The sequence below is a fragment of the Cetorhinus maximus genome, chromosome 2 (assembly GCF_964194155.1).
Source record: "Cetorhinus maximus chromosome 2, sCetMax3.hap1.1, whole genome shotgun sequence".
Classification (NCBI taxonomy): Eukaryota; Metazoa; Chordata; class Chondrichthyes; order Lamniformes; family Cetorhinidae; genus Cetorhinus; species Cetorhinus maximus.
In genome coordinates this window covers 202,332,474-202,476,652 of record NC_135880.1, presented here as the reverse complement: position 1 = coordinate 202,476,652, position 144,179 = coordinate 202,332,474, and the positions used below count along the sequence as shown (strand labels likewise).

General features: G+C 44.4%; 1 protein-coding gene across 4 annotated transcripts; it reads right to left on the bottom strand.

Annotated features, from left to right (window-relative positions):
• Positions 1-37,241: 37,241 nt before the first annotated feature.
• Positions 37,242-106,911, bottom strand: LOC144669245 (uncharacterized). 4 transcript variants are annotated; one of them, XM_078531590.1, is made up of 7 exons: positions 106,597-106,902; positions 63,409-63,637; positions 62,733-62,866; positions 60,128-60,220; positions 55,986-56,285; positions 41,453-41,491; positions 37,242-39,703 (listed from the first exon to the last, which is right to left on the bottom strand). In XM_078531590.1, exons 4-7 carry the CDS (start codon positions 60,195-60,197, stop codon positions 39,639-39,641), a joined length of 474 nt encoding a protein of 157 aa, XP_078387716.1. In that variant the 5' UTR covers positions 60,198-60,220; positions 62,733-62,866; positions 63,409-63,637; positions 106,597-106,902; the 3' UTR covers positions 37,242-39,638. The 4 variants fall into 4 exon arrangements, with proteins under 4 accessions (XP_078387716.1, XP_078387717.1, XP_078387729.1 ...); XM_078531591.1 differs by having other exon boundaries at positions 62,823-62,866; XM_078531603.1 differs by lacking the exon at positions 106,597-106,902 and adding an exon at positions 89,073-89,194.
• Positions 106,912-144,179: the final 37,268 nt, after the last annotated feature.

The following is a 144,179-nucleotide window of genomic DNA, read 5'->3' as shown; positions in this document are numbered from 1 at the left end:
GAAGCCCTACCATAGTGAGCTGCTACTCAGGTAGACCCCAATGTTGATGAGCCTGGGTAAGTCTGGGATCAAGGGTCTAGGTGAGGGGGTTAGGGGGACCAGGTTCAAGAGGCCAGGGGAAAGTTTAAATGCAGGGGGTCACCTTGTTGCTGGGGGGAGGGGGATGCCTCCAAAGGGGCCAGGGACCATTAATGGCCCAATTAAGGGCCTCAATACAATAGCATCCTGCACTCCCATAGAATTTCAGATAGGCTGGGGGTGTGGGTAGGGAGCTTGAAGGCTGGATTTTTGGTCCCCGCTTCCTTCAAGCATGCTGGTGAGGAGCATAAAATCCAGCCCACAGAGTTTAGTGGCCTCACCTCTCTTTGTATTGCTTGTGCTCGTTTCAGAGATATCAGCATAATTAATCTCTGCCATCGTCGTATCTCATCTTCTTCTTTCTCACGGACATTAACCTTGCTTGTGTTCTCAAGAACTTAACTTACAAACAAGTTAACTCACAAACTCTAAAGTCCGGGATAAATGTAGGGCATCAAGTCAGGCTGTATGCTGGAAAATTCTGCAATCTGCTCTGATTCAGAATGCACAGATGTGGTTGAAACTTTTTTCATCTGTTTCGAGGTTTAAAAAAGCCCAATTGGTTCCCAGGCCTTTGAAGCAGATTGAGGCGTTAAAAAAAACAGCCCTGTGGCTAAATTTAATTGTCATAGTGTAAAATGTAACTTTTATTTTTTTTTATTTCTTCAGAGCTTAACTTTAGATATTAGAAATGTTATTGCCAGAGAAAATAAAGTGGATGTAATTATTTTGAAAAAGCATTTTGAATGATTTGATTGGTTCTTAACAAATTGTTAATGGTGAATTGTTTATCTCTGGATAAACCTTTGCTATTATAACTGTTGGCTTCCATTCTAATATTTCCCATGGATTTTCAATGTTAAATGTTGATATTCAAATTGTGATTCAACATCTTGTCACATGACCCAAGATTTTGTAATGTGGATATAAATATACCATAATTGCCCAGGCCCAAGTATCTCAAGGGTTAAACTCAACATTTCAGCTGATCAATCATTTCTGGAGAAAAAATATATACATTGAAGGAAAACAGCTTAACAACAGACAGGTTAGCAGTGTTTGTGAAAATACCTTTATCTGTAGTAGATTATACTAAGTTTAAAACAGTGATATTACGTTACCAAGACATACTGAGTTATAGAAATAGATGTATTCCTACTTTCTGCACAGTGGGACAGAAATCCTGCACTGAAACTATTGGAGAAAATGAAATTTAATTCACAAATGGTAATGATCATACAATATTTAGTCAGTAAACCATGAACGCAATTTAGCTCCTATTTGCCACCATTCTTTTACACTGAAGCAGGTCGTAAGAAACTCAAAATACTTTTCTGTTCCTTCACAGGTGGATTTCCTGTCCAATCTATAACATTCCCAACCTTTGTGGTCTCTGTCACTTTATTACTGATCTGTTACAGTAAACAGAAAGGTAAAGGTAAATAAATTAACCGACATCTAACGTGAAGCACAAATGTGAAGTGACAGTTTTAATAGATATTGACTCAGTCACTGGTTGACATGATTTGGTTTGGTTAAGAGGATTTGAAATGAGAAAGAAAGTAAGACACCAAACCTGCTCAATAAAGTGTTCATATGATGATTGGTCATGGGAAAATGATAGTCAGCACCACCGAGTGGTTGCAAGATGTGGTAAATGAAGTATCAGAGAGATAGCATGTTGGCAAATTATGGATGTGCATGGCTATTCAGTGCTGAATCTCAGCATTAAGTAAAGTGGTAATTTAAAAGGATGATCATAAACAGCTGTAAATGGAATTAAGTGGAAAGGTGTAGACATTTTATTTTGAAACACAGGGGCTTAAGCTGAAATAAGATCATAAAAAAAACCTTTCTGAAAATGATTAATAATGGATTGCAATTTTGGGGGTTAATAAAGTGGCGTGTTTATATTTTGTTTAAAAGTCTGAAATTTACTGGAATGTGGTGGCTTAGAAGGATATAATAGCATTGAAATGCAATGTTGTGGTCACACAGTCCAGCAGTCCCTGTGTGTGGGAGTCCTGTTCAGGGCGATTGCATAATTATTCAGTCTCCCTCATGAATTACAGACAGTAAAAGTAAATAGGTGTGCCAGGTCCTGAACATGTAGTCCCACAACAAGGGCAAGAGTTTACCAAATAACTCAGGTGAAATGATGCCTGCTTTCCTGTTCTAAGTCTAGGAGCACCATCGAAATTTTGAAAGGGGGTTCCCATGGCTGAAAAATTTGCACATTGGAGTAACATGACAGCAGCCAGCAGAGGTGTGGTGAGCAGTGTTATCTGTAGCAGTAATGTTGAAAGCAACAAGCACCAGAAACAACTTATGCATCAAAACATTGCAGAAACAGATAAGCAGAAATGGTGAAAAGAGAGCTGTCAATACAATAATAATCAAATAGAGCTTAAAAATCTCCCAAATGTTACAGCAACAAAGCATATAAAAAGAGTGACCAGATGAAAAAATTGACATTGCAGAACATTCCTAATAATCCACAATTCTACTCCTTTCACAGGTCAGTACTGCCCTTGCAACCGTGGGTAAGTAACAAGCTAACCCCTCACTCAGTGTAAATGTTGGAATCAACTGTTTGAGATCATTTGCACCAAAGAACATGCATATTTACAATCACGGAAACAACCTTAATCATGCAGTTCAGGAAGTTCTAAACCTCAGACCCTGACTTCCTTTTACACTCTGCCAGGTAGCAGGGTTTGGATGAACTGAAGTTTCCCAAGACTAAAGTATGGAATGCCAGCCAGGAGAGCATTGCAATTGTCAGTCAGCTTGGAAGTCACAAAAGCTTCCGAACACCACCTTCTCCAACCCCAACCACCACGAACCTCACCCCTATTCGCCACCGCCCAGAGAAGCCTCCAAGCCATACCCCCTGACCCCCAGACCTCCCATTCCCCGCCCCCAAACCTTTGGCCCGGGCTCCCCAACATGTATCCACCAGGATCACCAACCAATCCCATCCCGGAATCAGGCCATGGTCGGAATCAACACCACCCTCACCCGAGATTAACCCCCAATCCCCCACCAGAGGTGTGGACGTGGATCTACCTTGTCCTACGGCCTCTGCTGGATCGCTCCCCGTCCAACTGAAAGCCAAGTCTGTCAGTTAGGGGAATCTGTCGGTGATGACACACACACAAACTGGACCCCATGCATATGGGGCAACCCTGACTTCTGGGTCTCCTGGGCCCTACTGAGACTGTGATGGAGACTGGATCAATTGAGGCTTTCAAAAAGCAATCGGATCATTGGCTGAAAGGGAAAAAAAAAATATTGCCAGGCTACGGAGAAAAGGCAGGGGAGTGGCACTAGGTGAGTTGCTCCTTCAGAGGGCCAGCACAAACACGATGGGTTAAATACCTCCTTCTGGGTTTTAAACACTCACGGCTGGTCAACTAAGTTAAAATCCTGCCTTATGGCTGTAACCCTGCTTGGTCTGGATGACAGATTCTGACAACACAGGAGGAATGGAGGGACTGGTACAGGTAGTGGAGAGGTAGAAAGGTGCATCATCAGTAAGTAAGTGTGTAAGTTGAATACTTGGCCAGGATTTTTCCTTAGGCGGGCAGGCTGACGGGAGCAGGCTGGGGTGGGCACGGAGCTGATTGCCGCCCGCGATTAGCTACGTGCCGTCATTTTACACGGACGGGCCAATTAAGGCCCGCCCAGCGTAATACGCGAGCATAGCGCTACCTGTGTGGGCGGGGAGGGGGAGGAGGGAGAGTTGGGGCCAGCGCTCATTCATGTGCATGCGTGCGAAAGAGCGCTTCAATCTCCCTGAGGCATGGAGCTGCCTCAGGGAGATTGAATGGATATGAAAATAATTAAAGTATCGATTTAAAAATTTATTCAAACATGCCCCCTCATGTGACTGTGTCACATGAGTGGAGGCATGTTTTAATACTTATGAAAATTAATTAATTTATTTAATAAAAGGTTCAGGAAACCTCATCCCACCCGTGGAAGAGGTTTCCTGAAAAACGAGAAGGCTGCTTGGGCTTTTCGCCTGCCCGCCAACCTTAAGTCTGGACGGGCAGTGTTCTTAAGTGCCTTAGTTAATTTCTTAATGGCCTTAATAGGCCATTGACATTTCTGCGGGTGTGCAGCCAACTCCGGCACGCACGCGCTGAACGAAATATTGTGATGGCACGCGATGACGCTGGGAAAGTTGTCCGACGTTATCGCGCATCATTTTACACGTCGGCGTGACTGGCTTGCCCCCGCACGCCTACCGGAGGATTCAGCCCCATGTTTTCAGATGACGTGTAGATGAGGAAGAGGACTGGATGAAGTATAGATTTTTGGATGAGTCCAGAAGAGGTTTGGGGGCTGGAAGAGAAGACATTCCTGGAGACATTCTAAGTTTGGATAGGTAAGAGTGAAACTAAGCAACAGCAGTCCCACTGAGCTAAATAACTCAGAGACATTGGAAAAGGATGATGTGATTGATCATGACATAGGCTCCAGGAAAATCAAAAGGCTTAAAATGTGTTAGTGAGCCACGCTAACAGCCATAGAATATGTCATTTTACTTTGATTAGGGCTGTTTCAGTGCTATGGCAGGAGAGGAAACCTGTTTGGACCAGATTGAAGCAGGGAGTTATAGAAAAGATAGGCACCATTTTGGGAGATGAAAGGAATTCAAAGAGATTGGCAGGGAAAGAGAGGTCAGTAATTTGTGAGGACAGAGAGAAAAGGTAATTCTTTTTTGAGGAGAGAGTGATGGCAGCATTTTAAAACAGAGATGGAATGTACTTGAAAGGGAACTGTTTACAATGTCAGCTAGCTTGGGGACCAAAAAAGACATTGGATGGTGGGTAATTTAGTGAAATCAGATTCAAGGTAAAAAATGGGGGTCTCTTGGGTGAGATGAGTTCAAAGAAGGCCTGACGGGAAATGAGAGAGAATCTAGAGAAAGGTGGGGGTTGAGGGCAAGGTTGGTCTGGGATGATTTAGATGGTAAGTAAGGGAAAGAGAAGTAGCAGGAGCAGCTGAATGGTTGGTCTCAATATTAGTGACAATGAAGTCCATGAGCTGCTCGCGCTTGTTGAAGGTGATGGCGAATGGCCGGCAGGAGATATAGATTCAAGAAATGGTCAGTAGTCAAGAAAAGAAGAGCGAATTGAATATCAAGACTATGAACTGAAGCAGATAAACCAAACATGAACACAAGACAAGTGCACTTAGAGGTTTTACCCAACATATATAAATCACAAATCTAGGATGTGACTCCTTACTGGAACTTCAGACTTACAAAGCACAATACAAAGTGAAACAAGAAAGCCTAATCACAGTATCACTGAAGACAGTGGCTTAAGCCACAAAAGACCCAAGCCGTTACCTCCTCTCAAACACACCACCACAAATAACATTCAGTTCTTTTTGCTCAGAGCACGAATCATTCAGCTTCATTTATATTGCTAAGGCACTGCATTAGTAGGCAGTGTGGTTTTAGAAGCAAGAAGTCATCCTCAAATCTACCAGACCTCTGCAAGGATTTAATAATTAAAGTGCAGGACATTAACTTGGCTGGACTGCCATAAAGCCTTTTTCTCAGCTAATCTCACTCCTTTTTTAATCAAACTATGGACAAAAAGATAGCAAATCATCTTTTAACGTGAAGGCTTGCTTACCTCCTGAGCCGTGTTAGCAGCTAATTATGGTTCTTCATTGCCTCAGTAAAAAGTAAATAAATTAAGTTGTATGATGTCTGTGGTAGAAGCTGATTTGATAGATTAAATTACCTTGCACATTCTATGCTTTATTTCCATAGGGCAATTTTAAATGAGATTCACTGCAGCAGAATGATAGATGCATCTCTTATGACTTTGCCATTTTTTTTTCTCGTTAGGAACACAAAGCAACATGGGAACCAAGGAAGATCAGTTGAAAGTGACGCTGTAGAAGGTGTTGATGTCCATAAGGAAATAACAACATCAGAACTCTGAACATCTGGGAATTCTCATCAACAATCTATTAATCTTGTTTTCGACAAAGTATCATTTAGTCCAGGAGTTCGTTTATGCTGAGACCTTTTCGGAGACCCATGGCCCATGTGAAATCTACCTTCTCTAAAAATAACAGTATTTACGTAGGGAACAAGATAATTTTGTTCTCTTGGCTAGTCTAACCTATTGCTTAAGACACTCAGCCACCCCAATCATTTCATAAAACAAGCCTTCCCCCCAAAAACTGCAAATGTTCATCTCAAGGACATACCATCAGATGAAGGTGCCATCCTCAGTGATGAGCATCGGCTCATCCTGTTGATTTGGTTCATTTTATTTTGTCTCATTTACAATGCCAAAATATTAATTACTTTTGAGAGGAGTAATATGTCCAAGAGACCTAAAACCAGTTTGATGTGGCCCTGAAAAATTGCCCCACTCAATAGAGAGTCAGACACTAGCCTCTGAAATTGACTTTATTACACCCTTTCATAGTCCTGAGGTAACAAACCAAGTAAATATTAAGAGAAATTCCTCTTCTATCTTAAAATTAAAATAAGAACACAAGAAATAGGAGCAGGAGTAAACCACTCGGCCCATCGAGCCTGCTGCACCATTTAATATAATAATGGCTGCTCTTGAGCTTCAACTCCACTTTCCTGCCCCCTCTCCATAACCCTTGATTCCCTGAGAGACCAAAAATCTGTCCATCCCAGCCTTAAATGTATTCAACAATGGAGCATCCAAAACCCTGTGGGGTAGACAATTCCAAACATTCATAATCCTTTGAGTGAAGTAAGTTTGCCCCATCTCAGTTAATGATCGGCCTCTTATCCTTTTTTAAATTCTTTTCATGGGATGTGGGTGTCACTGGCTAGGCCAGAATTTATTGCCCATCCTTAATGGCCCTTGAGAAGGTGATGGTGAGCCACTATAGCCCATGTGGTGTAGGTATACCCACAGTGCTGTTAGAAAGGGAGTTCCAGGACTTTGACCCAACAACAGTGAAGGAACAGTGATATATTTCCAAGTCAGGATAGTGTGTGGCTTGGAGGAAACTTGCAGGTGGTGGTGTCCCACCCTGTGCTGCCCTTGTCCTTCTAGGTGGGTAGAGGTCATGAGTTTGGAAGGCACTGTCAAGGAAACCTTGGTGATTTGCTGCAGTGCATCTTGTAGATGGTATACACTGCTGCCACTGTGCATTGGTGGTAGAAGGAGTGAAAGTTTAAGGTGGTGGATGGGGTGCCAATCAATTGGGCTGCTTTGTCCTGGATGGTGTCACGCTTTTTGAATGTTGTTGGAGCTGAACTCATCCAGGCAAGTGGAGAGTATTCCATCACACTCCTGACTTGTGCCTTGTAGATGGTGGACAGGCTTTGGGGAGTCCAGAGGTGAGTTGCTTTCCACAGAATTCCCAACCTCTGACCTGCCTCTTGTATCCACAGTATTTATATTGTTGTTCCAGTTCAGTTTTTGGTCAATGGTAACCCACAGAATGTTGATAGTGGGGGATTCAGCGATGGTACTGCCACTAGCTGTCAAGGGGAAATGGTTGGATTCTCTCTTATTGGAGATGGTCATTGCCTTGCAATTGTGTGGCACAAACATTACTTGCCACTTAGCAGCCAAAGCCTGAATGTTGTCCCGGTCTTGTTGCTTATGGACATGGACTGCTTCATTTTCTGAGGAGTCATGAATGATGCTTAACGTTGTGCAATCATCAGCAATCATCTCCACTTCTGACCTTATGATGGAATGAAGGTCATTGATGAAGCAGCTGAAGGTGATTGGGCCGAGGACGCTACCCAGAGGAACTCTTGCAGTGATGTCCTAGACTAAGATGATTGACCTCCAATAATCACAACCATCTTCCTTTATGCTAGGTATGACTCCAACTCCTGAGACCATACCCTCGTGTTTTACATTGCCCCGCCAGTGGAAACAACCTACCCTATTAAGTCCTAAGACTCTTGTATGTTACCATTATGTTACCAAGCGGCAGTTAACAACTTCAGGAAAGTGAAGCAACAAATGGTTCACTTTGTCCCAGAACATTAATAGCTACGATTTTTTTGCTTATTTCACGATTGAAAATAATTCAATAAATAGATGACTCATAATTATGCAGGATTACTCTTCTTTGTAATAAATATACAGAATTGAGATGATGCGATCATTTCTTTCCCTGCCCTGAGGACAAGTCTCTGCATTTCATTTGAACTTAACTTCTATTGATGTTTAAGAGTCAAACATATAACTGGAATGAGTGAACCAAGCTTGATGGACACAGATCTAATTCGCGGTAAATGAAATCACTCATTGTCATAAGCAGAATGATCACCTAAGCATGAAATACAACATGGAACCAACTAGCATACATGAAACAATACCATACTGCCATTAAAATATATTTATTTTTCGCACATTTGATGAAGAGGGAACATGGGAGCAGGGCAGCTCCAAAGCATGGGGAGGCAATGGTGTAGTGGTAATATCACTGGACTAATAATCTAGAGATCCAGGAGAATGCTCTAGGGGGCCTGGGTTCCATAGCAGATGATGGAATTTGAATTAAAAATCTAATTATCGTTGTAAAAACCCATTCTGGTTCACTAATGTCCATTTAGGGAAGAAATTGTATTATCCTTACCTGGGCCAGCCTACATGTGACTCCAGACCACACAGCAATGTGGTTGACTCTTAAATGCCCTCTGAAGGGAAATTAGAGATAAGCAATAAATGCTGACCTAGCCAGCAACAGCCACTTCCAATGAATTTTTAAAAATGTGATGTAAACTCCAGGAATGCACCCAACTAGAGTTGGAAAATGTGGAAAAGACACAAGCATGGCGTGGAACTTGGGTCGTACAGATCAACGAGGCCCTTATGTTGAATTGTAGATCGGCAGAGTGTATTAGGTATGTTAGATTTGAAAAATTTTCTGTATTGCTCCAACTTCCTCTAAGTCATGCTTTACCATACCCCCTGCCTCACTGTAAACCACAAAATCCCAGGGGGCCTAACTGTACTTCCTGATGTCACCCTTACTCCGAGAACTGCAGAGAATTTTCATGCATGAGATGAGTCAAAGTAATGAAGGGATGGGTCAAAACCACAGTTAGGATTACAGATCAAATCAGGCATGAAATGTTGACTGCTAAATTTATGTGTCAGAATGTTAAAAAAAAACGATCATTTCATCCAGCTTTCTTATGACAGATGGCACAATGATGACAGCAGCTGTCAATCTGCAGACTAACTTCGTCAGCAGCTGTTATTTAATTGGCCTCATTTATATTTAGGTTTCACTAACATTTTTGAAAGAGCGCTGTGAGTTTACAGCTTCTCTTACATATTTGGGGCTGTGAATGGCGCTATATAAATGTAAATTTTTACTTCCTTTCTTTACCACCCTCAGCCAGACAGGGTTTGTCCTCTTACCAGACCATTGGGTTTAACACAGGCGGCCTCCAGCAGGTCAATCCAACAGTGTGGTGACCATCAACAACGCTGTTCATGTTAGGTGCTTTGACAGTGGTATTTGGACTAGTCAGCTTTGTTCATGAAATTTGCCAAAGGCAATCATCAACAGATGTACCAAACAAAGACTATCTGAATAGACTTCAACTCGCAGAGAAGATTTTTGGTGAGCATGATGGGCAAACAATATCTTTGAGTTTACAAAGTGATACTGGGTCAATAAGAACATACAATGTACACACTTGTCTGATTCTTTAATGACAATCTATCAATGAAGGGAATCCAAAATAGGGGTCATAAAGATAAGATTGTTAACATCAAGAAATTCCGGAGAAGCTTCTTTATCCAGAGAGCGGTAAAAATGTGGAACTTGATGTCACAAGGTATGGTTGAGGTGTATAACGTGGATAACTTTGAGGAAAAGCTATGCAACTACATAAAGAGAAAGGAATAGAATGACATGCTGAAAGGGTGAGTTAAAGAAAGTCTGGAGAAGGAGCCTTGTAGAGGGTAAACATTGGCCTAGACTGGTGGGCTGTGTGGCTTGTTTCTGAGCTCATCATTTTATGTAATATTAAATGAAGCATTGTCTTGGCTTAACCCAACCAACATAAAACCAAGATTACTGCCATCACTATCCTGAATGTTAATTCAGAAATAATGAGAGTTATTTTGAGTAGATTTCAGTTCACATCCTAGCAATAGTATAGCTCTTGGGAGGAACATAACCAGGCTAGCAACAACCAGTTTTATGACTGCTTTTTAAAAAATTCTTTCATAGTATATAGGCATTATTGGCTAGGTCAGCATTTATTGCCCATCCCTAATTGCCCTTGAGAAGCTGGTGGCGAGCTGCCATCTTGAACCTCTGGAGGCCATGTGGTGTAAAGCCATATGGTGCAGGTACACACACAGTGCTGTTAGGAAGAGAATTTCAGGATTTTGGCCCTGTGACAGTGAAGGAATGGCAATATAGTTCCTCAGCAGGATGATGTGTGCCTTGGGGGGGAACTTGCAGGTGGTGGTGTTTCCACGAACCTGCTGTTCTTGTCCTCCATTCGCAGGTTTGGAAGGTACTGTCGAAGGAGTCTTGGTGAGTTGCAGCAGTGAACCTTGTGGATGGTACACATCGCTGCTGCTGTGCGTCGGTGATGGAGGGAGTGAATGTTTAAGGTGGTGGATAGGGTGCCAATAAATTGGGCTGCTTTGTCCTGGATGGTGTCAAGCTTCTTGATGGTTACTGGAGCTGCCTTCATCCAGACAAGTGGGGAGTATTCCATCACACTCCTGGCTTGTGCCTTGTAGATAGTGGACAGGCTTTGGGGAGTCAGGAGGTGAGTTACTCTCCACAGAATTCCCAGCCTCTGTAGCCACAGTATCCATATTGCTAGTCCAGTTCAGTTTCTGGTCAATGGTAAGCCCCAGGATGTTGCTTATATTTAAGTAGAGAACAGAAAAGAGACTGAATAATTAAGTAATATAAGAACAATGCAAGAGATTTAAAACATTTCACTTTCTCCTCTGCTTCTTTATCCTTTTTGTAATAAGGAGACCAGAACTGCACACCATGCACTATGGCTGGTCTAGCAGAGGTTCTACACATGTTTAAAATAATGCAAAAGCAGAGAAGTTATATTTCTTTAGAAATGAACCCTATTGTTTTTTCTTAATGCCATCATTTGACTGCACTATTACTTGTAGTGATTTATATATCTGTATCCCATCTACCCATCTAGACTCATGTTTTCCAAGCAGTATATGTGGCCTCCCTTATACTCCCCACCAAAATGTATCACCTATGTTTATATATTGAAAGTAATTTGGCAATTACTGGTTAATATCTGTCTTTTGTCGCAGTTTTCTTCAGTATTAACTATGCCTGCCAATATGGATTCATCCGCAAATTTTAAACTTTTGTATTCCAATTCCAGAACCCAAATCACTGTGAACCAATTTCCACCTAAAACCACTCTAAGTTACCCATACTTTAACTCATACTCACCATGTTCTGCTTCATAGCCAATTTGTTATCCATTTTATTATCTGTCCTTGACTCCACTCTGACTGAATGTACCATGTGTGACATTGAAGACTTTTTCAAAGTCCATGTAGAGGCATAGAGTCAATAAGTTATACAGCACAAAAACAGGCCCTTTAGCCCATCATGTCCTTACCAGCCATCAAGCACCTATCCATTCTAATCCCATTTTCCAGCACTTGGCCCGTAGCCCTGATGTATATTTATCACACGCACTGCATTACACTTGTCTACTTTTCCTTATGTCTATAGAATTCTTTACTATTTCTATTTATAATTTCTCTCCTAGCTTCTTCATATTCCCTTTGTGATTCCTTCCTTATGCAGTTATCATCAGAAACAGGCATACAACAAAAGTATTCTTTAATCTATTTTGTCATCCATGGTACTGCTACTTTTGGATGATGGGAAAAGCTTATAATGGGATGTTTAATTTGTCCATCCATTTGATGGCCCTCTGAGCTGTCAAATGAAGAATTGAGATGCCTGCTGCAACAGAACTTAGTGAGGAGATTCATGTGATGTGTTCCCAATTGTGTTTCAGGTCATCCCTCACCTTCCATTTATGGAGCAGGTGGCTGCATCGTCCATGCCCCATGCAGACTCTGTTGAGTGCTGTCCACTGTCTTTGAGGAAAGTCAAAGCCAGAGACTTCTATTGTTGGGTGTTGGGTCAGTAACGAGGTGTTTATTCTTGCCCCACTATTGCCCCATGGAATAGTGGATCAATACCATCTGCATGAATATTAGCAGCTGTTTCCCAGAATGGCTGATCTGATTTTAAGTGGATTGGTGGGTTTTTAAGACCTTTGTGAATGGGAAGACTGATATTCTTCATAACTTTTTTCCATCTCACAATGCATGATATCAGTGTGGTAAATGATAGGTGGGGCAATGTGGGACAGCACTAGGGACCACTTGAGTCTCCCTGACACAGTCCTTATGGGGGCACTCAGCTGCATTTCCATGATCTTTGTGTGATGGTTGCAGGTCCATGAGGCATTTCCTGGATGAGTGCGGCTCCAACAACACTCAAGAGGCTCAACATCATTCAGGACAAAGCAGCCCTCTTCATTGGCACCCATCCATCACCTTAAACCTTCATTGCCTCCACCACCAATGCACATTGCTAATAGCATATACCATCTGCAAGATGCACTGCAGCAACTCACCAACGCTCCTTCGACAACACCTTCCAAATGCGTGACCCCTACCACTTAGAAGGACAACGGCAACAGGTGTATGGGAACACCACCAACTACCCTCCTAGCAACACACCATCCTGACTTGGGACTGTGTCACCATTCCTTCACTGTCATGGAGTCAAAATCCTGGATAGCAGTGTGGATGGACTTGCACCGCATGGACTGCAGCAGTTCAAAGAGGCAGCGCACCACCACCTTCTCAAGGGCAATTAGGAATGGGGAACAAATGCTGGCCTTGCCAGCAATGCTCCCATCCCATGAACAATGAAAGAAAGGCAGAAAAGTACTCAGCAGCGGAGTGGACTTGGGCCATAGTGCAAAGTGTTCTGGCTGTGCTTTCCCATCACATTCCAGCAAGTTTCTGGAGCAGGTTCAGGCTGGTTTTACATGTTTGGCTAACCTTGATGAGATGAGTCTAATAGGTGAGAATCCTGTCCAGGCTGACATCCAGCTATTTTGTGTGAGGATCATGGGTAAGTCACTTCTGCAGAAGGACATGTTGAGTTCTTTCTTGGTGACATTATTGCTCAGGTGGAACGCCGACTCAACTGTCTTCCTGGAGATGGTGGGGCTGCCATATCCAGAAATAACATTCCAGTAGATCCAGGTCACTTGTGAACAACCTCTAGCATTAATACCTATGTCAGCAGTGACATGTCGTAAGTGTAGACAAACCTCCAGGATTTGGTTCAGAGTATGTGTGCTATATAGACATTGAAAAAGGCCAATGTGTCATCCACAGTGACTCATCATTGTCTAGTTTGTTCTTCTTTATTAGTGGAATATATGTGTCCCAAACTCTATTGATCACCTTTTAAATATTTCCCACTGCTATTGTCACTTTTGGTTTATCATTATTTTTTTTCGCCTTTCCATTCTTAACCAATTAATCAGCTTTCATCCCTATAGTAACAGCGTGAAGTTAAATAGTGATGTAATAAAACAGATGACCATTAATATAGGTTACCTGAAAGATCAGTTGCTGAGGAGAAGTAGTCAATATAATTTTGCCTTAAAGTCCTGTTTTGAGTTACATTCGTGAAATGCCCTCACAGTTTTGTATCTTCAACATAGGCCAGAATGGACCGGAATTGTCAAATTGCTACAAAAGATGCATGCATATAGAGTTTTGTTAAAAAAAAATTTTAAGTACATTTATCTTGCTCCTGTTTATCTTGTTTCCGGAGATATTGCCATATCAACCTTACAGCGATGTTCTGTCATGTTCATTTTATCTCTCATGGTACCATTATCTCTGTTTCTTTATGATGTAATGATAACTGGGAATAGATAGAGAGCTATTTTCTGCACATGTACAGTATACCGACATCACCATGGTTCCCCGTTTCAAACTGAAGGCTTTAATTGGGCAGATTTGAATATGGTGTCAAGAGACCAAATCCAATTCTTCAATAAAAGCAAAATACTGCAGATGCTGGAAATCTGAAATAAAAAAAGAAAATTCTGGAAAAACTCAGCAGGTCTGATAGAATCTGTGGAGAGAGAAACAGAGTTAATGTTTTGAGTCCATATGACTTTTCTTCAGAGCTCTGAGCGCAATAAGCACTTTTGCTTCCTTGGTTAAACAAGAAGGATTATTGTAATTGTTTCCAGGGTAAACAAAAGGAGTGAGATAACAGGTGCAGTAAAATGGTATCAACCGTTTCCTAGCATCTGGTGTGGTGAGAAAACCGGAGCGGACAGCAGGAATCCATCTCCTAGTAAGAAAGCAATAATAGTAGTCGGACTATAAACATGACATCAGCCACGGCAGACAAAAATTTGGAATAGGAACCCAAAAGGTCCCCCACTGAACTTTTGGTAAATAACTTTAAAAATGAATTGATTGAAGTTACAAGAGCTGTTTGCTCTGGAGACAGAAAGAGAAAGAGTGAGAGAGAGAGGTACCCGTAAGGGTGTTAATAAGCAGTGACAGGCAGGAGCAGAGAAAATTTGAACTTCAGTTGTTTTGATTGTCCCTGTTGGTGGAGTCTTGAAGATCCCTTTATTCCCCCAGAGCTACTTGAAGTTTCATTAGAGTATGAAAGTTTTAAGTTGTTAAGGTAAATTTTATAAGAATGGAAATACAAATATTTGTATATGAGTGTTTGTGTGCAATGAAGTGTTTGTGTGCAAGGAAGCATTTGTATGTCAGCTTTTATGTGTTTTCTTCCCTAAATTGTCATTTGTGTGTGGAGTTCAGCATTTTGAGTCAAAAGCCTTAGATTATGAGTTGGATTAAAGGAAAAGTACATTCAAACGTTCCAATGTTTTGAGTAAAAGATTCGAGTTGAGATTTCTGGCCAAAATCACAATTCCAAGGTATTGTAAAGATAAAACACGGTTTTCCTTTGTTTAAGATGAACCAGCCTTTGCACCACCTCCTTGCAGACTAGTAGAAATTAACGTTCCACCAGCTTCCAAGCTGATTGGAACTGATGAATTAGTTTTAGTCCATAGGAATTGGCATTCTAAAAATTTTGAGGAAAATTTTCCTGAAATTCAAAGAGATTCTAGGAAAACAAAAAGACATAAACACACGGTCCAGGTGGCTTCTATTGTTAAAAAAAAGGGTTTATTTTGAAGAAGAGATGAATTAAATATGAAAGAAATCTGCAACCCAACAGCACTGTTATTTGAATTTGGGACAACCTTGAGATGTGAAAAGTGCAGTGTAGTTTAGCAGGTTACTTTTGAATAACTAGGATGCTATACAAGATAAAGAATATGTTTAATAAATATGTGGGACTTTTAATCTGGATACAACTTTATACACACGAGCAGGATCTCGTTTTAATTTTGACAGTGCAAATTACAGTTCTTACAAAGTTAAAAATTTGAGGTTTGGTTTCCGATGAAGTTCTCAAAGGGGAATTTTTATTTTAAAAGGTTTGACAACAATTCATACTAATTCAAATGCTGCAAGCTTTTTGTATTTTTAAGTCTGTACCCAAAATATAAAGTTAAGCTCAAGGCGTTGACAAATTTTGGCAGGAATCCAATTTTTGGCAGAGTTGATGAACCTGGCATAATTTTAAAATGAAGAAAAAAGGTCAGACACAATCTAGTGGGTTACATTTGAGAAAATAAAATGTTGTTTAAGGAGAAGATAAGGGGCAGGATTTTTGGGACACTCGCCTGACATCAACACACACTATTTTACTCCTGATCAGTTCGGGCTCTTGCCCGCCTGCAGGACTTAGAATTCTGCCCAAGGAAGCAAAACATGTTAATGCCTGGAATCAAATAGAAATGTTTGATTTCTGTTTTAAAAATGTTATGAGAATACTTTATTGGATTGTAAAGTCTCTCCAGACAACCTGAACGAGATAAGAAGGTAACTATTGCATGTGTAAAATGAGGAAATGATTAAGGATAGGAGATAGAGCTAGGGAAAGAGGACACAATATACAAACTTCTTAAGAGAACTGAATTTCATAATCTGGCCATCACCTGAGACATTGGAACTGCACAGGGGGAGATAAGCAAAGATCTAGAGATAGGAAGCCCCGTTGGCATAGAACGGTTAACATGGTCTAAAGAGGAAGGAAACACCTTAAATGATCCAGATCATAGAGAAACTGACCTTAAGTGAATCTTAGGATGATCATGGTCAGAAGGTATTAAAAAAAACTTAAAGGTAAAGGTGTAAGAAATCTGTAGTTGAGGCAATTGAAGGGTAAGGAGAAATAATACTTAACAACAATTTATCACAAGATGGGTACAGGTAAAGGGAGAGCTGGAAAAAGGATAATTAGATGTAGTACTGACCATATCAATGTGCCTGTGAGCTATAAAAAGTAAAACCACAGGATTAACATGATGACAGGTAGAGTTAAGCAGTTCCCAGAGAGAACAGCCACTGGAAGTGAAAATATTAAGGAATTGAGGCCGAGGTGAGACAGTAGCAGGAGATAGAGAACCAAGAAACAAGTGAGGGGAGCGGCTCCCCAGGACATGCCAGAAGTGAGGGATAAAGTAATGGTTAAGGAGACGCTGGAAAGACTAGAATCTACCCTGTGATGGCAAGGACTTTACTGGATAGCGATGACCAGTGACATGTATATGTTTGGAAGCGTTGGTCACAGGTGAAACCTTATATCTCACAAGCTGTTTCTGTCAGCAGGAAAGCAACCAGAAGCTCGCTTAACTATTTTCTTTCAGGTGAAACCTCAGAGCAATGACAATTTGGAGGACGGCAGCAGCTGTACTCATCCTCGCTACAAAATTAATAGCATGGGAGGAGCTGACTGTGAACATCGATAAGGACTTTTGTCTGCATCTAGGGCAGTATACGCAATTACTGAAAGGAAGGAGCAGAGGGTGGACAAGGAAACTGAGCCTTTGGCTTTCTGATAGAGTCACTACCAGTAGCCATCATGTTATTCAGGTTATATTATCGAGAGGGGACAGTCTGACCCAGGTAACATTGCCCCAACTTTTACACTAATGACACGGCCGGAAATGTAGACATAAAGGCAGAATACAACACCAGCTCAGGCATGGCATCCAACACAGATCTAAACATTACAAGGGATGGACTAATCTGCCACCAATTGTTTGGGAATTAAGATTAGAGAGATAATATTGCCAAGAGCAATGTATAAATGTTGTTAACTTACTGGTTTGGTTATAACAATACGAGATGCTTTAATTCATCAATCACAGAATCACAAAATTATTACGGTTTAGAAGGAGGCCATTCGACCCATCATGTCAGCACCAGCTCTCTGAATGAGCATCATGATTCAGTGGCATTCTCCTGACTTTTCCCCGTAACTCTGCACATTGATCCTATTTAAATAATCATCTAATGCACTCTTGAATGCCTCGATTGAATATGCCTCCACCACACTTCCAGGCAATGCATTTCAGACCCAAGCCACTTGCTGTGTGAAAACATTTCTTTTCACATCGCATTTGCTTCACTTGCAAATCCCTTTAACTCTTTGTCCTCTCATTCTCGATCCTTATATGAGCGGGAACATTTTCTCCCTATCTACTCTGCCCAGGCCGCTCATGATTTTGAACACCTCTATCAAATCTGCTCTTAGCCTTTTCTCCAAGGACAGCAGTCCCAACTTCTCCAATCTATCTTTATAACTGAAATTTCTCATACCTGGAACTATTTTTGTAAACCTCTTCTGTACTCTCTCCAATGCATTCACTTCCGTCCTAACTTCAAATGACCGCCTCCAGGCACTTTCTTCAGAAATCCACCACCAGCAACAAAGCCAGTTCCAATGTTTCTTTCTCCACAGATGCTGCCAGGCCAGCTGAGTTTTTCCAGCACACTGGTTTTATTTCAGATCTTCAGCATCTCTCTCAGCTCATGTTCTAATCAGCTCTATCCGATTCCCAAATTGAGCTTCATTTTCCTATTTAACTATTAAACCATTTTATAAAAATTATATAAAAATAAGGACAGGGTGTACAACTTTAAAATGGGAACTAAAGTCAAACTTCATCTCCTCGTAAATTATGCCTTGTCCAACGTTATTCTGCAATTATGTTTCCCGATAAAGTATGAAGCACTGTAGCTTTATCACGATCACCTAGTCCTATATTTAAAGCTCAAGTCGACTCCAACTTGTAACTCACTGCCATATATCCAATACCATTATATAAACGTGGTTTAAATTGCAGCAGGCAGCTCAAAATTAATAGTTTTTGTTTAATAAATGCCGCTAGTCTTTAATTATTATTATATAATTGATTTACAATGAGAAGTCAGACTGAAGTGATCCCCTACCTTTCAGCAATTTACCACTCCATAACAATACACAGCTCAATAATGAACCACCTTCCATCAAATCTTCAGGCTCAGAAGGGCTAAATTTAATGAATAACAACAATTTCATGCATTCATTATTATAATGCTATACGTGAGCAGTGCAAGAAAGTTTTAGAAACTTTCTAATGTCTGACTAGGGCTTTCTAATCCTACCTTGGGGACCTGATCTGTCAACTAGCCCTTTCATTGCAGAGAAGCTTCAACAGCAGCCATAAGACAGACAACTGCACAGGAGCAAGTGTTTTCTGTAAATAGAGATGTAGCTTTGCAATTTAGCTGTCATTCCTTCTCCAAAGCAGGTACCATCAAAGTGGCTGGCATAACACATGCCTCCCGGCACAGGTCCTGTTGTCACACTAACGGCAAATGTCCATCATGTAGTTGCTGAGGAATCTCAGTCTTTGGATAACAATTGCTGGAAAGCATTATCTGAAGAGGGTTATAAATATGAATATACAAGCTATATACAGAAGGTAGGGCTTACCATAATTGAATTGCAGACAGGCAAGCAGCTAATTCTGAAGCTCTATGCCTTCAGCTAGTGGAATCATTATTCTGTGGGATGTGATGCAGATCCAAGCTGTGGTCAAGGGCAGTGATAATGCATTCACATTTTATGGTGGGTTGTGCTGCTTGTGAGAAGCTCCCATTGCCAACCAAGAGGGAACTTAAACTGCAACCACTGTCTATCGACTTGATGAGACTCCTTGAGTGCAAGATAAGGATGGTGCCTTTGGCGTAGAGGTGGCTCCAAGGTGACATAGTACTGCAGGGCACTGTTAATGATCGATGAGACACACTGTTTAATTAAAGGAACATAGCAGCGGAGACCTGTCATGGGGGTGGGCAAAAAGGTCAAATTCTTCCCACTCAGCTCCAGATAATACAGCAAGCCACAACTCTAACTGGGTACGATGCTCAGCTAGGGCCAAAGTGCTTATCAAAGTACTGATAAGCTGCTCAGTTTCAGCTGGTTAAATTCCAGTAGTAACTCCAGGTACGCTTGTTCTACCAACTTGAGCCAAAGTTTTTGAACCTGGGTAGTGGGCTGTGCAGCTCTTTGGAGAGAATGTGCAAGCAAAAATTTTGCTGATGAACATTTTTTAGTAGCTTCGTTCAGAGGCTCAAGTTGCTGATGGGTTTCCAAACATGTCAGATATCCAGCTGGCCATAAGGAAGCAATCGCTGGTGAAAACTACACACAGACAACTAGATACAGAGGAAAGATGCCTTCATGGCCAATATTTGTATTGTCATTGCAGTATATAAGTTGTGAAGTTTTTAAGATTAGTTTTGCTCAAGAAACACATTAAATCCATTTCTTTCATAGTGTTAAACAAAGAGATAGCTGGGAATTAATGACCCGACCTTGAGCTCAACCTATCAATTAATTCAAGCGTTTCATCCCAAACTTCCACGTAATCTATAGGTTAGGTTTGCAATAGATTTAGAGAGAAGGTATGCACTTTATGTGATTGGGACTATCAGTTGATCACCATATCCAACCATGAAACAAAACCACAGGCAGCCTGTAAATTCTGTCTCTTCCGGGTCTTTAATTTTTTTCATTCAAAAAGTAATCCATATTCTTTAGTAAAATCAGTAGTCTCATAGGGTGTTTCTGTAAGTGGAGTGTTATATAGAAGCAGACCTATTTAATGGCCATTACAATCTGATTTCACCGCTTCCTATCATAAATGAAATTGAGAAATCAGCTTTCTGCCCCGAGCGGTGTGCTTGCAGCATAATGAGGTCTTCAATTAGCACAGCAACAATTAACTTTTAAAGGGACATTGCTTTTTTAAAAAATTGTTCTTGGGATGTGTGCCTTGTTAGCAAAATCAACATTTATTGCCATCCCTAATTGCCTTTGAGCACATACTAGTGAGCCACCTTCTTAAACCGCTGCAGTCCACACGGTGTAGATGCACCCTCAGTGCTGTTAGGGATAGAGTGGCGGTGGTGACGAAAGCTGATGCTACTGGCAGGGCATTTCAATTAAGTGTAAACACCAGAAGTATAGGAAGCAGAAAAATTTCAATTCTGCTAAACAGTTGCTGCTACACTTCATCAGAATGATCAGAAAAACAGATCTGCAGTCAACTTGCATGCAGCATCCTGCCTGATGGGGAACACAGGCCATGCCAATAATCACTACTGCAATTCACCTGCTGAGTAAAGAGCCACATGTAAAACCCATTTACATGGCACCCATTTACACATTAAAAAAATATGGAGACTAGCCCCACAACATTGCAGCTGATAGTGATTATATCTGCTAAGATTCCAGATGGCCATGTGCTTTGTTTGATAAACATATCAGAAAAAGTAGAGCAGACCCTACAGTCCAGAACCTGCTCCATCATTCAATAATGTCATGGCTGAACTTCCCCCACACTATTCTCAGGTCCTTTGATTCCCCTATGTATTGATCTCAGTTTTGCATATACACCGCATCTGAGAAACCACAGCTTGTAGGGTGGAGGATTCCAAAAGTCAGAACCCTCTAAGTGAAGAAATTTCTCATCTCCTTCCTAACTGACCAATCCCTTTGGTCCCCAGTTCTAAACTGTCTAGCCAGGGGAAACAACCTCTCAACATGTCTTGACAAGCTATTTTCTTGCTAATATCACTGTCTGTAAGTTCCCCATTTTTTTTCATGGTTCATTTGTAACTGCCCCTTCTGCATTCATGTCTGTCCACTATTCAGGCAGCTATTATTTCATTCTGTGGGTGTGTTGTGGTATGTCTGTAACAGCGTCAGCCATCTCTGTACATCGCATGGATGTCGGTGCGCTTGTGACCACCATACATTCAGCATGTATTCTCAGCTAGGCATCTATTATTGGCCTCTCATCTCTCAATGCCTGTTACGCATCAATTCATCTGTCCCTGCACTGGAGGACTCAGATGGCTAAAAACAGTCTCACATCTTGCAGATTCTAATGAAGAGATAATTTTTTTTTAAAATGTTGAACTGTAGTTCACCAGGGAGGTGATAGCATTCCTTATGCCTCAAGGGGGTTTTGTCATTTGCTGACCTGGATACTTGTTTACATGCCACTTCCTTCCAAAAAAACTGCACAAATTGGAATGACGCAGTGCCTTACAGGGTCAGTATTTTCTATAGTGCAGTGGCCTTTTCCCAAAGGGCAGCGAACAGCAGAGTGGTGTAATGCTAGACTCGAAATAGAAAATTATATAAATTACAGAATAGAAGACATTTCCAAGTTTTTTTTCCTAAGTGCTTTGACTTCAAAGGTCACCTGCATTGCGTTGGAAAACATGGTTAATCTATAATTCAGAAATCAGAGTGCACTCAGGTGGTAAAAGGATTCTGAAGTCCAGTTGGACAGGGACCAAGGATTCTGAAGCCAGTAGGTCAGATGCTGATCTAACAGGAAATCCACCCAATACTGGCAATGAGCCATCGGGTCATCGAGTCATAGAGGTCTACAGCACAGAAAAAGGCCCATCGAGTCTGCACCGGTCAAACAAGTACCTAACCATTCTAATCCAATTTTCCAGCACTAGGTCCATAGCCTTGTATGCCATGGCATCACAAGTGCACATCCAAACACTTCTTAAATGTTATGAGCATTTCTGCCTCTACCACCCTTTCAGGCAGTGAGTTCCAAATTCCCACCACCCTCTGGGTGAAAAAATTCTTCCTCACATCCAGTCTAAACCTCCTGCTCCTTACCTTAAATCTATGCCCCCTGGTTATCGGTCCCTCCACCAAGGGGAAAAGTTCCTTCCTGTCTACCCTATCTATGCCCCTCATAATTTTATACACCTCAATCATGCCCCCTATCAACCTCCTCTGCTCTAGGGAAAATAACCCCAGTCTATCCAATCTCTCCTCATAACTAAAACACTCCAGCCCAGGCAACATCCTGGTAAATCTCCTTTGCACTCTCTCTCTCGTGCAATCACATCCTTCCTATAATATGGATTCCAGAACTGCACGCAATACTCTAGCTGTGGCCTAACCAGCGTTTTACACAGTTCCAGCATAATCTCCCTGCTCTTATATTCTATGCCTAGGCTAAGTAAGGCAAGTATCCCATATGCCTTCTTAACTACCTTATCTACCTGTCCCACTACTTTAAGGGACTGGTGGATATGCACACCAAGGTCCCTCTGACCCTCAGTACTTCTCAGGGTCCTACTATTCATCGTGTATTCCTGTGCCTTGTTTGTCCTGCCCAAGTGCATCACCTCACACTTATCCAGATTATATTCCATTTGCCACTGATCAGCCCATCTGACCAGCCTGTCTGTATCCTCCTGTAATCTAAGGCTATCCTCCTCACTATTTACCACCCCACCAATTTTCATGTCATCTCCGAACTTACTTATCAACCCTCCAAAATTCAAGCCTAAATTGTTTATATATACCATAAACAACAAGGGATCCAACACCGATCCCTGTGGAACTCCACTGGACACAGGCATCCAATCATAAAAACACCCCTCAGAGCATCACCCTCTGCTTCCTGCCACTCAGCCAATTCTGGATCCAATTTGCCAAATTGTCTTGGATCCCATGAGCTCTTACCTTCATTATCAGCCTCCCATGTGGGACCTTATCAAAAGCCTTGCTGAAGTCCAAGTAGACTACGTCAAATGCATTGCCCTCATCTACACACCTGGTCACTTCTTCGAAAAATTCAATCAAATTGGTCAGACATGACCTCACCTTAACAAAACATGCTGACTGTCCTTGATTAATCCCTGCCTCTCCATGTGTAGATTAATTCTGTCCCTCAGAATTACTTCCAATAGTTTCCCCACCACGGAGGTTAGACTGACTGGCCTGTAGTTCCCTGGTTTATCCCTTCCTCCCTTCTTGAATAACGGTACCACATTGGCTGTCCTCCAGTCCTCTGGCACCTCTCCTGTGGCCAGAGAGCTATTGAAAATTATTGCCAGCGCCCCTGCTATCTCCTCCTTTGCCTCACTCAACAGCCCAGGATACTTTTCATCTGGATCTGGAGATTTATCTACTTTTAAGCCTGCCAGACCACTTCGAACCTCCTCCCTTTCTATGCTAATTTCTTTAATGATATAATAATCCTTCTGCCTGATTTCCATATCCACGTCATCGCTCGCACTTGTGAACACTGACACAAAGTATTCATTTAGAACCCTACCTACGTCTTCCGGCTCCACACTCAAATTACCACTATGGTCCTTAATGGGCCCTACTCTTTCCCTAGTTATCCTCTTGCTCTTATTTTACTTGTAAAATAACTTTGGATTTTCCTTTATTTTACCTGCCAATGTTTTTTCATGCCCTCTTTTTGCTCTCCTTATTTCCTTTTTATGTTCCCCCCCACACATCCTATACTCCTCTTGGGCTTCCGCTGTTTTGAGCCTCAATATCTGCCATAAGCCTACCTTTTTCTCTTTATCCAATCCTGTATATTCCTCAACATCCAGGGTTCCCTGGATTTATTGGTCCCACCATTTGTCTTTACTGGAATATGTTGGCCCTGTATTCTTCCTATTTCCTTCTTGAATGAGTCTCACTGCTCTGACGCAGATTTACCTAAAAGTAGCTGCTCCCTGTCCATTCTGGCCAAATTATATCTGATCTTATTAAATTCAGCCTTCCCCCAATTTTAAACTCCGATTTCTGGCCCATCCTTGTCCTTTTCCATAACAACCTTGAATCTAACGGAGTTATGATCACTATCTGCAAAATGCTCCCCCACTGACACCTCTACCGCTTGCCAGGCTTTATTCCCTAAAATTAAGTCCAGGACCGGCCCCAGTCTTGTAGGAACTTCTACATACTGGCTTAAAAATCTCTTCTGGATGCATTTTCAGAATTCCGCTCCCTCTAAACCCATCACACTATGACTAACCCAGTTAATATTGGGGAAGTTGAAATCCCTCACTATTACTACACTATTATTTTTACACCTCTCCAAAATTTGCATACATATCTGCTCTTCTATTTCTCTCTGACTGTTTGGGGGCGTATAGTACACTCCGAGCAAAGCGATTGCTTCTTTTTTTGTTTTCAGTTCTACCCATATGGCTTCAGTTGAAAGCCTTCTAAGATGTCATCCCTCCTGACTGCTGTAATTGATTCCTTGGTTAATATTGCAATATCCCCTCCTCTTTTTCCTCCTTCCTTGTCTCGCCTGAAGACCCTATATCCTGGAATTTTGAGCTGCCAATCCTGCCACTCTTTCAACTATGTCTCTGTGACAACAATGACATCATACTTCCATGTGTTAATTTGTGCCCTCAACTCATCTGCCTTCTTTGTCAGACTCCTTGTATTAAAATAAATACCATCCAACCTTGCCAAATTCTCTTGTGCCTCAATTGGCCCATAATTTCTATGCCTACCAGACTCACTTGCTCTCTCTACTAATTTTGGCTGTGCATCTCCCCCCGCTGAACCTCCTCTCAGAATCCCATTCCCCTGCCAAGTTAGTTTAAACCATCCTCAACAGCACTAGCAAACCTCCCTGCAAGGTTGTTGGTCCCATTCCGGTTCAAGCCTTGTGACCCACCCGTCTTGTGCAGGTCCCACCACCCCCAAAAACGGTCCCAATGTCCCAGAAATCTAAAGCCCTATTGCATTCATCTCAATGAATTCAATAGTGATTTAAGTAGTTGATGTGAAAAAGGATTACTCCTTTTGTCATATTAGATGCATTCCATAAAATAGTTTAAAAAAGAAAAATACAAAATGGGAGAAAAAAATCGACAAACCCCAAGTCACTTCTAAAATAAGTAAAGGGCTTTTGAAATGTAGTCACTGTCGTAATGGATGGAAACATGACAGCCAATTTACACACAGCAAGATTCTACAAATGAAATAAATGACTATATAATGCTTTTTTTTGGATGTTGGTTGAAGAAAAGATGTGCGAGTGAGAATGTTTCCTAGCTGCAACCAACTTATTACATTGGTGACGGTAGTCATCTGATATGTAATATACCTTTAAGACAAGTGTTGTAATGTAAGGTCACATGGTCTTAATACCCAATAGCAGAGTAGCGTGGGCTACCTCTGTGAAAAAGTCTTGAGTTAGACACTTAAGAGCGAAGGCAGAGTTCTGAGTTGTGAGCACACAAGTGTAGCTGCTGAGTTTTGTTTGTAAATAAACAGCATATGTTTATTCTAACAATGATCTGCTGGTGTTCTCTGTCTCTGTACCAACTCGGTCACCCCGAAATAAGCATGCAACCCAGATCCTTTAGCCCCAACAAACCAAAGGGCACTGGATCCAACAGTGACTTGTCCAGTTTGGTTTCTATTTGTGTTGAACATCCATTCCACTGTCCAATCATCAACTGCTCAGAGAAGCTCCACATTGACAGAGGCTGTGCAGTCTCTGACTACATGACTACAGGAACATTTCTGTTGTCCAGCACTCTATCAACTGGAATTTTCTATTAACCAGAATTCTAGGGCCAGGACTGTTTTTTGATCAGACATGTTAAAGTTACCAGTAATAGTCATTGGCTGCCTGTCCTTGCTCCGATCTCAGCCTCCCATTGCTCTGCTGCACCATCTCCCTTCAGCACCGCTCACTCAATTTGCACCCTCCCGTTCCTCTCGAGACCTCAATGCAAGCCTGAGTATCCCAGAGCTTTTTCAATGGATAAAAACGTGCGATTCACCTTACATCTGAGGTAACTGGCATATTTGATTAAGTGGCACCTCCCATTCCCAGAGCGTGCTGGATAGCAGAGATTTGTCTGTATTTTGTTTCAACTGCTACAGTTGCCTGAATATCTTACTCCCAAGGAAAGGTTGATGGTAGAGTAGATGAGGGTAAATTAGACCTATGGATGAAGGAGGACTCTGGGCCCCCACATGTCCAAGTCCCTACATTATTTAGGATGGTAAGGGGAATTTAAAGAAAATTTGCAATCATTACACATTTTCATACACTGAGCAAAAGGACTCTTGAGCCACATTTCTAAAGACCTGCAGGTATCAGAAACCCACTAAGGGCCCAGTTACCATGTTACCGCCCCTGGATGGAATAATTAGAATTGGGGAAACACAAAGTGATATCACATGATGTTACAATGGGTATGCTGGAGGTGACCTACAATTTGACCAACCTCAACCTGATCTTATTGGCTGATAGGGTAAAACAAAATTTACAGCGCTTATGCCTCCCAGGTAGCAAAGATGACCGCAGGAGGACTACAATTCGCAGCGCAGAGAACTGAATAAAAATTGCAGCTATACATGTTCAGGGGGAAGGTATACTAGAGAGGTTAAAAAAATCATTAATACGATTGGCTCACAGTCTAAGGGGAGGGCATGTGACATGTTGGCTCAGGGCTTGATAGATAATGTTGGATCAGATATTGAAATTATAAGATTTGATACAGCACCTCAACGCATGTATCAGGCCGTGCAGAAATTAGACCGTATCAATTTACAGGGAGAACGACAGGAATTAGTAGTTACACAGCCCGTGACAGGAGGCAAGAGGGACACAATAACACTTCTGATGAGTATTACACAGGAACATACAACGGAACATATCGGGGGGATAAAAATTCGAATTCCTGGGAGTGGTAAAGGATAGGTGAGTGTACCAGGTGGGATCACGTGGTCATACGGTCCCAGGGTGGAGTGGCACCCTCCTAATGACAACACGAGAATGTTGTACTGAGTCGCCACATTACATCGTCTGTTCCTGGAATACCCTGCAATCCATCAATAATGGCTCTGCTATTGTGGTGTCGGTTAAACCTCTTGAAGGGGCCTTCAAGACAGTCCAGACCTACCCTATGCAGTGGCGCTTTCTGACGGACATGCCAAGATTCCTATATGGAGGATTGGAGTGTGTCAATAACCACACTTTCCACTGACAGATCACTGACTCCTTTACTGTGGGGAACTTTCACCTTTCAGACAGGGTCCTCACTGGCTATGTATTCAGTCCATGGTGGGACGGTACATTAAACATCGATGACGCCCGGGGTTGAATGGCTCGGGTGGCAGTGGAAAGAGCCCTGACCACTACCAGGAGGTTTATGGAACAAAGCTGTCAAGCAATCACGAGGTGAAGGGTACAGGTGAACCTGGGCATCGGAAAGGTGAGGAGATGGGAGGACTCAGCCTGTAATCAGGCCAATATGGAAAGAATGCAATATAACTGGTTGGAAATAAGGAGAGTGACAGCAGGCACTGCAACTGTTGTGGTCTTAATAGTTAGTTTCTGTGTTTGCTGTTATCAGAGACTGAGTAGTAAGGATGGTAATGCTGGCCATAAAGGGTATACCTCAGTATATCGACTGCGACTGAAGATCCCCTCCCAGGGAATACAAAAATCAGAAATATTTACCAAGATTTTGCAATTAAATGAAGTGATGGTTCCAGACCTAGTTTAGGTTGGTAGGACTTAAGCAAAGCCGTAAGAGAACAGTAGAGTAGCAGACCCGAAGCCCACTGGACTCTAGTAGGATCTCTAGAGTTTTCTGGTGAGTAGAGGATCTTTGGGCAATGTCCCTCCTGGGAAAGGTAGTGCCTGACCAAGGGTCTAAAAGGAGGGACTGATGTGGGGAATGAAACAACTCTATAGTAAAACTGATATCAAGATGTGCATTGACAGTTTTAAAAATAGACGAATGTAGTTACTAGCATTAATAGCTTTAAGAGTTGTAAGAGCTCTTCCTAGGCATGATGGGAAATATAGCCAACACATAGGCATGATGGGATGGTACTGTGGGAACCAACTTAATGACCTTCACAGTTTGGGTAAATAAGGCATGAAGGAGAAAACAAAAACAGACAGGGAATCATTAAATCACAGACACGAACACATCCCTACTAAGGCAGAAATGCCACAACTGTTAAGATAACGGGATATCTGCAGAAGGCTTTTGATTAAGTGATGTATGTGTGAGACATTGGGCGGGATTGTCCAAGATTTGCACTAAGTGTGGTAGCGGACGGGTAAAACAACGTTTTACCCACCAGCCACGATGGCACATTTTCATGCCATATCATCCCAAACCCGCCGCATTACTTATGCATTCCCGGGAAACACACCGCTTGCATGGTGGGCGGGCTCTCATTCACCTGCCACGCCATCACCTCACCACTTCATCACGCCAGGCGATATATTCAAAGTCAAGCTGCATGCACACATTTCAGTGCTTCCAGACCACGGCTGCTGCAGGGAAGATGTCCACAAAATACAAACAGGCTGCAGCTCCCCAGGTTTAGCGATGTGTCACTGGAACACCTTTAGGATGCCATGGAGGCCTGCCACGATGTCCTCTACCATTGTTCTGACCACAGGATGGGCAGTGGCATGACCAACCGGGCTTGGGAGGCGGTGGTCAGTGCCAACACCCTTCAAATGAGGACAGTCACTCAGTGCCGCAAGTGGATGAATGATCTCCTCCGTTCCGCCAGGGTAAGTCACTCTTCTTATCACTCTCAACTCACACACTCACAAATCCATCACACATTCACAGGGATCTCATTCACTGCCAGTGCAAGGGACATCACCATTCACTCTCTCTCATACACCTTCATTGTCCTCATCCTGTCCATGGAACCACTCACCACCCACACAGGCCAGGCATACTTACCATCTGGCCTGGCAGGCATCTTGCTTAAACTCTCTCCATCTGTATTCATGCAGGACAAGCTGGCACACAGCAAAAGGGAGAGGTCACAGGCCGGCCGGTAGAGGAATGCCCGAAATCAAGGTCCTCATGGACTTTGAAAACAGAGCCATCCAGCTGGCCGGTGAGGATCTGGACCATTCTTGTGCTGACGGAGAAGTCAGTGGTGCTCTACCAAGTGAGGATCCAGCACTGCAACATCCATCAGACAACCATATTATGAGTGACATGTCCTGTTTCACAGGGCACTGTCATGCACTAATTATCTCTCTTTGCTTCTGCAGGCGCATCTGGGAAACAGCCGACGGAGTCGATGACCCAGGACTTCCAATCAAGCCCCGAAGAAACCTCTGAAGGCGAATCTGAATGCACCCTCCTTAAAGTTCCATCACAGCGCTTACCCACAGCTTGCACCAGTGCAGAGGCACACACCTCGGTGCGACCTATCTTCAGAATAGCCTTGGGAACACAATCTGGTGAGCACGTTGCACTGTCTGATCCACAGCAAATGGCGGCAGGGACTTCCCAGGTGTCCAGCACTCAGTGAAGCTCAGAAATTTGCTGAGTCCGAGTCAAATGATGAGCCTCTGGATTCAGTCATGTCACAGTTACTGGAGCTGCAAAGGCAAGTCTGGGAATATCAGAAAGGGATGTCTGCTGCACTCCTCAGATTGCAACACATGATTGAGGAGTCTGTCCGTATTCAGGATGAGGTGATAGTGCCGGCATGCCAACGCATTGAGGTCAACACTGGTAGGATGGCAGCCACCATGGAGACCTTGGTCCAGGATAACGCTCCTGCACTGCTGCACGGGTTCAACTCCATCCTTGATGCCATAGTTGGCCTCCAACAGTGTGTACGTGAGGGGTGCCAAGCAGCATGATCCCACTCCAGCCACATCTTCTCCTCAAGGGGTCAGCCTGCAGCCCTTGGGCACCCATAGGGAGGAGGATCGACAAGTGACCCACTCGGGGCCATCCATCCAGGTGACTCCAGGAGTGTCCAGCCCATCCGAATCCCCTCTTCTTGTGACCCCAGCAGCTCCAGCTCCACAGTTCGAGAAAACTGCCACTTCCACTTAGCAGGACCCTGAAAGCAGGTTGAGGCCTTCCAGGTCTCGGCCCTCCAGCCAAAGTCCATCAAGTTCATCAGATACGGGGCATAGCAGTCAGCAGGATGCCTCAATCTCCGCTGTGGATGTTCAGAGAGCACCAAGATGTGACGATAGGGTTAGGAAAGTTATGATGTATCTCGTTTTGTTACAGCCTGGGCTCAGACGTTAATCTCTTGTACATACTGTTCACTTGTCAATAAACTCCCTAGATTGTCTCCCTGCCTGTGGCTCCTTGCTCTGATGAGCAGTGTTCATGTCACTCAGATGTGAAACCTTTCTGCACAAGATAAAGGCAGGTGTCTCAGTCCAGGGCCTCTTCCCTGTGCTTTGTGCAGCCTTCAGATCAAAGTGATGGTCCAGCCTCACACTCCCTGGACACATTACTGATGCCTGCACCTTGATGGTGCTTGTCATTGCTGCCAGAATGTCATGGCAGGCAGCAGAGTTCCGTCATTCTCTCTGTGTGCTCTCAGCACTTTTAAGGTGAGGCTGGCCCCATCTCTTCAACATCTGTGACCAGTGATGCTGTGCTCCTTGAAGGGCTGAGGTGAAGGCGGACAAAGGATCAGGTGCTTCTAAAGTTTCATGGCTGCGTCTCTATGATGTGACCCTGATCACAGAATGCAAGTGAACTGCCCTTGGCCAGATGGGAGTCAGACATTCTCAGAGGCTGTGAGAAGATTTATGGAGTGTCCCCACTGCACGTCATCATTATCATCCTCCTGATATTGAGCTGGCTGTCCTGGTCCCGGGCGAAATGCACAAAGCTGTGTGCCTTCGTGAAGCCGGCACCTGTGACCTCATGGATGCATTTGTGGGTGGAGTCTTGTGAGATCCCACAGAGGGCACCTGTGGAGCCTTGAAAGGAGCCACTTCCATAGAAATTGAGTGCTGTGGTCACTTTCATGGTCACTGGCGGTGGACATCCTCCATGTCCCCCTGGTACCTAATCATGCAGTAGCTGGCAGATGTGACTGACCAGTTCCCTAGACATGCACTGACTTTGGCGACACTGGATCTAGGTCATCTGCAGGAATGAAAGGCAGCGTCTATAGACCTTGGGTGTCGCTAGGCGCTGGCCTGCGACGGTTCACTGTGGCTCTTCAGCAGCATGTGCGGAAGCCCCAGCCGTCTCTTCTTCTTGAGGGTGCTGCTCTTCCCTCTGTGCAACCAGGAGCTTCAGTCGCTTTTTCCTCCGTCGTCTTTGCTCTCTGTAAGCCACAAGGCATACAGCTAGTTCGCCAGGCTCCAAGATCCTGATGTACCCCTCCTGCAGGATGAGAGAGACACGTGGGTTATCATGGGTGTACTAAGAACCTGCCCTGGTTAAGCATGAAGGCCCCTCAACACACCACAGAGAGTGCTGGCCACCTTTTGGATGGCCAGAGATTAGTGCATCTACATGTACCATGAAAGTTCTGGTGTGAAACTTGGCTGGGTCCTGTCCAGGTGTCCCTCAATCGCAGGGCTGTTCTTGCCATGCCACCCCCCAAGTCACCTCAACAACAGGGCTGCCCTTGCACTCTCCCCCCACTCAAGTCACCTCAACGACAGGGCTGCCCTTGTACTCTCCCCTCACTCAAGTCACCTCAACCGCAGGACTGCCCTTCCCCCTGCCTCCACCCCCCCCACCCCCTCCAGCTCCCCACCACCCCCCCCCACCCCCGACCCACACCCTCTGTCTCCACCCCGCACCCCACCCCCCCAGCCCCAGCTGTCGTGAAACTGATCGCGCCATATTATCTGCTCATGCCACCAAATATGCCCTACACCGATAGGCACAGAAAATCCCGGCCATTGTGTTTTGCTATAACCCAGATCTATAAATATGCTACACAGACCTTGCAGTATTGAGAAGGCAGTGAGGGCTGTTCTCCCAGCATACACTTGAATAATGACCTTGGTTACGGGAATTCTCACATTCAAGTGGTCTTATCTTTAAACCACAGCAATGTGGAAGTCAGGCTTTTTTAAAATTCATTCATGGGATGTGAGCTTCGCTGGCTGGGTCAGCATTTATTGCCCATCCCTAATTGCCCTTCAGAAGGTGGTGCTAAACTGCCTTCTTGAACTGCTGCAGTCCATATGGTATATGTAGAGGTGTAGGGAAGCAATGGCATAATGGCATTGTCACTAGACTAGTAATCTAGGGTAATGCTCTGGGGACCCAGGTTCAAATCCCACCATGGCAGATGGTGAAATTTGAGTCCAATAAAAATCTGGATGATGACCATGAAACCACTGCTGTAAAAACCCAACTGGTTTAAGGGAAGGACATCTGCCATACTTAACTTGGTCTGGCCTAACTCCAGACCCACAGCAATGTCCTCTGAAAGGCATTCAGCCCTCAGGGGCAATTAGGGATGGGCAATAAATGTTGACCTAGGCAGTGACACCCACATCCCATGTGAAAAAAAAAGGTACACTCACAGTGCTGTTAGGAAGTTCCAGTATTTTGACCCAGGAACAGTGATATACTTTCAAGTCAGGATGGTGGGGAAATTCCAGGTGGTGTTCCCATCTATCTGCTGCCCCTGTCCTTCTAGATGGCAGTGGCCATGAGTTTGGAAGGTGCTGTCTCAGGAGGCTTGGTGAATTCCTGCAGTGCATCTTGTAGATGGTACAGACTGCTGTCAGTGGTGGAGGGAGTTTGTAGCTGTGGTGCCAATCAAGCGGGCTACTTTGTTCTGGAAGGTGTCAAGATTCTTGAGTGTTGTTGGAGCTGCACTCATCCAGGCAAGTGGAGAGTATTCCATGACACTCCCGACTTGTGGCCTGTAGATGGTGGTCATGCTTTGGGGAGTCAGAAGGTGAGTTAACCATCGCACGATTCCTAGCCTGACCTATTCGTGTAGTCACAGTATTTATCTGGTGAGTCCAGTTCAGTTTCTTGTCCATGGTAACACCCAGGATGTTAATAGTGGGGAATTTAGTGATGGTAATGCCATTGAACATCAAGGGCGATGATTAGATTCTCTTTTGTTGCAGATGATCATTGCCTGGCACTTGTGTCATGTGAATGTTACTTGCCATTGTCCAGGTGTTGGCTACATTTGGACATGGACTGCTTCAGCATCTGAGGAGTCGCAATAGTCTTGAGCATTGTTCAATCATCAGCGAACATCCCCGCTGCTGACATTATGTTGGAAGGAGGGTCATTGATGAAGCAGCTGAAGATGGTTGGGCCGAGGACACTACACTGAAGGACTCCTGCAGTGATGTCCTGGAGGTGAGATAACTGACCTCCAACAAGCACACCCATCTTCCTTTTCGCTAGGTATGACTCCAACCCATGGAGAGTTTTCCCTCTGATTCCCATTGACTCCAGTTTTACAAGGGCTCCTTGATGTCAAGTGCAGTCACTCTCACCTCACCTCGGGAGTTCAGCTCTTTTGTCCATATTTGAACCAAGACTGCAATGAGGTTAGGAGCTGAGTGGCCCTGGAGGAACCCAAACTGGGCAACGGTGAGCAGGTTATTGCTAAGGAAGTGCCGCTTGATAGCCCTTCCATTACTTTACTGGTGATCGAGAATAGGCTGATGGGGCGATAATTGGCCCGGTTGGATTTGTCCTGCTTTTTGTGCACAGGACAAACTTGGACAATTTTCCATATAGCCGGGTAGATGCCAGTGTTGCAGCTGTACTGGAACAGCTTGGCTTGGGGCGCGGCAAGTTCTGGAGCACAAGTCTTCAGTACCATTGCCGGAATATTGTCAGAGCCCATAGCCTTTGCAGTTTCCAGTGCCTTCATCAGCCAGTATCAGCCTTCTTGATATTACATGGAGTGAATTGGCTGGAGACTGGCATCTGAGATGTTGGGGACCTCCGGGGGAGGCCGAGATGGATCAGCCACTCGGCACTTCTGGCTGAAGATTGTGGCAAATGCCTTGTCCTTTGACTGACATACTGCGTTCCCCCATCATTGAGGATGGGGATATTTGTGGAGCCTCCGCCAGTGAGTTGTTTAATTGTCCATCACCATTCATGACTGGATGTGACAGGACTGCAGAGCTTAGATCTGATCCGTTGGTTGTGGGATCGCTTAGCTCTTATCACTTGCTGCTTATGCTGTTTGGCATGCAAGTACCCCGGTGTTATAGCTTCACCAGGTTGACACCTCATTTTTAGATATGCCTGGTGCTCCTCCTGGCATGCCCTCCTGCACTCTTCATTGAACCAGGGTTGATCCCCTGGCTTGACGGTAATGGTCATGTGGGGGATATGGTGGGCCATGAGGTTACTGATTATGTTAAAGTACCATTCTGCTGCTGTTGATGGCCCACAGTGTCTCATGCTTGCCCAGTCAAGTTGCTGGATCTATTCAAAATAATTTAGCACAGTGGTAGTGCCACACAGCACGATAGAAGGTATCCTCAATGTGAAGGTGGGACTTTGTCTCCACAACGACTGTGCAGTGGTCACTCCTACCGATACTATCATGGACAAATGCATCTGTAGTAGGCAGGTTGGTGAGAATGAGGTCAAGTATGTTTTTCCCTCTTGTTGGTTCCCCATTCACCTGCCGCAGACCCTTTAGGACTCAGCCAGCTCAGTCAGTAGTGCTACCAAGCCACTCTTGGTGATGGACATTGAAGTCCCTCTCCCAAAGTATATTCTGTGCCCTTGCCACCCTCAGTGCTTCCTCCAAGTGTTGTTCAAAATGGAGCAGCACTGATTCATCAGCTGAGGGAGGGTGGTATGTGGTAATCAGCAGAATGTTCCTTATCCATGTTTGCTAATGCCATGAGGTCCAGAGTCGATGTTGAGGACTCCCAGGGCAACTCCCTCCCAACTGTATACCACTGTGTCACCACCTCTGCTGTGTCCTGGCCCACCGGCAGGACAGACCCAGGGATGGTGATGGTGGCGCCGAGGACATCATCTGTAAGATATGATTCTGTGAGGAATGACTATGTCAGGCTGTTGTCTGTGAGACAGCTCTCCCAATTTTGGCCGTAACATCCAGACGTTAGTAAGGAGGACTTTGCAGGGTCGACAAGGCTGAGTTTGCCTAGGTCGATGCCGAGCAGTCCGTCCGGTTTCATTCATTTTTTGAGGCTTTGTAGTTGTTTGATACAACTGTGTGGCTTGCTAGGCCATTTCAGAGGACCACCACATTATTGTGGGTCTGGAGTCACATGTAGGCCAGACCAGATAGGAACGGCAGATTTCCTTCCCTAAAGGACATTAGTGAACCAGGTGGGTTTTTTACAACAATAGACAATGGTTTCATGGTAGATTTTTAATTCCGGATTTTTATTGAATTCAAATTTCACCATCTGCCAGGTCCCCAAAGCATTACCCTGGGGCTCGGGATTACTAGTCCAGCAACAATACCACTACACCATCTCCTCCCACTTGACAAGTATAATGGACAAATGCCACCTTCAGTAGACTTGTAACATAAAAACACCATTTCCTCCACATTGTTGAATGTATTTTATTCCTTGTAACCTTATTTCAATAATAATTTCGGATAAATTATCAATAAAGCTCTCCTCATTTGAAACATTTACCAACTTACACAGAACAGCTACAGAAAACACTTGGAAACCTGAAGTGCATTTGACAATAGGTTCATCAGAGAATGGTGCTCAACACCAACAGCTGGAGAATTAAACATTTTACGCATGGAATTTTCCATACATTAACACATCAAATTCAATCCTTAATCACTGAAAGATGTACAGTCCTCTAGTAACACAAAGAGCAAAGGTGTACAAAATGAATCACAAAATAGGAGGCACTGTTTCAAGAAGACCTTTAGATTAGAACACCAGAACCTCTGGTATAAGGCAGTGAAGGCCGATTAAATCATGTTTACTCACATCATCCCTCCTTTGTTCACACCACCTAATCTTTGGTTAGTTAATTTTGTCTATTTCTTCATACTTATTTCCTGTTAAAACGTAGTGTGTATAAATAGGCTGCTACTAACCTTAAAAACTCACATCTTTGAACAGAGTGACGAAGCAATGAAACTGTGCAACAGAGCGATCCCGATGTGGAATGCAGATTCTTTAAGATTTCAAGCGTCACAGTTCAACAGTAGGTTGGAAAATGACAAATGGCTATTTCCATCTTCGCAAACACACTTACACCAGCTTTGTTTAAACTGTAACGTCAGTCAGATGGATGCTTCAACATTATAATTTCACCTAAACCACTGACTGCTGGTAGATGTGATTGCACTAGCAACTTTCACGGTTGCTGACTGACATCCCCACACCTTGTGTCACAAACATGAGATATAGCTGTCACAGGTTGGTCATCAAACCTCACTTAAATAGTTAAAAGCAAAAAACTGCGGATGCTGGAAATCCAAAACAAAAATAAAAATACCTGAAAAAACTCAGCCGGTCTGGCAACATCTGAGGAGAGGAACACAGTTAACGTTTCAAGTCCAAATGACTCTTCAACAGAACTAAGTAAAAATAGAAAAGAGGTGAAATATAAGCTGGTTTAAGGAGGGGGAGGTGGGATAGGTAGAGCTGGATAGAGGGCCAGTGATAGGTGGAGATTGCCAAAAGATGTCATAGACAAAAGGGCAAAGAGGTGTTGAAGGTGGTGATATTATCTAAGGAATGTGCTAATTAAGGGTAGAAAGCATGACAAGCAAGGTACAGATAGCCCTAGTGGGGGTGGGGTGGGGTGAAGGGAAGATTTCGAAATAAGGCTAAAATGTAGAGATAAAATAATGGATGGAAATACATTTAAAAATAATGGAAATAGGTGGGAAAAGAAAAATTTATATAAATTTTTGGAAAAAAAAGGGATCGGAAAGGGGGTGGGGAAGGAGGAGAGAGTTCATGATCTAAAATTGTTGAACTCAATATTCAATCCGGAAGGCTGTAAAGTGCCTAACTGGAAGATGAGGTGTTGTTCCTCCAGTTTGCGTTCAGCTTCACTGGAACAATGCAGCAGGCTAAGGACGGACACGTGGGCATGAGAGCAGGGTGGAGTGTTGAAATGGCAAGTGACAGGGAGGTCTGGGTCATGCTTGCGGACAGACCGAAGGTGTTCTGCAAAGCGGTCACCCAGTCTGCGTTTGGTCTCTCCAATGTAGAGGAAACTGCATTAGGAGCAACGAATGCAGCAGACTAAATTGAGGAAAGTGCAAGTGAAATGCTGCTTCACTTGAAAGGAGTGTTTGGGCCCTTGGACGGTGAGGAGAGGGGAAGTAAAGGGGCAGGTGTTGCACTTAAATAGTCACTGCGGATAGACAATAGCAAAGCATTGAAATTATGATGCCCAGTTTAGGAAAATAATTTTATTATATATTCAGACGCTTGCCGAGTAGCATTTATTCAGAAAGGAAATTGGATTAAAAGAAATCATTTTGTTGAGTTCTTATCTGCACCATCCTTTAAATAATCATTGAGAAACTAATAACCTCGTCCATTGTATTTTCTCGTCCCTCCGTTCTGTCCCAATATAACTGGTGACTTTGTTCAATTTCTCCAGTGGGCTTTACCTATTGGTTTGGAATGAGAGCAAATTCATGTCTTCATGAATGGGCCCAAATTACTGTTCCATCTGATACACACCCCAATTCTGAATCAGATAACAATGATAGAACGTAGTTCCCATCCGTTACAAACACAACTACTAATCTTATTCATTCTCAGTGGCATCTTCAAGTTTTTGGTTCGATACTCCTTAAATAAAAGGCAGATAAAATTTTTCAACATAGCATATTGTCTGCTTTTGTCTTATTCGTTCATGGGGTTGGGCGTCGCTGGCTAGGCCAACGTTTACTGCCCATCCCTAATTGGCCTTGCTCAGAAGTGTTAAAATAAATAAACCTTTTCCATTTTAAGGAACTGAAGTAAACTTAGAACCCAAGGGAAATGAAAAAAATATATACATTGCATTCCGCTGAGCCAGAAACACTTTCATTTTCTTCCCAGTGCAGGCACCTTGCAAGCTATCTTCAGTCTCTAAAATCACAATTTCGTATTAAAGATGAGTATTTATACAAAGAACGAATTATATTCATATAGTGCTTTTCACAACCACAGGATGTCCTCACTTTAAAATCTATTGCATACTTTTGAAACAAGGGATAGAATCTTCCATTTGCAGCAGGTGTCTCACTAGCTGCCAGAAAAAAACAGTGGGACATCCGTGCTGACTCTTAGAAGGAGGGACCGACATATCTTCTGTTCATCAGCCAGTTAAGTGCAGAGCATTGGGCATTCCTCCTAGACTGAGGACCCTGGAAGACGACTTCCCGCCTGCCAAAAGCTGCCGGCCAATCAGAGGCCAGCAGCTCTTGGACCCGGCAGCACCACAGAGGAGGCCGTGGCTGCTGCTAGAACCCCACCCCCACCCCACCGGAGTCACAGAATTGTGGAATGGCCCAGGAGAAAAGTAAGTGCGGTTGGAGGTGGGTGAGGGATGGGCGGGTGGGGTAGAGGGGGGGGGGCCAGTCTGGTGCGGTGGGGTTCGCAAGCAGAGGAGGGCTATGGGGCCAGCGGCAAGGCAGGGGGGCGGCTGCCAATGACCGCCCTCTGCCCCATGTCCATGCCCTCAATTATGCGCATATTAGTGCAAACCAAGGGACACCCTTCCTCCAGCTGACATACAGCCCACACACTTTAACCAGTTGTGCAGGCCGCATGTCAGAAGGCCCACCTGGACCTGGGAAGATTGCAGCGGAGGCAGGAAGAGGTCATTAAGTGATTGTTAATTGGCTACATAAGGGTCACAAGTGGAGGTGGGGTGGGAAGGTTGACCATGTGCCTTCCTGCCCAGGACTTACTTCAAGTGAAGGCAGGAAGGCATCAGGTATCAATCTTGATGCCAACCCGCCAAATTCTCAGGTGCTTCCGCCTCCTTCTTCGCTTCCTGCAGAGGCAGAGGTTTCTGGACATAGTTACTTTTATGCAGGAAACATTACAGCACCTTTAACATAACAAAACATGTCAAGGCACTTCACAAGAATGTAATCAGACAACATATATTATGTAATGAGCTAAGTAAAATTTCTAGTTATGGTGATTAAGTTAGGGAAATGCACAAAACCACTGCATGTCTACATTCACAATATTGTTGGAATATACAAAATTACAAACAGTTAAATAGATGGGATAATTCCTACTAAAGTCAAATGCATCTGGATTTCAATCTTTAGCCCATAGCGCTTAAACCAGGCAGCAGAAATAAATGTCATTCTTTACAAACATCCTTTGTTGTTTTAAGTTATATTAAGTTGCCCACTCTGTTTCCAAATATTGAATGCTGAACATGAATTGAAACACACAATTTCTTGATGAATTGCATATTTTCAAATCTCTCCCTGAAAAATACTGGGCATCCTTTGCTGTCCTACAATGAAATTAATGGAAAAGTCCAAATGACCACAGCAAGCGAGAGTAACAGAAACATTGGACCTAAAAAAAAAAGAATAAGTATTAAACATGAAAATAAAAGTGCAATGTTTTTAAAATGTAATCTATATATTGGTGCTACAATTCTTTACAAACCCCTACTAGCTTTAACTGGGAGGTCAGATCAAAGTGAAGGTATTTCCAGAGATTGGGTTGACACTGCAAACTGGTTTGCTCTCTGGCTGATCAAGAGTGGCATTGATCAATCGGCAAAGAGGATCTCAGTAAGGGAATGATGTAAGTGGGAGAAGATCACTTTGAACAGGTTAAAATTCAATGGAAAGATTGAGCAAATAGGTTAACGTATTAACTGTACAATCTAACATAAATAACCATTTTGGTTTGACATCATATAGAGCAGGGTGGTTATGATGAGCTTATATAAGACACTAGTTATATAAGACACAGTTCTGGGTGCCACACTATAGGAAGGATATGAACACATTGAAGAGAGTGCAGAAGAGGTTTACAAGAGTGTTTCCAGGGATGAGATACTTGAGTTATGAAGATAGATTGGAGAGGTTGGGACTGTTCTCCTGAGAAGAGGAGAGGAGAAGGCTAAGAGCAGATTTGATAGAGGTGTTCAAAATCATGAGGGGGCTGGATAGTGTAGATAGAGAGAAACTGTTCCTGCTCATAAGAGGATCAAGAATGAGAGGGCACAGATTTAAAGTGATTTGCAAAAGAAGCAAATATGATGTCAGAAAAAGATTTTGACATGAGTGGTTCAGGTCTGGAATGTGCTGGCTGGAAGTGTGATGGAGACAGGTTCAATCGAGGCATTCGAGAGAGCATTAGATAATTATTTAAATAGAAACAATGTGCAAGGATACAAGGAAAAGGAAGGAAAATGGCACTAAGTCATAACGCTCATTTAGAGAGATGGTGCAGACAAGATGGGCCGAATGGCCTCCTTCTGCATTGTAACACTTCTGTGATTTATTTACTGGACCATAGTTAAATTTAAAGGTAAACTTTCTAACCCATTCTGTTGCCACAGTGAGGCACACACTCAGATTCTAGCTGGTTATAGCATTATCAAAAATGTCTTGGTCTGAATGATATTCCTCTGTAATGTACTGTAAAATTCTATGGCTCTTTAATGAAGAAAAACTGTAAATCTAGTGCGTATATGAAATTGGGACCACAATTTGATGTACGTGGACATTTCAAACCTGAGTAATCAGTTTGCTGAAATCAAGCACTGATTACTCACATTTATAGTGATCAATGTGTAATTTCAAATTGCTCAATTGTAAATCAACAACACGGAAATCATCAGTTCGTAGCACCCACCAATGACAAAACAGAAGTAAGGTACAAAACCAAAATGCTGAGGCTGTTGGAAATCTGAAATCCTCAGCGGGCCAGGCAGCAAAGGCAGGGACAGAACAGAGTTAACTTTTCCACTCAATGGCCATTTGTCAGAAATATTCTGATGAAAGGTCACTAACCTGAACTGTTAACTCTCTTTCTCTCTCCACAAATTCTGCCTGGCCAGAGAATGGGTACATCCTCAATGGGATCATGAGCAGAATGTTTAGGAGTCCTGACAAACTTCAGATCTTCCCATGCTTCAGCCTCTCAGTTTAAGTAATCTGAACACCTCATTCCACCATCCATGTAGAACTATCCTCTGCTTATATATCCTTTTTTTTTTCTAGTGTTATAGCTACAAATTGAGTAGTTGCCCTGTGACACAAGAGAACATATTTCTTGTGTGAAAAAGCCCACCCAGTCTGACACTCTCACCTGTGTTTAAACGAATTCCATTCGAGTTCATCCTTTTACCTATAATAAAGAGATTTGACACTTTTGAGAGAGGATTAATTAGAAAATTATATTTGAGTTGCTAAAATAGCAGTTCAAGCTTTATAAAAGAAACCTTAAAATGAAGCACAATGTCACCATAGAAATATGGATTAAGAAAAACACATTAAGTCCTGCTCTACGCAGCCCATGAATAAAGTGTTCCAAAGAACCTCCAACTCCGACCAACAGCATTCCATTTGTCCAAACCAGCCACGGACCAGATATTTCTGAGAGGAAGTTTCACTTTGGGCACAATTGGTGATTAATTGGGAGGCAAGTGTGGCCAACATTGCAGCTGCTTTGAGACCTTGGCCAGGATTTTCCCACCCTGTCGTGGATAGCCTGCCGTGGGGGATGCGATGGGCTAGCCAAAATTCCACTGGCTTTCAGCAGGACCAGAAGATCCCGGCAGTGGGTGGGGCCCGAAAACCCAGGCCCTTATTCTTTCTCTCAAGATTCTCAAGATCAAACTAATTTGCATATCAGCAAACGTAAAATCAGGCAGTGTTTAGAAGTTTGTTTTTCAATTTTGTTATTAAAACTGTTCATTGATATATTTAAGAGTCTGAACTTGGTGCAGTTTGATTAGTGGAGCTGAAAATGGACTTATCACAGAAACTAAGTGTTTCGATCAGGGTATGGTCCACGAACAGCTGTAATCGGATTTTAAAATAACTGAATACGACTTAAAATTATATAGAGCTATTTGGTAGTTACATTTGTGTACAGTAATCAGTTGAATAAATTTGAAAAAATTATGATCAAAAGCTTTCAAAACATGTCTGAGCACCCACAAGAACCATCTTAATGCCAAAAGGCCCCTAAACAGGCTGACAAACGGCCTGCCTTCCTGCAGGCCTCGCTGCACTACCAGCAGTGGCCACCGCTCCTAGTATTGGACAGCTGCCAGCCTTTGATTGGGCAGCAGCTCTCTGAGGTGAGACCTCCTGTTACTGAGGGGTGGAAGTCTCACCTCGAGCCAATTAATGGCCAGCCGGGTGCTAAATGCCTGCGGAGGCAAGCCTGCCAACCAGGACCTGGCTCGCCCCCTGGATTTTACATATGGCTTCAGAACCGCTGCCCCAATGTAAAATCCAGCCCACGATTTCAGCTGAGGCATAACCAGCATTGTTATGACAGCTTAGCACAACCTTTGTACTCTATCAGTGAATTGCACTGATAAAAGGGGGCCAGGCAGAATCTCCAGGCCTGTATGAGTTCCTACAAAATGTACATTGATTATTTCTCTTCCTTCCCCAATAAACCGAAATGCAGACACCATGCATTAACGTGAATGATGGTAGAATGAGTGTAAAACATCCACTTGTACATCAGAATTTGCAGCGTTCTTGTCCAACGCGCTAAAAAGATCTAGGACAAAACATGCCTGAGCAGTGGCCACTGCTGGTAGTGCAGCGAGGCCTGCAGGAAGGCCTGTTCAGGGGCCTTTTGACATTAAGATGGTTCTTTTGGGTGCTCAGGCATGCGTTGAAAGCTTTTGCTCATAATTTTTTCAAATTTATTCAACTGATTACTGTACACAAATGTAACGACCAAATTGTTCTACATGAGTTTGTAATTTTCAGTTATTTTAAAATCTGGCTATTGGTGGACCAAACACTGATTGAAACACTTAGTGTCTGTCATAAATCCATTTTCAGCTCTATTAAACAAACTGCACCAAGTTAAGGCTCTTAAATATATCAAGGAATAGTTCTAATAACAAAATTGAAAAAATAAACATTCTAAACACTGCCTGATTTAACGTTCGCTGATATGCAAATTACTTTGCCTAATGGAGAAACCACTTTGGTGTCAGGGATGCAATCTTAAGCACTCAAAAGCATTTCGATGACCACACCATTAGAACAGTGTGCAGGAATTCCTTCAGATAGCCGTGCGAGCAATTCCTCCCATCTAGTCACCCAGCACTGATCTGCTCAGGCAGTCAAATTTAGAAGCAAAATGTAAAACATAGGCAACGCTTTACAAGTTTGATTTAATAAATGGTTTGGCGGGTCCTTTATTTAAACTTTCATTCTGAAACGAAAACTATACAAATACTGTTAAGAATTTAAACAAAAAACAGAAAGGAAAATCAGTTTAAATTTTCATAAGTTCCCAGAGTTCAATTCTTTACAGATCAACAGAGTAAAGGCAGTTAAAGCATCTTGGCCAGAAATTTGCTCCTGTCGGTGGGGGGGTGTTATGTGGGGGCAGGCGTGAACTCAATCGGCACCCCTGGTCAGGTCCGTGCCGCCATTTTATGTGGGCGGGGCCAATTAAGGCCCATCCACTGTGACATGTGCCCGGAAGCGCTGAGCGCTCCCTGTGTAGGTGGGAGAGGCAGGAGGTGGGGGTTCCCTGAGTGGTTCCCCGTGCTCTTTTGTGCCTCAGGGAGGTTTGTTTAAGTTATGGAAATTTGAATATAGGCGAGTAAAAAATTGAAGGACACGTCCCCTCCTGTGAAACCGTCACACGAGCTGGGACATGTCCATTATTTATTTCAAAAATTTTAACTTAAATAATGAACCCTTCACGAAACCTCATCCCGTCCGTGGATGAGCTTTCATGAAAAATGCGAAGGCCGCCTGGGCTCTTCGCCTGCCCGCCCAACCTTTAGGGTGGACGGGCAGCTCAGTTAATTACTTGTTAACAGACCCTTGACAGTTCAGCGGGCACACAGCTAACGCGGCCACCGAACTGGATATCTGAATGACGCGCGGTGATATCGGGACGCCCGCCCGACGCCACTGCGCATCATTTTACGCGTTGGTGAGCAGGCCGCACTCACTGACAGGAACATGCTGGCCCCTTGTTTTCAACAGAAAAGACATTAACAAAGCAGTTTCTGCCTGGGGCTTAATCTTGGACTGGTATTAAAAACCATGTCAATGAATGTTTTTTTAACTGCAACTAGGCCATGTGGTTTTTAATGATTCTTTCATTCCACAATCTGGATTTAAAATAAAACTGGTGGTCTGCTGCAAGGAAAAATGCTGAAGGACTCAAACAGTGTAATTCCATTTTGTTTGAGGGGGCGACTCAAACTCTGTCAGTGATTTATTTGCATATCTTTCGGTTTAGTATGCTGTATTTGCCGCTCACAATGTGATCTCCTGTATATGGGGGAGGCTAAACACGGGTTGGGGGGCTGGATTTTAGAGCCCCGCCCACAGGGTGTGTTTTAGCTTGGGGGGGGGGGTGCTTGCATAAAGTGACAGGTGGCTCCGCCTACTGTCTTCCCATCCACCCCCAACCCAATCAGCAGCCCACCAAACATTTTGAAATAAATCATTAATGGGCAATTGAGCTCCAACCCCCTAAAATTCAGCACTGTGTGAGTGTTTTCGGAAACATTTATACCCATTGCCAAGTATGAATCACGTCACTTGTAACTGGTGAACTTGATGCTGAGGTAACTGAATTTTGTGAAAAAAAATGAGGGGTTTATCCACTGAAAGGTGAAAGGAAAAAACCCGTAAAATCGTGCTGGTTTCATGGTTTCTGCTTTGAACAGCAATGGAATTCAGGCACCACCTCGGACTGTTTTAAGCTGGGGTGTGAGAGAAGAAGAGACTATTGTAGGTAGGAACTGGTCACTTTCTATTTGCTTAAAGTCATGACACAAGGCACATTTTGGGAAATAAGTAAAATGATTACACGGAATGGTTAGTCATACAGGTTCACATAAACAGCAGCTGACTTGCACATGAAGAAATTGCTAACAGTTTTATGCAAACAAGGCTCATTTAACATTTGAGTTCAACAACTTTGGATCATGAACTCTCTCCTCCTTCCCCACCCCCTTTCCGATCCCCCCCTTTTTTTCCAATAATTTATATATATTTTTCTTTTCCCACCTATTTCCATTATTTTTAAATGTATTTCCATTCATTGTTTTATCTCTACCTTTTAGCCTATTTCGATCCCTTCACCCCAGCCCACCCCCACTAGGGCTATCTGAACGTTGCTCGTCCTGCTTTCTACCCTTAATGTCACCATTAGCACATTTCTTAGCTAATATCACCACCGTCAACACCTCTTTGTGCTTTTGTCTATGACATCTTTGGCAATCTCCACCTATCACTGGCCCTCTATCCAGCTCTACCTGTCCCACCCCCCCTTAAACCAGCTTATATTTCACCTCTTTTCTATTTTTCCTTAGTTCTGTTGAAGAGTCATACGGACTCGAAACGTTAACTGTGTTCCTCTCCGCAGATGCTGTCAGACCTGCTGAGTTTTTCCAGGTATTTTTGTTTTTGCTCTCATTTAACATTTGACCCTTCAAGGGTGAGGACTTCAATTTTCTGTGAAGCAAACACTGAGCTCATACCCTTGTGATCAGAGGGAGGCACAATGTATGGGACAGTTTGGAGATTGCTGACAATGCTTGAAGTATACCAAAGAGTGCAGAATCAAAGAAAGTTTAACATAGACAACATTAGGGAGTCAGGTCTACTTATTTTCACTCTAAATTCCTGCTGTTTTCCTGCACCCATTAATACTTTGTGTTTTTCCAGTGGTTAGCTGATCCCCCCTTAATTGTCACAACTGGTTCAACTGCAGCACATACATGCAATAATATCATAATAGATTTTGTGAAAAGATTGTCATGGTCACCTTTGTTCATGTTAAAACGCTGATGCTAAATTTGTTACCTATGAGCCAATGGAAATATTCTTTCACCAATGACTGCTAAACCTTTGCTAGGCCCAAGTCTAGTCTGCAATCATCACTGGCTTAATTTACAGAAAGACTTAAAAACTACACAGAACCATTTGCTTGTTATATTGGGGTAGTCAGTTTCTTAGTAAAATTAAGCAGAAGCTATGTTCAAAAGCTTTTAAGAGCTCACTTATTAGGGTCCTTGCATTCATTAAGAAACAGTGGTGATTAATTCAATCTGGGGTGTATTTGGCCAGTTTTTGCAGGAGGTAGGCTGGCTTCTAGTGCAATGTATTTAAAAATAGCGCAAGAGATTACAGAAACCCAATTGGCGCTAAAAGATCCCCAATCTCTTGCACTGGTTATGCTGATTTCAGGTGAATTGTGCTGAATAAATCAGTGTCACTGAGCGAAAACTCTGGGCGCCAGTTTAAGAGAGAAATCAGAAAGCCTATTGACAAGGACAATGGCTCAGGATGAAGCATCAGCAGACTGGTAAGGACCTGTCTTCATGCAAAGCACAAATAAATGAATGAATGAATGAATGAATGGATTTGCAGAGAAAGGGTAGCAGGAATCTTGAATTCTCTTCTTCAAAAGTCTGTGAACATCAGATTATCAGTAATTCAAATTTTTAAGACCGTGGTAAAGGCCTAAGTTATGGAGCAATGATTGATAAATGCAGATGAGATACTGCTCAGCCCTGGTTTTACGGAATAGTCTACTCTTTGTTCCAGAGAACATGGCTTCAAATCCCAACACTTGAGCTGGAGGAGTTTGAATTTAATTAATAAACCATAAACTAATAAATTACAAAGCTAGTCTCAGTATGGTGACTATGATCACTATTATCGATTGTTGTAAAAACCCATCTGCTTCACTAATGTCCTTTAGGGAAGGAAAGCTGCTGCCCTTATCCAGTCTGACTTACTTGTGATTCCAGACCCATAGCAATGCGGTTGACTCTTAACTGCCCTCTGAAATGGTCCAAACAGGCAGCTGGGCATTTAGGAATGGGCAATAATTGCTGGCCTTGCCAGCAACGTTCAGTTCCCATGAAAGAATAAAGAAAAAATGTTATTTGAGCTCCTGTTTCACCCACAGTCAAGCCCAGAATACAAATTCTCCTATGCTTCATAATAATAAATTGAATAATAAAGGACAAAATCTTTCCCTTTTATGTAACAATTAAATGAAACCAGGGCAAACTATGAACATTTTAAAGCACTGTCCATTGCTCTCTTGCAGTACCCCTGTACTATTAGCCATTATAGTATTTCAAACTCCAGAAGTCAGGTACAATAAAGAAAAAAAAGACTCAATCTGCAAAAAAATTTCTTTCAATCATACAGTGTGGCACTGAAGTGGGGTAATTGGAATAATTAAATAGTAAAACTGATATTAAGATGTGCATTAACAGCTTTAAAAGTAGATAAATGCAGTTATTAGCATTAATAGCTTTTAAGTGCTGTTGTGAGAGCTCTTTCTAAGCATCATAGGAAATGTGGCCAACACACAGGCATGATGGGTATGGTACTATGGGAACTCAACTAACAATCACAAGTCACAAAACTCAATGATCTTCACAGGATGGGTAAACAAATGTTAGAGTGATAAGAGCACAGACTGGGAGACGTTAAAACAGAGGCATTTCCCAGCCTCCCAGTGAGATAACAGAGGCATCTGCAGCATGAATAATTCTGTTCATGAGGTTGTACTAAGCACTATAGTGAAATGTGATAACTAAAAGATGTAAATATGCTATGCAGCCTTTGTATCAGGGAGGCTTACTGTAGAACTAGGCTGTGTCTTCCCAGCATATGCTTGAATAAAATCTTTGCTTACTGGAAACTCACAGGCTTGAGCAGTTTCATCTTTATACCACAACAGACACAAATAGACCAACACAATAAATCAAATTAACCATGAGCAGGATGCAGCAGGATATAATACCAGCCTGCATCCCATTTTAAAATGGTTCAGGAACTGTCAATTTTCATCTAGCCTAGTTCAAGGTTTTAAAGGATATAGCTTCTGGAATAATGTCCCCAAAAATGTCCAACTTTATTCTGTCCTGTAATAATTCTCAACAGCAATGGAGGCTCAAAAGAGGAGATAGTTCAGAGAAAAACCAAAAAAAAAGACAATAGCCAGAATTTTCCATAGCCGGTCGGGCGGGCCTGACCGACTCGGTGGTGGGTGGGCGGCCGATTGCCACTGAAGAAACGGGCCGCGCCGCCATTTTCCGCGGGCGGGCCAATTAAGGCCCACCCCACAGGTAAGCGACTCTCATGGAGAACGGGAAAATAGTCGCGGAGACTGGCAGCCTCAGGCTGCCGGTTCCAATGGGGAACAGGCAGCCTGAATAAAGAGAGGCCAGGCAGCCTGCTTGAGGCAGTGCACCATGGCCACTCGGGGAGCGAGGGAGGGAGGTCCGAGTGGACAGCAGCAGGAGCAGGAGGAGGGGAGCAGGCTGCAGGAGAGGCCAGCTGTGCCCCCTCGAATTTACGATGAATGCCTTGCTGTCCTCCTGCAAGAGGTGGGTATCCGTTGGCACCTTCTGTATCCGGAGGATGGGAGGAGGGCCCCCCATGTCACCAGCCAGGCGTGGGAGGAGGTGGGTGATGCTGTAAGCACCCATGATGATGTGCAACGCACAGGCACACAGTGCAGGAAACGGTTCAATGATTTGCTGCGCCCTGGAAGGGGGAGTACCATGTCTATCTTGGCCATTTGACCCAGAAGGCAGCCTTAGTCTTTGAGCCCCTCCACCATGTCTTGCTGTTGTTACTGCATAGGGCAAATGGGTACTGACCATACTTACACCAGCCTTAATGGTTGAGGAGAAGAAGGGTTCTCTCCACAGCATATGTTGGTCTTTGTGGCATTTGAGTAGTCTGGGGGCAACCTGCAGGGGAGGCCGCTGGACACACACTCAGAACTTCAACACATGTCATATTGATGGTAATGAGATGGTTCAAGGGGTGCCTCAAGGTGTTTTGGGCAAGTGCCATCTGCTGGCATCGGCGCCGCACCTAGTTGCGCCTCCTTGCCATGGGCGCTAAGAGCCATGTGATATTCAAAGGGATGGACGCCGAATGTGTCCAAGGTGGCCGTTGGGGGAGGGGGTTGGGAGCAGCCGTACTATCTTCTGGGGACTGATCACCAGTAGTGTGGACAGGAGCCACTGGAGGCCTCAGATGGGCCACTGTGGTTGGGGTGCGGCGTGTGCGTGCAGACTACATGAGCGATCAGCCCCAATAAATCCTCTTCTCTGTTTTGCAGGCAAAAACTCACCACAATGCCTGGGAGCGCCAGAGGACTGGAGGTGGGCGCGCCCTCCTGCAGCGCCTCACGCCTTTTGAAGAGCAGGCCATGGAGCTGGGGAGGAGGCAGGCGGCCAGGGCGGCCAGGGGCGGCGAGGCTGGGGTCCAGCGGGCAGGTATTTGAGGTCCACAGTCCCATCCACTCTGTCTACACACCATCCAAACCACTGATGGTTGCTGCAATCGTTAATGCTGCAACACTGCTCATTCACTGACTGAAACACTCAGACGTGTGGGTCATACAGAAGGGACCCTTGTCCCCTTGAGGAATCACGTCTCCACCACCTTCCAAAGTCATCTTATCCCATTTGTGACCACTATCACCATGGTCTCACATGCCATTGGATCGCTGCTGCACAGCCAAAGACTTATTTCATCTTAGGGGATTTGGGACCTCCAGCACCTTTTCAGCCAGTGCGCCCCATATTACTTTGTCCAAAAAGTCCTCAGCACCTCAGCTGTGAACCTCATGGCACTCAACTTAGATGAATGCCATCATGTTACTCATCCCTGCACCAAGGGGAAATGTTGCCTTCTGCCCACCCGGTCTATGCCCCTCCTTACAGAATGAAGGCCAATAATGTGACCTCTCAATCTCCTGTGATCGACGGCAAATGTCGCTACTGTTGCGATGTTTCCTCAGCCCCGCAACTATCCAGGCCAGCATGCATCCAGGTCAGGTACCTCTGCACTCTCCCCACTCCTATGGTACATAACATGCCACGTGGCATTCCTGAGGCCATCTGACCAGCCTGTGCGTTTAATGGTTGGGGCTCCTCTTGACTCTTTTCCACCTCATCAATGTTCTTTTCCTTAGGGTCTTGAAGGATGAGCGACTTATGAGGCTGGGGGGGAAATGGATGAAAGGTTGAACTGACTGTACGCTAACTGATGCACTGTCCTTGTTGTTAATTTCAGCATCACCACCAAAGCAACCTGCACCTCGACCCCATGGCCCCCCCTCCACACCTGAGGGCCAACAAGTGCAACTTGTGGCACATCATTTCAGCCAGCCAGGCACCAGCGCAGACACACACACCTCGGTGGGGACTTTACCGTCGGCTAGTGTCCCGGGTCACAGTGGAGAGGGCACATCACGATCGCTGGAGGAGATGGTTGGGGCAGAGAGTGCCGATGGCGCCAGCAGCCGGAGGGCTGCAGGGGACGAGGCATATGCTGAGTCCGGCACTGATGACGTGCCTCTGGAGTTGTCCCCAGTGCAGCAGCTGCAGGACAGGCAGCAGGAAGCGCGTTTGCATCTGGCAGGGTTGCATGAGGGAATGCTTCAGTTGCTCTCTGTGACGGAGGAGGAGTCCAGGCAGAGTGCATGTGAAGGTTTGGCCCTCAGGGCAGAGCTTCAAGCTTCCTCCAATAAGAGATTGGCGACTCTCATAGAGAGGGGCTTCAATCAAATGGAATATTTCATGATTGGGTTACATTCTGACCTGCAAGCCCTCACAGCGGTACTGGCCACGGATGGTCATTCCCAAACTAGGAGATGTTGTGGATACCAAGCGTCGGCACTCGGTGCCCATGCATCTGCGTTGAGCAGGGAGGTTGAAAGGGACCTCACATCAGCGCAGCAGCTGCCTATCGTCTCTGCGAGCTCCTCTCAGGACGATCCGGATGAGGGCAGCAGCTTCTCCACCCCTCTGCCAGTCAACGTTTTTTCCGTTGAGACTGCGACAACTGGGGAGGTGCAGTTCTGGAACTGGCCACTCCCTCCCAGGCGGGGCCATCACAGGCTCCACGGGCCAGAGAACGCCCGCCAAGATCATTGAGGCCAATAGGACACCAGAGTCAGCAGGCTGTCTCACAAGCCACTACGAGCGATGGGGCGGCACCTAGACGTAGCACCCGCAAACGTAAGCGTAAGCGCCTTAGGCACTCCATGGGTATGTCACTGGTGATTTTGTGTTGGCCTTAGAATAGGGACCCACATTTTTGTGATCGCAAACAAGTGGTGTGTGTTTTTCTTTTGGACAAAATAAAGTCCACCTTTGTAACCATGGCTGAGGGTCTTTTGTTTGTGGTACATTTTTCTTTTTCACATATTTATCATGAGTGTTTCAGTGGACATTGATGTTTCTGTACTAAGCCCTTATTTGCAGCTGAACAGGTGGAAGACGTGTCACCTAAGTGCCACGTGTGGAAGTGCCAGGCAATGCTGTTCCTGCTGATCCATGTGTGTGGAGCTAGCTGAAGGTTCTTTGGATTAAACTGTCCCGGGTGTCCCTACCTCCTTGGTGTAAATGCGGGTCATCATTCTGCCCCTCATCATCGCCCTGTGCTTCCTCATCGTCTGAGGCACTGCTGGGTTCATCATGTGCAGCCTCATCCAGGGCATCAAGGTCTTCATCATCAACTGCATCCCCCCTTTCCAGCGCAAGATTGTGCAGAGCGCAGCATGCTACCACTATCAGAGAGACACGATCTGCGGGGTACTGGAGTGCGCCCCCTGAGCGGTCCAGGCAACGGAAGCGCAACTTAAGAAGACCGATGGCTCTCTCCACCACAGCCCCTGTGGTGCCGTGGCTCCTACTGTACCGTTGCTCAGCTTCTGTTCTTGGACGGCGTACTTGCGTCATGAGCCATCTTCACAGGGGGATAGCCCTTGTCACCCAGAAGCCAACCATCCAGCCGAGCCAGAGCACTGAAGAGCCCCGGCACCTGGGAGTGTCTGAGGATGTAGGCATCGTGGGAGCTGCCTGGGTACCTTGCACAGACTTGTAGAATCTGCATCCTGTGATCACACACTATCTGCACGTTCATGGAGTGGAAACCCTTCCTGTTGATGAAGGCACCGGGCTCACTTGCTGGCGCCTTGATGGCCACATGTGTACAGTCTATTGCACCCTGGACATGGGGGAAGCCAGCAATGGCCACGAAGCCTCTGGCTCACTGTGCCTGACTTGCCTGGTCACAGCGGAAGTGGATTAAGGTCAATGCCCGTCTGAACAGAGCGTCTGTAACCTGCTTGACACAAGTGTGGACAGCTGATTGGGAGACACCGCAAAGATCACCCACCGAGCCCTGGAAGGAGACAGAGGCACAGAAGTGGAGGGCAACTGTGAGCTTCAGAGCCACTGGCATGGGGTGTCCACCCACACAGTTGGGGGAGATCTCAGGGCCAATCATCTGACAGATATAATTGACTGTCTCCCTTGAGAGTTGGAGCCTCCTTCGGCTCTGCACCTCAGTCATATTGAGGTAGCTGCTTTGCCGCCTGTATACCTTGGCAGCAGGATAGTGGCATCTTCTGCGGCCCCTTCCACCTTGGACAACCTCTTAGCCCTGCACCCCTTGTGCATGCGCCTGGCCTCCCAAAGGTGGCTCCCCTGGAGGCTGATTATGAAAGGCTTAACATATGAGGAACGTTTGAGGACTCTGGGTCTACACTCGATAGAGTTTAAAAGGATGAGGGGGGATCTGATTGAAACTTACAGAATACTGAGAGGCCTGGATAGAGTGGACATGGGGAAGATGTTTCCATTAGTAGGAGAGACTAGGACCGGAGGGCACAGCCTCAGAGTAAAGGGAAGACCTTTTAGAACAGAGATGAGGAGAAACTTCTTTAGCCAGAGAGTGATGAATCTATGGAATTCATTGACACAGAAGGCTGTGGAGGCCAGGTCATTGAGTGTATTTAAAACCGAGATAGATAGGTTCTTGATTGGTAAGGGGATCAAAGGTTACGGGGAGAAGGCGGGAGAATGGGGTTGAGAAACTTATCAGCCATGATTGAATGGCGGAGCAGACTCGATGGGCCGAATGGCCTAATTTCTGCTCCTATGTCTTATGGTCTTATGGTCCTGGCCTACTCCTTATTCTATCCCTCCCTTCCTCCTCAGGGGAGCTGCCTCCAGTGGAGAGGTCTGAACCCATATCCCCAGGCGAAATAGAGGCCTCTGGAAAGCTGCAAGCCCGAGAAAGATTGCTGTCTGCAGACTGGTTTCAAAGTACACAAGAAGCTCCTGGAAATCGATGAGAACCACTAACAATCAAACAGGCAACTTTTAAACACGTTCAGCAATTAAAACTTTGTGTAAAACACGAACAACCCCTCTGAGTCCACATATCCCGACATTGCATGAGTTTTCTTTAAAAATCTCCTACCCACCTGCCCGTTGGGCCCGCGCACCGACCCGAAGTTCGCACGGGCCCCTCAAAGTCCAGGACAATTACCAAGGTAATGGCCTTAACGAGCCCTTCAATTAATGGCGGGCCGAAGTATCGCGATGCCGCGCGCTGACGTCGGCACACTCGCACAACGTCAGCGCGCGACATTTTAAGCGCTGACGTGCGGGCCACGCCACCCGCACGTCAGCCAGGAAATCCTGCCCAATGGCTGGGATTTTCTGCCCCTCTCCAACACCGGGATCTTCCGGTCTCACCAAAAGTCAATGGGCTTTTCGCTGGCCCACCACACCCCCTGCAGTGGGTCCCGCCACGGTGAGGCTGGAAAATCTCAGCCAATGGATTGGGCGGGATTTTCCTGCCCTGCCAAAAGCCAATGACTGCATCTCCAAGTTTTCTGTACCTGCCCGCAACGGTTCCCACCACAGGTGGGTGGGACTGGAAGATCAAAGCCAATTTAAGGGCTCCAACGTTACAAAGGGAGATTTATAAAATTAAAGTGACTTGCACTGCAGGAACGAAGATTCAGAACAGACATGATTCATTCAAGTTTAAACAATGAATAAACAAAATCAAGCAAGTGAGGAATGGATAATGCAAGAATTGGACTGCTAGCAGAGGACTAAGGGCACAGGTATAGAGTTCAAGTGGTACATACTTAGAGCAGGCTCCGAGATGTAGCAAGTAACTCTAGCTTAAATTTCTGAGAAGAGGATCTGCTGAACAGTTATTTGGAAAATGAAACTGACAGTCATAACAAAGTACAAACATCAATGGTCAAATCCTGCGTTGTGCATAATAAGAAGATTTCTAAAATGCTGGTGGTTCAGGAATGTCATTTCCAGGCAGCAGTAGACCATAAATGTATATGGTAGGATCTAAGCTAGCTTTTTAAAAATTCATTCAAGGGATGTGTGTATTGCTGAAAAGGCAGCATTTATTATACTTATTCACCATCCCTACTTGCTACCAAGATATAACTGAGCAGCTTGCTTGGTCACATTGCTGTGGTCTGAAGTCACATATAGGCCAGACTCAGTAAGAATGGCAGATTTCTTTCCCTAAAGAACATTAATGAACCAGATGGGTTTCCACAACAATTTGGTAGTTATCATTACTGATGCAGGCTTTTTATTCCAGATTCATTTAATTAACTGAAAAAGAAAGAACGACTTACATTTATTTAGATTCACATTTATATAAAACTTTCATAACCACCAGATGCCGCAAAGCACTTTACAGCCAGTGAAGTACTTTTGAAGTACAGTCACTGGTGTCATGTAGGTAACTGAATTGAAATGACCCAGTTATTGGGGTTTGAACTCCTGTTCCTGGATTACTAATCCAGTTATATGAACACTGAGCTACCGTATCCCAATTCTGCTTCATTTACCATGGTGGGGTGGGGTAGATACAGGGATAAATTTGGCTGAACATTTCTACAGCAGATAAAAAGGTTCAGTGTAATCCAAGGCAAAAGATAGAGTAGAGGAATGTGCTTCATTGAATGAAATGACCTTCCCTTATTCCTTGCGCTCCCTGGCTTGGGAGGTATCAAAGTACACTTGCCATGGAATGGAATGAATAAATTATTACAATTATAAACTTCTAATATATTACATACCCTTAATTAAGAAGTACATCTCGTTTGATAGAGACAAACATTAAAAGTTGCAAATCTAAATAAAGTATTTAAATACATTGAAATATTTGGTTTGCAACCTTAATGCAAATAATTATTGACCCCAAAAAACTTGGCTTAAAGAGGATGAGTCGTTTCCTTGTTTGAGACTCTCCTGATAGTTCAATGACTAAACGCCCTACCTGATTGTGATTGTGGACAATGCAAAAATTAAAATACTTGCATTTATAATAGAATAGGAGGTCCTTGGATTCTACCCAGGTCTATACAGAATTAGTTGACTGAACCGGAGCAGCAGCTGATATGCAACATTTGGTGACAGTGTTCAAGGTTAGAGAGGAAAACATGGATACAGTCCAATTTTCAGTGCAGGAAATGAGCTGTGCAGTGGAATCCAACAGGAATCAATGTCCAGAGGACAAGTTAAGGAATGAATTTTCTATCACTTTAAGGACATTTTTGCTAAATATTTAAAAAAAAAGCCACAACCTAAGTCAACAAGGAAGATCCCAGAGTTATGTTATTTGAAAGTTGTTAAATCTATAAACAAATTTAACATCCCAGGATACTGTCCCAATTTTCATTAATCCACTTAATGGAGACTTGGCATGAATTGAGCCCCCATATGAGCCAGCATATACACCTGCCTGAAATATACACCTTAAAACTATAATTGAATATACATTAAAAAAGAACTTACCAACTTTTACAACCAGATCAATGTTGCATTCAACGGACTTCTCTTTGGTGAACATGCTGCAAGTGTATCGTCCACTATCAGATAACTTTAATTCTGGGATAGTTAAAATCATTTGTCCATCAGCTATACTATGTTGTAATCCCACACAATCGGGGGCCTCGGAATTCTTAACATAGCAAATAACTCTACTCTCATTTTTCCAGTATGAAACAGCACTCTCCATTTCAAAACTGAATGGGTAGGAACACTTCAGCACTCCCTCCTCGCCAACTGTAGCATTCTGTCTTATAAGGTGAATACCTGTTTAAAAGATAAATGAATAAAGAGCAAATTCAGTGCTTGAAAACAATCCCACTTCATTCCGATTGTCCTGGCCTTACCGAGATGTGCGCAAAGACCAAGGTATCAGAGTTTCCTCAGTTATTAATACTCACATTGGGGAAGTCATCAGGCAAGTTTCTAATGACCTACTTTAAAACATGTGCCAACCTAGAAAACTGAAAGCAGGTTCTGAGCATGAATAACTGTCGTGACTCATGTTCAGCATGAGTGTGCACACTCTCTAACAAGTTAATTCAACATTCCCCTGACGAATTTGGTTCCACTACCCAATTCTTGCTTTACTTCACCTCTAATGAATCTCCTATTACTAACTTAGAAGCTACCAGCTGTAATGATGTCATGTCTCCTGCACATTTATACCACTGGATGAAACATCACGAGCTCTAATTTCCTAGATTTTTGGAAACTGTCAGCCACCTTGACTTCTCTTCAGGGAACATTACATATTTATTCCAACTATAAAGAGAAAACAAAGGGTGCCAAAGAGCTTTAGCACAAGTGATTTTAGCTACAAGGTTAGGTTAGAGAACCTCTTGGAGCAAAGGGGATTGAGGAGAGATTAGATAGAGGTGCACAACATTATGAAAGGCTTAGGTAAGGTAGACAAAGAAAAGATATTCCTATTGGCTATTCGTACTAGCACTAGGGGACACAGATTCACAGATTTAAGGTTTTGGGCAATAGACATGGGCGAGGGGTTGGTGATGAAGGAATTTTTTATGCAGCAAATGACGATGGGACCTGAAGGCGGCGGAAGTGGAGACGGTTCATGGTTTCCAAAGAAAGCTGGATCATCACTTGAGAGAAAGAAACTTACGTGGTGATGGGAATAGAGAGGGGAATGGGGCTAATGGGACTGGGCTTGATGGGCTGAATGGTCTCCTTTTGTGCCATAATGACCCTATGACTCTAAATGTTCCTTTTTTTTCTGAAAATGATCTTGCTGTCTTTCAGTCCCCTGCATCCCTTGTCAACTACAAAAATAATTATTAAGTCAAATTCTTACATTTCCAAGACCTCGAGGCATTCTCCACCAGTAGCAGCTACATTTAAAGACTTAATTTTTTTAAAAAATATATTAGCAAATAGTCCTGCTCAGCTCAGTTATATTTTAATTTTTATTTCATCTTATCTTAAACTTTGTATCTATAATTGTGGCACTGATCTCTACCTTCTTCTTCATCCCACCCTGCCCCAATGGCTCTGTCTGTCCTTGGCCTAATGTGTCAATCACTTCGCACTTGTACTTGTGCTTGCCCAGCGCCAACTGGATACCTCAAAGTGAATTTTTCCTTTCCTGCTTTGCCTATTTTCTCCTCCCCCACTCCCTCCACCCTGCTTTGCTGGACACTCTTGGTTACAGCCCACAGTACAATAGGCAACGATCTACACATTTGGGGCAGACTTCATTCTGCACTGAACCTGGGATGACTTGAAATTCAAAATTGGATTCCCCGGTAGCACCTTCCCTCACTTAGCAAAGCGCAAAACTGACTTAAAGTTAAAAAAAATCTTTCCTCAATTCAGTGAGATCATGTTTACACATTTTTCAATATTCTAAACTTCCAACAGAATTAACCAAATTGCAAATCAAATAAATGAGCCAATGGTAATCCTTCTGATTTGCCTGAGTTTTTAAGCTGAACTCTTTCCCCATTTCTGAAACAGTCTTTAAAATGCGCTGGAATATGAACAAATCAATTTTGAAGGAGACATTTTTAAATGAGAGAGTCATTTTGCTTTCATCACAAACATGTTCAACATCAGTAAGAGGTATCAAACAATCAAGAATAACATTTTGAATATCAGCAAATTATTCAATTTGCTAGATGTAATCACTTGCATGACATTAAGCAATTAATGATCCTTATTCTTGAATTCTTGATATTAAGATCAATTTATTTTCTCATGGGATGTGGGCATTCTGGTGAGGCCACAATTTGTTACTCAACTCTAATTGCCCTTGAGAAGGTGGTGGTGAGCTGCATTCTTGAACCGCTGTAGTCCATGTGATGTGGGTACACCCACAGTGCTGTTAGGGATGGAGTTCCAGGATTTTGACCCAGTGGTAGTGAAGGAACAGCCATATAGTTCCAAGACAGAATGGCGTGTGTCTTGGGGATGAACTTTCAGGTAGTGGCATTCCCATGCATCTCCTTCCCTTGTCCTTGTGGATGCTAGGGGTCATGAGTTTGGATGATGTTGTCGAAGGAGGCTTGATGAGTTGCTGCAGTGTATCTCGTATATGGTAAACCCTGCTGCCACTGTGCATTGGTGATGGCGGGCATGAATGTTTAGGGTGATGAATGGGGTGTCAATCAAGTGGGCTGCTTTGTCCTAGGTGGTGTCGAGTTTCTTGAGTATTGTTGGAGCTGCACTCTTCCAAGCAAGTAGAAAGTATTACATCACACCCCTGACTTGTGCCTTGTAGATGGTGGACAGGCTTTGGGGAGTCAGAAGGTGAGTTAAAAGCCACAGGATTCCTAGCCTCTGACCTGCTCTTGTAGCCACAGTGTATAAACTGGAATTATAAAGCTAACCTCTGTAATGGTAACCATGAAACTACTGTTGATTGTAGTAAAAACCCATCTGGTTCACTAATGCCCTTTAGGGAAGGAAATCTCCCATCCTTATCTGATCCGGCCTTCATGTGTTTCAGGACTGTGACCTTTAATCGAGGTTATTGACCTGAAACATTAACTCTTATTCTTTCTCCAAAGATGCTGCTTGATCTGCCAAGTATTTCAGCATTTTTTGTTTTCATTTTACATAAAAAAAGCTAATTATACCCCTGATACAATCATCTTCATAACATTACCAATAACTGGTCTGCACGAACACAAACGCTGTGTATTTTTAAAGTGAGGTCACTAACGTGACAGCTCATTGAAACTTGAGCTCCAACCCCTTTGTAGTTGTCCCAGCTGCACTGTATCCAAAACAGGTTCAATAATTATTTTTTCAAACAAAATGTTACTTGGAGATATTATACATGGAATTCTCTGCCCCAGAGGACTGTGGAGGCTCAGTCGTTGAGTATGTTCAAGACTGAGATTGATAGATTTCTACACATTAAAAATATGGGATAGTGTTTTTCTGTTCTCATTTATAGAGCAGCTTTCACATCTATTGGGTATCACAAAGCCAATTAATTGCTCCTTTCAAAAGCAGTTACCATGCCTAAGCAAGCAAAAGCAGCAGCCAATTTGCAGTCAGTGCAGAAATTGTCACAAATATAAAATAGAAGACCAATTGATCCATTTTGACAGTCCTGGGTGAGGGATGAGGAGCTGAAGGCCAGCATCTCTGACAAGGCAGCACTCCCTCAGAACTGCATGGATGTGTTAACCTAGGTAGTATGCTCAAGTCCCGGGTAGGAACGCTTCAGCTGGGAAAGAAGCCAACACAAAGAAGTTCAAGCCAAGGTCACCTCCACAGCCATCGGCAATGCCGTCCTCGCCCTGCTTTGCCTGTGACCCTCTGACCCTGAGTTAAGAGTGTTACCACCTATGCCAATCTGACACCAATACTGTCTTGGTGAAAAGTTGAATTTCCCTCTTGGTTCCTCATTTAACGATGATAATTGAGCTAGAATTCTGACACAAATAGAGATTTAGCTAAAATTCAAACCCTGTTTAGTAGAAAACTGCAAAAACACAAGTGAGGAAGCAGCACATTAACTCCAAACTGCATAACTCTAAAGTGAATATCAGTATCAAAATAATTCTCCTCACACAACAGCTTGAAATATTGTTGATCAACCCATCCTAATGGAGCAGTTGCAGCAACGCAATACTTACTCTCAGTATTTCCTTTCAACCCAAATGCTGAGAAAATCACAATGTAGATCATGCCAGCAATTGTAATCATGATTGCAGATCAGGCGATAAAAGCTGTAAAACAAGGGCATATTTAAATGGTGATCAAAGAGATTTTATTTTCCATTCTATATTTTGCAGTAACAACAAATAAGGTGCTTGCTGTTCAGCTCACTGAAAATACACCCACAAGGTTTTCACTAACTTTACAGCATATGGTATTCTCCAATCTTGTGCCTGATCTACCAATGCGCCCTTTCTGTGCCTCCTGTGCGCAGAACAAGAAACAGTGACGCTCTTCAATCAGATTGAAAAATGCTCAGTGAGACATGCAGGGATGGATTTTTCAGTCGCTACCTGGGCTGGAATGGAAGGCAGGCAAGGAGCTAAAAACAGCCCCTCTGGCTGGCTTGCCAATTCCCTGTCTCCAGATCACACCTGGCCATTTTTGCAGTGGGTAGGCCAATCAGATTCATACAGAGACTAGTTGAGGCCAATTAGAGAAGGCCAACTGAAATTTTCTAATTGGACTCTAGGCTTGCTCAGACAGCGGGGGAAGGGGCAGTTTTGGTGCCTGGAGGCAGGCACCTGGTGGCAGGCAAGGGGGGGTGGGGTGCAATGGTCTGGCAGGCCTAAAGGCCCTCCTTGCCTGCTTTGGTGCAGGCAGCCACAGATTGTCCTGTAGATGGGTTCTTCCCCATCCCCCTCACATGCCTCAGCCCCCTATCCAACCACTCACTCCCCACCACCCACTCACTCTCCCCCATGATTTCTCATCTTTCCACCCCTCCTCACTCCCCCCCCTCAAAGCACCACCCCCTCAACAGCGGTGGCCTGGCAGCTCAATCCATTTTTTAAATTAAGAATTTAAAAAGTTGGAGAGAGGGTGCCTGTACTCTTCCTATTTCCTTCTTGAATGAGTCCCACTGCTCTGATGCAGATTTACCTAAAAAATAGCTGCCCCCAGTCCACTCATATCTGATCTTATTAAAATTGGCCTTCTCCCAATTTAGAACTCTGATTTCTGGCCCATCCTTGTCCTTTTGCATAACAATCCTGAATCTAATGGAGTTATGAACACTATCTGCAAAATATTCACCCACTGATACCTCTGCGACTTGCCAGGCTTCATTCCCTAAAAAACCTATCACACTATGACTAACGCAGTTAATGTTGGGAAAGTTGAAATCCCCCATTATTACTACACTATTATTTTTACACTTTTCTGAAATTTTCCTACATATCTGACAAAAGCAACACTGGTATTTTTTCAACATTAAGGCATTAGCTTGGATAGCAGAAGTGTGCAAATAAAGGCTGCTCATTAGATGGTGTCCTGATTCAGGTCTCTGCATGGCTAGTAGTCTGTAGTGTTCTTTCATTTTCACTTAACTTGTTCTTGCTCCATTTGACCTCCAATGTACTTTGAGTGAACTGATGCTATCTTGCATCTCAACTAATACCATACAACTAATACTTAAATGGCCGCATGTGTCCCCACTCCCTTTGCCCCACCAGAGGTGACCATGCCTTTGGAAACTTAGGCCCCATGCTCTGGAGTTTCCTCCTGAAAGGCCTCATCCTCTCCATCTGCCCTTCATTCCTTTGAAGAAGGATCTCCTGAGAGCCCACCTTTAATGACGATGTTATCACTCCTAAATACATCCTTCTCTGGCTCAGTGTCCATTCTTTGATGCTATTTCAGTGTAGTTTTCGACATTAAAAAGGTGCAATATAAATATGTTGGGAGGAGCATTAACCACCTAAAAAAAATGGGTGAATTTGGGTCAGGTGGGATGTAGGAATGTTAAAAATTTGAACATGCCCCAGCTACCACCAGTTTTGACCATGGTGGTTTGGTGGTGAGGTGTGTAGAGTTGTCATCTAAAATGTTATTAGACTGCACACTTCAGAATTTCTCAGAATTGAACACCATTGTTAGTTTAACGCTGGCCACCTGGGGTTCATAAATCCCAGGAAACCTGCCAGCTGATGAGAAGGACTGCTGGATCCAGTTTATCCGCCCAACCCCACCACACCACATCGTCTCCCCTCATCTGACCCTTCCAATCTCGCCTTCACTGTCCAAAGATCCCCCGTTCTCCCTGCCACCGTCTCTCCAATCTCTCCGCCCAGCAACCACCAACTATGCGCAGTCGGCAGAGTAAGTCATGTTGGCCGGCCCTGCACCTTATGCCATATGAAAGGGAGTCATTATTCTTGGCTAACTGCAGAATGCAAATACAAAATCAACAGACTGGAACTAATCCACAAGCTCAGCTTCACAGTTTGCCCAGACTGAAAGGAATGCTTCAGTTTCTGCCACCTTGGCCCCCACCACCCTCCTCTTCCCAAGTTTGAAGGTACATTGAAGTGTGGACACTGTAACATTCAAATTTTTATGTTTTTTTCTAATGTTCTCAGCTCACTCAATGGCCACCTGCAGTGAGATTCCCATGAAAATCAAATAACTATTAGGGAAACCATACACACCAAGAACTTAATGCTGGCCACCTACTACTTTAGATATAAGGACAATACATGAAAGACATAAAAAGGTGCCAAGGTAATGGATAACAATGAATACCTGAGTCACTGGTGCCAGAAACCGAACATAGGAGGAACAACTTTATAGGTAGACAATTATGACCTGAGGCAACAATTATACGCAAATTACAAGAATTCTGATTCAGTTAGAACAGGAAGACAAAGAGTTGAAGTCTGTGGGGATTAAAAAGAAAAGTTTGGGAATATAAACTCATAAAGTCATACCCTGTGAGAAGTGCAGTTGAGGTTGAAGGTAGGAGGCAGAACAATGCAACAGAGTTAAACAGGATCTTAGACTGTTTAGCAAGGGAATAATGCATAATTTAGGTTCAAAAGAGAGAAGAAACTTAATCTGTGATCAATGGCAGTTTTGTTTACGAGAAGAGGCGCTGTTTGTGGTGTAAAATTCACAGCAAACCAATAGTTACTCGGTAACTAAAAACCAAACTTACATAAAAAGTAGAACTGGACAAAATAGGAATGTTCTACATATGTTGAAGGCTGTAAATAAGTCTCTTAAAATAATTAAAAACAAACAGGAGTTATTCCCTTGCAGTTAGGTCAGAGAGGTGGATTACAGAGGTTTTGTCATCCAAAGTATTCCATTTTATATGCAAGCCACATCATCATGCTTGTTTTATTAACGTACTGTCAATAGAACATTAAACTTATAATGTTTGGGCTATGAATCAGTACACGCTAAGGAAACAACTTACCCACAGGAGGATTATTAGGCGGGATTTTATGGCAAGGATAAATTGACAGGCAACGTAGATAGAAACAGTAGCCTCAAGTCAGGGAAACATTCAGCCACTGGTCAGTCCTGGCTATATTAAACCAAATCGATCAATAATTTGGTGCAGATCATGACTGAAATTCTGTTTGCAGGAGACGTGCTTCACTTCCCACAATTCCCCAATGGGCTCCAGATGAGACCAGCAATACCTACAGAAAGAAAGTTGGACATTTTCTTAACCCACAGCATTCTTTGACAAACATATTTTTTCTTTGGTGCAAGAACTGTGTTCCAGCTTCATGAGCACTATATGGAATGATCTGGAGTTCTGCCTGTGAGCGCAAATTAGAAGTTTGACCCAAATGTGCCCAATATTGTGCCCATTTTGCCAATGTCAAGTTGCAGCCAAGTATCCTCCAAATCTTATTAGCTTACTTCTAAACTTAGAATAGATGTAAATCAACAAAAGTAATTTGACACCCATGGGAGGCACTAAACCCACACCATGGATTTCTTATAAACTATTGAAAATTTAACTTTCAACTCATTGAACCAGAATTCTTGGACATCAGGCACAGCATGTTTAGAAACCTGAAATTGGGGTGGCTTTTCAATTTTTAATGAGACATATACTTAATACATTAAAGTACATTCACAGCATAAATGTGAGGATAATTAAACAAAAATAAGCAAAAATTATAATTAAGGACAAACATGTGCAACTGTCGAATCACGACACAACTACAAGAACACTGACTTGTTGGAAGCAAAACTATATTTATTCAAGCATGCTTGGGAGTCAGCTGCTCAGGACACCACACGTGGTTCCTAGTCAGTGTTACACCCTGAACAGAGAATCCAGCGTCGTTTATACCGCTCATAACAGGAAATTCATACCATATAAGGTTCGTACATCAAGAAATCAGTTATGTCATGGTTAGCACGATCAAAGAGAGAACGCAGTAATACAATTACAGGCAGATGGTACATTTCACAATAAGACAGCAGACAGTTTAACTACAACTTGCCCCTTTACTTCCCCTCTCCTCACCGCCCAAGGGCCCAAACATTCCTTTCAAGTGAAGCAGCATTTCACTTGCACTTCCCTCAATTTAGTCTACTGCATTCGCTGCTCCCAATGCGGTTTGCTCTACATTGGAGAGACCAAACACAGACTGGGTGACCTCTTTGCAGAACACCTTCGGTCTGTCCGCAAGCATGACCCAGACCTCTCTGTCGCTTGCCATTTCAACACTCCACCCTGCTCTCATGCCCACATGTCCGTCCTTGGCCTGCTGCAATGTTCTAGTGAAGCTCAACGCAAACTGGAGGAACAGCACCTCATCTTCCTACTAGGCACTTTACAGCCTTCCGGACTGAATATTGAGTTCAACAATTTTAGATCATGAACTCTCCCCTCCATCCCCACCCCCTTTCCGATCCCCCTTTTTTCCAATAATTTATACAGATTTTTCTTTTCCCACCTATTTCCATTATTTTTAAATGTATTTCCATACATTGTTTTATCTCTACCTTTTAGCCTATTTCGATCCCTTCCCCCCACCCCACCCCCACTAAGGCTATCTGTACCTTGCTCGTCCTGCTTTCTACCCTTAATGTCACCTATTAGCACATTCCTTAGATAATATCACCACCTTCAACACCTCTTCGTCCTTTTGTCTATGACATCTTTTGGCAATCTCCACCTATCACTGGCCCTCTATCCAGCTCTACTTGTCTCCCCCGCCCCACCCCCCGCCTCGCCCCCCCCAAACCAGCTTATATTTCACCTCTTTTCTATATTTCCTTAGTTCTGTTGAAGATCATACGGACTCGAAACATTAACTGTGTTCCTCTCCGCAGATGTTGCCAGATCAGCTGAGTTTTTCCAGTTATTTTTATTTTTGTTTTGGATTTCCAGCATCCGCAGTATTTTTTTGCTCTTAACTACAACTATGTTAGATAAAGATTACATAAATTACCATATCAGCAGATTTAATCAGGGCACCATTGTTTCATTTAGCACATAACAGGATGCAGTTGTAACCACAAACCTTTCAAAGATACTCCACATAATTAGTTTTACACTGCTTTATGAGTTTACACCATTCCTTACTGCAGTATAATCACTTTTAGACCACTTAACCCATTAGACAATTTAGCTGACTAAAGCTTTATTCCACACAACTCACTTACAGCCAAAATTCCACATTCTTTTAAGGCTCGCAATTGGTTTGCCCCTAGATTCGTAAATACAGAGGAAGCTCCACAAAATTACAATAGTGTATGACCCAGGCAAAGCAACAAACAGCATAATATTCTGCAGACCATCAATACATGACATCTTGGCATGCAACTAGCTGCTCACTTTGTTTGTACAAAACCTAGCATCAGGAAAAATAAGTCATGCCTAGTTTGTTTTGCTTGTTCATAAAATGCCCACGAACATTTTAAAGTGTTCTGCACTGAAACAGTGTCATATTAAATATCTGTTCCAAAGTGTACAGTTTCAAATATGGAATGTCAATATTATGCAAAGCACAGGTCTGCATTGTCAGATTGTAGAATTTTGATTATACTACTAATTTTTAGGGTTCTATATCAGCTTGAAGTAATATTTTAGGGTTTTGCCTTAGCCTTTAAATAGCTTGAACTTCTGTTTGTTGAGTAAGACAATTAAATAGTTAAAAGCAGGTTGAGAACAGTCACCACAGTCATCCAGGTATCAGTTTCAAAAACAGAATTACCTGAAAAAACTCAGCAGGTCTGGCGGTATCAGTTTGCCTGATTCAAAACAGCCACCACATTTGTTTTCATTACAGAATGTGCAATTCAAGGTTTCCTTGTCACCTTTAAAAGATTTTAATTCAGCAGTTTGGACTTAGAATTACATCTTATCTTTTAAACAAGAACCATCATATCTTTGAATCAGACTTGTATTTGTTCATGCCATACCGTACAGCAGAACCTGTATTTTAAAAAAAACATTCTTCCCTAATATGTTAGGAATTACTACTAATACCTGTTCTTTCTTTAGGATCATGGGTATAGGTTAGGTTGTCTATATGAATTGTTTACAATATTTTGTGTTATTGATACAAGGATATAACATTCTTAGTACAACCGCTCTGTATCTACAAAGATATGTAATTTGTTCACAATAGAATGTAATGCCTGAGGCTTAAAAGAGATAAGAGAATAAAAAGGACATTTTTCTCAGTCTATATGACTCTAGTTAGAGGTGGGGTGACATTCGATGACCCTCACCCATAGCCAATGAAAAAGTTTAACTTGGACTATTTCCTAATAAGGAACGAGAGAGTCAGAATTAGGAATAGAAGTTGAAAACTCAGAATTCCTTGGCGTAGTTTCACCATCCCTTCTGTGGTACAATTCTTCTGCAACACAGTTCAACATTACTTCAGAAACAGAAGAAGAAAGGCATCACCTGTGCTGGCAGCATTCAAGCTGTCCAAAGGTTTGTAAGGACAAAAAAGCATTCCACACTTTCTCCACTGCTTTTGTTAAGTATATATAACATCTTGCTTGTTAACTTCTACTTAATTCATAAATACCGGTTGTTCATACCTTGTTAGGTCAGGCATAACTAAGAAACCCTTGTTATAAATTAAGGATTAAAAGGGTTTTAAACCTCAATCCCTAAAACGTACAAGATGACCTTTCTCCTTATCATCCGAATCATTGATTGTTGCAGATATACTTGCTTCAAGTGCCCTCCAGCATTAGGCAAAACTCAGCAATCTTCTTATGTGAGCCCAAACAGCAAGGCTCTTCAACCATCGGATAAACTGAGTCCTGCCCTTACCCTATGCACACACATGCCAAATGGCATTCAGAGGCAGGAATCCTGGCTGATTTATCCACTAATCCTACAATCTCCAAGGCTAACTGGAACATGTCTGGCTGGGAGCGGCTAACTCTGCAAACCTGGAAACTTTCTGCCCTGTAGGCTCAGTTCCATGCTTGATTTAGCAACTGAGACATCAGGGGGCACCCTTTTCTGAGCCAGCTCAATATTTAATTCAATGCCAACACACTGCAGACATCATTTTCTCTGGAGTTTCTGGCTCCGCAAGAGGGCCACAATTTGCCAGCTATTTTAAAATTAAGGGGTAGAAATTAATCTCAGGTGGTATTGGATCGGCCACCTAATATTTGCAGTGTAAGATTTGATTAGGATACAATAGATTACTCAAAAGAGTTAAGGTGTCACTAGCGATATAGTTTAAAGATTTAAAGTGGTTTATTGGGAAGCAACAGTTCAAATAGAACACATAATCAGAATAGATATAGTAGACATACAACCCTTGAGAGGTGAGAAGTTTACAGAAGGATGGAACAGCCTGGTCTTGGCTGTTTAGGGTAACTACCCTTCCATGCATTAAGGCTGATCAGGTCATTAAGCTGAAGCTAGCAAAGAGACACCTCCTTTCATCCAAGCTTTATCCTTTTGACTGTCTGTTTATATAGTTTATTTTTAGGGGCATGGGTATCTCATGCTAATCACTGGTTCAGTTGCATCTTCCCATTCAATTGCTCAATTATCGAAGGATAGGCTCCAAAAATAGACACCCCCTTTTCCAGTCTCCTCTTGAGGTAACTCTGCTCATCATCTATCTTATCAGACCCAGGAAAGTCTACCTGAGGGCCTGTGCCTGACGGAGCTAGTGACCTAGATAATGACCTTCTGGAGAACAGTAGACCACTGACTGTGTTGTGTCTGTGTTATCTCCTGCTGGGGTTGAAGAGTTGCTTGAACTTGAGGGGGAGGGCAGGAGAGGGGTGGTTGCGGGGGTGGGGGGGGGAGACAGAAACGTATTGTTAAGAAGCCACAACTCAGCATTTCTTCTATCCCTATTATTTTTAGCAATTCTATAATATCCTCAGAACTGTTCTTTCTTATAGCCATATCCTTAGACTACCATTTTCTTATCATAGTGACTGACATACAGTTCCACTGTAGTCACGGCATATAACAAGCTAACAATCTGATGCTGCCTGCTCTGCACCACTGCCCAAGCCAAATTTCTACCCTTAAACATTTTAATAGGGATGCGGCACCCAAGATCCCTGTGCTCTGCCTACTTGGCTATCCAGGTTCACAATGTCAATCCAACCAACTGGAGTCAAAGTAGATATCATGCTAGCTAGGTTTGGCTATTGAGCTGGGGAGTGGAAGAAAGAAACATTTTTATTTATCCTACCGATAAACTAACTAGGTGGACATTTTTTGATTGTCATCAACTGAAAGTAACATTGAGCTTGCAGTAATTGAAGCAATTCATCAACAGTGTCAACACGCAAATCCAGTGAGTTTCATAATCTGCCCTGCCAAGTTACATTATTATTTTTTAATATTTGTTTTTTTTCTGGGATCTTCTTTATATTTGCAGTTAAAAATAACTGTAAAATTGTGTTTTATTTGTAACTATGACTCAAGCAATGGGTTCAGCTGGATGGTGATACGCACCAATACAGAAACCAGATTATGTGTAATTCTATAGGAAATGGTGAAAGAGCCAAGTATGAATTGGGTGTCTTGAGAATCTTGGAGGATGAGAGATTGAAAAGGATGGAAAAATCAAGAGCAGGCTTTTTAAGGAGCAAGGAAAAAGTCAGGGAAAGGAGAAAATAAAGGAAAGGGAATAGTTAATAATGTGGGTGATCATTAGGATGAGACGAGATAGGAGCAGTTTGGAACTGGAGAATGGGTGATGAGTCACAAAGGAGGCTGATCGAACAGGCTGACATGAAGATGAGGGAGAAAGGAGCAAAATTCTGGGCAGGCGGTGGGGGGGATTGCGGCAGGGTGAGGACAGGAGAAACCTAAGGCAGCCAAATGAATAACCTCAATTTATGTAGATAAAAGATTGTAAACTCTTTGAACCCGGGGTCAGAGGGGAGAATAGAACAAGCCAAAAGAAGCAAAGGAGCCCTTGCCTTTGCTGTCCAGAATGGCCTTAGAATGATATGGTTTGATCACAGAAAAGGAGGTAGTATTTTTTGCAGCTGCTCAGGCCACTCATGCTCTAAATGGCCACATATGTGTTGCCCAAAGGTTTAAGGGCACCAAGGGACTGACATAAATCTTGAATGAGTAAAGGGAGGAAATAAACACTGTATCTGTCGCACGGTCAGGACAAGGAACACAATGGAACACACCTTACTGAGCCACCCAGTTTCAAGTTACCTTCCGAACGTATACACGTTTCTAGGATGAAGTTGTAATTAGCAAGAAGCTCTATTTGCAAGGGAGCCGAGATTTTGTCAGGTGATGAGGATTGTCTTAGAGCAGCCAGAAAGAGGTTCAGTAGAGGAAGCATGGGTTAGAAAGCAGGACGGAAATGTGGGTTGAGGAGTTTACCTCACTGGAGAGCAGTAAGGAGAATGAAGTAGTTGGGTTAAGTCTTTATGGTACAGTGACCAAGCTGAAAAGTTCCCCGCACACCACAGCTTTCACAAGTATGTGCACTGCTGCATCACATGATCCTCAAATCATCGTGACAGGATGAATCATGGTTTGGAGGAAGATGACACAGAAAGGCACAACAGGCGCATTCCATCAGTTAGAGAAAGAAATAAGATGGAACACATAGCCAGGCAGAGTGACTCAAGTGAAAGGAAAGAACGACCACAGGAAAAAAGACAGCTCAGCAGTCTGCATTTAGTTTATCAAGACTTATCCAGAAGATGGCAGGAACTCTAATTTTTACTTTTAATTTGGAAACTAATGCAGATACAAGAGTGTCAGTTGCAATCTAGAATAAGATCCCAAAGCAGCAGTAGATTTCAGGGAACACAACTCAAAAAGAACATGGATGACCAAGTGATTTATCTTTAACAACCATCTCTGACCTTTCTTATTCATTTTACGACAATGGTGAAATGACTGAGTTAAACTTCCATCTTTAGCAATCAGACTATAGAGCTTTGCACACTGGAAATGCCTTGAACACAGTCTCAGTTACTACCAGTTTAAAGTGTTCAAATCACAACGCTTTCAGTTACCAATGCAATCACGAAACGTAAAACCCTACACCATGAGCATGAAAGCAAAACCTGACCCTTAGCCCTGAATAAATTTTGGAAGTTCCCTGTTTCTTTCTGACCTGACAATAATGGTTTGATTGACAGCTACGGACTAAGAATGACTGATGCATACAAACCATTCATTTTGACACACTGCAGTCTTCAACTTGATAACTGAACTTTATAACAAACATCACACAAACTACTACATCAACACAGGTCTACTGTGAAGGGACAAATCAGAAGTTGTATTGGCTTGTTAGCAATATATTTGGATTTCTATTCAATTTGGATGAAAGTATTTTGTTTAAAAACAGACAGCATGTCAGGTTAATTTATTCTGCAAAAGGAACATTTAGAACAATCCATGTTAAAAAACTTTCTCATATTGCAAGATGCAGTAACCTTCTGGATTTGCGTAAAAAAAGCTGCACTTACCATGAGAATTTGAACAAAATATTTCATCTTCAAATTGATTTGCCTGATAAAATAATTCTTCAGGAACATACATTTTGTACAAATAATTCCAAGAGATTACACTTGGGAGCATATAACCTCTAAATTACTATCAGCTCTTGAAGCTGAATATGCCTTGGTTAGGCCACACTTTAACTGGTAACGAATAAGAAATTAAATTAAATCGATAGCAAGAAATGATGTAGGGTCAGATGATGTAGAATCTGTGTGGGTAGAGTTGAGGAACCGCAAAGGTAAAAAAACCATAATGGGAGTTATGTACAGGCCTCCGAACAGTAGTCAGGATGTGGGGCACAAGATACACCAGGAGATAGAAAAGGCAAGGTTACAGTGATCATGGGGAATTTCAATATGCAGGTAGACTGGGAAAATCATGTTGGTAGTGGATCCCAAGAAAAGGAATTTGTGGAATGTCTACGAGATGGCTTTTTGGAGCAGTTTGTGGTGGAGCCCACTAGGGAACAGGCAATTCTAGATTTAGTGATGTGTAATGAGGCAGATTTGATAAGGGAGCTTAAGGTGAAGGAACCCTTAGGAGGAAGTGACCATAATATGATAGAATTTACCCTGCAATTTGAGAAGAAAAAGCTGGAATCAGATGTAACGGTATTACAGTTGAATAAAGGCAACTACAGAGGCATGAGGGAGGAGCTGGCCAGAATTGACTGGGAGATGAGCCTAGCAGGAAAGACAGTAGAACAGCAATGGCAGGAGTTTCTGGGAGTAATTTGGGAGACACAGCAAAAATTCATCCCTAGGAAGAAGAAGCATATTAAAGGGAGGACGAGGCAACCGTGGCTGACAAGGGAAGTCAGGGACAGCATAAAAGCTAAAGAGAAAGCATACAATGCGGCGAAGAACAGTGGGAAACCAGGGGATTGGGAAGCCTACAAAGACCAACAGAGGACTACTAAAAAAGAAATAAGGAGGGAGAAGATTAAATATGAGGGTAAACTAGCCAGTAATATAAAAGAAGATTGCAAGAGTATTTTTAGATATATAAAGGGTAAGAGAGAGGCAAAAGTGGACATTGGGCCTCTGGAAAATGACGCTGGAGAAGTAGTAGTGGGGAACAAAGAAATGGCGGAGGAACTGAATAGGTACTTTGCATCAGTCTTCACAGTGGAAGACACGAGTGACATCCCCAAAGTTCAAGAGAGTCGGGGGGCAGAGGTGAGTATGGTGGCCATTACCAAGGAGAAGGTACTAGGAAAACTGAAAGGTCTGAAGGTGGATAAATCACCTGGACCAGATGGATTACACCCCAGAGTTCTGAAGGAGATAGCTGAAGAGATAGTGGAGGCGTTAGTGGCGATCTTTCAGGAATCACTGGAGTCAGGGAGGGTCCCAGAGGACTGGAAAATCGCTAATGTAACCCCCCTATTTAAGAAGGGAGTGAGGCAAAAGACGGGAAATTACAGGCCGAGGCTGACCTCGGTCGTTGGTAAGATTTTAGAGTCCATTATTAAGGATAAGATTTCAGAATACTTGGAAGTGCATGGTAAAATCGGGCAAAGTCAGCATGGTTTCATCAAGGGGAGGTCATGCCTGACAAATCTGTCAGAATTCTTTGAGGAGGTAATGAGTAGGTTAGACAAAGGAGAGCCAATGGATGTTATCTACTTGGACTTCCAGAAGGCCTTTGACAAGGTGCCGCACAGGAGGCTGCTCAGTAAGATAAGAGCCCATGGTGTTAGAGGCAAGATACTAGCATGGATAGAAGATTGGCTGTCTGGCAGGAGGCAGAGAGTGGGGATAAGGGGTTCCTTCTCAGGATGGCGGCTGGTGACTAGTGGAGTTCCGCAGGGGTCAGTGTTGGGACTACAACTTTTCACTTTATACATTAATGATCTAGATGAAGGAACTGAGGGCATCCTGGCTAAGTTTGCAGATGATACAAAGATAGGTGGAGGGACAGGTAGTATTGAGGAGGCGGGGAGGCTGCAGAAAGATTTAGACAGATTAGGAGAATGGGCAAAGAAGTGGCAGATAGAATACAACGTGGGGAAGTGTGAGGCCATGCACTTTGGTAGGAAGAATAGAGGCATAGACTATTTTCTAAATGGGGAGAGAATTCAGAAATCTGGAGTGCAAAGGGACTTGGGAGTCCTAGTCCAGGATTCTCTTAAGGTTAACTTGCAGGTTGAATCGGTAGTTAGGAAGGCAAATGCAATGTTGGCATTTATTTCGAGAGGACTAGAATATAAAAGCAGGGATGTGCTGCTGAGATTTTATAAGGCTCTGGTCAGACCACATTTAGAATATTGTGAGCAATTTTGGGCCCCGTATCTCAGGAAGAATGTGCTGGCCCTGGAGAGGGTCCAGAGGAGGTTCACGAGAATGATCCCAGGAATGAAAGGCTTAACATATGAGGAACGTTTGAGGACTCTGGGTCTGTACTCGATGGAGTTTAGAAGGATGAGGGGGGATCTGATTGAAACTTACAGAATACTGAAAGGCCTGGATAGAGTGGACGTGGGGAAGATGTTTCCATTAGTAGGAGAGACTAGGACCCGAGGGCACAGCCTCAGAGTAAAGGGAAGACCTTTTAGAACAGAGATGAGTAGAAACTTCTTTCGCCAGAGAGTGTTGAATCTATGGAATTCATTGCCACAGAAGGCTGTGGAGGCCAGGTCATTGAGTGTATTTAAGACTGAGATAGATAGGTTCTTGATTGGTAAGGGGATCAAAGGTTACGGGGAGAAGGCAGTAGAATGGGGTTGAGAAACTTATCAGCCATGATTAAATGGCGGAGCAGACTTGATGGGCCGAATGGCCTAATTTCTGCTCCTATGTCTTATAGTCTTATGGTCTTATGGACCCAGATTCAGCTGTTTTCATCATTAAGACAAAAACAAGAAAAATACATTTGGCACTTTATTCACCTTGCTGTTCCCTTTTTGTGGTACCTTCACTTAGTGTAATTTGCTGTTTCTAAAATAACATTCCACACACTATAACTGAGAGGTCCAAGTTAACATGATGGGCAGTTGGTTAACCTATATTGGTGAGGGGGAATGTTGGCCAAGGCAACATGATTTCCGATTCTTTGAATAGTAAATTGAGTTACATTCCAATCAGGCACTTACCTGGGCAGCGTCGGGCCTCCTGTCTAATTAAGCTCCCCATAGGGCAGAAATCCCGTCCCCAAGAGCTGTTGTCCAATCAGTGGTTGGAGCTCTCCAGTAACGGTATCACAAGGGCGTGATGGCCATTGTCGGTATTACAGTACAGCCTTCACCAAGGATTACTGATAGAACCCTGGAGAGAGGAGAGTAGTGTTGCCAACCTTCCCAGATTGGGTGGAGTTTCCAGCAATTGAAGGTCAGTCTTCAGGTTACGGCTATTTGCAATTATGGAGAAAAACCATCAGGAAATTAAAAGATTGTATTCTTTTTGGTCACTTTTCTTTACCAGGTATAAGAATATTGAAAATGAGGGGGGGAAAAGGGTGTCTGGCTGTCAGTCAAGCATCATGCAATTGGGTTATTGAGTTTTTTTGCTTTCCGATTGGTGTAGGAAGGCAGTAGGTCACAAGGATGGAGGAGTCGGCCGACTAATGGCTGCAGCGTGGGGGCAAGTCATGTGATGAAATCTCTAGGAATGCCTTTAATCAGGGTTGGCAATCCTAGAGATGAGTGTGGGCGGAATTGGAGTCATGGGGAGGGTGAGTGGGTGTAGGGCAAGGGCAGGGCAGGCTTCCTGGGCCCCCTAACTTCCAATGCTGGGTCCCTCGATCGGGCACAGAGCGCCCATGAACAAAGGGTCCTCCTGGCAGGCAGCTGGCAAACCTGACAGGGTGTGCTGGGTGGCCTCCCCGGATGGCGAGCCCTCTGCCCATCATTGGTTGAATACCAGCGACGTCATGATGAGGCCGTTAAGCGTTAAGCCACTCAGTTGGCCTCCAGGTGGGAAGGCTGCCCGCAAGCCTTCCTATCCTGGATTTGATTGGAGGGAGATGGGACAGTGGCAAGATCTTCATCCCTCACAATCCCTTATGAACACACACCCTCTTACCTGCCTTCAAACTCACCCATTTGGGGTGGGGGTGGTGGTGGTGGTGAGCAATAAGTTACATTTGTTGTGTCTGATGAGAATAAGCTCCAGCAAGGCACCACGAGTGAAACTTGCTTAGGTTAAGTAGTCAAGTCGTGGAGTGGCACTGAAATTCACAATTTGCTCACTCTGAGGTGAAAGTGCAACCAATTAAACCAAACCCACAAGGATATACTCAAAAATAGAGTTTAAAAATCAAAGTTTTCCAGAGAACAGGGGAAAGCATGAGGAAAGCCTCTACCATCCTTGAATATTTATAACAAAAACAAAAATTGCTGGAAAAATTCAGCAGGTCTGACAGCATCTGTGGAGAGGAACACAGAGTTAACGTTTCAAATCCGTATGACTCTTCATCAAAACGGAAGGGGAATAGAAATGCAGTGAAATATAAGCTGTTTAAGGGGGGTGGGACAGGTGCAGCTGGCTGGAGGGCCAGCGATAGGTGGAGGCAGAGAGATTGCAAAATATGTCATAAACAAAAGGACAAAGGGGTGTTGACAGTAGTGATATTAGCTAAAAGATGTGCTAATGGTGACATTAAGGGTAGAAAGCAGGACGAGCAAGTGACAGATAGCCCTAGTGGGGGTGAGGTGGGGGAAAGAGATCGAAATAGGCTGAAAGGTGGAAATAAAACAATGCATGGAAATAAATTTTTAAAATAATAATGGAAATAGGTGGGAAAAGAAAAAAAAAATTTTTTTTAATATAATAATTATTAGGAAAAAGGGGATCAAAAAGGGGGTGAGGATGGAGGAGAGAGTTCAAGATCTGAAGTTGTTGAACTCAATGTCGAGTCCAGAAGGCTGTAAAGTACCGAGTTGGAAGATGAGGTGCTGTTCCTCCAATTTGCGTTGAGCTTCACTGGAACCTTGCAGCAGGCCAAGAATGGACATGTGGGCATGAGAGTAGGGTGGAGTGTTGAAATGGCTAGTGACAGGGAGGTCTGGATCATGCTTGCGGACAGACCGAAGGTGTTCCGTAAAGCAGTCACCAAGTCTGCGTTTGGTCTCTCCAATGTAGAGGAGACCGCTTTGGGAGCAGTAGACTAAATTGAGGGAAGTGCAAGTGAAGTGCTGCTTCACTTGAAAGTAGTGTTTGGGCCCTTGGATGGTGAGGAGGGGGGAAGTAAAGAGGCAAGTGTTGCACCTTCTGCGGTTGCATGGGAAGGTGCCGTGGGAGGAGTTTGAGGTGTAGGGGATGATGAAGGAGTGGTCCAGGGTGCCCCAGAGGGAGCGGTCCCTACGGAATGCCGAAGTCGGGGTGAAGGGAAGATGTGTTTGGTGGTGGCATCATGCTGGAGTTGGCGGAAATAGCGGAGGATGATCCTTTGAATGCGGAGGCTGGTGGGGTAATAAGTGTGGACAAGGGGGACCCTATCATGGTTCTGGGAGGGAGAGGAAGATGTGATGGCAGATGTGCCAGAGATGGGCCGGACACGGTTGAGGGCCCTGTCAACCACCATGGGTAGAAAACCTCAGGTAAGGAAGAAGGAAGACATGTCAGAGGAATTGTTTTGGAAAATGGCATCATCGGAACAGATACGACGGAGGTGAAGGAACTGAGAGAATGGGATGGAGTCCTTACAGGAAGCAGGGTGTGAGGAGCTGTAGTCGAGGTAGCTGTGGGAGTCAGTGGGCTTGTAATGAATATTGGTGGATAGTCTATCACCAGAAATTGAAACAGAGAGGTCAAGGAAGGGAAGGGAAGTGTCAGTGATGGACCATGTGAAAATGATGGAGGGGTGGAAATTGGAAGCAAAGTTAATAAATTTTTCCAGATCCAGATCCAGCATGAAGCAGCACCGAAACAGTCATCGATGTACCGGAGAAAGAGCTGTGGGAGGGGACCTGAGTAGGACTGGAACAAGGAATGTTCCACATATCCCATAAGGGGGCAGGCATAGCTGGGGCCCATGTGGGTACCCATGGCCACACCTTTTATTTGGAGGAAGTGAGATGAGTTTAAGGAGAAATTGTTCAGTAAGAGAACAAATTCAGCCAGATGGAGGGGAGTGGTGGTGGATGGAGATTGTTTGGGCCTCTGTTCAAGGAAGAAGTGGAGAGCCCTCAGACCATCCCGGTGGGGGATGGAGGTGTAGAGAGATTGGACGTCCATGGTGAAGAGGAGGCGATTGGGGCCAAGGAACTGGAAATTGTTGATATGATGTACGGCATCAGAGGAATCACGGATGTAGGTGGGAAGAGACTGGACAAGGGGAGAGAGAATGGAGCCAAGACAGCAAGAAATGAGTTCCGTGGAGCAGGAACAGGCTGACACGATTGGTCTGCCAGGACAGTCCTGTTTGTGGATTTTGGGTAGGAAGTAGAAGCGGGTCATCTGAGGTTGGGAGACTATGAGGTTGGAAGCTGTGGAGGGAAGATCTCCAGAGGAGATGAGGTCAGTAACAGTCCTGAAAACAATGGCTTGATGTTCAGTGGTGGGGTCATGGTCCAGGGGGATGTAGGAGGAAGTGACTGCAAGTTGGCACTTGGCCTCTACGAGGTAGATGTCAGTACGCCAGACAATAATGGCACCACCTTTGACAGCAGGTTTGATGGCAAAGTCAGGGTTGGACCTGAGAGAAGGGAATATGGCAAGTTTAGAAAGAGACAGGTTAGAGTGGGTGAGAGGAGCAGAGAAATTGAGACGACTAATGTCACGCTGACTGTTCTCAATGAAAAGATCAAGCGCAGGTAAGAATCCAGAGCGAGGGGTCCAGGTGGAGGGAGAATATTGGAGGCGGGTGATTGGATCCGTTGAACGGGGAAAGGACTCCTGCCCAAAGAAGTGAGCACAGAGATGAAGGCGGTGGAAGAAGAGTTCAGCATCGTGCCGAGCCCGGAATTCATTGAGGTGAGGGCATAAGGGTATGAAACAGAGCCCTTTGCTGAGCACTGAACGTTCAGCATCAGAGAGGGAATTATTTATAGTCTTTGATGCTTGCAATGTCATTCTGAAACTTCCAAATCTGTAATTCCGAGAAACTGAGACTTCCATTTTTTTCTGCAATCCAAGTGATTTAAGGCACAATTCGAGTCCTGACACATTTGTGTCTCATTTCATTTTCACTACTCCTTTTCATTTGTTAATGTACATTCAGAGCTGCTTTTGTTTTGTCCACTTTTCTGGGGAATCTGTCAGCTCATTAGTTTTCAAATGAGACATTTATGTGGAAGGAAGGCAATGGGCAAAAAGGAACAGAATTGGATACGAAGTAGCAAGAGAGCTCGAATGCAGAGCAACAGGCAAAGTAATAACATAAGGAGTAAGCTGGTTGTAGCCCAACTCCTGACTGATGGGTGCAGCGTGCAGGGCCCACAGAGAAGCAACTGGGGAAAATTCAAGCTTCCTGCTTGTCAAAAGTCTCGAACCAGCAGGGAGCCAATGGCTAGAAAGGTCACAGCCATGGTCTGGGGTCGTGTTTTGGAGTAAGGTCCAAGGTCTACTTTGATGGGTTGAGTGCTTGGAGGCCCAGCGCAGCCTGCAGGTCAGTGGTCCGGTTAGGGTTAGGTAGAGGATGGGAAGAACAACAAAAGGGAAAGTCCATAAGAGATCTGAAATATTTCCTTTTCTTTGTGTTTGGTCAACAGCTATCCTGCCTTTCAGAATTCACCTAGACACACCTTGCGTTTCTTTACTTGTTCCATTACCACTCCCTTTGGCTTTGCAGCATCAACTCCTTTGTCATTTAAGCTCTCCTGCCCTCCACCCAGTCTCAGATCTACCCTTTTGTTCTTCTTCCCACCCTCCTTCCCCCTTTCACTTGCTCAGAACCTATTACATTTCTAACTTTTCCCAGTTCCGATGAAAGATCACAGACCTGGAACATTAACCCTTTCACTCTCCACAGACGTGTCCAGATCTGCTGAGCTGAGTATTTTCAGCATTTTCTGTATTTATTTCAGCTTTCCAGCACCTGCAGTATTTTGCATTTGTGTTCAATTTCTCTAATGCCCTCCATGTTAGTTTCCTAATCTTCAGCTTCCCTTAGCCCCAAATTGTTCAAAACACAGGTGTTAGACTAAGTCTTGCTCTTCTGACATGCATCAGCTTCATACATTCTCGTGTTTCTTTTTGAATCAACCAACCTCAGGCAGTACATCATAACCCACTGTGAGAACATTTTCTTTCCTCAAGTCGCCTCTGGTTCTTCGGACAATTATCTTACATCTGTGTTCTCTAGTTATTGACCTAGCAGCCAATGAAAGAGTTTCTCCTTATTTACCCGTGCAGCTTTTGAGTTTGGCCCTGGCTGGGGCAAGGGTCACAAAATATGTGGTGAATAACCTTTGGCATTTCAGCACAGACATTATATTAATTCAGCAGCATTGCACAGTTTTTCCAGATATGTTATTATTGTTTTATATGCCTTTTTTCCTTATGTGAGTTAACTCTTCACCAGGTTCTGTGGCGCATTGTTCCAATTGCACAGAACAAATCAATGTCAACAAGTTAGAAGATGGAGGTTAAAGCGCTGTTGTGCTGCTAAATGTAATGCAGTTTATTTGAGCACTCAATGTATACCACCCATTTCATCCCACCATCTCCTGATTAATATGTCCCTGAGAGTGGGTAGGACATGTGTACTGGTAAATGGACAGACGGAAATAGTGTAGGAGTCATCTCAGATGAATAGAAGTTCGCCATAAAACCCCAACAATGCAACCACAAGCTGAAAATAGTTCAGTGGATTTCTAAAAGCAGACATTGGTGAAAAGGAATTTTAAAAAAAGATTGTGATCCACATCACATTCCACATTGAAATTTCCACATTGCCTATTTCACCTCAATTCCTGCCATAACTTAGGAAGGTGCCAAAATACGGTGTTTAATCATGTGAAGATTAAGGTTTACTCTTATACTAACACATGGAAAGATCAATTAAACATTCCTTATTTTCTATCCACTGAAATTGAGGCATAAACAGTCAATATAAACCTAGATCGAGCATTGCATCATTTTCCACTGCAGTTTTGCTAAAATAGATCAAAAGTCTTGTGCAAGGCAGCAGCCTGCCAACTCAAAAATTTCAACTCCAATGCTTTGGGACATTTGTGTAATTACCCTTAACCCGCTGAACATTTTTGGTTGTCTCTCAGGAGCAACTTAAATAAAAGCCAAAAGAAAGTATTAAACAATTTTAAGGGGCTATACTCCATTATACGACACTTGGATGACTAATTTCAGTAGTGACTGAGAGCAATAGCCCCACATCCCTTCGAGTTCTGAACAGTGCAATCTATAACCAACAGACTTTCACTGCAGCATTTTGCATTAAAGCACATCAGCTTCCGCTGGGTTTACCTCTGCTCCAATTCTTTACATCCCACTGAAGTGGCAGACTCCCTGTCACCTCAGAGCAATATGGAAACAATTTGGAAAACAATTCTATTCTAAAGTACGGTTAAAATTCACCAGACCCAAGTCCTTGCCACATGAACAGAAAACCACAATACTGACCAATTATCTAAATATTAATTAGTGGATTGCATTAATAAAGAAATACAGGAATTTAAAAGGAAGAGTTAGTCAACCTGTATCTTCGTCCAGGCGAGAGAAAGTCACCTGCAGAGCAAACAAACTGGCACCGTGATCTTCAAGGTTTACCATCTGTCACATCAGATAATGTTTTCTGTAAACAGTGTAGCTACTGATCCAGAATTTTTCTAAAGGTCACTATTAAGCTGTGAAAAACACTTTCTGGAAAGGGAGAGATTAAGATCTACGAAACAGGTTTGCTGTGTCTCATGAAAGTCTTAAAAAAAAGTCTTGTTCTGAAATGTTTGGTAGAAATTGTGCAAGCAAATTTATATTTAAACCATGTTACCACATTCAGCTTCACCTGTCCAACCCCCTTAAACAGCTTATATTTCACCACATTTCCCTATTTCTCTTTAGTTCTGATGAAGAGTCAAACGGACTCGAAACGTTAACTCTGTCTTTCTCTCCACAGATGCTGTCAGACCTGCTGACTCTTTCCAGCAATTTTTGCTTTTGTTACTGGCCAGGACTTGTTGGGCAAAATGGCCTGTTTCTGTGCTGTATATCAGATACAATATTATTTAAGAAGCGTTCAGAGGGCACACACCTTATGCAATGACTCTTAAATGATTTGAACAGACAGACACACATACATGCACACGCACGCACACAACGCGCGCATGCACGCATGCACACACACTGTCTGGTATTCTCATTCTTCAAGCCCACTTCCACATTCACTGATCTAGTTCCTGGTTCCCTGGAAGATACATGAATGTACCCAGCCCCCCTCCTTCAAACGAGCACTCTATGCCACTTAGGCCACCATAGTTCCCATAAATGGCAACCACCCTAAAATAAGTAGTACGCAAGACAGCTGTAGGATATACATCAACCTGAGTATGTGCTCCAACATCTGTGTAGAGTCAGATGCTCAGAGGAATCTTCCCAATGTTCCACAAAAACCAAAGCCCCTGTTCACCATGAACAATTTCCCACCACAATCCATATAAAAGGAGGAATAAATAAAAATCAAGAAATAAAAATCATGAAAATCAAGATTGAAGGTATCAGCACCCCTAATCCAAACCTTGACCAAGCTAACCTATTGTTGCACCATGAAAACTTGGTGCCAACCACTTCTATACATTACACCTCACATCCTACCAGAAAGAAATATGGCTATTCTGCTCCAATCTCCGGACCCGTTTCAAATGAAGCCAGTCAGTCCAGCAACATGTTCCTGTAAGTGGTGCATGAAGATGTACTCTGATAAATGCATAGGCTGATGCCAATTTAGCACATTTCTTTGAAAAAGACTGAAGTAACTGTGGAGAATAGGAATTCATAGAAATTAACAGAAGCAATAAGTTTTTAAAAAATAGGAAATTTTACTAACATTTCTTCAAGTGGCTTGGCTTGATTGGTTTCATAGAAACATAGGGTAGAATTTTCCCCCCATAGCGGGGGTTGTGCGGGGGCGGACAGGTGTGGACCCAATCAGTGCCCCCAATCAGGCCCGCGCCGCCATTTTATGCGGGTGGGTCGATTCCAGCGTGACGTGCGCCCAGAAGTGTGCGGGTGGGGGGAGGGGTTCCCTGAGTCGGGAGCGCGAAAGAGCGCAGAAATCTCCCTGAGGCATGGAGCTGCCTCAGGGAGATTAATTTCAGTGTTAAAAATGGAAAAAAAAAGATTTTTTAAAAATATTCTGACATAGTCATAGAGTCATAGAGGTCTACAGCACATAAAAAGGCCCTTCAGTCCAGCGAGCCTGTGCTGGTCAAACTATTCTAATCCCATTTTCCAGCACTAGGCCCATAGCCTTGTATGCCATGGCATCGCAAGTGCACAGCCAAATACTTCATAAATGTTTGAGGGTTTCTGCCTCTACCACCCTTTCAGGGAGTGAGTTCCAGATTCCCACCGCCCTCTGAGTGAAAAAATTCTTCTTCACATCCACTCTAAACCTCCTACCCCTTACCTTAAATCTATGCCCCCTGATTATTGATCCCTCCACCAAGGGGAAAAGTTCCTTCCTGTCTACCCTATCTATGCTCCTCATAATTTTATACACCTCAATCATGTCCCCCCCCCTCAAACTCCTCTGTTTCAGGGAAAATAACCCCAGTCTATCCAATCTCTCCTCATAACTAAAACTCTCCAGCCCAGGCAACATCCTGGTAAATCTCCTCTACACTCTCTCTAGTGCAATCACATCCTTCCTATAATGCGGACTCCAGAACTGCATGCAATACTCTAGCTGTGGCCTAACCAGCATTTTATACAGTTCCGGCATAACCTCCCTGCTCTTATATCCTATGCTTTGACTAATAAAGGCAAGTATCTCATATACCTCCTTATCTACCTGTCCCGCTACCTTAAGGGACCAGTGACCATGCACACCAAGGCCCCTCTGGCCCTCGGTACTTCCCAGGGTCCTACTAATCATCATGTATTCCCGTGCCTTGTTTGTCCTGCCCAAGTGCATCACCTCACACTTATCTGGATTAAATTCCATTTGTCACTGATCAGCCCATCTGACCAGCCTGTCTATATCCTCCTGTAATCTAAGGTTATCCTCCTCACCAATTTTTGTGTCATCCGCGAACTAATGATCAACCCTCCTACATTCAAGTCTAAATCATTTATATATACCACAAACAGCAAAAGACACAACACTGACCTCTGTGGAACTCCACTGGACACAGGCATCCAGTCACAAAAACACCCCTCGACCATCACCCTCTGCTTTGTGCCACTCAGCCAATTCTGGATCCAATGTGCCAAATTGCCTTAGATCCCATCGGCTCTTACCTTCATTATCAGTCTCCCATGCGGGACCTTATTAAAAGCCTTGCTGAAGTCCAAGTAGACCACGTCAAATGCATTGCCCTCATCTACACACCTGGTCACCTCTTCAAAAGATTCAATCAAATTGATTAATTCCTGCCTCTACAAGTGTGGATTAATTCTGTCCCTCAGAATTGCTTCCAATAGTTTCCCCACCACTGAGGTTAGACTGACTGGCCTATGGTTCCCTGGTTTACTCCTTCCTCCCTTCTTGAATAACGGTACCACATTGGCTGTCCTCCAGTCCTCTGGCACCTCTCCTGTGGCCAGAGGGCTATTGAAAATTAATGCCAGCGCCCCTGCTATTTCCTCCCTTGCCCCACTCAACAGCCTGGGATACATTTCATCCGGGCCTGGAGACTTATCTATGTTTAAGCCTGCCAGACACTTAGAACCTCCTCCCTTTCTATGCTAATTTTTAAATTATATCACAGTCCTTCTGCCTGATTTCCATATCCACGTCATCCCTCTCACTTGTGAACACCGACACAAGTATTCATTTAGAACCCTACCTATGTCTTCCTCCTCCACACACAAATTACCACTATGGTCCTTATGGGCCCTGCTCTTTCCCTAGTTATTCTCTTACTTTTAATGTTCTTGTAAAATATCTTTGGATTTTCCTTTATTTTACCTGCCAATGTTTTTTCATGCCCCCTTTTTGCTCTCCTAATTTCCTTTTTAAGTTCCCCCCTACACATTCTATACTCCTCTTGGGCTTCTGTTGTTTTGAGCCCTTGGTATCTGCCATGCTCCTCCCTTTTTCTCTTTATCCAATCCTGTATATCCCTCGACATCCAGGGTTCCCTGGATTTGTTTGTCCCACCCTTTGTCTTTACGGAATATGTTGGCCCTGTACTCTCCTTATTTCCTTCTTGAAGGCCCCTGCTCGCCAAGCCGAAGATTCAGCCCATAGAAGCTAGGAGCAGGAGTAGGCCATTCGGCCCTTCGAGCCTTCTTTGCCATTCAATATGAACATGGCTGATCCTCTGTCTCAATACCATATTCCCGCTTTCTCTCCATACCCCTTGATGCCCCTAATACCCAAAAAAATACCAATTTCTTTCTTGAATATACTTAGTGGCCCAGCCTCTAGCAGTAGAGAATTCCACAGGTTGACCGCCCTCTGAATGAAAGTTCTTTTTCACTGGTGAAAAGGAAGTTACAGTGACACACTTCTTAAAAACAGCCATCTTCAAAGATAGAAGCCACTGCACTGCTAGCTCACTCATGTTCCAGTCAAATATCTTAATTAGTTTGGCAAAATGTCAAGTATATGTTGAAAAGTAGTTTACTCTTGTGGCATTGTGAAGTCAAAGATCTTAATCTGCCTTCTAATCAGACCGCTTGTGAGGTGAAGACTTAAATTAGGCTTGTCTAAACAGCTTGTCTATTAAATTAGGCTTGTCTAAACAGCTTGTCTAAACAGCCATTTTCTGTACAAGCTTTGGGCAGCCCCTCGATATTTTACCACTTGGAAAGGAGCTATATAAATGCAAGTTGTTGCTCAGGAAGATCTGGCACACAATCATTTCAGGTCACAAAGAGTTAAGCTAAAACAGCATTGTAGCAGAGGTAAATCAATGACATCAACCCTGTCACAATGCACCAGGCAATACCTTGCAGAGTGTAGCAAATGGAAATGTCACACTGGTGCAGGATGTTGTATTTTAAAAGACTATTTCCGGTCACAAAGTTATAGAACTATCACCTGTGCACACAATAAATTGATTCATGAATCAGGTCTTGGCCGATGAATTTGACTGAATTTTTTGAAAAGGTGTCTGAAGTGTTAGATAGGGAAACATCTCTGGATTTTATTTATATGGGCTTTCAGAGGGATGTTGATAATGTTCCTCAACAGAGACTGCTAGCTAAAGATGAAGCTCATGAAATTGAAGGCAATTTATTGACCTTGTTAGGAAATTAGCTGAGCGGCAGGTAACGGATGAGCAGGCATTCTAATTGGCAGGGTGTGTCTAGTGACGTTCCATAAGGATCTGCATGAGGGCCTCAGATATTCACTGTTTTCATTAATGGCTTAGGTGATGGGATAGAAAGCCCCATATCCAGATTTTCCAATGACACAAAGATAGGCAGTATTGTATAAACAGTGTATACAGAAGCTAAAATTACAAAGATATAATGAGAGATTAAATAAGTGGACAAAACTATGGCAAATGGATTTCAATGCAGGCAAACATAAGGTTATCCACTTTGCACCTAAAAAGGATAAATCAGGATACTTTCCAAATGGTGAAAAGCTAAGAGCAGTGGAACTCCAGAGAGACTGGGAGGGGTCCGGGTAACACTGAAGATGTCAAGCAGAGGTACAAAAAGGCTAATGGAATGCTGCTCTTTATAACTAGAGGGACGGAATACGAAGGGATAGAAGTCATGCTTCGGCTACATACAAAGCCCTGGTCAGTTCACACCTGGAAAACTGCAAACTGTTCTGCACACCACGCCAAAGGAAGGAGATATTAGCCGTGGAGGAGCAGAAGCATAGTTTTACCAGAATGATACCTGCACTCAAAAGGTTAAGCTGCAAGGAGAGATTAAACAAACTAGGGCTGTATTACCTGGAATTTAGAAGGTTAAGGGGTGAGTTTGTTGATGTTTTCAAGCTGTTAAGGGGAACAGAGAGGATAGATTGGGAGAACTATTTCCACTAATTCGGCAAAAAAATAATAAGATTTAGAGCCAGACCTTTCAGGAATGAAACTGGGAAACATCTCTTCACACAAAGGGTGGTAGAAGTTTGGAACTCTCTTCGGATAAGCAGCAATTAATGCTAGGTCGATTGTTCATTTTAAATCTGAGATTGATAGATTTTTGTTAATTAAAAGATATTAAGGGATATGGGGCAAAGGCAAATAAATGGAACGAGGCTCCAAATCAACCACAATCTTACTGAATGGAGAAACAGTCTCAAGGGGCTAAATGGCCTATTTCTCTTCTGCTATCATGGATTACTATAAAGAGGTGTTATCTTTTTTGAAGAATGCGTTTGCCAAAATCTTGCATTGTTTGCAAACTCAATGCAATGACATGAATCTTGCCAAAACGTTGAATTATAACAAAATAAAAGTAATGTATTGCTATTCTTTCTTCTCAACACTATCGATAAAACAGAGATTGCTCACAGTCACACTTCTTTGATAAAAAAAACTAAACGCGTATATATTGATCACAAATCTACAAAATGAGTTTTCTAACTAACAATTGGTTCAATTTGCCATACAGGCAATTTTGGTTTGTTTGCGGTTAGGGAAGGCTCTTGAGTGACTAGCATTTGACAACTGCCTTACTGGGATTGACAGATTTATGTCACAACCAAAACATGTTTTTTCTTAATCAAGATTTTAGCACATAATGCCATAACACAATGCTCCATGAACACAATTGGCTTGTATACTGTCATGCAGAAAGGTCTGAGGTATAGCCGCGTATAAGGTAGGGAAACATCAAGGCCAAATCTGGGTTTGGGGTGGAATGGGGAAGTGGAGGACTTAACTCACGACAAAAAAATTTAGAACAGAAGGTTCACTTTATCCCTTCATTAGTTGCACCCATAGAAGCCTTCTTTACAGGACAGTCGCACTTCAAAAAAATTTTGTAATTGTGTATTTTCTTCCCTTCTCTCTCCATGCCAAGAAGAATTGACCTTTTGGAGTATGGCTCCACACGCCTTCCGGTGTCTCACCTACAACCATGTGTGACATTGGCAGCAAATGTTAGATACAAAATTGACAGGCAGGACAATTCAATCTGGTGCATCAGGCCAACACCACACAACGATGGATGGTACATCATGATCAGACACTTTTTTGTCCACCACAATCTCCCCAACTCGGCAAAAAACAGAAAATACCCAGGACCAATAAGGGAAACAATAGTCTGGGAAATTCACTCCAAACACCACAGGCAATTGAAACAAGTCCAGGAGATCCCATGAAATAAGTGCTATAAAGACACGAACTTTCTATATAATGCCATTTAGTTATTTGTCCAAAATCAATCCAGTCTGATCCAATACTCCCCATACATCCAGGAGCATACACCACCAGCTGGGTCATTTGATAGTGACCAGGAGTGGGAACCCAGGCTGATCACACACTTGTATTATAACAGCAACTGAGATCACCCAACAAGTCAAAAGCTAGGAACTGAATTTGAAACCTTCGCTCAATATTGTTTAATGATTTGCAGTTTTTAAGCAAACCAAATCAAACAGGAGCACATGACTGTACTGTAATAGGCAATGCACCTATGAGTAAATCAAAGGGAGTCTATTATAATTAAGTTACAATACAACTTAATCTGGAGTACCTGATACAGCCACTTGTGGGAATGGAATTCACACTACTCAAGTACCTGGATGTCCTAGGCTGTCTGTGAATCAGAACATGATCAGTTAAAACAGCTTTCTGATGATCCTGGCGCACATTGTGTTAGCAGGGCTAGAACAAGCATGACTTTTCGGGTGAGACGATGTTGGAATCAGGAAATTAGTCATCCATGTCTCTGATCCTGGGTGGGAGGGTGAGCTGTGAGGAGAATGCAGAGATGCTTCAGTGTGATTTGGACAAGCTGAGGGAGTGGACAAATGCATGGCAGATGCAGTATAATGTGGATAAATGTGAGGTCATCCACTTTGGTAGCAAAAGCAGGGAGGCAAATTATTATCTGAATGGCTATAAATTGAGAGCTGGGAATGTGCAACGAGACCTGGGTGTCCTTGTACACCAGTCGCTGAAGGTAAGCATGCAGGTGCAGCAGGCGGCAAAGAAGGCAAATGGTATGTTGGTCTTCATAGCGAGAGGATTAGAGTACAGGAGCAGGAATATTTTGCTGCAATTATACAGGGCCTTGGTGTGACCACACCTGGAATATTCTGTGTAGTTTTGGTCTCTCCATCTGAGGAAGGATGTTCTTGCTAAAGAGGGAGTGCAGCAAAGGTTTACCAGATTGATTCCTGGGATGGCGGGATTGACATATGAGGAGAGATTGAGTTGAGTAGGATTATGTTCGCTGGAGTTCAGAAGAATGAGGGGGGATCTCATAGAAACCTATAAAATTCTAACAGGAATAGGGTAAATGCAGGAAGAATGTTGGGGGAGTCCAGAAACAGGGGTCACGGTCTGAGAATATGAGGTAGACCATTTAGGACTGAGATGAGGAGAAATTTCTTCACCCAGAGAGTGGTGAGCCTGTGGAATTCACTACCACAGAAAGTAGTTGAGGCCAAAACATTGTATGTATGTTTTCAAGAAGGAGTTAGATATAGCTTTTGGTGCGAAAGGGATCAAAGGATATGGGGAGAATGCGGGAGCAGGCTATTGAGTTGGATGATCTGCCATGATCATGGTGAATGGCGGAGCAGGCTCGAGGGGCCGAATGGCCTACTCCTGCTCCTATTTTCTATGTTTCTATGTTTCTATCCCATGTCTCTGAGAGATGCTAATCTGATGACTTACATTTATAGTAACACAATGGGAGGAGTTTGTGAAGTCAAGATAACCATGGTAACAGAAGAGATCGAAAACAGCTAAATGGGCTTTACTGACTGTTAATATTCTGCTGTCGCTGACGTATATTTGATTTATAATGCTTTAGTGGTGACGTGCATGGAATGAGATCAAAGAGACCAAAGGTAGTATTAGTATAAGTGTTACGTGTGCACCGCTGTATGTAGTGCTCATACTAGAATCATGAAATGTGATTAACCTGGGCCTTCATACTGAGTTGTGAGGTATGAGCTCACTGTTGTTGGGGCAAAATCTTAGAACCCCCTCCCTAACAGCACCGTGGGTGTACCTATACCACATGGACTGCAGCAGTTCAAGAAGGCAGCTCACCACCCACCTTCTCAAGGGCAACTGAGGATGGGCAATAAATGCTGGCCCAGCCAGCGAAGCCCACATCCTGTGAATAAAAAAAAACAAAGACCTGTGTATGCATACTAGAATCGTGAAGCGTGATGTACCTGAGTACAGCACACTCACTAAAGACCTGAGTAGGCATTGTTAAAATGTCATGTGTGCATCCTCTTATCTTTAAAGTAAAACAAATTGGAATAAGAAAGCAGTCCAACAGCACCTGCAAAGTGTTTCCATCCCAAAGGTTATTTCTGAGAGGGCAGCAACCCCATGTTACTGAAGTGTCGCAGACACACACACAACACACGCACACACATTTATGTGAAAATCCAGTAGTGACATTACCTTTTCTGCAAGTCTCAGTTGATAAAATCACAGTAAACCTTTGTCAATCTGCTGAACCTAAACTTGAGGCTGGGAATCTTGCCAGCATGAGAATTTTATTCTTGGAGCTAATTTCATGTTAAATCAAGTTAATTAAAACAAAGAAAGGTTGCTTACATCACCAGCCCAGAGGCACAGATGGAACAGATATGACTGTAGTAGGACTGCTTCAAACTCCCGCATGGTGATATTTTAAACAGAGATTGAAGTCACATGCTGCAATGACTAAAAATTTTCCATGCTCAGAAACACAAGAATTCTTTCCAAACCTAGTCAACTTGCATTTATAGAGACTGGCCAATCTGTTGAGAAGGTTTCTCCTAAATAAAAACAAAAATACCTGGAAAAACTCAGCAGGTCTGGCAGCATCTGCGGAGAGGAGCACAGTTAACGTTTTGAGTCCAAATGACCCTTCAACAGAACTAAGTAAAAATAGAAGAGAGGTGAAATATAAGCTGGTTTGGCGGGGGGAGGGGGGGGGGGTGGAACAAGTAGAGCTGGATAGAGGGCCAGTGATAGGTGGGGGTAACAAAAGATGTCAAAGTCAAAAGGACAAAGAGGTGTTGAAGGTGGTGATATTATCTGAGGAATGTGCTAATTAAGGGTAGAAAGCTGGACACTTAAGTTACAGATAGCCCTAGTGGGGGTGGGGTGGGGTGAAGGAATCAAAAAAGGCTAAAAGGTAGAGATAAAACAATGGATAGAAATACATTTAAAAATAATGGAAGTAGGTGGGAAAAGAAAAATCTATATAAATTATTGGAAAAAAAAGGGGAGGGGGGGAAATCGGAAAGGGGGTGGGGATGGAGGAGAGAGTTATTGATCTAAAATTGTTGAACTCAATATTCAGTCCGGAAGGCTGTAAAGTGCCTAGTCGGAAGATGAGGTGCTGTTCCTCCAGTTTGCATTGAGCTTCACTGGAACAATGCAGCAGGCCAAGGACGGACATGTGGGCATGAGAGCAGGGTGGAGTGTTGAAATGGCAAGCGACAGGGAGGTCTGGGTAATGCTTGCGGACAGACCGAAGGTGTTCTGCAAAGCAGTCACCCAGTCTGCGTTTGGTCTCTCCAATGTTTAGTGGGAGGAAATGTATGCTCTCCAATAGACCTGCTGAGTTTTTCCAGGTATTTTTGTTTTTGTTTTGGATTTCCAGCATCCACAGTTTTTTGCTTTGTTCTCCTAAATATTTTGAAAAGCATCAATCCAAAAAATTACAATGGCATATACTTACATAGAACCTTTAATGTATTAAAACAGCCTAAGGTCTTGACAAGAGCATTATCCAAAAAATTTGACAGCGAGCCATATAAGGAAACATTAGGACAAACCACCAAAAGCTTGATCAAAGCGATAAGTTTTAAAGAACTTTTTAAAGGAAGAACAAATAAAAGAGAGACAGTGAAGTTCATAGAGGGAATTGCAGAGCTTAGAACTCTGATAGTTGAAAGCATGGCCACCAGAGGTAAAGTGATTAAAATAGGGGACAGACAAGGGGCCAGAATTAGAGGAGCACAGATCTCTTGGACAACTGTAGGGCTCAAGGACATTACAGAGAAAGGGAAGCGCAAGGACATGGAGCAATTTGGAAACAAGGATGAGAATTTTAAAATCAAGACATTGTTTAACTGGGAGTCAGTGTAGGTCAGCGAGCATAGGGGTGATGGTTGAATGGGATACAGGGAGCAGAGTTTTAGGTGTACGCAAGTTTCTGGAGACAGAAAGACTATGTTGGAATAGTCAAGCCCAGAGGTAACAAAGCAATGGATGAGGGTTTCAGCAGCAGATGAGCTGCTGCTGGGGCAGAGTCAGGTGATATACAGTGAAAGAAATAACAGCCATGGCATGGATATATGGTCAGAAATTTATCTCAGGGTTAAATACGACACTAAGGTTGCAAACAGTCTGGTTCAGTGTCAAACTCCAGTTGCCATGGAGAGTGAAGGAGATGGTGGTTAGGGAACAGAGTGCGCGGCAAAGTCTGAAGACAACTGCTTTGGGCTTCCCACTATTTAGTGGGAGGAAATGTATGCTCATCCAGTAGTGGATGACAGGCAAGCAGTTGGAAAACTTGGAGGCAGTGGAGAGGTTGAGAGAGGTGGTGGTTGGGAAAAACTGGTGTTGTCAGTGTACAGGTGAAACCTGATATTATGATTTTGGATGATGTTGCTGAAGGGCAGCAGGCAGATGAGAAATAGGAGTGGCTAACAGTAGGCCATTGAGGGATTCCACATGGAAGGGTGCAGGGGCGATAAGAGTAGCTGCTGCAGGGGATTCTATTCTTATGATTGGATGGCTAGGAATTGAACCAAAATGAGAGAATCCACCCAGTTGGATGACAGAGGGGTGGCCTTGGAGGAGGATGGTGTGGTCAACTGTACCAGAAGCTGCAGACAGGAAGAGAAGTTCAAGTAGGGATAGTTTACCACAGTCAGTCATGTAGAATCTAATTTCTGACTTTGATAAGGCTCGTTCTGGTTCTATGGCAGAGGTGCAAAGCAGATTGGAAGGATTCAAACAATGATTTCTGGAAAATTGGCACAGCTCTGGGAGAGAACAACACATTCAAGGACTTTGGAGAGAAAAGGGAAGTCAGAAATAGGATAGTCGTTGCAAGGTCAAAGGAGTCAGGCTTGTTTTTGTTTTGAGGAGGCATAACAAACATAGGGACCAGGAAAGATAGTTGGGTGTCAGCAGTTTGCAGGCTGTATTATGAATTCACATAGAAATCAGTGGTCACCGCACTTTAGGAGCTAAAGGCCTTGGAGATGGTGCAGTGGAGTTTACTAGAACGCTAGTACGATAGGAATGAGACCCCTCAATTATGTACAGAGCCGAGAGAAGCTGAGAATGCATGATTCTGTGAATTTATGAACAAACACCGCAGTTCTCAAAAAACTGGACTGCTGTTGAAGTGTCTTTCACACAAACTTATGGATCCTCTTTCATGCTCTTACTAATGAATTGTTCCCACTGAACAGGACTTCCCTATGCCATTTTTGGGATGTAAGGCCACTAGTTCTCATTACTGTGATTCAGGAATGACTAAGTAAAACTCATAATCTTTCCAAACTTCCTTCAGGGAAAGAAAATATACATCTTCAAATTTGGGAATAGTTTAAAACAGGAAGGCACAATGATCTGGAAAGTCCCTTCACCTGCTCATTTCTCCCAACTGCAGATCAAGGCCAGCATGTAATTTTGGATTCCTTGAAACAAAAACTGGAAACTCCTGTTATTTTATACACCTTTTAAAGAATGATCACCGAACTGTGGTGTTGAAAGCTTTGCCTTCAAACTGATGGGACACGTGGTTTGGAACAAACTACGCAGATACAATTGCTATATTTTTACATGGGTACATTTTTTCCAAGCGGTTTCCAATACTTTGCACGCTCAACGAAACCTAATGCTTTACATCAATGTCCCCAAAAATCTATGCAAAACCCAAATGTAAAGCAATGTGGGGCCAAGCAAACAAATAACATAACACAGTGGAATGAGTGAGGGCATATTTGCTTCTGAATGCCAATTCTTGGCATCAGTTTATAAGAGTTAAAAAAATATCGGTGAAAAAAATTGAATAAGGCTGGTTTTCATGCATCGGGATTGCAATTGTCACACACTGGTTCGGTTGAGACAAGCAACACACAAACTTTGTGCTCCCTCCCCTTCCAAATGATTTCATTTGCAGCCAAGAACAGCTAGTCTTCCAGGTGAAGGCAGCCTAACCCTCTTAAAGGGAGGTAGCACTTGTGCAATAGGAGCTGCTGCAACTGTTTTTTGGACACACGTCTGGAAGGGAAAGCACAGCAAGTGGAGCAACAGGCAAGGGAGAGGGCTTCTAGCCTTTCTGAAGTGGTGCTGGCAGCTTTAACGGCGGAAATGGGGTGGAGGAGAGACCCCATGTTCCTGCAGAGGGCCAGAGGCCCACAAGGCACACACAGAGAAGGCAAAGGGAGCAGGTGGCCACAGAGTCAGTTCCCAGAGTCTGGCCCACAGGACCTGACTGCAGTACTGCAGAAAAGGTCAATGCGGGTTGTCAAGTTCAGTGAACGAGGCTTCAAATGACATCTCCTATCCATTGCTTCACCAACCACTCACACTGCTCAATGTAACGCACCCTTTATCGCTCACTCATCAGCACTCATGCCTGACATTCAAATACTCCATCTTAGCCTCCTGCACATAGCAATGCTATCAGATTTACACCCACCTCTCGCTGCCTCCACATACTTCCAGCTTTGGTGACATATCACCAAACACATTACAGCACACTCACTGATATTTTGCCCTTGGACTTACAGGATAAGTTGATTCACAACCACAGGGAGAAACAGAGAACTGGCAGGGAACAATCAGGCCTGCATCACAAGCCATTTGAAGGAGACAGTTCTGTGCACCATGAGGCTGGCTGTGATTGAGGTTGTTGTATTCAGCACCACTGAGAAGATTCATAGTGCTGGAATATTCCTGCCTTATGCATCTTCTCGAATCTTACCACATCCATACACTGCTATCTTGCATAAAGTGCAAGCTGCAGATGGTTTGACCGTGGACCTCTTGCTTTCCAACCAACTCCTCCCCTTTCCCCACCCCAAATATCTCCCGCTGCATTTCAGCTTTCGAGCTTTAGCGGGAGGTAGTAATCCAGAAGCCCAGGCTAATGTCCTGGGGGCACGGGTTTGAATGGTCATTGTCTGACACTTGTGTGGCACAAATGTTACTTGCCACTTATCAGCCCAAGCCTGGACATTGTCCAGGTCTTGCTGCATATGGACACAGGCTGCTTCAGAATCTGAGGAGTTGTAAATGTTGCTGGACATTGTGCGTGAGCGAACATCCCCACTACTGACATCATGATGGAGGAAAGATCATTGATGAAGCAGCTAAAAGATAGTTGGGCCTAGGACACTACCCTGAGGAACTCCTGCAGCAATGCCTGGGACTGAGGTGATTGACCTCCAACAACCACAGCCATCTTCCTTTGTGCTGGGTATAATTCCAACCAGTGGAGAGTTTTCCCTATGATCCCCATTGACTCCAGTTTTGCTCGAGCTTCTTGATACCACACTCAGTCAAATGCTGCCTTTATGTCAAGGACAAACACTCTCAACTCACGTCTTGAGTTCAGCTCTTTTGTGCATGCTTGGACTAAGGCTGCAATGAAGTCAGGAGCTGAGTGGCCCTGACAGAACCCAAACTGTGCGTTGGTGAGCAGGTTGTTCCTGAGTAAATGCAGCCTAATTGCTAGCACTGTTGGCGACACCTCCCATCACTTTGCTGATGATCGAGAGTAGACTGATGATTGATCTAGCATCAATTGTTTTTTGCAGAAGAGAGTTCCAAACTTCTACCCTTTCTGTGTAGAAAATGTTCTTAATTTCATTCCCAAAAGGTCTGGTGCTCATTCTTAAACAATACTCCCTAATTCTCCCTCAACCAACAGGGGCAATTTCTTTCTACCAATCCCATATATTTCCCCTTAATATCTTGAAAACTCAATCAAAAAAACTCTCAAACTTCTAAATTCTAACAAATACAATCCCAGGTGTTGTTCTGAAAAATCTATGCTGCGTTCCCTCCAACAATGGCAACACCTCCAGAACACCACAGCCAGAATCAAGGTAAGAGGGAATCTCATATGGAAGCTCGTGGATACTACCTGGGGCAGCAGAGCCTACACAATATGCGCTGCTTCATTTGGCCTGGTCTACCCAACAGCAGAGAATTGCTACTCTACCCAGCTCAGGAGTTGCCACACAAACATTGTAGATATTCACTTCCGGGAAAGCATTGGGATTACTTCTGAAACATTGAGACCAACATAGCTTGAGTGGCCTCCTGTGCTAGCACACATTGAACCTACTGATTCTCCTCAAAGGAATCCACTCGCTGACAGCTAATAAAGCACTCCCATTGACACAGGACCTCAGAAAAACCCCATGCACTCATTTGAAATCCCATAATGCCTATTGAACACACTCTACACCCTACAAACTGATGACAGCCCCACGTCTCGATGGCACACCTCCTGGTTGACTGCAAACATCACCAACCACAACCTGGCAACTGCCCCAAGTGGTCAAGTCCTAGGTTTCAACCTTCCATGGAAGGTCTGGACAACCCTCCACCGTTTGACGACAAATTAGGCAAGAAGTGGCCACTTGCTCCACAAGTGGAACATGAGCTCGAATTGTGACTGTGGCCATAAATCAGACTATTGCCCACTTTACTGAACTTCTGCCCTCTGAGATCCATTCCTGGTGACATCACAACCATTTACAGTGTGCCAGCTGAAGCCAGTGAATGGATTGTTAATCTCCTCATTGAACTATAACTGCTTCCCTAGCCATACAAATGATATATATGCTTCCTCCAAGGCCAATGTATCCTTCTTAAGGTGTGGTACCCAAAAATACCCATAGTTCTCCAGGTGTGGTCCAACCAGGTCTTTGTATAGCTGAAGCACAACTTTTAATCCCTTTCTATTCTAGTTATCTAGATAGAAAGATCAGAATTATTTTACCCTTTTGGATTAATATTTGTGCCTACACATGAAATTTTAATGACCTAAATGCCTGGACCCCCAAGTCTCTTTGGACCTCCACTGTTTTCAGCTTTTCATTTAGAAAGTACCTGTTCTTCCCTTTTAGGTCCAGATCACTTCACAATTGCCTACATTGAAATCCGTTTGCCACAGTTTTAACCATTCAATTAACCCATCAATATCTCAGTCTTCTACCTTTCCTGCATAGCTTAAACATCTACCATATTGTTTACAATGCCACCCATCTTTATGGCATTGTCAAATTTAGATATGTGATATTTTAACCCTTCATTAAAGTTGTTGATAACTGTGGTGAATTATTAAGGTCTCATCACAGATCCTTGTGAGATGCCATTAGTCACATCCTGCCAGAGTTACCTACCCATTAATCCTACTCTCTGTCTCCTGCCACTCAGCTATTTTCCTAACCAGGTCAATAACTTCAATTCCATGAGTTGCAACTTGTGCTAACAGTCTTGTATGAGGAACTTGATCCTTCTGGAAGTCCATATAAATAAATCCATAAGCATTCCCTAGTCCCTTCAGTCACCTCTTTAAAAAATTCAGTCAGACTCATCAGGCATTACCTATCCTTTACAAAATTACACTGACTCTCTCTGATCAGCTGATAATTTCAGTTTTCAGTCACCATATCCTTAATTCTAGACTCTAGTAATTTCCCTACAACAGATATTAGACTAACCGGTCTATCATTTCCTGGTTTCAGCAGTCTAGAAGACTGTTGTCATTCACACTGAGCCAATGCAGTCTAAAGCCAGTCCCAGAGCTGATCGAGGCTGTCCTGAAAGGCTGCCTGTAGTTCCCCCTACCCACTGAATGTCAGCAGGTTTCTCCCATCCTCTGCGGTAGCACTGCATTTCAGTCAAAAACACCTGTACGATAGGCACCAAGGGAATATAGTAGAGTTTAAGTGCTGTTGGATAAAGTTGTTGCAAATATTTTTTTTACTGATTTTTATTTCAGGATTTTGGCCAAGAGGGCTCAGTGATGGCCTTTAGCAGATGGATTGAAAGGTAGGGAATAGAGGAGCAACTGTGATGTGGCGATAGCATCTCAGGGGAACCGGAGTGTGAGCATCTGTTTGTGGACAGCTCGTCTGGAGCGAATGACTCCTGGATTCTTTCTCCCTTCCTCCCGAGGGGGCCTCAGTATCCCTGGTGGCAAGGGCTGTGTCCCATTGATAACAAGATTACAGAGGACACAACAGAACACCACAAACTTAGAAACATACTCCAGCAAGTACAGGAGAACCCCTACCCCAAGTAGTCTCAGCAGTGGCACCATTGCTTCAGCATGGTTATCAGCACAATATTCCTGGTTGCTACATGTCTCTAATTATAGTTGCACTGCCCTTGTGTGGAGGAAGGGAGTCATTAGCCAGGTGTCGAGTGAGTATACCTCATCGCCCACCCTCTGGTAATTTGTGATGGGCCAAAGATGGTGGGATCCCTGAACATTATGTTGGGTATCTGGAGTACCAGTCTAGTGACAATACCACTACACCACCACCTCTCCTGCAGCTCATTGCCTATGAGGGTGGCGGAAGCAGGGACGATCAATGACTTCAAAAGATAATTGGATAGGCCCTTGTGGTAAATAAACTTGCAGGGCTATGAGGATAGAGCTGGGGATTGGGACTGACTGGATTGCTCTACTGAGAGCTGCAGGGATTCAATGGGCTGAATGGCCTCCTCCTGTGCCATAATCATCAAACAGGTTAAGTTCACAGTGTCAGTAGTAGAGGGCAATGCGTAATTTGGATGGGGAGAAGATTGGTGAGATTCACGCTAGCTGGGGCACTGGGTGGGAAAGTCAGCGAGCACGTAAGATGGGGCAACTGGGATTTCGATTCCTAAGCACCAGGCCCTTTGGAGGATGCAGAGAGGCACAGAAGGAAACTGTAGGCTTATCCAAGAGGGAGCCAAGCGAGGAACATAGGAAGGTCTAGGGAGGCTGATGTGTTGCAATGGGGATTTGGGAGGATAGAGTACCTGAGAGGGGAGAACATGGGAATATAAGAAATATGAGCAGCGGTAGGTCATACGATCCATCAAGCGCTCTCTACCATTCAATATAATCACAGCTAATCTTCGGCTTCAAATCCACTTTCCCGCCCACTCCCCATATCCCTTGATTCCCTAAGACGCCAAAAATCTGTCTACCTCAACCTTAAAAATATGAAAAGAACAAAATAAATCAAAGGAGGCATGATGGCAGGAGAGATTAATCTAGGAGGCATAAAGTGAAAATAAAAAGGGGTTAAAGAAGTGATAATGGAAATGATGGACTAGGGTCCATATGCACAGCTCTGAAAGATATACAGATTCACAAAATTTACATCAATGTATAAATCACTTTGTTCATAAACATGAGGATTACCAATTATTGCCTTTAGCGTCTTTAAGACTGAGATAAACAGGATGTTATGAGCAGTAAATGGCGATAAGCCAGTTCTCTCTCGTTTGTTAAGTCCTTTTATAGAAGTGCTGACTCCTATTCCATTTGATTCACCAAATCCTATTTTCACCATTTTTTTAAAAATATGGTTTCATAGCTCTCCTGCCTAAAATAGCCATCCTGCATATAAAGGCCTCAACAGCAAATGCTGGTGGTTTGTACAACCACAGAACATGACAGCTGAGCTGGGTTGTGCTATCGCCAACTATTCACACATGCAGAAGACCTGACACGGATCAATGGTCTGTGAACAGGAATGGGACCCTGGCTGATTCTCACAACAGCCACCACAATCCAGGTCCCAAGAATGTTAAGACCAATCACAGTATCCAACTGAACACATTCAAGGCTAGAAATAAAACCTAGCATCTTGTTGGTGGGTGTCACAGAAAGTCACATCAAACAGTTAACAAATTTTCACTTCTGCTACTGCTAATGAAACTACAACAACTTGCACTTATTGGGCCTTGAGAAAAATCCCAACATGTTTTACAGAGGCATGTGGAAAAAGGACCTAGAGCCAAAGTGGCAGACATCTGGAAACCATTAAGATCTTGGCCAAAGAAATGTCTTAAGGAGAATCTGAACGGAATCGGCCAAGGTTTAGGTTTGGCATTGGGCTTTGTATTCCAGGAAGTGGGAGCAAGCAAACGGAGGTGCAACCACCCATAGTGAATAAGAGAGCAGGTTAACTCTGTTCTTCAGGCACTTGAACTGGTAAAACCTGCCTGAAACCCTGACAACCAAGAAACTGCAGTGTTACAAATACGAGATTTTATATGATTGTTGTGTCTTTAATTTAGGATAAAATGAATGAAGGAGGTCATGTGGCCTGTTCTGAATTCTGCTGACAGTAAACCTGGGTGGCTTGGGTGTTAAAGTTTAAAGGGGGACCAGGTAGTTTAACTGGGAAGAAGGTTTGAGGTGTTCATGCCTGTAAACAATGAGCAAAGCATCTGTTAGTCACCAAAGCCGCAAGAAAGTGTAAGGAATGTCAGGTTTTGTAAATGGTTATACTTTAAACTGTCAGGATAGAATGAAGTTGGGAGTTTAAAGGATAGCTAATTAGCCTTTCTTCCTGGGTGCATGTGATTCATGGAGCCATGGAGGTGGGCTTTGAGAGGGGACGAGTCCACAGTAGGCCACTGTAGGATTAACTTACAGGGTGCTTTTTAAAAAAAAATCACTCAACTTCACAGGCAGGGTCAGTCTGCCAGAAGAGAAAGTGGGAGCGAGAGTTAGAGGCAGGATGTTTCTTTGGTTCACCATGCAAGAATGCGGGTGGGAGCTCACGCTCAGATTGAAAAGACCTATCTCATGGGGATTATATTAGGTCAATATGTAGAGGGTCCAACAAGGAGTACTGGACCTAATTCTGGGGAATGAAGAAGACAGGTGGCTGAGGTGGTGGTGGGGGAGCATTTTAGCGATAGCGACCACAACATGGTACAGTTTAAGTTTGTTATGGACAAAGAAATAGACAAGTTGCAAAAAATTGTTTTGGATTGGGGGCGAGTGGATTTTAGTAAAATAAGGCAGGATCTGGCCAAGGTAGACTGGGAACAGTTACTTGTGGGGAAATCTACAGAGGAACAGTGGGGGGTGCTCAAAAAGGAAATAGGGAGGGTATAGGCTCAACATGTTTCCTCTAGGGTGATAGGAACGAGTAACAAGCCCAGAGAACCATGGATGGCCAGAGATATTCAGGTTACGATGAGAAGGAAAAGAGAGGCTTTTAGCAGGTACAAGGGAAGCAAATCAGCAGAGGCATTAGTGGAGTACAGACAGTGCAGGGTGGAGCTTAAGAAAGCAATTAAGAGAGCAAAGAGGGGATATGAGAAAGCTCTGGCTGGTAAAAGTAGGGGAAATCCCAAGATATTGTATAAGTATATCAATGGGAAGAGGATAACCAGGGAAAGAGTAGGGCCCATAAGGGACCAAGGGGGCAATCTATGGCTGGAGCCTGAGGACATCGTTAGAGTGTTGAATAAATACTTCACATCCGTCTTCACCCAAGAGAATGAGGATGAAAGTATCGAACTTGGGGAGAGAGACTGCGAGGTTCTTAAGCAAATTGGCATAGGGAGTGACAATGTATTGGAGGTGTGGCAAGCTTAAAAGTGGTCAAATCTCCAGGTCCGGGTGATTTGTGTCCCAGACTGCTGAGGGAGGAAAGGAAGGAGATCGCAGGGGCTCTGACCCAAATTTTTAATTCCTCTCTAGCTACGGGGGAGGTGCCAGAGGTCTGGAAAACAGCTAATGTGGTTCCGCTGTATAAGAAGGGTTATAGAGATAAGCCAGGGAACTACAGGCCAGTGAGTCTCACGTCAGTGGTAGGGAAACTATTGGAGAAAATTCTGAAGGAAAGAATCGATCTCCACTTAGAGAGACAAGGTTTGAACAGGGTAGTCAGCATGGCTTTGTCAGAGGGAGGTCATGCCTTACATATTTGATTGAATTTTTTGAGGAGGTGACCAGATGTGTAGATGAGGGTAGTGCAGTTGATGTAGTTTATATGGATTTCAGCAAAGCCTTTGACAAGGTCCCACATGGGAGGCTTATAAAGAAGGCAAATGCACATGGGATACAGTGTAATTTGATAAGGTGGATTCAAAATTGGCTTAGTTGTAGGAGACAGAGGGTGATGACAGAAGGATACTTTAGTGACTGGAAGCCAGTGTCCAGTGGCATACCAAAGGGATCTGTGCTGGGTCCCCTATTATTTGTCATTTATATAAGCGACATAGATGACTATGTGGGGGGTAGGATAAGTAAATTTGCAGATGACACAAAGATTGGCCGGGTGGTTAACGGTGAGGTTGAGCGTCTTGGGTTACAGGAAGATATGGACGGGATGGTCAAATGGGCAGATGGAATTTAACACTGAAAAGTGTGAGGTGATACACTTTGGAAGGAGTAATTTGACAAGGAAGTATTCAATGAACGGCACAACACCAGGAAGTTCTGAGGAACAAAGGGACCTTGGTGTGTGTGTCCATCGATCTCTGAAGGCGGAGGGCATGTTAGTGGGGTGGTGAAAAAGGTATATAGGACACTTGCCTTTATCGATCGAGGCATAGCTTACAAAAGTAGGGAGGTCATGTTGGAGTTGTATAGAACCTTGGTGAGATCACAGCAGGAGTACTGTGTGCAGCCCTGGTTGCCACATTATAGGAAGGATGTGATTGCACTGAAGGGGGAGCAGAGGAGATTCACCAGGATGTTGCCTGGGACAAAACATTTAAGTTATGAAGAGAGGTTGGATAGACTTGGGTTGTTTTCGTTGGAGCAGAGAAGACTGAGGGGCGACCTGATCGAGCTGTACAAGATTATGAGGGGCATGGATAGGGAGCAGCTGTTCCCCTTAGTTGAAGAGTCAGTCACAAGGGGGCAAAAGTTCAAGGTGAGGGGCAGGAGGTTTAGGGGGGATGTGAGGAAAAACCTTTTTACCCAGAGGGTGGTGAGGGTCTGGAATACGCTGCCTGGGAGGGTGGTGGAGGCGGGTTGCCTCACATCCTTTAAAAAGTACCGGGATGAGCACTTGGCATGTCATAACATTCAAGGCTATGGGCCAAGTGCTGGTAAATGGAATTAAGTAGGTAGGTCAGGTGTTTCTCATGTGTCAGTGCAGACTCGATGGGCCGAAGGGCCTCTTCTGCACTCTGTGATTCTGTAATTAAATGATACTGGAAGATTGGGCTAGCTTTGGCTAGAGGGAGGAATCTCCAGGGTAACCCTGACTGTCAAGGCCAAGTTTAGGGATTAGAAGTTATCCAGCTGGAAAAGGGAAAGAAGTGAAGCAAGCCCTTGGGAGCTAAGAATCACTTCAGAGAAGTTTTGGGGAAATAGAGTGTTCATTTAAGGGACAGAGTAAATTACATATGAACATATGAATTAGGAGCAGGAGTAGGCAGCATGGCCCCTTGAGCCTACTCTGCCATTCAGTAAAATCATGGCTGACCTGAATGTAACTTCAACCCCACATCCCTGCCTACCCCCGATAACCTTTCACCCGCTTGTTAATCAAGAATCTATCCACCTCTGCCTTAAAAATATTCAAAGGCTCTGCTTCTGTCGCCTTTTAGGGAAGAGAGTTCCAAAGACTCGCAATTCTCATCTCTGTCTTAAATGAGTGACCCCTTATTTTTAAACAGTGACCCCTAGTTCTAGATCCTCGCACAAGAGGAAACATCCTCTCCACATCCACCCTGTCAAGAGCCCCCAGGATCTTAAAGGTTTCAATTAAGTCACCTCTTACTCTTCTAAATTCCAATGGATACAAGCCTAATCTGACCAGCCTTTCCTCATAAGACAACCCACCCATTACTGGTATTAGTCTAGTAAACCTTCTCTGAACTGCTTCAAATGCATTTATATCTTTCTTTAAATAAGGAGACCAGTACTGTACAGGATACTCCAGCTATGGTCTCACCAATGCTCTGTATAACTGAAGCATAACCTCCCTACTTTTGTAATTAATTTCCCTCACAATAAATGATAACATTCGATTAGCTTTCCTAATTACCTGCCGTACCTGCATACTAATCTTTTGTGATTCATGCTCTAGGACACCCAGATCCCTTTGAATCTCAGAGCTCTGCAATCTCTCACCATTTAGAAAATAAGCTTATTTTTTTATTCCTCCTGCCAAAATGAACGATTTCATATTTACCCACCTTATACTCCATTTGCCAGATCTTTGCCCACTCACTTAACCTATCTACGTCACTTTGTGGCCTCCTTACATCCACTTCACAATTTACTTTCCTACCTATCTTTGTGTCGTCAGTTGGTAAATATTCCTTCGGTCCCTTCATCCAAGTCATTTATATAAATTGTAACAGGTTGAGGCCCCAGCACTGATCCCTGTGGCACACCAATCATCATGTCCTGCCAACCAGAAAAAAAAGCATTTATGCCAACTCTCTGCTTCCTTTTAGCTAGCCAATCTTCTATCCATGCCAATATGTTACTCCCTACACCATGAGCTTTTATTTTCTGCAATAACCTTTAATGCAATAACTTTATCAAATTACAACAGTGGAGAGAGCTTTTCAGTCACATTAAAGCATTAACAAGGATATTTTTCTGTAATTTAGAGTAGAAGTTGCTGACAAAATAGTGTTTAGTCAAAATTGTTTTTAGTTTGTTTGTTACAGTAAAAGTCTTAAAACTTGAAATCTTGTTGTGCAATTCCTTGAAGTTGACTACTGAGAATTTGAATTTATTTGTGAAAGTTATCAGTCTCTACAGGGATCATAACAGCAGCTATAGCCAAGTAGGAAATTCTCTTGTAAATTACTAGTCCATAAGAGTGCAATTATTTTTTTTAAAAAAGAATAATTTCAAAAGCTGAATGATATTGGCACTGTGCTAGTGAGAGTAAGCCTTTTATCTCGTTGAATCTCTTCCACCATTCAATATGATCATGGCTGATCTGCGACCTAGTTTCGCCTCACAATCCTTATTAATAATAATAATAATTAATACCTTTGGCGAACAAAAATATATCTATCTCAGTTTTAAAATTTACAATTGATCTAGCATCAATTGCCATTTGTGGAAGAGAGTTCAAAACTTCTACCAACCTTTGTGTGAAGAAATGTGACTTAATTGCTCACCTGAAAGGTCTGATTGTATTTTTTGACCACACCCCAATCCTAAACTCCCCAATCAGCGGTGATAGGGTAAATTGGAAGAAACTATCTGCTAAATCCTAACCTATCCTAAATATCTCAAAAAGGTTGGATGCTTTGCCCCTGAATTTATGTTGCATTAACATTAGTATATAAATACAATGCTCTCATATTATTTTTCATTCTTGTTTCAACATTAGCAAAACTCATGTAATTTTTAAAACTGGTTAACACTGAAATAGAAGGAAAAGAAAATTGTACATCATAGACTTGAAAGAGTGTAGCACCCAAGTGCAAAAGGTACTGGACTAGAAAGCCAGGGACACACATATGGAAAATGTGTGAAGCACAATTCAATAAACCTGGTCAGTGCCAGAAATATGACCATGAAAACTCTTGGATTGTCATGAAAACTCACTGGTTCTGTAACATCCCTTCCAGAGATATGTCACACCTACGCAGTCTCACCTACAAGTGACACCTTTTCCATGCTCTGTGGTTTACTCTTAATGGCCTCAGCTTGTAGCTACTCCTAACAGGAGATCTGCTGTCATAGCAAGTCCTGCTCACCTGTCAAGCGCAATCCTCGCACCACTGTAGCTTATCTGCAACCGCCCTGTGACGTCCGTGGTCCAACTATGCCTAGGTCGACCCTTCTTTCTGCTGCCCTCCACTTTACCCTCTAGGAGAGATCTCAGTAGTTTTTCAATTCTGATTAAATGGCCAAAATACAGACATTTTCTTTTCTGGATATCACTTTTTAAAGATTTTTTTTTGCTCTTGCAATTTCAAGTACCTCTTCATTTATCTTATGATTTGTATGGAATTTTTAGCACACATCTTAGCATGCACATTTCAACAATACCAAAAAGAAACACGTTTGGACAGGTTATTTTCAAGGGCATTTTGAATTTAACTGAATAATTAAGCCCTCAGGGCAAGCAGCTTTATTTGGTTGTGTGCAAGGCAGACCAGAAAGAGAATGATGTTTCCGCTGTACCTGTGCCAATAATTTGGTATTTTATGGATTTGCCAACATGCAAGGCACTATTTGTGGACCACTTAAATTGAAAGGCACATTATTTCCGGTATAAGCACTTAAGGTCCAACACACATTGCCTGAAGCCAAAGTGCAAGCAGCAATCAGAAAAACCCTTTTTGATTGGCTTTTTGACCAAAATTTACAAAGAAAACTGGTAGTGACAATTTAAACAGGAAGCAGCAGAAGATGCTTATATCAATATGCAACATTCATCACTGACTGTTAGCATGTTCCAGAGACTCAACAGAAAATTCTACCCAGAGGCTCTTAGCATCAAAAATCTCAAGACAGCCTTTACAATGCAGGTCTGGATTGAGATGCAGCCTTTTATGTTGAGGTTTATACCGAGCAGCTCTGTAATGAATTACTTTTTCTGTGCTCTCGGGACTTACATAAAGATAAACATCAACTGCTGCTGAAGAACTATCAATTCGGTAAAAGACCCTCTTTGGTTTACCTGAAACTTGCTGGTCTTGCAGTGCAGAGAGCTGTTCCAAGTGTTGCAGACTGGCACACTCCAGGATGCAGGACTACATGCTGAGGGATTCACTAAAGCTGGGGGCACCCAATGCAAAGGCTCAACGGGGAAGGCCCTCCCACTAAAGTATACTGAGGGGCTGGAAACTGTGGGGGAAAAGCTCTCAGGCTGCACATTTGACAAAGAATGAATATTCTAGCAAGAACATCTATTTGTAAGCATAGTGAGGGAACTCAAAGTGCCACACACTATATTGAAAGATCTGTTTTGCACTTTATGTCACAACTGTCATGTAAAGTATCTTTACAAATTTTATGATTAACGTATATTTTTTGAGGAAAAAAATATCAAGAACTCCAAGACTGCTAAGGGAGTTTATGATTACAAAACAACAGCCAGCACTTTAAAAAGGAAAACATCAGTGGCAATGGCTGACTATGAATAGTCAGTGATAAATGATCATGGAAACAAAGAGAGCAAAGGCAATGTAAAATGAGTCGGGAAGCATGGGAACAAAGGAACGGGAAACTGTTTCAATAACATGGTATGTAAATAGAGACTAGAGGGAAGGGGACGGGGGAGGAGCAGAGGAAGAAGAGGAGGATGGGGAGGGGGATTGAGGGGAGGGGGATGAGGAGGATTGGGAGAGGAGAGAAATAGTGGGGGAATCTCGTCACCGGACCTCAGACTTCCAGCATCCACACTCTACTCTGCAGCCTTTTGTTCTGCCGACAACTAAAAGAGACGAAGCGACAGGGCTGCATTCATAATTTCAGCTAAGGCATGAAACAAAAGGGAGAAACTTACCGAGTTCCGATCGCAAGGCGAATCCCCAGCAGCTTAACAATGTCCCCATTCAAAACTTACGGCAACTTTTGGGGTTCGCCAGTCATTGTGCACGGCCTGATTGAGGAACCACATTCACAAGGATGTTTTCTTGCTTGTATTTCTATTCCATTGCTTCTGACCAGAAGTGACCCTGTCAATCTGTTGGGCCGGGACAATACCAATGGTTAACACACGAAATAAGGAGGGTCGGTGTAGTCCAGCTTTAAACTTCACCCCTCTCAACGTCCACAAAAATGCGCCCTCCTCCAAGACCACTTTTCCGATCTCATCTGTGTTTGACTGCTCCAAATTAAATTGTTCGGCTATCAAATGTTCTACTTCCTTCGCACGCCCACAGCTGAGTGCAACGTAGGCAGAAAATGTGATTGCTTTTCGTCTATTAGAATAATCTGAACAGCAATTCAAACCCTGGGTCTGATTTTTAACTCGTGTGGATTTTCAGTCAATTAAAATGTAAACCCAGAATGGTTTCTCAGAAGTGATAGTCAACAAGGGAGTTTTGTTTTTTGATCTGCCGGCCGCAAGCTTAAACTTTTTTTTAGTAATAAAAACAGAAAATGCTGGAAAACCTCAGCAACTTTGTCAGCATTTGCGGAGAGAGAAACAAAGTTAACGCTTCGCGTCCATATGACTTCTTCGGAGCTAAAGAGAAGTAGAAATGTGTTGGATTTTAAGAGGGAATGGAGCGAAATAGAAGGTTAGGAATAAATAGGCGTGAAGTCAGGAGAGATTGGCAAAAATGTCAGGGAGACAAGACAAAGGGAGTGTTAATGGTAGTGTTAAAGACTAAAGGTGCAGATGGTGGCATAAAGGTAAGATAGCGAAATGTGTTACTAGCAGAACAAGGGTCAGTGCTCTGTGATGGCATAAAATAGAAACAAGTGACAGATGGTCTGGGAGGGGGGGATGGGTGGTTGTGGTAAAAGGATAAAAAAAGAAAATTAAAATTTGGTTTTAAAAAGGAGTAAAGATAGAGGCAAGAGTTCATAGTCTGAATTTGTTGAACTCAATGTTAAGCCCAGAAGGCTGTAAAGTGTCTAATCAGAAGACGAGGTGCTGTTCCTCCAGGTTGTGTTGGGCTTCACTGGAACATTGCAGCAGGCCGAGGACAGATATGTGGGCAAGAGAGCAGGGTGGAGTGTTGAAATGGCAAGCGACAGGGAGGTTTGGGTCATGCTTGCAGACAGACCGAAGGTGTTCAACAAAGCGGTCACCCAGTCTGCGTTTGGTCTGTCCAATGTAGGGGAGACCACATTGGGAGCAGTGAATGCAGTAGACCAAATTGAAGGAGAGGCAGGTGTTGCACCTTTTGCGATTGCATAGGGAGGGGATGAAGCATTGGGGGTGATGGAGGAATGAACTAGGGTGTCACGGAGGGAACGGTCCCTATGGCACGCTGACGGGGGTGGGGGGGTGAGGGGAAGATGTGTTTGGTGGTGGCATCATACTGGAGTTGAAGGAAATGGCAGAGGATGATCCTTTGAATGCAAAGACTGGTGGGGTGAAAAGTGAGGACAAGGGGGGATCCTATCATTGTTCTGGGAGGGAGGGGAAGGGGTGAGGGCAGAGGTGGTGGAGATGAGTTGGACATAGTTGTTATCCACAGCTGCCTACCAATATTCATCTTCATCAGATTCTCCAAGATCCTGTGCCTCCATCACATCTGTTCCAGTGATGCTACTTTCCAAAACAGCACTTCTGACATGTCTTCCTTTTTCCTTAACCAAGGATTCCCCCCACTGTGGTTGATAGGGCCCTCAACCATGTCTAACCCTTTTCTGCAACTCTGCTCTCACCCCTTCCCCTCCCTCCCAGAACCATGATAGGGCCCCACTTGTCCTCACTTTTCACCCCACCAGCCTCAGCATTCAAAGGATCATCCTCCGCCATTTCCGTCAATTCCAGCATGATGCTACACCAATCACATCTTCCCCTCACCCCGCCCCTGTCAGCATTCCGTAGGGACCATTCCCCCCCATGACACCTTGGTCAATTAATCCATCACCGCAACTCCTCAACTCCTTCCCACAGCACCTTCCCATGCAATCGCGGAGGATGGAACACCTGCCCCTTCACCTCCTCCATCCTCACCGTCCAAGGGCCTAAACATTCCTTTCAGGCACTTGCGCCTCCTTCAATTTGGTCTACTGCATTTGCTGCCCTCAAAGCGGCCTCCTCTACATTGGGGAGACTAAACACAGACTGGGTGACTACTTTATGGAACACCTTCACTCAGTCCGCAAGCATGACCCAGGCCTTCCTGACGCTTGCCATTTCAACACACCATCCCGCTCTCATGCCCACATGTCCATCCTTGGCCTGCTGCAATGTTCCAGTGAAGCCCAACGCAAACCGGACGGACAGCACCTCATCTTCCAATTAGGTATTTTACAGTCTTTCGGACTTAACATTGAGTTCAGCAACTTCAGAACATGAACTTTCTCCTACATCTTTACCCCCTTTTTTAAATATTTATTTATTTATTTATTAAAACCCTTTTCCCCCAATCCCACCAACCCCACAGGGCCATCTGTCACTTGTTTCTATGTTGTTCTTTCAGAGCACTGACCCTTGCTCTGCTACGAACACATTCTGCTGTCTTACCTTTATGCCACTATCAGCACCTTCTTTAACCTTTAACACTACCATTAACACTCCCTTTGTCTTTTGTCCATGACATCTTTGTCAATCTCTCCTGAGCTGCCACCTATCCCTGACTTTCTATTTTGCTCCACTTGCTCCACCCGCTCTTAAGCAGTATAAAATCCATTACATTTCTGTTTCTCCTTAGCTCTGAAGAAGAGTCATGCGGTTTTGGCATATTAGCCCTGTTTCTCTCTCCACAGACACTGCCAGACCTGCTGAGTTTTTCCAGCATTTTCTGTTTTTATCTCAGACTTCCAGCATCCACAGTATTTTGCTTTTAAAGCATTTTTATCTTTGATTGAGACATCCCATAATGTTTCTAGCAACTGAACATTTTTTGTATGTTTTGTCAGCTTTCCTTATTAGGCAGATGCTTGAGGGATTTTTTTTTTTTAATATCGTGAGACCAGATATCAGTGAGTGGAAAGTGGGAGTTGCCTGTTTTTTTTTTAGTTACCGCTATGGGTGGTCCTGGGTTGCTCCAGTGTCATTGATGGAAAATCAAACCCAAATGACCCTGAACGAGGAGGCAGAATTTAAACATCAAATCCACTTTGAACCACAACAGAAATTAAATAATCATTTTTATTTCTCTTTAGCTCTGAAGATGAGTCATACAGACTCAAAATGTTAACTCTGACTTTCTCTCCATAGATCCTGTTAGACCTGCTAAGTTTTTCCAGCATCTTTTGTTTTTGCTTCAGACTTCCAGCTTCCGCAGTATTTTGCTTTTAACTAAATCACGATAACACACAATTCACTGGTTGCGGAAGCACATTTAAGCTGCAGTTCAGCATTTGAACAGAAAATTTTTATTTGACAAACCACTTAAATTCCAGAATAACAATTTCCTAGAAGCAGGCATATGCAGGGACATGGCCATATGAAAGGGTCACAATCCTGGGAATAAGAACAGAAATAACAGGAACAGGAAAAAACCATTTACCCCTTGAGCTTGCTCCACCATTCAGTAAGATCGTAGCTGATCTGATTGTGGTCTTGACTTCACTTTCCAGCCTGTCCTCCATAAAACTTGACTCCCTTGTAGATCAAAAAACTGTCTATCTCAGACTTGAATATATTCAATGCCGTAGCCTCTGCTCTCTGGGGTAGAGAATTTCAAAGATTAATAACCCTCTGAGAGAAGAAATTTCTTCTCCTCTCAGTTTTAAATGGGAGCTCCCTTATTTTGAAACTATGCTGCTAAGTTCCAGTTTGCTCCAGGAAGAGGGATATCCTCTCAGCATCTACCCTGTTGTTAGGGGAAAATTAAAAATACTAAAAGAGAACACTGTAAGAATTTACTGAAGAATACTTAAAATCTCTAGACAGCTATTGATGCTAAACCTATTGACAGATGAGGGTAAGCAGGTGGATATTGCGCACAAAGGGGCCTTGAGTTTGTGTGATTTACACAGTTTCAAGAGATGAGCTAATGTCCAGTCACAGGCAAAACAATTCAAGTTGTGCAATGGTGCGTTGAAGCCTTGAGAGCTGGACTGGAGATAAACATAACACAAAGTTAGATTATGTATACTCCTCTCTCAGGTAGGGGTGGTTTAGGATGGTTTAGCTTAGATATGGGAAGACATACAAAGACAAAGAGAGAGCTTTGATGAAACTGAGTTATGAGAACTAAGGTCTTTGCATACGTGTTTTAATTTTGATTGGATAATATAATTATGTATGCACCCTTTAAAATAATTGGTTAGCAGAATCACATGTTTATGTACTCAATAGGATAGTTTTAACATGGTACCTGTGTGTCGATTACCGATTGGATGTATTCAAATGTCTCAAATGTATTGTGATAAGAAAAAGTACAAAAGTAGTGAAATATAATCAATCAGGGAGCTGCTGGGTCTTCCTTCTTAGGAATGATTGCGGCTCCCTTGCATATGCTTGAATAAAACCGGTTAAAGGAAGCCTGAGTCTTTGTGGTCGCTGTATGATCGGAGAGTGTAACTTCACCTCTTCAACTGGCCTATGTGGTAGTTGTGGGATTGGAGGTTGTGCCCTTCTTCACTGTCAAGCCCCCTCAGAGTCGTATGTTTTGATAAGATCACGTCTCGTTCATCCAAACTCCAATGAGTATAAGCCTGACCTGCTCAACCTTTCCTCATTGAATAACCCCTTCATCCCAAGAATCAAACTTATGAAACTTCACTGAACTGCCTCCAATGCAAGTATATCCCTCCTTAAATAAGGAGGTCAAAACTGTCGCAGTACTGTCAGGTGGCTAAGACCTCATGCTCTATATTTTTATAAAATATATTTGATATCCTCATGGCTAATTTCTAAAATGTTGAAAACTGGACAAAAACCCTTTTAATATAGCTGAAGCTGGCCCTCAAACAACAGAAGACAATAGGACAGTTTTGCAGAAACTTGCACCTCGTTATCTCGGAAGAAACACTAACAACCCTGTGGGTTGCAGAGACCAATTTCAAAGGGAACTATACAAAGGTCATGTGCATTTCATAAGCTAGGCCTGGTCAACCAGATTCATCTACTAGGATAAGGGTCCCCACAATCTCCCTTTTAAGACCTAATGTTTGGAACATTAAGAACCTCAGGGACTCAGACACTGGGATACACACCTTTGTCAAAGCCAGAGTGGAGAGGTGGGAATCATATGACATGAACCCCTAGCTGGTGGAACCAGTAATATTGCCTTATGGTACTGAAAAGCCTCAATCTGCCATCTTTCCAACTACCTAGCAACAGCACAGAAAAGGGGCCCTGCTCAGGCTGAATACCTGGCCCCATCTACACTTTTCCTACAGGAACCCCTGTGCCATCACCTACAAGACTGATTCATCTCTATTTGCCTATCTCATTGTGGATGTCAACTCTATTGGAAAAGTGAATTATCCAGCATCAGTTTCAGCCTGCTGACCTCTGTGAAGGAATACCCCATTGGGCTTTGATTCAGGATTCTGGACTCATGAGAAACAATCTTTTTTTTTTTCCTCTGTGGTCTTTGCCCTGTAAATATTTTCTCTATCGCTCTTTTACTGTATGAGTGCACAAGGGGCTATGTGGCGACCATCTCCTGCATTTTGATTGTGTGCAAATAAACTAACCCTTTGAGTTCATCCTATTATGAGTTTGCTCACACCAAAAGTGAGGGTTTGGGAAATAAGCCACCACTTATAAAGGGGGAAACCAATCAAAAAAACCTCTCTGTTTACGGATGGATGGTGAAAGCAGAAATTAGGACTGTTTAAATTAACCCCCATCCTGTCTGTTACAGTACACTAAGTGCAGTCTTACCAATGTGCTGTACAGTTTTAACAAGACTTCCCTACTTTTATACTCCAGCCCCCTTGCAATAAAGGCTAACATTCCATTTGTCTTCCTAATTAATTGCTGTGCCTGCGTACTAACCTTTTGCGATTCATGTACAAGGACACCCAGATCGCTCTGTACCACAGCATTCTGAAGTCTCTCTCCATTTATATATTATTCTGACATTTTCCCATATTATACTCCATCTGTCAAATTTTTGCCCATTCACATAACCTATCTATATCCCTTTGCAGACTGTTTGTGTCTTCCTCACAACTTGCTTTCCTAGTTCTCTTTGTATCGTTATCAGATTCGGCTACAAAGGTTCCTTCATTCAAGTAATTAGTATAGATTGTAAATATTTGAGGCCTCAATTAGTCACAGCTTGCCACCCTGAAATTGATCCATTTATCCGGACTTTCTGTTCCCTGTTAATTGGCAAATCCCATATCCATGCTCTTCTGTTACCAGCAACTCCATGGGCTCTTTTTATGTTGCACCTTATTGAATGCATTTTGGAAATCCAAATACAATACACTACATCCACAGGTTTCCCTTTATCCACCCTGCTTGTTGCATCTTCAAAGAACTCTAATAAATTCGTCAAACACTATTTCCCTTTCATAAAACCATGTCGACTCTGTTTGATTGTATTATGAATTTCTAAATGTCCAGTTATTATTTCCTTAGTAATTGTTTCCGGCATTTTCCCAGTGACAGATGTTAGGCTAACTGGTCTATAGTTTCCTGCTTCCTGTCTCCCTCCTATCTTGAATGGAGGACTTACATTCAATATTCAATTGAACAGGAGATTTGCAGATGCTACAGGATCTTCCCTGTTAGCCATTTCCCTGTAGGTCTGCTGAATAAGTTATCTGTAATAAAATATTGACAGATTCTGAGCTGTGAAACATCAAGGGCAGGATTTTGAGGTCTTTGGGCGAGCACAGTGGGTGGGTCTGGGAGCGGCCGGGAAACGGTCCACCGCCTGCGATCGGGCCCCGACTGCAGTTTCATCCTGGCGGGCCAACAAAGGCCCGCCCAGCGTGAAATGCGGCTTCGCACTGGCCGGGAAGGGCCGAGCGGGGGTGGGGGCCTGTTGGCTGCTGGGTCCAATGGCAACTCGGCAGTCAGTTTAAAAACGGCCCAGGCAGGCCCTGGAAGGCTGCCATGGAAGAACGTCTCCTGTACATTTGCAATGGAGTCGAGTATGGCTGGACACAACAGGCAGGAAGACAGGCCGGATGGGCACTTGGCCCCCCCACTTTTCTGATAAGTGCCTCGCTATCCTCCTGGAGGAGGTGGCTGCCAGGATAGACACCTTTGTCCCCAGAAATGGGAGGAGGAGGCCACCACACCTCATAAAGAGGGCATGGGAGGTTGCAGCACAGGTCAGCAGCCATGATGTGGTGCAGTGTACCTGGGTCCAGTGCCTGAAGCACTTCAATGACCTGTTGCATTCAGGAAGGATAGGTACCATGTTGTCATGGGTTGGCATGGGTCAGTGTGTGGAAGTGTCAAGGTCTGGCCATCCCATCCTGGACCTCAGAGGTGCAAGAATTTGAGTGCCAACTGTCAATTACACCAGAGCTGGCTAAGGGGGCAAGCCCTTGCTGCATGGGCTGCATGCATTATGGCCAAGACCCACGACTTGGATGTGCCCTGCCAGGTGCTCCTCAGTTGGGGTTGCCCAGGCTGCAATGGCACTGCATGTGCAGAGTGGACTAATCAATGCTCCTCTGTTGTTTCAGGAGAAGATAGCCCATATCAACAACGAAAGGTTGCAGACCAGCGGAGGCCCGCTAATCTCCTAATCCTTATCAGATACGAACAAGAGGCCCTGGAGCTCGAGAGCCAGCATGCTCCCTATGCATCCAGGTATGGAGAAGCGGGGGTGCCAGACGAAGGCAGAAGTGCAATGAGGCTTTCGGTTTGTGAAACCATTCTAGTGTAGCTTCTTCATTGATGTGAGCCACTCTATGTTTCAATTGATCATTGAAAGACAACTGCACCGTGATGCAGATCTCCATGGTCTCATCAGGGTACTTGGCATGTACAGTGACAGCGTGATGACTTTAACCAATGGCATGTCTTTGTTCTCACTTTTAGGTTCACCAACAGGTGGACCCCGAAAGGCCACCCCTGACACCGGAGGACCACTGATCTTCTGTTGCACCTGCGTCACAACGCTCTCTGAAGCAGACACCGTCACAGATACCAGCACCTCGATGGGCATTAGATCGGTGGCTAGTATCTCAGTGCACATTGGTAAGGGCATTTCACACTCGCTTGAGGAGCAGGCGGAGGCAGAGAGTGCCCAGAGTGCCAACATTCAGAGGACTGCTGGGGACCAGGATGATGCTCAGTCGAAGGCTAATGATGAGCCTCTGGAGTCATCCATTAGGTGGCAGATGCTAGATGTCCAGTGAGATGCGCGGGAGGACCTGGCGGAGATCCATGAGGGCTTGTATGCCATAGTCTCTGAGGTGCAGGAGTCCATGCGGGGCATCAGCACTGCGTTGACCTTCATGGCTGAGTGCATTGCCTCCTCCATTGAGAGAGTGGCGATTCTCATGGAGAGGCAGCTCCAGGGACAGAATCAGGGGTTCCTGAGATTGTGCTCAGACCTGCAAACCACACAGGCAATGAACTCAGGTGGTCAGTGTCAGTGTGGGAGATGGATTGAGCTCCCAGTATCCCAGCTAGATGCCCATCCATCAGTGGCGAGCAGGGAGGTCCAGAGAGACCTTACGTTGGCGCACGACCTGTTCGTCAACCCTGTGGGCTCCTCTCAGGGCGCTCTGGATGATGGCAGAAGCTCCTCCGTCCCTCTGCCAGTGACCTTGGCATCTGGTGAAGCTGCGATGACTAGAGAGATGCCAGCCATGACACTGGCTGCTCCCTCCCAGGCGGGGCTAGCACAGGCTCCAATGGCCAGAGGACGTCCGCCAAGGTCATCAAGGCCAACAAGACAACAGAGTCAGCAGGCTGGCTCCAATGCCAGTGCCAGTGCGGGGGGTGGGGCACCAAGACACAGCACGTAAGTTAAAGGCACCATGCACACAAGAGGGTCAGATCACGGGTGATTTTATGGTTATTTATCCAAACTAGTCTGGGAATGAAGATCAGAGAAGTTAATGTAAATAGTTTTGAATTGTCAGAATGAGATAAATTATGTTTTTGTCGTCATGGCGTCAGTATGCTTCACCTATCATTTTATTGGTGCAGGGAACAGCAGTATGTAATTCTAGACAGAGGTGGCTCTCAGCTTTATTGCACAGTCACTGAGTGTTCTTTATGTTCGAACGAAAGGGTCCTTTCAGACATTTGGGATGGAGACAGCAGCCCTATCAGGCAGTTGAAGCTGCTCTTTGGCAGTCTAGCTTATGGAGCATTGGATCAAGGCATCCCTGGTGTACCTGCCTCCCTGCAGGTTACTGACGTCTAGCTCCATGTCCTCAACGTTCTCCTCACCATGCTCCTCTTCTGACTCATTACTGGGCTCACCATCTGTGGCCTGTGCAACTGCATCAAGATCCCCTTCCTCCAGTGGGTTCCCGCTTGCCAGTATCAGATTGTGGGGAGCGCAACATGCAACCACTGTCAGTGACACCCGCTCGGGGGGCTATTGCAGTGCACCCCTTGAACTGCCCAGGCATGGGAAGTGCATTTTGAGAAGACCTATGGTCCTCACTACCACTGCCCTTGAGGAGGCATGGCCCCTATTGTAATGCTTCTCTGCCTCTGTTCTTGGGTGGCGAAGAGGCTTCCTGAGCCACCTCTTCAATGGATAGCCCTTGTCACGCAACATCCATCCATCCAGTCGGGCTGGAGCACTGAAGAGTCTCAGCATCTGGGAGTATCTCAGGATGTAAGTGTCATGGGAGCTGTTAGGACACCTTGCACAGACTTGCGGAATCTGCATCCTGTGGTCACACACTATCTGCACGTTCATGCAGCGGAATCCCTTCCTGTTGACGTAAGCACCTGGCTGACCCGCTGGCGCCTTGATGGCCACATGTGTGCAGTTGATGGCAGCCTGGACGCCGGGGAACCCAGCAATCACTGCAAAGCCTCTGGCTCACTTTGCCTGGCTGGCCTCATCCATACGGTAAAGAATAAAGATCAGTATCCACTTGAACAGAGCTTCTGTCACCAGCTTGACGCAACTGTGGACAGCTGATTGAGAGACTCCACACAGATCCCCCACTGAGCCCTGAAAAGAGCTGGAGGCATAGAAGCTGAGGGCAACTGTGACCTTCAGAGCCACTGGCATGGGGTGTCCACCCACACAGTCAGAGCTGATCTCAGGCCCAATCTTCTGGCAAATGGAGGTCACTGTCTCCCTTGACAGCACAGCATCCTTCGGTATTGCATCTCAGACATATTGAGGTAGCTGTATCTTTGCCTGTAAACCCTGGCAGCAGGATAGTGGCATCTTCTGTGGCCACTTCCACCTTGGACTTCCTGCTGGCCCTGCGCCCTTTGTGCCTGCGCCTGTCCTGCCACAGATCCCTCCCCTGGAGGAAGCTGCATAGGGGCACCTGGCCTCCCCTCCCCTCTGCCCCTCTCTTCCTTCTCAGAGGAGATACCTCCAGCGGAGAGCACAATCCCCATTACCAGAGTGAGGGAAGGCAGTCTGATACGTGGAAGGATCCACACGGTCTGAATCCTCTGGGGGCCTTGGAAACACCAATAAGTCTTGAAATGAAGCCTGGAAATGCTAGGAATTAAGCCCCGAAGAGAGATGAAGCTGCCAAGTACCCATAAGCAAACAGCAGCAAACTTTCTACCAAACTCCTCACTCCTCACACTGGCAATGCTGCTGACCCTTTGTATCCTGCCTTTGGATGAGGTTTCTGAAAATGTTAGCTGGTTGCCTGCACGTTTTGCCCGTGCGATGAGCGCTCGTCGCACGGGCAAGGAGAAATCGTAGCCCATTGGACTGTTAATGGCCTTAAGTGGCCTCTTAATGGTGGGCACGGCTCCAGCTCCCGCATGCGCCCGCCAAGCAAAATAGCGCATGAGTTCACGATGACATCAGGGTGCTCACCCGACAACATCGCGCGCTATTTCACGCCCGATCAGATCAGCCATGTGCCCGCGGGACGTAAAATTCTGCCCCAAATGTACATCAAGGAGAAAGAATTTTATCATTGCCCATATAAGGCAGACAAAAGGTTTTAGTATGCTTTTGTTAAAAGTTAAGGAGCAAATGACTATTTATGGGCAGAATTTCACCCATGTCGGGCAGGGGTGGGCAGAGGCGGGATTCGGGGCCAGAAGGTAATTTCACGCTGGTGGGCCAATTAACGTGAAACACGAGTGGCAGTGCTCAGCGCTGCCTGTGCAGGCGGGGTGGGGTGGGCGGTGGGGGGGGGGGGGAGGAGGGGGAGTGCAAGCAGGGCAAGCGTGATCTTTGTACATGCGCATGAGTGCGCGCTTCATAGCTTCCTTGAGGCACAGAGCTGCCTCAGGGAGACGGTGTTATATATAAAAAAAAGAGAATTAAAATGTGATGAAACTCTGTCACATGAGCAGGGACATTTTACTAATTAAGTTTTCAAATTTTTATTTTATTTTTATTTGCTTTAGGAGACTTCACCCCACCCGCGGATGAGGTTTCCCAAAAAGTGCAAAGGCCGCTTGGCCTTTTCGCCTGCCCGCCAACCGTAAGGTTGGACAGGCAGCAAAAAATTCAGTTTAATTGATAATTTAATGGCCTTAGCAGGCCTCTTAATTGTCAGAGGGCGCGCTGCCGATCTCGGTGTGCACCCGCTGAACAAAATATCACATGACCGCACATTGACTGACGCCAACCCGTGTCATTTTATGCTCGAGCAGCTCGGGCACGCACGCACCCGCCCGCCCGCCGAGCTAAAAATTTTACCCTGTTTGTTATTCCCATTCAAACGGTAATGCCAGTTCAGGAGGAATATCTACAAATTGCAACACACCACTTTGTGTTTTTTCTATTTTGCGGACAACCCATTTTGAGTCTATAGCTAGGTCTTATGAGTCTTGGAATTCCCCCTCCATCTCATTTTCCATTTTCAAAGCATCAGCCCCTTGCCAGAAGCATGAGAGTAAGCTGAAACCATATCTGGAACTAATAATTAATGTTATCCACATTGTGACTGCTCCGGAGCCACGAGTGCAAATCTCACCACAGCAGCTGGGAGAATTTAAATTCAGTTAATTGATAAATCCAGAATAAAATGATAGTGTCATTACTAATTATGGGGGGGGGGGTGCGCAGAGTTTAGACCTTGAGACTGGGGGAGAGAGAATGTTTAAACCCTGAGACTGGGGTGGTGGAGGGGAAGAGAGATTACACCGCTCCCCCCCACCCCGTCTCAGGGCCTAAACACCAACCCACCCCACCCCCCCCAGGTCTCAGGGTCTAAACTCAACTGCCTCCCTGAAACTTAGGGGTTGGGTTGCTGGAAAGTATAGACCCTGAGACTAAAATGAATTAAGACGTGATAGGATCAGGTGTACTCTATAGCAGAATTTTTTTTCCCAACTAAATGAAAAACTGAATAAATTCAGATATTATTTAGTAATTAATTTTCTTGTATTTTTCAATACAGGTTGCTGAGCGCATTTGATAGTTTTGGGCATGCTGGATAACTTTGTGCGCACTGGTTATAGGTTTGAGTGCATTGGATAACTTTGATGTCAAATTCATTCTAAATTAGAACTTCTGATGCCAAATTGTGATTGAGCACACTTGAACGCAAAAATTATGTTAAAATTTTTGGGTAGGTAAAATCCTGTAACTCCCTTTCTGACAGCACTGTGGGTGTACCTACACCACATGGATTGCAATGGTTCAAAAAGGCAGCTCACCACCACCTGCTCAATGGCAACTAAAGATGGGTAATAAATGCTGACCCAGCCAGCAATGCTCATATCCAAGAAGAAGTAGAAATAAAAAATGTTGACATGAAAGTAATTGTGAAAACTGGATATCAGAGAACTGATGACCGGAACAATTGGAGAGAGGCCTGGGGATCTTCAAATGTATCAGGGCTCCAACAACAATCAAGACACAATGACTGGAACATGGGAGTACCCTGGAGGTTGGTTGGAACAATTAAGAGGCAGTTAGAAAACAAGAAAAATGCAGGAGATTTAGGAGAACAGAGTTGGGGCACCTAAGTGTGGAAGACTGGAGATAGTAGATGCGTTAGTAATGTGCAGTACTGAAGGACACTGGAGAATGAATGGAGGTAGGTTGGGACATGGAAGCACAGGGCTGGATACACCAGAGGCATAAATGAGAACTGGAAGCATTAGGGCGATTTGGAGAACTGAGTGAAGGAGAAATGCTTTGCAAGCCTGAGAGTAAAGTGAGGAGTACTAAGGAGGCAGTTGAGGCCTAGAAGCACTTAGAGAAAAGACTGAGTTGGGCTTGGAGTTAAAGGCCATCCATGATGTGGCCTGGGTCCAAAGCTAGACTGCGGTCCCACCCAATGGTCTAGGTCTGAGAGACACTCAGGAGTGGAGCTTGGGCTGAAGCTCAAAACTGCCCATAGTTCACATCAATTTGGCAATCTCACTCAGAAGGCAGTGTTTGCATGGGACGGGGTAAAGTGTATTTTGGTGCAACAAGGTGATTGGGGTTTAGACTATTCACCAGTAATTTCCTCAGGGACTCTGCCAAATCCTGGTGGCAGAACAGCAAATTACCAACATTTGTTTCGGCTGAGTATTGGAAGATGTCCCCTGAATTTTCATGTTATACCTTAAAAGAATATTTAATTGCAAAAGAGATCCAGTTAAGGTATAACTTTAAAAAAAGGTAACGTGCATTTAAGGAATTTACAGTGAGTCGCTTTGGCAGAGAAGCCTGGGAGATAGGTTGTTTACATATGGGTTTACATGTTGCAGCTTGCTTGATGGCAACATATTCAAAACTTTTCGCAAAACTAGCACCATAATCAAGGTTTGCAATGCTGTTAAATAATACATGTCACAAGACCATATAAGTTTAAATATTAAAATAACGTATCTAGTTTTGTGTGGCTTAATTATACTTACATACCTAACCAGTGGAAAGAGTTTCTAATGTAAAATATATGCTTGAGCAGCAGGGCAAACAAGTACAGCAAACCCAGTTCAAACCTTAAGATAAAGATATGCTCTTTCTACAGCATGCTTCACACAACGTGCTGCATTTCAACAGATCATAACTAGATATTAGTATCTCAAGGCTTAAAAAATTTCTAGGGTTAAGAATTAGTTTCAAAAACTTTCCCTGAACTCTTCTTGCTTTAATAGAAAAATGTTGGGCAGAATTTTATGTATGACATGCGGGTGGCGGAGCCCCGCACGTCAGCGCTTAGAATGTCGCGCGCTGGCGTTGCGCTAGCGTCCCAATGTCAGCACGCGCTATCGCGATATTTAGCTGGGCGGGCATGCGATGAAGCATGGCGCGCGCCCGCCATTAATTAAAGGGCTTGTTAAGGTCCTTAACTCGGCAATTGAAGCCGATTTTGAGGCGCCCGTGCGATCTTCGGCTCAGCGCACAGGCGCAACAAGCAGGCGGGTAAGTGACTTTTAAACAAAACTCATCCACGGGCGGGATATGTGGACTCAGAGGGGTTGTTCATGTTTTATGTGAAGTATTTATTGCAGAAAGTGTTTTAAACTTGCCTATGTGATTGGTAGCAGTTCAGATCGATTTCCAACAGCTTGCTCTGTACTTTGAAGCTTCAGCTCAACACTCTGCAGACAGGAATCTTTATCGGGCCTGCAGCTTTCCGGAGGCCTCCATTTAGCCTGGGTATGGGTTCTGACATCTCCACTGGAGGCAGCTCCTCTGTGGAGGAAGGGAGGGAGTGGGGGAGTGGACAATCAGCCTCCAGGGGAGCCACCTTTGGGAGGCCAGGTGCAGGCACAAGGGGCGCAGGGCCAAGAGGTTGTCCAAGGTGGAAGGGGCCACAGAAGACACCACTACCCTGCTGCCAGGGTATGCAGTGCCGGAGGAAACTCCGACTGTCAAGCGAGACAGTCAACTATATCTGTCAGATGATTGGCCCTGAGATCTCCCCTAACTGTGTGGGTGGACACCCCATGCCAGCGGCTCTGAAGATCACAGTTGCCCTCCACTTCTATGCCTCTGGCTTCTTCCAGGGCTCGGTGGGTGATCTTTGCAATGTCTCCCAATCAGCTGTCCACACTTGTGTCAAGCAGGTCACAGACGCTCTGTTCAGACGGGCATTGACCTTCATCCACTTCCACTGCAACCAGGCAAGTCAGGCAGAGTAAGCCAGAGGCTTCGCAGCTATTGCTGGCTTCCCCCGTGTCCAGGGTGCTATAGACTGTACACATGTGGCCATCAAGGCGCCAGCAGGTGAGCCCGGTGCCTTCATCACAGGAAGGGCTTCCACTCCATGAACGTGCAGATAGTGTGTGATCACAGGATGCAGATTCTGCAAGCCTGTGCAAGGTACCCAGGCAGCTCCCACAACGCCTACATCCTCAGACACTCCCAGGTGCTGGGGCTGCTCAGCGCTCCAGTCCAGCTGGATGTTTGGCTGGTGGGTGACAAGGCTATCCCCTCAGAAGGTGGCTCATGACGCCTCTCCGTCTTCCAAGAACAGAAGCTGAGGAGTGCTACAATAGGAGCAACAGCACCACAAGGGTGGAGAGAGCCATCAGTTTTTCTCAGGATGCACTTCCGATGCGTGGACCACTCAGGGGAAACACTCCAGTGCCCCCCAGATCGTGTCTCTCTGATAGTGGTAGCATTCTGCGCTCTGCACAATCTTTCACTGGAAAGGGGAGATGCAGTTGACGATGAAGACCTTGACGCAGTGGATGAGGTTGTACATGATGAATCCAGCAGTGGCTCAGAGGATGAGGAAGCACAGGGCAATGATGAGGGGCAGCATGCCGACCCACTACTACACCAAGGAGGCAGGGACACCCGGAACAATTTAATCCAACGAACCTACAGCTAGCTCCACACACATCGATCAGCAGGAACAGCATTGCCTGGCGCTTCCACACGTGGCACTTAGGTGCTACATCTTCCACCTCATCAGCCGCAACCAAGGGCTTAGTACAGAAACATCAACTCAAACACTCATGATATGTCTGTGAAACAGACAAATGCAGCACAAAGGAAACATCCTCAGCCATGGTCACAAGTATGGACTTTATTGCCACCAAAAACATGACCAAATGTCGCTCTGACGTTGAGAATCAAAATTTCCCTAATCTAGGGCCAACACAAAATCACCAGTGACAAACCCGTGGAGTACCTAACGTGCCTTATGCTTACGTTTGTGGGTGCTATGTCTTGGTGCCTCACCATCGCTCGGAGTGATTTGTGAGACAGCCTGCTGACTCTGCTGTCCTGTTGGCCTCGGTGACCTTGGTGGACGTCCTCTGGCCTGTGGAGCCTATGATGGCCCCGCCTGGGAGGGAGTGGCCAGTTCCAGAACTGGCACCTCCCCAGTTGTCGAAACCCCAACGGATGCAATGGTCACTGGCAGAGGGGGGGAGGAGCTGCTGCCCTCATCCGGCGCACCCTGAGAGGAGTTCGCAGCGACGACAGGCAGCTGCTGCACCTACGTGAGGTCATATTGGACCTCCCTGCTCACCGCAGATGGATGGGCACCGAGCGGCGTCACTTGGTGCCCAGAACATCTCCCACATTGGGAATGACCACCTGTGGCCAGTACCGCTGTGAGGGCTTGCAGGTCAGAGCATAACCCAATCAGAAGATTCTCAATCCGATTGAAGCCCCTCTCCATGAGAGTCGCCAATCTCTCAATGGAGGAAGCCTGAAGCTCTGACCTGAGGTTCATGCCATCACTGACACTCTGTCTGGATTCCTCCGCCACACAGACCAACTGAAGCACACCCTCATGCAACCCTGCCAGATGCTCCTGCGGACCCTGCCGCTTGTGCTGCAGCTGCTGTATTGGTGACATCTCCAGAGGCACATCATCAATGCCGGACTCAGCATGTGCCCGGACCCTGCAGTCCTCCGGTTGCTGGCACCATCGGCACTCTTTGTCCGTGCCATCTCCTCCAGCAATTGTGAAGTGCCCTCTCCACTGTGCCCCGGGACACTAGCCGATGTTATAATCCCCACCGAAGTGTTTGTCGCTGCGCTGGTGTCAGGCTCGCTGAAAGGATGTGACGCAAGTTGCAAGTGATGCCCCTCAGGTGTGGAGGGGTAGCTCGGGACTTGTTTCTGGTGGCCATGTGGTGGTGATGCTGAAATTAACAACAAGGACAGAGCATCAGTTAGCGTTCAGTCAGTAACACCATTCATCCCTTTCCCCCCCAGGCTCATAATGCGCTCCACCCTCAATAACCTAAGGAGACAAACATTGGTGGGGTGGTAAATAGTCAAGAGGAGGCCCAAACTTTACACGCGCATACAGACAGGCTGGTCAGATGGCCTAAGGAATGCCACATGGAATGTTATGTGGATAAGTGTTCGGTTGAGCACTTGGGCAAGACAAACAAGGTACGGGAATACAGGAGAAATGGTAGGGCAGTGGAAAGGAAGGATGATTACAGGGACCTTGCTGGGCACGGCCATTAAGGCAGCAGAACAGGAACATAAGGCGTTTAACAAGGAAAAAGGCAGGCTTGCCTTTATTAGCCGAGGAATAGAATGTAGGAAAAGGGAGGTCATGTTGCAAGTGCAGAAAACACTGTTGAGGCCACAGCTACACTTCTGCGTTCAGTTGTGACCTGCGCTTCATGGGAGGGATGGCTTTGGAATGGAGAGAGTGCAGAGGTTCCTGACCTGGATGCATGCTGGCCTGGAGAGTTGGAGTGATGAGGAAACATTGCATGCACTTGCAACATTTGCCGTGGAGCACAGGAGATTGACAGGTCACATTATTGACCTTCATACCGTTATGAGGGGCATAGACCAGGTGGAGAGAAGGCAACATTTCCCCTTGGCACAGGGATGACTAACGTGGTGGCATTTATTTAAGTTGAGTGCCATGAGGTTGACAGGTGAGGTGCTGAGGACCTTTTGGACAGAGTAATGTGGGACGCAGTGGCTGAAAGGGTGGTGGAGGTACAAACCCTCCTAAGATGCAATAAGTATTTGGATGTGCAGCAGCGATGCCTTGGCGTGTTAGGCCATGGGGATAATGGTCACAAATGGGATAAGGCAGCATTGGGAGGTGCTAGAGATGCGCATCCTTAAGCGGCCGAGGGACTTTTGTGTATGACCCACACATATGACTGTATCAGTCTGTGAATGAGCAGTGTTGCTGCATTAACGATTGCAGCAAGCATCAGTAGTTTGGATGGTGGGAAGACAGAGTGGATGGGACTGTGGGCTTCAAACACTTGCCTGCCGGACCCCAGCCTCACCGACACCTGCCGACCTGTCCGCTTGCCTCCTCCCCAGCTCCATGGCCTGCTCCTCAAAGTGGGTGGCTGCAGCTCGGCGTGCCCACCACCAGTCCACTCCTGGTTGTTGTGTTCAGATTTTGCTTGCAGAACAGAGAAGAGGATTTATTGGGGCTGATCGCTCATGTACTCTGCATGCGCACGCCGCACCCCAACTACAGTGGCCCATCTGAGGCCTCCAGCGGCTCCTGTCCACACAACTGGTGATCAGTCCCCAGAAGATAGTACGGCTGCTCCCAACCCCCTCCCCCAACGGCCACCTGGGACACATTCGGCGACCATCACTTTGAATAACACACGGGTCTTAGCGCCCATGGCAAGGAAGCACAACTAGGTGCGGCGCTGAGGCCAGCAGATGGCTCTTGGCCACGACACCTTGAGGCTCCCCTTCCACCATCTCATCACCATCAATAAGACATGTGTTGGAGTTCTGAGTATGTGCCTAGCTGCCTCCCCTGCAGGTTGCCCCCAGACTACTCAAATGCAACAAACACCAACATATGCTGCAGGGAGAACCCATCTTCTCCTCAACCACTAAGGCTGATGTAAGCATGGTCACTATCTGCCCACCCAGCATGTGCCAAATGCCCAATGCAGTAATGACACTAAGGCGTAGGGGAGGGGGCTCAAAGGCTAAGGCTACCTGCTGGGTTAAATGGCCAAGGCTGACATGGTACTCACCCTTCCAGAGTGCAGCAAATCATTGAAGCGCTTGGGGCACTGCGTTCTGGTGCGCCACACAGCATCTTGAGAGCTCCCTGCCTCCGCCACCTCCTGCCACGCCTGCCTGATCATGTGGGGGGGCCCTCCTCCTCCCATCCTCCGGAAACAACACTTCCCAATGTTCTGCAACCTCTTCCAGGAGGGCAGCAAGGCAGGCATCAGAGAACAGAGGGGCACATTGGCCCCCCGCTGGTCTACCCTGCAGCCTGCCCCCCTCCTCCTCCTCTGCCCTGCCCTCCTCTGGAGCAAGCTGTGCAGACCCCCTGCACCGGTCACTGGCCATGGTGAACGGCCTAAAGGAGGCTGCCTGGCCTTTCTTTATACAGACTGCTGGTTCCCCATTGGTACCGGCGGCCTGTACACGCCCGCCACACATTTGAAATTCCCGCTGTACACGGAAGTCTGCAACGCGCTGGGCGGGCCTTAATTGGCGCCCCCACGCAACATGGCTGCGCGGCCCGTTTCGCTGGCGGGGATCGGCTACTCGCCTGCCGCCGATTGGGTCGGGCCCGCCCACCCGACAAACATAAAATTCTGCCCATTGTTTTCATTCAAAGAAGTTTTAATCGTAACCATCCAATACTACTGCCCACATGAATGTTGGAAGTGGCAATTAAGCAATATTCATTGAAATGTAAATGGAGGTGGTTTGTCTTACACAAACTTATCTACTTCTATATTTGAACCGTGATTTCTATCTGCGTATTAAAATTAAGTGTCCTGCCTCCTCTCCATTGAAAAATCCTATGGCCAGGATTTCCGGTTGGCGAGCGGGGGGGTGGCGTAAAATGACATGTGATGTGTGATGACGTTGGGCGGAACTCCCGAAGTCACCCCGCCCCATTTCAATTTTCAGGTAGGCGGAGACTCAGCAGAATCAGCTGTGCGCCCACCGACCTGTCAATGGCCAATTGAGGCCATTGACAAAGTCATTAAAGTAATTAGTGGACCTGCCCGTCCAACCTTAAGGTTGGCGGGCAGGCCGGGAGCCCTGGCGGGCGTTAGAAAAAGCATGAAACCTCATCCACAGGCGGAATGAGGTTTCAAGTAGGTTTTAAAAAATATAACAAAAGTGTACTTGAAAGTGATGGACACGTCCCAACTCATGTGACAGTGTCACATGAGGGGACATGTCAGGGAAATTTATTTTTCTATTTTTAAGATTTTTTTATTGTGGAGCCAATCTCCCTGAGGCAGCACTTAGCCTCAGGGAGATGAGCGCGCTCTTTCATGCGCATGCGTGAAAGAGCGCACTCTCGGCTCAGGGAATCCCCCCCCCACCTGCACAGGGAGTGCTCACGCTTCCTGGTGGACGTCACGCTGGGTGGGCCTTAATTGGCCCGCCCACGTAAAATGGCAGCGCGCCCCAAAACGGGAGCGCCGATCGGAGGCGTGCCTCCATGCGCCCACTCCTAAATTTCCTCCCCAATGGAGGGAAAATTCTGCCCTATGTTGACAATCCCAAAACTCCGGCCTTGCCTTTAATTCTGCCCCATCTTTCCATCCCGCCTCCCTTTTTCCTTCTCACCCTTCTCCCTTATGTGCCTTTAGCTCATCCCGACCCCATCCCTTCCTCCTTCCCATCCATCTCTTCCTCTTCCTTCTCATCTTCCCTTTTTGCTCTTTTCCTCCCACTCCCTCTTCCTCTCCTCTTGTTACATCCTTAGCCTGTTTATCGCTCTACCGTCTGACTCCACTTAACCTGAAAACTGGACTTGATTTTGACTCCTGAAATTCAATGCTGTGGGAGATCAGCTGTAACAGAAATAGGAATGTGACTGATCCTACACATCCTGAGTCCTGTTCAACTGCAAATAAACATAACAATTTAGGTAGGCAATACAGTACTGATAAAACATGCCACATTACTTCACGGCAAACAAATGACTAATGTTCTTTGCAAATATACATTCATGGAGAGCATCCTCCTTGTCTTGCCCCATGTTTGATATGGAGTGGCTATATTACCACTCGCCTCTCTCTGAAAGAGAGAGATGCCTATGGATCCTCATGGACTAAGGCAAATTATCTTATACATTCAATGTAAAAACTGCTGAAACTTTCCAGCCCATGTTTTTTCTTTAATCTAAGATGTGAACCCCAGACAGCTCGGTGGCTTTACCCTGTCAGTAGCCGAGCCATGCCCACCGGGAAGGTTCCAGGTTACGTGTGTGGGCAAAACATGGCAAGTGGAATATAATGTGTGAAAACGTGAGGTTATGCACTTTGGCAGGAAGAATAGAGGAGATGAATATTATTTAAATGGAGAAAGACTGCAGAAAGCTGCAGCACAGAGGGATTTGGGGGTCCTTGTGCATGAATCACAAAAAGCTAGCATACAAGTTCATCAGGTAAAAGGGAAGGCAAATGGAATTTTGGCCTTTATTTCAAAGGGAATAGAGCATAAAAATAGGGAAGCCTTGCTAAAAGTATACAAGGCACTAGTTAGACCATACCTAGAATACTGTGAACAGTTTTGGTCCACGTATCTAAGGAAAGATATACTGGCATCGGAGGCAATCCAGAGAAGGTTCACTATGTTAATGCTGAGTACAGAGGAATTATCTTATGAGGAGAGGTTGAGTAGGTTGGGCCTGTACTCATTGGAGTTTAGAAGAATGAGAGGTGACCTTATTGAAACATAAGATTCTTAGGGGCTTGACAGGGTGGATGCTGATGGGCTGATTCCCCTTCTGGGACAGTCTAGGACCAGAGGGCATATCTCAGAGTAAGGGGATCACCCATTTAAGACCAAGATGAGGAGGAATTTCTTCTCTCAGAGGGTGGTGAATCTATGGAATTCTTTACCACAGAGGGCTGTAGAGGCTGGGTTGTTAAGTATATTCAAGGTTGAGATAGACGGATTTTTATGCAGTAAGGGAATCAAGGGCTATGGGGAAAAGGCAGGAAAGTGGAGTTGAGGATTATCATATCAGCCATAATCTTATTGAATGGTGAGTGGACTTGATGGGCCGAATGGCCTACTTCTGCTCCTATGTCTATGGTCTTATGTTGAATCAGTGGTCTGAGCCAAGTTAGCCAACCTGGAGAGGTACTAGAGGCACTTGCAACTTGCATCCATATCAAAGTTAGGGAGGGATAAATTGGGCCTCAGTTACCCCATGATTTCCATCGTGTGACCCACAATATAACTGTGCATGTTGAGACTGGATACCCAAGGAGTCACTGTGACAACCTTTGACCTGGAGCGCATTAAGGAAAATTAGTAATTTCTTTAAAATATCTGTGGAATCTGTAATCGCTTTTAAGAATATTCAAAAAGGACTTTTCAGTGCATCAATTGTAAAGGGATTAATATTTTCTTGGATAATAAGAAATGCTGGTTCCTGTGGCCTGGCAACCCTTTGTAAGAGTTTAATAATACTCCTAACTTTTAGGGTTTTATGTTGGTTTGAAGTAACATTTGTGGATTTTATTTTAACCACCTTTTTTAAGCAGTTCAGTTTGAATTTCTGCCAGTCGGACAATTTAAGGCTGGGAACCTGATGGCAGCTGTTTGCGAGGAACTGGTGTTAATGGATTGATGACTTTGAAGGTGCCTTACAGCCTGGGTTCAAGCAGTTGCATGTTGTCTTAATTGTGCTATGTGCAATTAAAAGCCTCTTTGTCAGCTTTGGAGAAATGGCTGAAAGGTAGCTTGAAATTAGGATGGCACTTTATCTTGAAACAAAACCATGTACTGGCTTAATTGATTAACCATATCTATAGAACAGGATATCCATATTAGAGGGAAACCTTTCTATTTGACATTATGGTAGGAAGTGTAATTAACATTTGTTCTTAGTGGCTTTATTATCCAAAACGAAAAACAGAAACAGAAATACCTGGAAAATCCCAGCAGGTCTGGCCTGCTGAGTTTCTCCAGGTATTTCTGTTTCTGTTTTTGTTTTGGATTTCCAGCATCCGCAGTTTTCTGTTTTTATCACTTTATTATCCATGGGACTTTAAGTTAAAACACATTCATGTGAATGTTTATGATGGGTTACATTATTGATAAGAGCATATAACATTGTTTGTATAAATTCTCCGTGTCTACAAGGATGTGCCATTTGTTCACAATTGCATGTACTTCCGGGGCCTACGGGAATAAGGGATGGGCATTTGCTTCTGTCTGTGTGACTCAAGTTACAGAGATGGAGTGGCACCAGACGGCACTCACCCGATGAGAGAGATTAACTTGGACTATTTCCAAATAAGGGATTAGAAGTTGGGATAAAAGTTAGATAAAAGATAAAAGTCTTTGTTGACACAGTTTTACAACAGACTCTGTGGTATGTTTCTTCTGAGTCACAATTCAACACAACTTCACTTCAGGGAAAGAAGAAGAAAGGCATCACCTGTGCTGGCAGCACTTGAGAAAGCTTAGAACCTTGAGAGAAAGGAAACTTCCATGTTGTCTTCACTGCTTTTTGTTAAGCATATGTATAATCTTGCACATTAAATGAGACTCTAGTGGTTTGAAACAGCTGAGTGGCTTGCTAGGCCATTTCAGAAGTCAACCACATTGCTGTGGGTCTGGAGTCACATGTAGGCCAGACCAGGTAAAGATGGCAGATTTCCTTCAGTAAAGGGCATTAGTGAACCAGATGGGTTTTTTACAGCAATTGACAATGGTTTCATGGTCATCATTAGACTTTTTAATTCCAGATTTTTATTGGATTCAAATTGGGGTGAGATTTTACCCAGGTCCCCTGGTCTCTGGATTACTAGTCCAGTGGCAATATCACTACTGCATTGTACCCACCGCTGCACCCCCCGCCCCCCCCCTGCCTCAACCTCGAAACACCGACACCTGGAAGTTCCCCTCCAAGTCACTCACCATCCTGACTTGGAAATACATCACCGTTCCTTCACTGTCATTGGGTCAAAATCCTGGAACTCCCTTCCTAACAGCACTGTGGGCGTACCTACACCAAATGGACTGCTGTGGTTAAAGGAGGCAGCTCACCACTACCTTCTCGAGGGCAGCTAGAAATGAGCAACAAATGCTGGCCCAGCCAGCCCAGCCCACATCCCGTGAGTGAATAAATTCTACTTGATTCAGGAATACTAGCTATTTGTACCTTTTTAGGTCAGGCACAACTGAAGATCCTATGAGTAGAAATTAAGACTTCAGAACTTAGAAACTGTACTTAAAACGGTTTTATACCTTGAAACCCCAAAACTTACACCTTGACCTGGAAGCAGTACCAACTGGAAGGAAGTTAAGAAAGAAGCCATGTGGCTGGCAGACATAAAGGAGGGCTACAAGTAGAGGAGCTGAAGGGCGAAGACACAGATGCAGACACAAAGGGCTGAATCTTTCCTCCCAGGTTGGGAGTGCTGGGTGGGGAAAGTTCCTGACCCGGCAAACCCAACTTTGGGGGAAAGTCCTCAGATCTTCAGATTTTTGTTCTGGGGTGGGGTGGGCGAGTGAGTGCTGTGGGAATAAGACCGACCAACACCAGAAAGAGTTTAGAGGCAGCCATAAGAGCTATGAGGTGCCAAGGCAGGCTGTGTATAAGGCCCACCCAATGTTCTGGGACTATCCCAGCTGTAAACAGTACAATAAAACCAAAAACAGCCCTCTAGCCTTCGTCTCTCACACCCCACACAGTGCCCAATGCACCTTCTATACCAACTCATTCCCCTCCACCCACCTCCTATAAACCCTCATGGCCTCCATGCTAAGCTATGCTCCTGCACCCATCTGCATTGCCCCTCATAACCCCCATGCTAACCTATGCCCCTCCACTCACCCCATGGTCGCTCATACACTCCATGTTAACCTATGCCTCTCTACCAATCCATGACCTTTATAGCACCTATGCCAACTTAGTGCCAACTCATGCCAACCAATATCCCCCACCCACAACCCTTTGCTCCTACACGCACCCCCCCCCCCCCAATACTAACTTATCCAGTATCCACTATGGGCAGACCTCAGGAGTCATTCTGACATGAAAAAAATACTTTTCTAATTGACTGTTCATAGCCTCGCTATTTAAAAAAATCATTCTTATTGATAAAACCCATTCAATACATTTAAATTCCTTCAAATACTTAATCACCGATGAAAACACACATTTGTATTCATAGCACCACATCAAGGACTTGGGATCAGTCAACTGACAAGCAACCCCCCAAAACCCCACTGTGATAATGATAGGTTGTGGAATCAGTTGTGCAGCACTCATCCTATAATGATAGTGCCAGAGTGAAATTGCATGCAGTCACAGCAGGTTGTGTTTTTTTTTTAAAGCTAAAGAGCTTGGGTCTTTAAATAGCTTGACAGTTCTAATGTGTTTATCCACTGTTTGTGCACATTCATGTCTAATTTTAACAATCTCAGGGAGGACTTGATTTCTCCCAAAGGGCACCCTGCCTTTGCCAAAGAGGTCCCAAGACCTTTCCAAAGCAGTCCTTTTCAATTTGTTAATTGGATAAATAGACTAAAAGGTATGGAGGTAAATGAACAGTGGAAAACATTTAAAGAAACAATTCATAATGTTCAATGAAAATACATTCCACTGAAAAATAAAAACTCAGCAAGAAAGACCCATCTAGAGCTCACTCAGGAAGTTAAGGATAGTATTAGATTAAAAGAAAAGGCTTACAATGTTGCAAAGAACAGTAGCACGTCTGAAGGAGTGTTTCAGAAACCAGCAGAGAGCCACTAAAATGTTAATAAAAATGGAAAAAAATAGGTGAGTAAACTAGCCAGAAATATAAAAGCAGATTATAAGAATGTTTATAAGCATATAAAAAGGAAGAGAGTAGCTAAAGTAAATGTTGGTCCCTTAGAAGCTGGGACAGGAGAAATTATCATGGGGAATAAGGAAATGGTAGAGGCATTGAACAAATATTTTGTTACTGTCTTCACAGTAGAAGCCATAAGTTTCATACCAGAAATAGACAGTGACTTACAGGTTAAACAGAGTAAGGAAATGAAGTAAATGAATATCAGCAGAGAAAAGTATTGGATAAACTTAAGGGAATAAAATCTGACAGATCCCTGGGACCAGATGGCCTACACCCTAGGGTTCTAAAAGAGATAACTGCAGAGATAGTGGATGTGCTGGCAATAATTTTCCAAAATTCCTTAGATTTGGGAACAGTCCCATTAGATTGGATGTTGGAAATTGTTGTTTCAAGAAAGGAGTTAGAGAGAAATCAATGAACTACAGGCAAATTAGCCTAACACCAATATGCTGGAATCTATTATTAAGGAAGCCTTAACAATGATCTTAGAAAAGCATAGTATGATTAGAACAAATTAATATGCTTTTACTAAAGGGGTAGCCTGTTTGACAAATGTATTAGAGATTTTTGATTCTGTATCTAGTAAGAAAGATAAAGGGAAACCAGTGGAGGTAGTATACCTTGATTTCCAAAAGGCATTTGATAAGGTGCCACACAAAAGGTTCATACACAAGATAAGGGCTCATGGAGCTGGGGGTAATATTTTAGCATGGATAGAGGATTGTTTAACAGATACAAAGCAGAGAGTGGGAATAAATGGTGGCAATGAATAGTGGCGTGCCCCAGAGATCAGTGCTGGGACCTCAGCTATTTACAATCTATATCAATGACTTAGATGAAGAGACAAAGAGTGATGAATCAAAATTTATCAATGATACCAAGCTAGGTGAGAATAAGCTGAGGGAGGATACAGAGAGACTATAAAGAGATGCTGACAGGTTAAGTGAGTGGGAAACAAGATGGCAGATGGCGTATAATGTCGGGAATTGTGAAGTTATTCACTTTGGTCGTAAGAATAGAAAAGCAGAATATTTTTTGAAAGGTCTGAAACTTGTAAGTGTTGATGTTCAAAGATACTCGGGTGTGCCTGTACAAGGAATGCAGAAAATTAGCATGCAGATGCAGCAGCAGTTAGGAAGGCATGTTGGCTTTTATTGCAAGGGGATTGGAGTAAAAGAATAATGAAGCAATACTACAATTGTACAGGGTGGTGAGACCACATCTGTAATACTGTGATAAGTCTTGATCTCCACATTTAAGAAAGAATATACTTGTATTGGAGGTAATACAGCAAAGATTCACTAAATTGGTCCCTCGGATGAGAGTGTTGTCTTATTGTGAGAAGCTAAGTAAATTGGGCTTATATTCTCTGGAGTTTAGGAGAATGAGAGGTGTTCTCATTGAAACCTACTAAATTCTGAAGGGGCTTGGTAGGTTGGATGCTGAGAGATTGTCTCTGCTGGTCGGGGAGCTTAAAACACGAGGTCACAGTCTCATTTAGGTCTGAAATGAGGAGAAATTACTTCATTAAAAGGGTTGTGAATCTTTAGAATTCTCTACCCCAGAGGGCTGTGGATGCTCCATCATTGACTACATTTAAGGCTGAGATAGGTAATTTTTTGTCAACTGAGGGAATTAGGTGATATGAGGAGCGGGCAGGAAAATGCAGTTGAGACCCAAGATCAGCTATGATCATACTGAATGGCGAAGCAGGCTCGATGGGCCATGTGTTCTACTCCTGTTCCTATTTCTTGTGGTCCTTTAGCTCTCCAAAATGGTACCCTACCTCTCCAAATGACTCCGACAGATTTAGACCTTTTGCTCAAATGTCTAAGGTCCATGGGTCCTGTTTAACAAATTCCACTAAAGAAAATTGGATCTGCTTGGAGGCAGCCGCACTTTTACAGGTGCAGCTGCCTCTGTGAACCATAGGTATGCAAAGTACAACCTACCCCCATTTCCCATCACCTCCCCACCCACACCCCTGGTGAAAATGGTGGATGACAGGTTCAGGGGTGGGACTTCTAGAGTCGGGAATCTGACGTCATATTTGAATAATTCGGAGACACCTTCCATCCCCAATGAAAATTCAGGCTGAAGAGAAAGCAGTCAGAGACAAAAGGAGAACACAGAGAATTCTTGTGAGAAGAAGCAAATCACTCTTAGGAAAAGGTCAGTTTTTCTGTTTGGGAGAAAAGGAGACAGGAACTCTTGGAAGTACTGTGTGATACTGGCTAAAAAAGGTCTAAACCCTGGAAAGCTGTGCAAGTAGTTCCAAGGCACTAAAGAGCTGGGTGTATTTCCAGAAATGGCCAAACAATGAACTGGGGTGTTATTGGATGGTCAGTTAAAAAGGAGCTCTGGAAAACTACATCATCAGGAATGTCGTGAAATGAGGGAGAGAGGGTTCATAGAACTGTGCCTTTGGATGATAATCATGCCTGTGAAACTTGAAGTTGAACACTGTTGTCGGATAGGACTCCTGGCTTACTCTGCAAGAATAAAGAACAGCAAATTGACTTATCAAGAATGACTAAACAAGTTAGGCCTTTATTCATTAGAGTTTAGAAGAATGAGGGGTGATCTTATTGGAACGTACAAGATTCTGAGGGGGCTTGACAGGGTAGATGTTGAGAAGATGTTTTCGCTAGTGAGGGAATGTCGAACTAGGGGACATGGTTACAGAATAAGGGGACACTCATTTAAAACTGAGATGCAAAGGAATTTCTCCTCTCAGAGGGTAGTGAATGTCTGGAATTCTCTATCCCAGAGAGTTGTGGAGGCTAGATCACTGGAAGTTTTTAAAGAGGAGGTAGATAGATTTTTGAAATATCGGGGAGTTAAGGGCTATGAGGAGCTGGCACAAAAGAGGAGTCGAGGCCTGGGGCAGATCAGCAATGATCTTAATGAATGGCAGGGCAGGCTTGATGGGCCAAATGGCCTACTCCTGCTCCTATTCCTTATGTTCTTATGTTCTAATTGTGGAACGGTGCAGCTACATGGTGCCACATTTGTGCCAAGTATGATGTGGTTGCATAAGACGTATCTTGGATATGTCAACTATTTAAAGTGAAATTTACATTTTTATTTGAAATATCATTTACCTGTTAATTTATGCTTCATTTGCATTGGTTCAGATTCGTGCTAAGGTAAAAGCTACAAAAAATGGATCTTGCTGGGGGCATTTCTTCATTTGGGGATCATTCAGTAAATTTGGTTATTTAGGTTTCCGGTTCCTCCACAGTAAGTCATAGGATCAACAGCTCTCTGGAACTGTCTTGGAGTGTCTGGGACTTGATGGTTAATCACCAGGACACTGTTGTGAGCAACCCAGAGAAACTTCATAGACACAAAAAAAATTGTGTTTGAAATTTTTTTTCACAGAGTTGCATTGTTTTCATCTCATAAGAGATGATTTTAAATGACACTCAACTTTTTAAATGCTGAAGGGAGAGATCAATACAAACTGGTTAACTGTGACAATACTGTCAACTCAAGGAATGCCATTTAGACTAGTATCTTTCCCAGGAGGCAATTTTCCTTTAAATAAAGCTAAGCATCTACAAGAGAAAGAGCAGGAGATAAGAATCTAACGCCAGGGTTCCTCTCTTCTCTGCTGGCGCTAAACCAGAAGTGATACTGTCGAATCACGACACAACTACGAGAACACTGACTTGTTAGAAACAAAACGATATTTATTCAAGCATGCTTGGGAGTCGGCTGCTCAGGACACCACACGTGGTTCCTAGTCAGTCTACTTCCCAGAACAGAGAATCCAGTGTTGTTTATACAGCTCATAACAGGAAGTTCATACCATATAACTGTCTGTATAGTTATGTCATGGTTAGCATGTACATAGGCCGTGCGCAGTAATACAATTTCAGGCAGTTGGTACATTTCACAATAAGACAGGAGACAGTTTAACTACAACTATGTAGATAAAGATTACATACATTACCATATCAGCAGATTTAATCAGGGCACCATTGTTTCATCTAGCACATAACCATATGCAGTTGTAACCACAAACTTTTCAGAGATACTTCGCATGATTAGTTTTACACTGCTTGATTAGTTTACATCATCCCTTACTGCAATATAATCACTTTTAGACCATTCAACCTATTAGACATTATAGCTGACGAAAGCTCTATTCCACAATGCCAAACAGATTCTATCTTAGGAACATACTAGAGAAGGTTTGTGGGAAATTAACATTGGGGAAGAGGAACTGAGAGCAATAACAAGATGAGGAAAAATTTAAATGAATTACTTATTACAGCATTTGGATTTGTTCATGGACATTTCTCTCCATCAGATAACCTATGGGGGAAATGAAAATGTTTATTTGAAAAGAGAAATTCCACGAAAGAATTCTGCAGTAAAATTAGCCACAAAGCCCCTCCTCAGTCCTGTGCTTCACGGTGACCTGTTTCCAAGTGTTTTCACAGTGTAATGGGGGAGAGTGGAGGCTGTGGCAAGGACTGCAGCCTTTCCAAGCCAAACTTGTGCTGTTAGTTCGTTGAAATGAAAGAACAGCCACTCTCAAATAAACACTCACAAACACATGGGGCAGAATTTTCCGATCGTCGGGCGGGCCCAAACCGAACAAGCATAAAATGATACGCGATGATGTCGGGCGAGCGCCCCAGGGTCATCATGCACTTGCAAGATATTTCGGTCAGCAGGCGTGCGCGGGAGCCGGAGCCATGCCCGCCATTAATTAAGAGGCCACTTAAGGCCCTTGACATTCCAATTGACAGTGATTTAATGTTGCCTGTGCGATTTTTCGCTTGTCGCACAGGCAAAACAGGCAGGCGGGCAGCCCACAATTTGCAAAACCTCATCCACAGTGGGATAAAGAGGGTCAGCAGCATTTCCAGTGTGAGTAGTGAAGAGTTTTGGAAATAGCTTGCTGCTGATTGCTTCTCAGTATTTGGCAGCTTCATCTCTGATCAGGGCATCACTTTTAGGATTTCCACGTGTCATTTCAGGACTCATTGGTGTCTTCCAGGCCCCCTGGAGGATTCGGACCGTGTGCACCCCTCCAGTTATCAGACAGCCTTCCCTTACCCTGGTAATAGGGTTTGTGGTCTTCACTGGAGGCACCTCCTCTGAGGAGGGAGAGAGGGGCAGAAGGGAGAAGAGGTCACGTGTCCCAATGCAGCTTCCAGGGGAGGGACCTGCGGGAGGAGAGGCTTACATAGCAGGGCCAGCAGGTAGTCCAAGGTGGTAGGGGCCGCTGAGGGGCCTCAATATGTCCGATGTGCAATGCCAAAGGAGGATCCATCTCTCCAGGGAAACCGTGACCTCCATTTGTCAGATGATTGGGCCTGAGATCAGCTCCAACTGTGTGTGTCAGGCTCAGAAAGTCACAGTGGCCCTCAACTTCAATGCCTCCTGCTCTTTCCAGGGCTCAGTGGGGGATCTGTGGTGTAGTCTCCCAAACAGCTGTCCACAGTTGCGTCCAGCTGGTGACAGAAGCTCTGTTCAGGCGGGTATTGACTTTCATTCATTTCCATACGGACGAGACCAGCCAGGTTGATTGAGTCAGAAGCTTTACAGCGATTTCTGGGTTCCCTCACATCCCCGGTGCCATCGACTGCACACGTGACCATCAAGATGCCAGCGGGTGAGCCCGGTGCCTTCGTCAACAGGAAGAGATTCCACTCCATGAACGTGCAGATAGTGTGTGACCACAAGATGCAGATTCTGCAAGTCTGTGCAAGGTACCCTGGCAGCTCCCATGAAGCATGAATCCTGCTTCACTCCCAGGTGCCAAAGCTCTTCAGTGCTCCAGCCTGACTAGATGGGTGGCTGCTGGGTGACAAGGGCTATCCATTGAAAAAGTGGTTCATGACGCCTCCCTATCACCCAAGAACAGAGGCAGAGCTGTGATACAACAGGAGCCATGCCTCCACAAAGGCGATGATAGAACCATAGGTCTTCTCAAGATGCACTTCCGATACCTGGATCGTTCAGCGGGTGCACTACAATTCCCCCCAGAGAGGATGTCACTGATAGTGGTTGCATATTGCACTCTCCACAATTTAGCATTGGCAAGGGGGAACTCACTAAAGGAAGAGGATCTTGACACAGTTTCACAGGCCACAGAAGATGAGTCCAGTAGTGGGTCAGAAGAGGAACACAGTGAAGAGAATGCTGAGGGTGGAGCCAGACCTCTGTAACCTTCAGGGAGGCAGGGACACCTGGAACGCCTTGATCCAATGCTCCTTCAGCTAGGCTGCTAAATAAGTGCTACCACCTCACACCAGGGCTGCCTCCTCCATCCTGGATCTCAGAAATGACCCTTTCCTTTGCCCCCAAGATACACTCAATGCCTGTGCAATAAAGTTTCAAACCACCCATGTCCAACATTACATACTGGTGTACCCTGCACCTACTAAACAAATGAAGCATATTCAGGCCAATAACACAAAAGCAAATGTAATATAATGTCGGCACTCACAGATTATGAACAGAACAATATCAGGTGTTGATGTTCACATCATTAAACAAAGTAAGAAATAATGGGAGAGCAAAAGGTCACCCATGACCAGTCCCTCTTGTGCTTAAGGTGCTTTAAACTTACGTTTGCTGGTGCTACGTCTAGGTGCTTCCCCCTCGCTGGCACTGGCATTGGAGACAGCCTGCTGACCCTGCTGTCTTGTTGGCCTTGATGATCTTGGCGGTCGTCATCTGGCCAGTGGAGACTGTGATGGCCCCACCTGGGAAGGAGTGGCCAGTGCCACAGCTGGCGTCTCCCCAGTCACCGCAGCCTCACCAGATCCTACAGTCACTGGCAGAGGGGCAGAGGAGCTGCTGCCATCACCCTGAGCGCCCTGAGAGGAGCCCACAGAGGCGACAAGCAGCTTGTACACCAACGTGAGGTCGCCGTGGACCTCACTGCTCGCCATTGATGGACGGGTACCTTGCTGGGATACTGGGTGCCTCATCCATCTCACACGCGGACACTGACCACCTGAGGTCAGTGCCTGTGTGAGGGTCTGCAGGTCCGAGCGCAAACCCAGGAACCCCTTATTCTATCCCTGGAGCAGCCTCCATATGAGAATTGCCACTCTCTCAATGGAGGAGGCATTGCGGTCAGCCATGAGAGTCAACGCAGTACTCATGCTCCACAGGGACTTCTCCATAACGGAGACCATGGCACGCACCCTCATGTATCTCCGCCAGACCCCCTGCTGGATATCCAGCATCTGCCGCCTATGGACGACTCCAGAGGCCCATTGTCAGCCTTCAACTGAGCATTGTCCTGATCTCCAGCAGTCCTCCAACTACCAGCGCTCTGGGCACTCTCTGCCTCCGCCTACACCTCAGCAAGTTTGAAGTGCCCTCACCAATGTGCACTGAGATATTAGCCGCCAAACTAATGTCCACCAAGGTGCTGGTATCTGTGCTGGTGCCTGGTTCAGAGAGTGGGTGTGATGCAGGTATTTCTGGAGCATGGTGGTCCTCTGGTGTCAGGGGTAGCTCCTGGGGGTCCTGCACTTGGCTGCTTGGTGGCAGATCTAATGGAGAAGAAGGACATGTCATTAGTTTAAGTCAGCACACTCTCACCGTGCATGCCAGGCGCCCTGGTGAGAAAATGTAGATCTGCTTCATGCTGACATGATCAATGAGGAATCCAGTCTGGAGGCCCCCATCAATAATGAGACTGCACAAGATTGTTTGCAGCATCTGAAACTCTCACCTCAGTGCACCCTGACGTTCAGACGTTCGTCTGACACCCCAGCCTCTCCGCGGCCAGTTGACCGAGATGCGTGGTGCCTCTCGCGCTCCAAGACCTCCTGCTCACACCTGGAGAGGATGAGGAGGTGTGGGGGTCCTCCGCCTGTCTATGACCTCTCAATATTGTTATGGGATGTCTTCTCCTGAAAGGACAGAGGAGCAATGAATAGTCCACTCTCTACCTGCAGCGCCATTGCAGCCTGGCCAACCCCAGCTGAGCAGCACCTTATAGGTCACAGCTGTCGAGGCATTCAGTCAAAAGCAGCCAGGGCTCAACCCCTTGGCCAGCTCCGGCATGCTTGACATTGACACTCAGACTTTAACACCCCTGAGCTCCATGGGGCAATGGCCAGCCCAAAACAATTTAACATACTGACCCATACCAACACGATACTCACTCTTCCTGAGCGCAGCAGATCATTGAAGCGCTTCCGGCATTTCAGCCAGGTGCTCACCCGGGCTGCCATCTCCTCTCATGCCCTCTTTGTGGGGTGCGGTGGCCTCTTCCTCCCATCTCTGGGGACAAGAGTGTCCCTTCTGACAGCCACCTCCTTCAGGACGGCGAGGCACTGATCAGAACAACGGTGCTCCGAGTACCCAGCCGACCTCACCTCCCACCTGGCGTCTACATCTTCATTTGTAGTTATGCCGTTGCAGCAGCTCCGAGGCCTGGGGCTGCCTGCACTGTTTTTGAACCGGCCGGCGGGTCACTGTTGGACACGGAGGCCAACAGGCCCCCGCCCGCCCCTTCTCGGACGTTCTGCAGCTGGCGTTAAGGGCCTTAATTGACCCGCCAGCATCAAACTGCGGTCGCAGCCCGATCGAGGGTGGCAGTCAGCTTCCTGACCGCTCCCACTCGCCCTCACCGGGCCACCCGACGAGGGCAAAATTCTGCCCATAATTTTTTTTGGCTGTACTTAATGACATCACCCACTGTATTTAATAAGATTTATAATTGCACCGTCAGTAAGTGGGAAGACAAAAATCACCCAATGCTTTGCTTGGAATGTATAATTTGATACAATCCACGCCACAGAGTGGGATAACCCACCCAACTCTGGGGCTGGTCCATTGCATTTCTGTGGGATATTTTACCCCGGCAGCACAATTAATGAAGAACTGCTCATTGATGCAGTCAGTTTGTAGACTGACAGTATGACAGTGAAGCTCTCTAATAAAGGTCTCTACAAAAGCTAAGTGCAGAACTCAGCAATGTAAAATGCCATAACACAGAATGATACCAGCACTCGGCTGAGCTTGAGCTACTGAGCAGTGCTATGCAAATACAAATCGCAGGGCTGGTGGCAGTGTCAATATTCACTCCCATTTTCTTTTGTTATCAAATAAAAGAAAAATACAAGTCCTTTCCTCTGTTTTCTCCCCTGTCTCCTTCCTTCGCAACACCACGTCCACGTTCAAACTCCCACCACCACAAGATAGAACAGAATGATCCCAAAAACATAGCAACATCTCATGCTGCCCTAACCAAATGCCTCTTTCAGCATTGCGCAAGCCTGGATGAGTTCCATAGATTATTCAAACTGTGACCAGCACAGTCAAGCCTGTACTTGATCATAAAAACAAAAAACTACTGCGGATGCTGGAAATCCAAAACAAAAACAAAAACAGAATTACCTGGAAAAACTCAGCAGGTCTGGCAGCATCGGTGGAGAAGAAAAGAGTTGACGTTTCGAGTCCACATGACCCTTCAACAGAACTGAGTGTAGTTAGGAGAGGGGTGAAATATAAAAAATATAATATAAATTATATTTCACCCCTCTCCTAACTACACTCAGTTCTGTTGAAGGGTCATTGGACTCGAAACGTCGACTGTACTTGATCTTATCTGAATCAGGCACCAGTATTGACTGGGTAAATATCAGAAATAGGAATCCTGTCTGGTTTTTGTTCTTTCCTGTATCGAGTGTACTAATGTCAATTGTAACATCCCTGTCCCCAACCCCTGTGAGAATGAAGCCGGAATCTTCCTGACCTGTCAGTCTCAGTGTGACAAAAGGAACAGAAAGGAATCAAAATATCCCTGTGCCCAGTTCCTCTTTAAAATGCATATACTACAGTTTTATTTTCACTCGTGAACAACCAAAAACATGCCTCAAAGATTCCCTTTACTGGAATTTGCATTGCTAACCGGATCACAGAGATGAGCTTTGCAGGCTCAGGTTGCCGGATTTTCAAAGCGTGGTTGGGAACGTGACACCCGGGTGAATTCCGAGTCCTGACCCGGAGCCTGAGCTGCATTGCTCTTGCAATGATAAATGGTCAAATGTAAATGCCCTAATTGTCCAGGAGGCGAACTCATTGCTCAGTTAGCTCCCTAGAGGGCCTTCGCAAAAATATTACATAATCTTAGGAGGAAATTCAAATGAAAGGCGTTGTCCTTTAAAGGCTGGATGTTTCCAATCACTATTTAGCTGTGTGCTCAGCAACTTAAATATTGTGTAATTATAAAGAGGAAATTAAAAAGATGTGTTGCTCTTTAAAGGCTGAGTGTTTCCACTCATTATTTAACCACCACAAGTCACTGAGCTGCTCCCAAATACTATCACTTGTCAAACGGTATGTTGTGTACCGTTGTCTTTGTACAGAAAACCCATGGTCTTTATGTGAGTTCGCTTCAGTTGGCTTGATCAGTAGTCAAGGGAGTATCATTGGCTTCCATGTTTGAAAGGAAGAAGATAAGCAAGGTCAAAAACAAAAATTTCTGGAAAAACTCAGCAGGTCTGACAGCATCTGTGGAGAGAAAGACAGAGTTAACGTTTTGAGTCTGTATGACTCTTCTTCAGAACTAAAGAGAAGTAGAAATGTGGTGAAATATATACTGTTTAAAGGGAGTGGGGAATGTGAAGCTGGATAGAAGGCCATTGATAGGTGGAGGCAAAGGAGAGATTGCAAAAGATGTCATAAACAAAAAATCGAAGGGGTGTTGATGGTGGTGATACTGGCTAAAGGAGGTGCTAATGGTAACATTAAGAGCAGAAAGCAGGATGAGCAAGTCAGGTGGCCCGAGTGGGGGTGGGGTGGGGGGGAGGGGATGGTGTGGGGAAAAAAGATCGAAATAGGCTAAAAGGTGGGGCTGAAACAATGAATGGAAATAAATTTGAAAAATAATAATATTAGAAATAGGTGGGGAAAAAACACATGTAAAAATTTTAAAATAAATATTGAAAGAAGATCAAAAAGGGGTGAGGATGGAGGAGCGAGTTCATGATCTGAGGTTGTTGAACTCAATGTTAATTCCGGAAGGCTGTAAAGTGCCTAGTTGGAAGATGAAGTGCTGTTCCTCCAGTTTGCGTTGAGCTTCACTGGAACATAACTGGGCCCCAGTTATGCCTGTCTCTTTATGGGGTATGTGAAACATTCCTTGTTCCAATTCTACTCAGGTCCGCTCCCACAACTCTTTCTCCGGTACATTGATGACTGTTTCGGTGCTGCTTCATGCTCTTGTCTGGACCTGGAAAAATTCATTAACTTTACTTCCAATTTCCACCCCTCCATCATTTTCACATGGTCCATCACTGACACTTCCCTTCCCTTCCTTGATCTCTCTGTTTCAATTTCTGGTGATAGACTGTCCACCAATATTCATTACAAGCCCACTGACTCCCACAGCTACCTCAACTACAGCTCCTCACACCCCACTTCCTGTAAGGACACCATCCCATTCTGTCAGTTCCTTTGCCTCCGTCGCATCTGTTCCAATGATGCCACTTTCCAAAACAGTGCTTCTGACATGTCTTCCTTCTTCCTTAACCGAGGTTTCCCACCCATGTTGGTTGACAGGGCCCTCAACCGTGTCTGACCCATCTCCCGTGCTTCTGCCCTCACATCTTCCTTTCCCTCCAGAGCCATGATAGGGTCCCCCTTGTCCTCACTTTTCACCCCACCAGCCTCTGCATTCAAAGGATCATCCTCCACCATTTCCGCCAACTCTAGCATGATGCCATCAC

Excerpts from the sequence above, each read along its gene's own strand:
- LOC144669245 (XM_078531595.1), bottom strand. The coding sequence starts at position 60,197 with ATGATTACAATTGCTGGCATGATCTACATTGTGATTTTCTCAGCATTT. Across the intron at positions 41,492-55,985 it reads TGATCTGGTTGTAAAAGTTG|GTAAAAGGATGAACTCGAAT; the intron begins GTAAGTTCTTTT and ends TCTTTATTATAG. Across the intron at positions 39,704-41,452 it reads TGGAATTCGTTTAAACACAG|GTCCAATGTTTCTGTTACTC; the intron begins GTGAGAGTGTCA and ends TTTTTTTTTTAG.